At 45.7% G+C, this 121,896-nt stretch overlaps 1 protein-coding gene and 1 long non-coding RNA gene across 6 annotated transcripts; one reads left to right on the top strand and one right to left on the bottom strand.

The window, feature by feature from the left end:
- Positions 1–261: 261 nt before the first annotated feature.
- Positions 262–91,654, bottom strand: SHISAL1 (shisa like 1). 4 transcript variants are annotated; one of them, XM_088150571.1, is made up of 5 exons: positions 91,538–91,654; positions 47,723–47,822; positions 46,169–46,382; positions 29,842–30,147; positions 262–3,303 (listed from the first exon to the last, which is right to left on the bottom strand). In XM_088150571.1, coding segments are annotated over exons 2-5 (588 nt in total). In that variant the 5' UTR covers positions 47,790–47,822; positions 91,538–91,654; the 3' UTR covers positions 262–3,302. The 4 variants fall into 4 exon arrangements, with proteins under 4 accessions (XP_088006697.1, XP_088006542.1, XP_088006603.1 ...); XM_088150416.1 differs by lacking the exon at positions 91,538–91,654 and adding an exon at positions 91,123–91,260; XM_088150477.1 differs by lacking the exon at positions 91,538–91,654 and adding an exon at positions 90,288–90,363.
- Positions 91,655–91,956: 302 nt separating this feature from the next.
- LOC148217193 (uncharacterized) lies at positions 91,957–100,234 on the top strand. Of its 2 annotated transcripts, XR_015797848.1 has the most exons (4): positions 91,957–92,091; positions 94,860–95,084; positions 95,690–95,930; positions 99,461–100,234. It is a non-coding gene; the product is annotated as an uncharacterized LOC148217193 (long non-coding RNA). The 2 variants fall into 2 exon arrangements; XR_015797833.1 differs by lacking the exon at positions 99,461–100,234 and having other exon boundaries at positions 95,690–96,836.
- The last annotated feature ends 21,662 nt before the right edge of the window (positions 100,235–121,896 follow it).

Genomic DNA, 121,896 nt, shown 5'->3' with positions numbered 1-121,896 from the left:
ACATCTCCTCCTGAGGTCTGACAGACTGTTCACAACTGTGGCACCTTGACCTGCAACGGGAGAACATCTCAAGAATATGTGTAAAACTCCCCGAACCTTGGATTCCGAGTCCCGGGTCGTCCTGGTGGAGCATTTGATGCTTTTGTTGATGACTACCCTATGCTCCAACAGTGCAGACAGCAAACAATGTGGGATAAAGACCCACGCTTGAAATGCAGCACTAAATTTAAGGCCAGGTGAGTTGTTCATCTCAGACATGAGCCAACGTTCAGCTAAAATAAAGGGCGATTTTTTATTTTATTAACACCATAGGTAAACTGTTCTAATACAGTATGGGTTTTGTTAACATATGCAAATATTGTAGGCAATATGAAAAATTTAGAGAGTTATTATCTATCAAATTTCAATCTATTCCTTGCAGGGAGTCAAAAAACAACAACACACCAGTTACAACATACATAAACTAGAAGCATAAAACTGCTCGTTAAAAACACACAATTCCCAAAGGGAAATAAACCCTTACAAAGTACAGTGAGTCACACAAATCATTATCTAATACAAATTCCTTCATAAACACAAGCTTTTCACAAAGATCTCTGACAATTTTAACTTCACAATTAAAATAGATCTTTTTTTTTTTTTTTAAACCTACAGTTTCTAAAGCGTTAATTTGGAAGAAAGCCAGGTGGATATATATACAGAAAGTAACTTGTTTCAGTGAACATCTGCTAGGTAAATGGTATTTGCTGAAAATGTGACTTAAATTGAAATGCAGTACCGTATTGCCCAACCAATCTGTCTCTGTAATATGATTAAGCTTAACTGTCAGGCCTCTATTACTTACTGTAAAATAAATCAAAATATACTACAGGCCATTTCAGTTCTGTGATTTGCACAATTTATACAAACTGTCTCATTTGTTATTTGGCTGTTTCACACAATTTATGCTGATATTCCTGGTTGTGGGGTATGGTCTACGCTTTATTCACTCTCTGCCTTCTGACCCAGGTCTCTTAATGTCATATATACCATTGTACATCATATAATTCATGCCATTTGCGTGATGGTGTCACAACGCGCCCAGCCCCTGCGATGCCCGTGGCTTCTAGTATTTCAGCAGCTGTACTCAAACCACCCGTTTCTTGAGTTTCTCAAATTCTTGCCTCCCGCAAAGGCCGCCGACGAAACGGAAGGACGCTTCCTACTTGCACGGCTGAATGGGAGAAAAGTATTTGCGAGATTTGGCACGCAGTATTCAGACTGCCAACTCTCAAGGGTGGGAGCCGGTTTAGAAATCTGTGGTGGCATTTGTTCTTACATCTCTAGGGCGCTTAATTTTTATCACTAAGCCAAATGGTGGGAAGGATTTGCAAGTCCAATTTAAATAAGCATCCTTCACCACAGTTAAGACTGCGTAAGAAGCCCACTGACCTGGCCGCAGGTCGTTTTTGATGGGAGCGCGGATATGCTTCTGGAGGCCAAAGCTGCTTAAAATGATTACATCACCCAAATTAATTCAGCAAAGTCACACGTACGACTTTAAATCTGCTTGAATTCTAAAGAAACGTTAAGAGATAAATCCTAACAACGCATCCGGACATGCGAGTCAAACCGCGTAATCCATCAACCGTATAGAAGTTGATGCAATCCCCGCTTGAAAGTGGGCCTTTGCTTCTCCTTCCTCTGATGCAAATCCTTAGCTTCAGGGCATTTCTTTGCTAGAAGAAAGGTCAGGTGTGGAAAGAAACCGCTGGTGTGAAAACGTGTCTGCTATTTGTTGGAAAACATGGGCTATGGGGTAAATAAAACACCCAGTGGCAAGGGCCACCCTAGGAGCGTACCAAGACGGAGATGGAGGAGCGCTGCTCAGGCCAGCACTCCTACAAGAGTGAGGAAGTACGCAGTGCCTCTAGGAGAGAAATGATTCTCCTGTAGCTACTTCCCCAGGATCTCTGCAAGGAATGGAAAAGCGAGACAATCTGAGCAAGCTCCTGGTTCAAGCGTGAAGGCGGGACCGCTGCGTGGCATGGGGCAAGAGAAAATGTTCTTTCCTGGGAGGAACTGCCCGACCTTTGCCTACAAGCCAAGATATCTCAATGAAAGGCTGTTCTTTACACTCTTTCTTGGATCAACCCAAAGCATACAATATGTGTGTGTGTGTGTGTGTGTGTGTAATCCTAATTCTGTATTCCTCTTCTGCCAGTTACTCTATTCTGCAGGAAAACGATCAATATTTCTCAGTACAAAGGGCAAAAGGCTTACGCTGATGGAAAAAAACCAGACATTTCCAGTAAAAACCTAACCGTAATCTGCTAAACTGAGTTGCTCTTCCAATACTGATTTGTTAAGTTGCTCGATGGAAATGGTCATGCCCAATGGAAACCACCAACAATGCCTTTCTCCAAAGGATAGTCCTTCTCTTGACCAACTTCTTTCAGAATGCAGTTTGCCCAGAGTCCCGATCCTTAACAAGGAATCGCTGTGGTTCTAGTCAGAAGGACATCATGAGGTTCCTGAGGGACTATTAATAATGATTAAGGTCAGCTAACGGGCAAGAGATAGCTTACATGAACAAATGGGATAATGGCCCGACTGGGCAGGAAGCAGCTGCTTTATTGCTTTCACTTATTACAAGTGTTTCCATTTTTCTTTGATTTTTCCAGTTGGGGTCAGGACAAAGAGATGCTCTTTTCCCAATTCCCCATCTGCGCAAGTAAGAGAGGCCACTTCGGTGTGCTCAGAAACTGAAATGCAAGGTCGCTACTTTTTCGCCCATCAAAATAATACTTTTCCCCACTTCAGATTATAGCTTTTCTCTTATCCATCTCCCAAAGGAGGAAAACTGTGAAGACAGAAAAAATTAAGCCAACCTACGTCTAGCCTGCTGTGACAATATTCACTAAAGAACTTTGGGGAAAAGTCACATTCTTATTTCGATCCTTACAAGTTGGCTCCAATGGGGATTTAATGAACGGGGAGGAAAAAGAAGCGTATCGGCCAACGGTTGGTAGTGTAGTATATTTTCATCCTAGGTTGGATTTCCACGGGCGTGGTATTTCCTCAAATTCTCTCTTCTTCCAGGATGGATGTCTTGGGTCTCCAAGGTATCGCTTAGGTAACATTGCCTCACCAAGATCTCTGGACACCATCACTTAACATGGTGGAGATTCGACTAACCCATCTCCTTGGAGTCATTTTCCTAAACGTTCAAGAACTTCCCATTGTGCTTTTCAGACAAAGCTGCTCTTCTTGGGCTGTAATCTTACCTCTCCCATCTTGAGGCACGTCAAAATATTCTCTTTTCTGGAAAACAGAGAAAATCACTGTAAGCAATCCTTCACGTCCTGGATGCTTAAAAAAAAATCTCATTTTTTTTCTAGACTTCTTGTTCTGGTTTGCCACTAACAAAATGGAACTACGGAATGTGAATACCCCTTGCGTGTTAATTTCCTGTGTATACAATAACACACCACAGCTGCACGTTTTTTATGTTGGTTCCCTTGTTCACTTGGGAACAAGCTTCATTGGATTCAGTTCATAATACAGGTATTCCCCAGTTCAAGAATGAGTTCTGTTCCCAAGGTCTGTCCTTAAGTCGAATTTGTATGTAAGCCGGAATAGAATTATTGTATAATACTGTATAAGTAGTATTGTGTAATGAACTCAAACCATTCTATATTTAACTCAAATCATTGTGTATTTAACTCAAACTTTACAATAGGCCTCATTCTTAACTATGGGTCACCTGTAACCCGGGCGTTCCTAACCTGGGAACTACCTGTACTTCTGAGTGGACTGGACAGGACAAAATTTAAGCTTAAGTTATTTTTGTTTTACCTATCTTAGCCTATTTTATCACTTCTCCCAGCTTCCTAACAGTATTAAAAACAGCTAAATATAATGCATGGAAAATAGAGCAAAATTAAAAACTATCTGTCTGTCTGTCTGTTGTCTCAGTCATGAAGTGACTCTAGATGGCTTGCAGAATAGATTTAAAACATGAGGTTAAAATAAAGAGACAAAATACACAGTCAAGGACATGGTACCCATTGGGGAAGGGGAGCCGAACACATCCCCCACCAAAAACCAGTAAGGGCAAACCGATACACCTGGTCCCAAACTCTGTAAAAAAAAGTCATGGAAAACCATAAGGGAATGTCAGGGGGGTAGGCTAGATTGGAAAGTTAAAATCCATCCATCCATCCATCCATCCATCCATCCATCCATCCATCCATCCATCCATCCAGGAAGACGGCAAAACTATTTCCATATAGCTTTTTTTTTTAAAAAAAACCCCAACATGGATGCAATCCATGAAGTTACCAGGAGTCAATCTTCACTTGAAGATTAACCAAGCAGTTAACTATTTCATGCGTCTCACTGTTCTTCTCTAGAAGGCCACCTTTAAGGTAGAAATATGCAAACTGTAGAGGGATCTTGATGACCACCAGACAAGGAACCTTGGATCTCATGGAGGAGCTGATTATGGTTATGAATATGTATGGTGTAGACTTGTCTGATGGAACGCTTCTTGAGACCACATTCCTATGGGAGATTGGGGTGCTAGATTGTAGGTGAGCTCCACCCCGCCTACGAGCTGAAGTGATACAGATCATACCAACTCAGCAACAGCGAGGAGAAAGGATTTCATTCAGATAGGTGCTTAAGCCAGTGTTTCTCAACCTCGGCAACTTTAAGACGAGTGGACTTCAACTCCCAGAATTCCCCAGCCAGCAGTCTTAAAGTTGCCGAGGTTGAGAAACACTGGCTTAAGCCAACAAGGTACAACCAGGAACACAGCGCCTGACTTGGGTAAGGGAGCAAGGAAGAGGGTTTTGAAATAATGAATTTATTTCATCGAAGGAGGTGCAGGTTCCTGACATCCATTTGACAATCTTTTTTCAAACACGCTTTTTTAAAAATAACATTTTAGAGAGCGGGACATAATGGTTCCATAGTGAACCTTGAATGTGAAAATCCATTCTAGAGAGGTGTTCCGCAGGGCATCTTGGGGGGTCAAAAAAGTCAAGATGGTGGCTGCAACTATGTGACTGAAGCCCCATCTGTTGTGTGTCATCCTAACACAAATCCCAAAGGCAGTGTTGTCCAAACTTGGCCACTTTAAGATGAGTGGACTTCAAATTCTGGGAGTTGAAGTCCACTCATCTTAAAGTGGCCAAATTTGGACAATACTGCCCAAAGGGATATGAGTTGGTGTTGTGAGGCTGTGATGCAAATGGCATCGGTTGTCCTCTTCTGCAGATGACCAGGTGCCCACAGGGCATTAGAAGAAACTGCATTCCTTAAGGGCGTTCTCACCTGGCAAACAGGGAAACGTTGATAAACCACCAAACAAACATAACACCTTATACTTTGGCTAGGTTTTCCCTGAGATGATATAATCTTGGGTCTAATCTCTTGAAATTGCAGGACAAGGATAAATGTTCTTCCACAAAACCGTGGGAGGGATACAACGCAGAAGTATTTGCTAGACTGAGCTAGACTGAGGCTGTTGTCTCTTTAGGCCGGCGAATCTGGCACTCTGCTTAGTAAAAAAGTGCATATTATTACAAAATAAATACAAACTGACCTCGTTGGAATGCAGAAACAAATAATCTTTTAGCATTTTTAGTCATTTCATGCCAAATATAAAGTCCACTCTGAGAAGCTAATTAAACCAGAACTTAACATCTTGGAAAAAAGACTCAGGTTGTTCTGTGTGTGGATAAGAAAGGTCTTCGGGGGGGGGGGTGCTTATTAATATATCAAATTGAGGCTTAAATGTTAATCAAGAGAGTTGCTCTGAAAAGAAGGCCATGACCATTATTCCATCTATTTCCTTTTCTAACAATTTTTATGAAAAGGCAGACACTTTGGGGACCTGCAGCTCAATTCATTGAATGCCCAGAAGACCTGCATCAGTCTAGCCGCTCTCTGCTTCTGCCTTTTCCTAAAATGTGTTAGTCGGAAAAAGTGCAATCAGACTCCTCCTGACTGCTTTGCCATTATGGATTTAACACTACCCTCCTCCCACAATGTCCATCTCTTCCTCACATCTCCCTGTAGAAGAGAAGCACAGCAAGGCTTAGAGCAGGATGGCATGCGTGCCATCCTGCAGATTTGGGCCCCCTCCCCTCCAGACCCCCTGCAAGCTACACATATTCTCTACCACCCAAAGGGAGACACCCAACAATTACAGGCAGGGCGCTGGGGTCCTATTGCTCCTTCCACATCAGCTGATGTTCTTCAGGTCTTCCGGGCTCCCTGCAGAAAGCGTAGGAGGCCACAAGCTGACTTGCGTCTTTCACCAGTCACATCCAGAGAAGGACTGACTTCGGAAGGCGATTATTCTCACAACCTGAAGAAGCAAGGGCAAGGTCCCTCCAAAAAGGGTCCAGAGAATAACCAGGCCGGCTTGCCCATTTCATCTGCATTTATACATTTAAATTAACGCTTCCTCTTTTCAAATGCGAAGCGAAAACGAAATTAACCCGTTCAGCTGCCTCTGGAGAGCTTTCGAAAGCAAAGGACCGAATGACTAACGCTCTCCTTTTGAAATTCAGTGGTTGTCGGCTGCCGTCTTGGAAGACCGCCGGGCTGGTTTCCAGGTTTACTATCAAATTAAAACAAGGCAAAACAAAACAGAGCAAAGCAACAGCTTTTAAACAACTCCCAGATTTGCTGTAATTGAACATCAGATGTTTAGATGCCTCGGGAAAGAGACGGATCGGCTACAGGGTGCTCAGAGCGCCGCTGAATGCCATGGAAAGGGTTCTGCCCGCTGGTTTGGCAGAGGGGGAGATGGTATTTTGACTATCATCTCTGCGCAACTGGCTACTGCCACAGGCTGTCTGCTCCCAAAGATGCGCGTTTGCACACCGAGTCTGCTGCGCCACAGGGTTTGCAAAAGGCGTTTGCCGCAAAGATCGTTTTTAGAGGGGAAGCCGCTGACGGGAAAACGATTCCACTATTTTTTGGTATGACGGATTTAGATTTACATTCTCAGATGTACGATTGGAAAAGACATGAAACGTAGTTGGGTTTTAAGAAGGGCGAAGTGTCACTTTAAAGCTGGAGGTGTTCCAATTCACGGCAGAGTCTTGTTCAATAAAAAGATACCAAGTATGTGTTCTGAAATGGTAGTCTTAAAAGAAGGTTAGATACTCAATTGTTGTAAAAAATCAGGAGCCCGGTGGCCCCTTTCCCAACTAAAAAAGGTTATTAAAAAGCATTAGCTTTTATTAAAAAGCTGCACCTCACGAAACTTATGCAGCTTACGACTAAAATGCATTAGTGCTCCCAGATGCCTCCTGATTTTTTTATCCCCATAGACCAGTGTTGTCCAAACTTGGCCACTTTAAGATGAGTGGACTTCAACTCCCAGAATTCCCCAGCCAGCCATGCTGGCTGGGGAATTCTGGGAGTTGAAGTCCACTCATCTTAAAGTGGCCAAGTTTGGACAACACTGCCATAGACTATCACAGCTCTCCTTCTACAATAACTTTGACAATCTTTTGGAAGCACACCATGTGACGGGTCCTATTTCCTGAGACCCTAGTAAGGTAGGTCACTCAGAGCTTTCTAACAGTCCTCTGGATGTTGGCAGTCCGGTATGGTAGCTGGCCCCAGCTTCACCACTCTGAATGCAGGTCTTCTACGGATAATGTCTTCTTAGCCATATTTAGATGACCCGGTGAGCTGGCTAAGCTTTTCACCATCCATTCCCGGGCTCATAAATGCTTGTTTGATAGGATGAATGCTTTATTCTATTGTTGGCACTGATTAAAAAAACAAAATAAAACAGCCAGTATGAAGTGGACGTCAAATCTGGATGGGGACTGTTGGAGATAAAGCTAGTCTTTCAGCTGCTCTCAACTAAGACCTCTGTCTTATAAAACTCTACTTTCCCTGATGCTCATAACTTATCCAGAGGCAGAGAAAGTCCTTGGAGGTCCCTAAGGTGGGGGAGAGCAAGATGGGGCAATGATCACAAAGGTGTGACATCATCGCACAAGCGCTGCAACGCGTGTCTTTGCATCTGGTGTCAGGCCCCACATCCCTAATCGCAGCATTTGTGAGATGAGGTCATCACTTTGACACTGCAGTCGTTTCTTATGGACGCCACCGACTCCGCTTGGTTTCCAAATTGCCGCATGACAATATTTATTTACACAATTTTATCCCAAAGGCCAGCAGTGAGAATAACCCCCAAATACAGCATTTCACAAAACACATTTATTTTATTAAGCCTCAACTGAAATATAGCCTCCTTTGCTTTTGATGACTAAGTGATCTGTGTGATTTTGTAGGGGGTGGAAGAACGTTTCATCGGGAACTTCTTACTTCATTTTCTGAAGACGTGTTTTGACACAGGCCTTAGGATCCTTACACTGGCTGGCTTTGGAGTGGAGCTGACTCCAAAAAACTCTAACTTGGACGGGAGGAAATGTCCTCAAGGAAATTTCAGGGCTGGAGGCTAGACTGGAAAATGAAAAAATCATCTCAGGAGAAGGAAGCAGCAAACCGCTTCTTTCCCGTTGCCAAAAGACCTAACAGACATGTCCATGAAGCCACCAGCGGTCAACTCAACTCAATGGAGATGGGATTGGACCAGTAGCAGGAAACGACAACACAAAATTATTTGCAGCTATTCTGCATGTGGTGTGACCGTCACAACTGAGCATTCCCTATGTCCATCAGCAGCGCACAGGCTCCTTGCCTGGGGCTCCGAAGTGTTTTGATTGGCAAGAATTAAACAGGATACATGAATATCTGATTTCCTGTGCCATTTTTCAGAAGCTGATGACCGACAGCTCCCTTACAGACCGGCCCAGTGCAGACTCCCATCTACCAGAACTGGCACCAGAACACTCTCATATCACCAACAGTGGGGGAGGAGGGGAAAGCTATGCCCGCGAGAGATTAGGTGGCATCTCCTCTTCCAGAAAAAGGAAAATTGCAACTTTCAATTGCTCCACTCATGGAAGAGGTGATCACTTAGGAGGTTTTTTTTTAAAGTTCTCCAGTACATTGTTGATATTTTTTGATGAACACAAGAGCAGCCATGTTCCAGAGATGACTCATTTCACCAGGCTGCATTACGAAAGAATCACTACATTGATTCACTACACTACATTGTGGGATAAGCTTTGTTTCGGGGCATCATTTTTAATGCACAAGGAAGTGTTGAGTTCTAGATTCATGCCCAGAGAAACACTTGGGCAACTAGACCTCACCTCCAAAATCTGTACGCCTGCCAGTCAGGGCTTTCCAAAGCTGATTTCGCAGCAGAAATGTCTTCTGTGGGTTATTTCTACAAGGAGGGTGAGAAGTTCAGGACCTGAACAGGATGTCCACATGAACCCTCCTGGAGCAAGGATGCTTCCATCAGTAGCCAAACCCCTGGCAAGATTTCTGTCCCTGCTTCTGTTCTAGACATGCCCCAGCAGGTGGCAGCATCTCACTGTCCTGGGCTGGCTTGGGAGGCTAAGTAGGAGTAGGCCTGGTTAGTTCCTGGATGGGAGACTGCCAGGGTTTGTAGGCTACATTGGGAAGAACTACTTGAAGATTAGACAGAGAGATGGCAGACCTTACCTAGTAACAAAAGCAGCTGAATCATGAAAAGTGGGCTAAATTGTATTATACACACAGACAAACACACATACTTATAATACAACATGCCATCATGTATAAAGATTGACTGAAGCACACAAAACAGTCAAAACAAGTTAACACGTACAAAATCATAGCAACTACATTTGCTTAAAAGCTCACTGAATGGAAACCTTTATAAATGTTCCTGCAAGGAATAATTTTGTTTTGTGGGTCTATCACCTATCAGCAAGGGGCAGCGCCTGTCTGGGTTTGGAAGCTAAGCAGGGTCAGGCTTGGCCAGGACTTGGAGGGGAGAGCGCAGGCTGAACTGGCTGGTTCTGAAGACATCTTGCAAGGAGGCCACAGCAAAGCCTAACCTCAGCCTTGCCAGGAAAACTCAGGGGATTTGGGGTCATTAAGGGCCAAGCCTGGCTCGAGGGAGACCCTTGACCAGTTCACTTCGGGTGTGCATAAATGCTCCCCATATAAGCTTTTCTATGATTAAATCAGAAGAAGCGGGATTACGAGGTCTGGTGATGGTTCCATCCCCACTGCACATTTGTAAGTACCACAGGTGTTCACTTAAAAATGCAAAACTATGCACTGAATTATAGCCAGTTTTAGAATAGAAACTGAGACTCAAAATGGGAGATTTCAGAATCTCAGGTTCAATACTCCATTTATGCAGAAGCATAATGGATTTGTTCCTTTCAAAATCCATAAGCCGCCACTGATAAGTTTATGTACTGATTTTTCTAATGCCTGGCGTGTTCTTTTAAAACGGAGTTCACCCCCTCCTCTCTTCCATAAAATAGGGAATGTGTTTCTTACACATGCACGTGAAGGGGGTGGGGGGGAAGGAGGGGGGACACATCTTTTATTAACACTGCCAGAGTGCTTTGGAGTAATGTCACCAGAGTAAATGAACCTAAGAAACAGATAGGAAAATAATAATAATAATAATAATAATAATAATAATAATAATAATAATAATAATAATAAAAAATTAAAATGTCATCTTAGAAAACAGGAATCAATTTGTAATCAAGGACACAGAAGAGTTTAGCCTAAGGTTAGTAACTGGATTTGGTAAAGCCATAAACTCTGATCTGCTACATGGCCTCTCTGGAGCCTTATCGGGATTGTCAAGATTTTTTATGACAGAGACAGCCAGACAGCAGGATCCTTTTCATTTTCTGTGTCTTTTCAACAGGCCGGTACCCAAGCTGTGTCTTCTCTTATCCAAGGCGGTGGGAGTTCAGCTAAAAGTTCTCAGCAGAAAATGAGACCGTCCTCTTTCTTCCAGGGATGATACGATGAAGAGTTCAGCTCCCATAATCCCAGGCTGCAAGTTTCTTTATCAATTATAGAAGATATTCTGGTATAAGGAGTGAGCACATCAACCTCTTGCGTTATTCATATTTGAAGGAGCTTCACCAGGAGGTTTAGTTCACTCACATTCCTGAAAAAAGAAGTTCCTTTCTTGCTAGAATCCACATCTGGATGACTGAGGTTAGGTTATCCAACAGAACAACGTCATCCAGTGAGATATAGTGGTGAAAGTCTTGGAGAAGGATGGGGGACCCCCCGGTTCAAGTTTACCCTCAGCCATGGAGGTTCACTGGGTGACTGAGTCAGTCACAGTCTCTCTGTCCAACCCACTTGCAGGAATGTTGTTGTGGGCCTGAAATGTAGGAAGGCCCCCATGGGAACCACTTTGAGCTCCTGGAGGAAAGGCAGGACATCAATCCAATCAATAAACGAATAATAAATATTCACGCTGTGCAAATCTTTTGAAGGGCACTCCACTTTGAAGGTTGGAGCAAGCATATACTCAAAGCTGCTTGCCATCTCATTTCTAAAAACAAAGCAAAGAGACACTACTTGGGTCTGCTCCACAGCCCTGAGGACTTCTAGCCAAGCTTTGGCAAACAAGTTCTTAGAAGGCCCTGCTCTCCTCTTCTGGCCTGCCTGCCAACGCAAGGCCAGAGAAGAGGCCCTGCTCGCCTCCTCCAGCACACGCTTAGATGAAGGTTGGGCAAGCTGTTTCAGAGAGCCGGCCTCTCTGCCTTCTCCAGCATGATGTTGCCAAATCGAGAAGCTTCTGCACTGAGAAACTCCGAGGTCATGCATTGAGCTTTTACAAAACTGAGTATGTTCCTCTTGGCTTCAGTGAAAAGCATCACTTTGCCTCTGTGGCACGAGCCTAAGTGAGGACACCTCCTATTACTTACCTTCTCCTTCAAAAGCGGCCAAGGGCGTCCATGGGGTATGGCCAAAAAAGTCAAGATAGTGGCCGTAACAGCGAGATGAAGCTCTGCCCATTTGTTATGTGGGTCCCACAACACACATCGAAAACAGGTGGTTTCAATCACACCAGCTGCCATCTTTTTTGACCACACCCTGCAGACACCCCTTTGCAAAGTCCTCTTCAACCTTCAAGTCTTTCTGAAGAGGAGGAGATTCCAAGGTGGTTCCTCTACACCCTTAAACTTCCCAAGACTTGATGACTAGCAGATGCAGACGCCAATTTCACTGGAAACGATCTACTCGGATCTCATGTTGGAAGAGATGACGTGTGAGTAATGAAAGCTTGGAAAGCTTGAAAGCTTCCTATGGAAGCTACTTGTGGAAATTGAGGCTGTCAACTGTCGATGATGAGTTAGCCCTGGTTAACCAGCCCAGCGAGTTTTGTGGCTGGAGCAAATAAGAAAGAAACTGTTATTGCATGGATTACATGCAGGCCAGGTGTAACGAAGGATGGCAACTGACTGAAACCAAAAGAACGTGTACAGGAAAGTTGAAGGGCAGGCAATAAAGTGAAAGGTGATATAGAAATGGGGATATCCGTGTGTGTGTGTGTGTCAGAAGTCAAGATGGTGGCTGCCGTAATCAAAGCCCCACCTCCTTTTTACATGCAATGCATCTTGACCTTCTTGACATATCCCCAAGGTGTCTGTGTGGGAGCACAAACTATTAAGAAAGAATGTTCTTACAAATGGCCAGCTGTAAGCTGTGGGAAATACACACAGGCTGGAGGCCCATTCCATCCCAAAGGTGTATTTTGGTGATTTGCAATTTAACTGCTGCAAGTTGGCATCTGAGAATCTCTTGAAGTTCATCTTCTGACCCATGATTTTATCAGGATTAATGAGCCTTCTCCACAAAAGCCGCTTTTCATCTTGCAATCCACACAGAAAGCAAAAATAACCTTTCACGTGTCTTGACGGGCCAGGAGAATGTGCACGAGCAGATGGCGATTACAGAAATCTCTTTTCAATTTCTTAAGCAGCGTTTTTTAACCAGATTGTTTCCCCTACAGAATCCACTCCTCCAGAGCGGAGACGAAAGAGGCGTAAAAGCTTCCTAAAATAGGAGACCTTGTTACCAGCCCACCTTGTCAACACTCTTTCCGGCGCCTTGGAGGACAAGTTATGCAACTGGGGAGACCTTCCTGCAAATGGACGGGGTGTTTCAAGCCATCTAAAGAGAAGATGGTCTGAAGCACCTCTTAGGGAAGAGAAGAGGCAGCCGTTAATTCTCTTAATGACAGCCCACATACATCAAACACTTGTCTGCCTGCGAGAGCCTCCCCACGGGGTCAGGACAAGATTAATCCATTAGGGAGATGACACCAAATAGAAGATGATGCCTCTTCCCAACAGAAGACGGGGGGGGGGGGGCGTCATAGGCAAAAATCCCACACAGTGCCCAGCTTTCCTCACCTGTCCCTCTGGCATTGCCCACTCTAGAAGGACAAAACTCTTCAGTCAATAAATGGGTGGTGTACATGACGCCACTATACACACACATGGCTGTGCATCTCTGTGTCCACCCTCCCAAAAAAGGGAGGACCCGAGACAAAAAGAAAATCACGTATATTGTTCAGATTAAATTAAATTCAGCTGAATTGCATGTAAAATAAGGCACTCCGTTTATACATTTAGCTGATTCACTTATCTGCACAAACCAGCCATTCTCTCTCACACAGAAGCTACTCTTACCATAGAGAAACGTCCCTGGTTGGAGGGGGGGAGACTACTGTATATCATTTGAACAAACAAACAATGAATCAATTTCCTCCTTTTAGCAAAAAGAAGAAAACAAATAAAACCTTGTTAAAGAAACAGGACTGACATGGGGTAAGAAGATGGGCAGCTGCCAGGAAGGGGAGAAAAGAAGGAACCAAAACGGAGGTTGAGGGGAAGAGGTAACTGGCCAGGGAAGGCATTACAACAAGGGTTAAATTAACCAGGCAAGCAGCTTCTCCAGCAGCAGCTAATCTTCAGACTAATCCTCAGAGATCCAAGCCTTGCAGCTACGACATCTGCGGCCATTGGTACATGCTAATTCCTTAATTTTTGTCAGGTTCAGCCCAAAGAACTCCACGAGACAATGCAAATACAGTTCTGTTGTGTTTATTAGCTTCCACCTCAAGACAGAATCTCCCCAGACTGAACCCATGTTCCCAAGCCAGCCAGTCAGCCACAACACCGTGAATTCCTTAGGGAGGTGCCAGCCTCATCTTCTTGAACTTCCCACACTCCTGCTGGGGGCTAAGAACACGCTTATCTCCCTGAGCCTGGCCTTCATAAGTCCATTCCACCACAACTTTCGAGAGCTTCTAAGCTGACTCCCGAATGCTCAGGAAAAAAAATAGCAACGGTTGGTTGCATTACTTGCAGCTTGGACAAGCGTGACAGCCATGGAGACCTGGCATCTAGCAGCTCTGGCCTTCGTTTGCAGGGCCTAATGCTATTCTCAGATCTGAGAGCTCCTGGAGAAGCAGATGTTGTCAGAGCACACGAGGCCTTCTCAACAGAAAGCTCTCCTCGGTCTTGTCTGCGACAAGTCTAGTTCATTGACTCTCTCTGCTCTGCCAGCTTATTATCCACCATTGTTCAAGAACTGGGCTTAATTTTCTCCCAGAAATGTGCCCTCTTTACGTGTCCGCCATTTGTGGGGCTTGGTGAACTCAAGATCTTGCAGATGTGTAGGAGAAATCGCCCCAGAGCAGGACAGAAAGGGGCTGCCTTGTTTTCAGTCACAGATGCTTTATTCTGAGACTGGAAGCCAAGGGCGCTGGTGTTCGGTTTGCGTTGTGGAAATGTACCTAACAGAATTTTGTTCCAGATCACACAGCTTTCATATGGTTTCCAGACTGAGAGAAAAAAAATGCTATAATTAGTCCGTAACTCTACTTGCCGCCAGAATCATGCTACGGCTTCAAAGGCAAAATTATGGTTGTTGAACTTAATTATTCTTCCTTCTTCCTCTATAAAACTTTAGTACCAAGCAACTGGGGACATATGATACATCCCAGAGGCCCCAGCTAGAATAATATTTTGACTATAGACATTTTTCCTGCAAATAAATAGGTACAATGGCCTGCTCCAACCAAAAACATCTCAGCAGTTCCAAACACCTTTGCTCTGGGGGCTCCTGGGAGAAGGGCGGGCTGCATCGTATTTGCAGAGGTGAAATGAAAGATAAAAACTATTTGCATACAGGAGTTGCAAAGTCCTTCTTGCTTCAACTGAGTTTCCACTGTGAATCTAAACCCACATTCACAGAAATTCATCCACATTTAGAGATGCTTTTCAGATTCATTGCAATAAATGTTAACAGGCCTAGGCCAAAGGAAGCTCAGAGCTAATTTTATGTCTGCAAAAATGATCTTAGACTTCCAAGTATTTAGTCTGGAATAAGAAGTGATGTGTAGACGTGATGTCCTCTGGATAGCAAGAGGCCTATCGGTATTTTACATAAATAAATTTGTCAGGGGCACCCGCCGTTTGGAGCTATCATGTAATAATTTTTTCTGCTTGTTTACTCACATCTGCGTGGAAAGGGGACTATGCATCTATTTCAGGTTTCAGGCAGTGAATGTTGAAAAAAATAATCACAGGACACTGGAATCACCTATAGTCAAGACCTTAGTAAGGCTGGACAAAATGGCCACTGCAAATGTTCCCAGCATGAAACAAAACACATGTGTTCCAATAGGTTTTTGTCCAAGCTTCAAGCAGATTGCGAAACAGACAGGCTTCAAACCCAACCCAACAAGCAACCCCCCTCCCCACTCTTTGGATGAGCTTAGTAGACAGATGAAAGTCCATGCTATTATTTCCACCTAATCAAGGGAATTGGGAATGTTTTCATTAAGAATATTTCCCACGGGGGTTATCAATGTTTTTTAAATTAAAAAGTCATCTCCTTGACCAATTTTTCTGTAAATTGGGTGGTAAGTAGCAGTCAGCATGGACTACCACCCCACCTACTATTCTGGCTTTGGGGTGAAAAAAGGAATCAAGGGGCTCATGCTGGGTTCCTAGTGTTTCCCTATGGCCTGAACTCTCAATCTATCTTGAGTTTTGTTCTCTCTGAATACAGCCCACTCTGAACACTCCAATGAAACATTCTGAAGGGGGTTGCTTTGTACCAAGCGTGAAACAAAACATGTTTCCCATTGTGGGCACACCCTTAAGCTTTCATTATTAAACTTTCACAGGGATTTATGTTTTGGGAAAGGGATGGTCTCGTTTCCTGTGGATAAAAAGAAATATAACACAGGAGCTTATTTTTTTAAGTGGAGTCTGGGCAGTTATAACACATTGGCATAGGAGCTCTTTTTGCCACTATGCTGGGATGAACTTAGGCATCCCAAGCTAAGTGGGGGAAAATCACTTGTGCTTGTCTCAAGCACTCAGAGGACCAGCAAAACTTTGCATATGTTCGTGGCTATGTAACACCCAAGTGCATGTGTTCTAGGTTGTGTAGCACCCAAGTTCAAGGTAAAAAAAAAATGGAGCAATTTCAAAAGCCATTCGGGATATAGCTTGGAAGAACATATTCAAAGAATGCACCCATTTCACAGGCTTTACTACGGGGTGCAACGCTCACTGAAACCTGGGTTTTATTTAGGCATGCTCTGAAATCTTCATGGTACTCATGCTGGCTTAGGGTCCTTTACCAGTTTCAATGCTCCTCTCATCTGGATCTGGAAAAAGAGCATTACTGCACTGGCCACTGAATTCTTGTCAGGGAAAAAGCGAACTGTTTCTAAAATGTGCATAGGACGTTTCATTACTGTGGAGAGGAACCAGAGCAAGTCAGAATCAGAAACTATGTTATGTGGTAAGAGAGTGCTGCCAACGACAGTACTTAAAGCATTATTAGCCTTTAAAACTGCGAAGCAGAGAGAACAAATTGTTTACTCAAAAACTGGCAAGGGTTTGGTTGCAATATGCATTTTCTGGGTTCCCAGAACATTTTGTATTTGGTTGCAGTTGGTTAAGGGTGGTGCATGGTTGGAAGCCCTCTGGACCTCATCTCTGCAGGAACACGGCGCCTCTCTGCTCTTAATTAAAGCAGCCCCCACTTTTTTCAACCTTCCACCAAGCCTGAAAAGGGACCCCGCTGCTTTGAGGACTCTTTAAGGCAGCTCCTCAAGCCTTGGTGGCTTCTGGTTAGAAGAAAGAAGCTTGAAGGACAGGGGTTGCCCTGAGGGGAATCCAGATGTTTCTTCCAAATCGTTTTTGAAACAGACACAGCTCTGTTGTGTGTGCCAAGCATGCTCGAAAAGAAATCTGTTTCAATGAAAAGGGATTTTCTCTCCTTTCCTTATTTTGCAGAATCTTGGAAAGGCTTTATCATCACCATCTTTGAAGGTGGTAGCAAATCCAACTATCTCCTTTCAATGCTGATGGCTCTGACCTGGCCCGTTCCAGTTGCCGAACTCTATAAAATGAACCTGGGGAGAAGGGAGGGGAGGAGGACCAGCTTCCCTCCAGATTTGAATCCCATTATAGAAGTTTGATAAATGCCTTATTTGCATGTTTAAATCCACTGAACATTAAAATTCTGTGCTGGTGTTCTATATGTTAATTAAAAGCCATCGGAACACTAATAGCTTTACTGGATTTACCCTCACAGATTTCAGCAGAGTAGGCTTCAATGATATAATCCTATACAGGCCTATTAGTAAGTCCCACTGTATAGTTTCTGGGTCAGGAGTAGCTGCCTCTGCATGTGTAAAGAAGTTAAGGTGGTAGCCTCCAACTTGCAATTGAAGCCCTGCCCTTTTTTAATGTCTGTCGTGATGTAAATCCTATCTATGAGAAGTAAGCAATTTCAAGGAGTTCACTTTCAAGTTCAAAATGCTCTGCCCTGAATTTGAAACAGACTGATCTCACTGGAGGGTTTCTGCTGCTATTTCAACCCTTTCAGAAGTATTCCAAGCTTGAAACAGCCTCTTTTGAACTCAAAACACTTCGGGAATGACCGGAACACTGCTAGCTCGGTAGGAACAACCAGCCTCAAATTCAAAAACAACTGTTTGGAGGTCAAAACAGGGCTTCTGAGTATGCAGTGGTTCCAACCTGAAATACTTTGCACGCATTAAAGTGGTTCTACATCTTTCTTAACGGTCCTCGTGCCACAGCCGGTCCAACTCCTCCTTCTTCAGCCTGTTTTGGTTCCAAAATATGAGATCAAATGTACAAGTGGGGAGGGGTTTAAAAAAGCCAAGATGGTGACCGTATGATTGAAGCCCTTCCCCTTTTATACGTGCATCACAATGCATATTAAAAAAGGGCGGGGCTTTGACTGCATGGGCATGGCTGCCATTTTGACTTTTTTGACCTACCCATGGATGATGAAAGTGTTGCTTGCACCGGGAAAAAATGAAGACAGTATTGTAGAGTGTAGCAAGCACCATTATTTTTTACGGGAGAGCTAAGGACAGTATGCCAACACTGAGCTGAAATCACACAGTGGAACGACCCAATTATGGCTGAATGATGCCATAATTCAAGGCAAAAGCTAGAATCCTTTCCTGCTGTAAAGGATGCGATAACATGGGATAAAAAGGGCTTCTACTGAAGTTCATGAGAACTTGAATATTACCTCAGCGGGAAAGGGGAAATAAATAGAAAACTCTGCCCACATTTTTTAAAAAGTTACTAGAATTTGTGGTGCGTCTTTTGACCAACCTTAGGAGAGAAAAGATGAATAGAGGGAAATATATATATATGGAAACATAAAGGAAATACACATATGCAAACTCTTCATAATGCTGGGGATTCTTGTAGAAAAAAGGAGGGCAGTTGGGGGAAGAAGCCAGAGGGGATGAGGGTCCCATCACAGATATAACTGGAAGTATATCATCTGTGTGGGTGATGCTCACCTGATCCTAACATACGTTCCTCGTTTAATGCTTCAGAAAGCAAATTAAAAACAAAAAACAAAAATAAAGTTAATAACGTAATAGTTCGCCTCGTACGCACTTCTTGTCTCCAAAAAAAATGTTCAAGACCTGGGATGAGGAATAGCAATAATGATAAATCCTACTTTCCCTTCCTCTGTCTGCAACAGAAGACCAACAGGCTTTCAGGTTAAATGTCTCCTCCTGTTCCTTCTACCCACCCCTAGTATGTATTGGATGACAACTCTGGCCAACCAGCACCCTGAGTAACCATGCAAATTGGAGCTGATGAGATCTGCATAATGGATCTGCAAGGACAGTGCATGCTTCCAAGACAGTTCAGAAGAAGTACCCTGGACCTTACACAGTACTCGGCTTTTTATATATATATTATATATATATTAAAGCAGCCCCTCTTTTTCCAGCTACCCCGCCAGAATGAAAAAAAAGGTGTAGCTGCTTTCAAGAGTCAATTCACCAGCGTTCAGGGATCTCTTAAAGCAGCTGCACCTTTCCCCCTCCAGCTTTACAGAGAAGCCTGGAGAAAGACGAGCTGCTTCACGGAACAGAAGAGAGGAGCCGTGCTCACCCTTCTCAAAAGGGCAAAGGACTTCTTTCGCATCCTTTTCAAAGCAGGCACAGCCCTGAATTTCAACACAGAGAAATGCGGGAGCATGGAGCTTATTTCCAAACGTGTGCAACTACCATCAGAATTCACAAAGAGCTTCTTCCAGGTTGCTAAGATCATGAAAAACCATTGCCGTTTTATGAAAAGCATGCTACAGCTACAGTTGAGTGGCCCGTATCATTGCCTCAAGTGAAAATAAGACGATCCCAAAAAGGTCTCATTCTTTTCATCGAAATCACGGGTATCATTCTGAACTGCCAGTTTTGAAACACTGAACACTCCAGGGCAAGCTTGTTGTGATTCAGATAGTCACTGTTTTGTGTGGACAGAGTGGAAGGTTTGCATAATCATCATGAATTTCCTGTGGAGGATCAAGGTGACCAGAATTGCTCTTCCAGAAAAAGCAGTGTTTTATTTCCCCCAACCCCGGAGTTAACCACACATGTAGAAGAAAAACTTCGACCACAGCTTCCAAGGTGGTCCCAGGTGCTGAAAATTAAACCTGTATAATTTCTCTGCATTATTTGTCTTACTGTGACAGAAAGGCAGAAAATGTTGGGAATCTGCATGGACGTGTATCTTACTCTAAGCCAGTGTTGTCCAAACTTGGCTGCTTTAAGATGAGTGGACTTCAACTCCCAGAATTCCCCAGCCAGCCATGCTGGCTGGGGAATTCTGGGAGTTGAAGTCCACTCATCTTAAAGCAGCCAAGTTTGGACAACACTGCTCTAAACAGTCTGGATTTGGCACCACCTAAGAAATCTTCTTTGACTCCATAAAATCACCCGATATTATAGTATGATGTTCAAGTAACTTTCAACGCAGCAACCATGTTCAAAGACGTGGGTTTGGGAAGCACCCCGAGTTACTGCAGTGATGCTGATTTTTTAAAAAGGAAACTCTCCTTCGAACCCACCTCGGCTCTGGAGATGGGGCATCCACCAGGTTTTCTGGGAAGAAATGCAGAAGCAGTTATCTGCTGCCTTTTCCCATCTTCTCACTCTAGGCTGCAGCCCTGAAATTCTCCGGAGATTTCCAATCTGAGCACCAACAGTGTGATTGTCGTTTATTTTTTTGAGATCTGCCACAGTTGGGGAGGCGCTCCAATCTAGTTGAGCGTGATGCTACGAACACTTACCATATTCCTACTCAATGCCTTCCCTCCTTCCTGCATTTAATAGTACTAAAGTTTCTGAGTTAAGGTCTATTCCTGGAGATTTCACAGACCCATCCATCTACTTGACTTGGCAAATATTAAGAAGTGGTTTGCCACTGCCTTCTTCTAAGATTTTTTTCCAATTTCCTAGTCTAGCTCTGCCATTTCCTCATGGTCTCCCATTGAAACCCTACCCACCTCTGTCCTTGCTGAGGTTCTGAGCCAGCTGCTCCTGCAAAGACTTACGTTGATTCAGGTATCTTAGTTGTTGATTTGGACTGAGCTATTGTTACATGCTACAGGAGAGAGTTTTTCTGGCCTTGCTCCTCCCAAGAGCATCTCTTGTCCTCGCCCACACAACCCAGAGGATCCACAGAATGGCGTTTTTTAGCGTACATGTGCATGAGCGGAAGAGAGAAAATGGGGTAGGTTCAGGATCAGGACTTTCTGCTTGGAGTGGGCGCCTTTACCTCTGTTTCAGAAACCATTCCTTCCCCTCCTCGGACAGGCCATTCAAATCAATAGGTGGATTTGATGGAGGTCTGAGAAGCTGGTGGGGAAGCCCCAATCCTGCTTCACACCACCCCAATTTCTCATCATTTGCGTCTTCAGTTGCAGAGCAACACCAAAAAGAACAGAAAACGAGAGGGTTAGCGAGGCTGCACAAAACGCCTCTGGCTAGTTTCCTGCTCCTTGAGGGCAGCCAACTCAGAGGTAGCACAATTCCCACCTTCCCAAGGCAAAGAAGACTTTGCTGAATGGTGTTATCTGGGTCAGTAGCTCAGGAGCGGCTCCGTTCCCCGAAGCATAAGGGCCACTTTTTCAAGGCTGCATCGCAGAAGTCCAGGACACGTGGTGGAAACCACCGATCGCTCTCGGGAAACGGTCGGCTTTGGGCAAGGGGACTTTTCCAAAAAAGCTGGGTCACTTTTGCCCTTCACTGAGAGGGTCACCCTCAATTGCAGCATGGCTGTTTATAGAAGGCAAAATGCCGGGGTGTCCTTTGCTCTTACAAACAGAAGACCAACACGCAAAAAGCAAAGGCGAGCATGCCCCGTAAAACATGTTGTAGAACCTCTAACAAATCTGGAGAGGCACAGGCTTCACCCAACTTTTGAGTCCTTTTGATGGAGGCTGTTAGCCAAGGACACCAAGAAATGTTTCTGTTTCTATCTGCATCGAGACTGAAATTTCGGGCTGACAAATGAAGACATTTAGGAGCAAATAATGTGCACATGAACAAATTAACAGGAGGAAAAGTATAAATGCCACACTATTAACAATATAAAGTAATTTCAGGTATAATTACAATAGATGTACATAAAAAGCTTTGGAAATTATTTTATGAGAGGAACAACTCCGGACAGTTTGATCTGCCTTCTTACTTTGTATATTAAAAACATCTCTAATTCAAATGTTGACAGTACTTATCAACAATCCATTGGATCAAGTCAGGATGGACATCTGTCAGTGGGAAAGGGGTTGGGCTAGATAATCTGGGGCTGACAGCACACGTGAATCCTCTTTCACAGGCTGCATCTCATGTTGCTAACCTGCATTTTTCCCAGTAGGAAACAAGGCACGAGCTGCCTTCTTCGCGTCCCACGGAGACGCCTCTGGGCTCCAGGCGCTGATTCAGAATCACCCCAAAGTCAGACTCTTTGTGTCGGGAGTCTCCATTGAGACAAACGGCCCACCAGGCCAATTCATCACTCGGGGCGGCTCTGGGGGAGAGGCCTGCCCAGCAAGCTTTTCAGATCAGTGGTGGTTTCTGCTCTGATTTGCAGTGGAATCGAAGCTTGTGGGCTCCTAGAAAGCGGGCACCTTTTCTCCAGGTTGCACCAACCGCAGCAGCTTCAAGAGACAGGCCAGGCCCTCCCGCTTCCCAGATTCTTTCTCGCTGAGCTCTCATCTCCCACCTCCCCTTCAGGCCTGACCCACCAGCCACGTGGGGATGGGAAGGGAATTAAAAGCTTCTGGCTTCAGTTGCTTGAAGTCAAGGCTTATCCACAGAGCAGATTCCCAAGCCCCAGCCGAACCGTGCTCGGAAAGACTGGTGGGTGAGCAAACCGATCGGCGCAGCATGGAGGAAACCTGAGGATTCCCCGCCTTGCTTGGGGATGAATGAGGAAGACGAGCAGACGTCTCCCTGGGTCATATCTGAAATGAAAGGCCTCCTCTCTCTGGCTCCAGCACTCACACCCCACCCGGAGCTCACTTTCCCTGCTTTCAGCAAAGGGTGCATTTTCTCCCCTGCACAGGTGACGGTGGCCTCCCTGAGGCTCTCCCCAAGCTTGTCTCTGCCCTGGAGGAGACCTTCCACTCCCCAAACCCAGCTGGGTTCTCCACCGTTCCTGCAAGTCCCCATATGCTGCTCTCTTGCAACCCTAAAAATAACCTTTTAGATCAGACATCAGTTCAGGGCTGATTGCAAGAAACTTAAGCAGCTCATAGTCTGGGATGGATTAAAACTAACTTTTATTTTGACTTTTGAGGACTGACCTCTGGGAGCCATAATTGCGTTCATGAGCAAAGAACAAAAGGAAGGCAACTCAACTGGTAAACAGGCACTGATTGCACTCAAGAGTACTAATTAGATATATACAATTTTTGACATAATTTTTATTCTTTTGACTATATATGCAAATATAACTAGCCCGCCCCCCCCCCCCATCTTTGTAAGAATAAGCCTGGAGGAGAGAAGGGAGGGCAAGCCTGACTGTATGAGAGGAGATTATAGTTCACTTCTATCAAAATCAAAAGGTTTTACTTCAGAGGAAGTAAGTTGAGGATGAAGCTGTACCAAATACCAACTCAGAAGTGCATTTTCCCACACCACTTTTTCTTCTGGGTGTGCTTTGAGTGGACGTGTGTCAGTGTCCTCTGTGGAGGCTCCATTCTTGAAAAGCTTCCATGGTGAAACTTCTTAATTTGAAGAAAGCTTCGCATCAAAAACCAACCACCTCTTTCCTGCCTTTATTCCCTTGCTTATGTTTCCTGGGGGGTGTCTGCAAAGAGTCAAAAAAGTCAAGATGGTGGCCACAACCATGTGATCAAAGCTCTTCCCTTTTTTACATGCGTCATGGCTGCCTTCCCGACTTTGTTGACCTGCCATCTTGGCTTCTTTGATTGCCTCCCTGTGTTTCCCATTAGCATTTACACTTCCTCACGCAAATATCATTACTCTTAAGCCAGGTAACTCTCCTGCTTGGGTTCATCGCTCAACCTCCTCCGGGGTCTTTTCTATGGGATTCCCATGACTTCAGATCTCAATGGCTCATCAGGGTGGACTGGAAAAAGTAGCGTCTTCTTTGAGTTCAGCCTAACTTGCGGCGATTTCATGGACCCACACAGGGAGCTTTCTTGGAAGAAGGGAAGAACTTTGCCATGGCCTTCTTCCAGGGTCAGCTTCCCAGGTTCATCTACAGCCCTGGTGGCCTCCCAACCAAGTGCTAACCAGGTCTGACACTACTAAGGTCTCCCCCCCCCCCCCAAATTGGTCCATATAGGCTGGGTTCTGCTATCTGCTGTGTAGCTCATACTTTTGCTGGCAACAGTACAGAAGTATTGAGTGTGGTGTGGTGGCTGAAGTGCTGGAGCAGAGGGAGGCAGGCCCAGATTCTGGTCTACCCTTTGTCACAGAAGCTCACTGGTTACTTAGGGCCACTCTCTCCCTATCTCCCAGAATCTGGGGGAGATGGATGGCATACAAATTCAATCAATCAATCAATCAATCAATCAATCAATCAATCAATTTCAGCCCAATCTACCTCACAGGCAGTTGTGGGGGAAAACAGATCTCCTGCATTTAGAAAGAATTGCACGCCAAATAAAAATACTATTTGCTACTGTCTTCTGTTGGGGATTTTTTTTTAACTTCCTGATTTAAGACTACAACCTTGGAGTTTCTGGCATTCTCTCACCCTAAACCGCTGGTGAAATCCCACCAAAGTACAGCATGGACCTCATTTACGGCTTACTCCTTCTGTTGTCTCCCAGACCTTTCCCAACACTAAACTTAGCTTCAATGCATAAACAATTTTATTAAGAAATAATACCGTACGGCCAGGTGGATCGACTCATAAACCAAAGAGCGTGTCTGGTCATAAAAATGAAGATGGAAGCATGGCTAGCTGGTATCCTGCAGATTGTCTCAGCTCCACTTATGAACTTGCCATTGCACGTGCGCGTGCACACACACACACACCCCATTCATGAAGAGGCATCAATGAACTAATGCTGTAAGAAGCTACGGAGCCTATGAAGATGGAGGAGAAGAAGAAAAAGAACGAGGGGAGCAGGAAGAAGAGGAGGAGGATTTTCTCCTGACTGATGTTCTGCTACCTCACCTGGTTTCCTCACCTACACCTGCCAGTTTCTACTGCTCTTATTCCCATGACCAGCATCTTTCCTTTCACAACTCTATCGGGGTCTCCTGTCCTCTTGCCTTCTTACCGCTGTCGTTCTTTCCCTGCCTGCAAACTGCTTTTCCAAACCCTGCTTTCGGACTTGGCAAGCTCTCCCGCAGAGACACCTACCATCTCACCTTTTGCAAACGAACCTGGAGCGCAATGAGAACCGCGGTCGTTAATGAGCTGTTTACCAGCTCCCTACTTTACAAGGAAAGCTGCAGAAATAAACAAGCCTGATTACAAGCATGGAAAGAAACAAGCCTTTTGTGGATCTCCTGGGACCAGGATGGTGCAACACGGCAACATTTGTCACTCTGCTGGTCCCATTCAGTGGGAAAGGGCCTTGGGGGAAAGGATGGGAGAGGAGTGGTGAAAAAGCAATTTTAAAATAAGGCTGGAAAAATCAGCCAAGATCTCCACAGAGCAATGATAAATAGTAAGATAAAGAAGCACAGAGAAAGTTAAAGAATGAATAGTAATTAAGAAGGAAAGGAGGAAAACAAGGTTGCTTGCTCAATTATAGCCCTTAGTACAGTGCTTCTCAATCTTGGCAGCTTGAAGATGGGTGGACTTCAACTCCCAGAACTCCCCAGCCAGCAAGGCTGGCTGGGGAGTTCTGGGAGTTGAAGTCTACCCATCTTCAAGCTGCCAAGATTGAGAAGCACCGCCTTCGTATATCACACATAGCAAAAAATCAACCCAAGATGAGGTGCATTGACTGTGAGGATATTTCCAATGAGTAAGTTACACACTGATGTACCTACTAGTATATATGCAAGATGTAAGGCCTATACTGTAATATAATAAGTGTCTTTAAATATGCAAACGGAGGCTGGCAGGTAACAGAAGGTGGAAGTTTGAAGAGCAACAGAAACAACCGTGCTGTCGCAGCTATTTTTAATGCCATTTTGTACAGGCTGCAAAGCACCTCCCGCCTAAATATGATCGGTCCTCTCTTTAAAAGGAAGCCGGGGAAGCTTCAAACCAAGTGCCACCGACAACCTGATCTACACACAATTATTTGGAGGTGTTTTCTGCAGGAATCCAGGCCATTAAGTTACAGAGGACGAAAAGGAACAGCACCGGTTTAGCAAAAAGCCATCACGCTTTTGTACCGACAACGCAGGCTCAATTTTCCCCTCGTTTCCGTGCGGCCGGCCTGAAGGCGCGGCTTTTTCCGCATGGCCGTGATGGGCACTTAGCATTTACGGTCCTTTTGAATCTGGGGAATGGACGGTTGCTAACCCACGTGCAAAAGCTTTCTTCCATTAGAGGCCATTCACTGGCACACGGATTCATTATTAATAGGCCCTGGATATTGCAAGACTAGAGGCTGTGTTGGTGCAATATTTTCCCCATATCTCTGCCCACAAGGCTCGACTCTCGCTGGGGAAAACATTTCGGCGTGATTCTTCGTAGGAAACGGATCGTGTCCCGTTGACCACGACGCTCCGGATCAGGGACGGCCCTGCAGGGTCCATGTTACAGCTCCAAAAAGGCTCGGAGCATCAGCTAATAATAACACACAACGCTCCCCGTTTTCCTTCGAGGAGAACCGGTGGAAACTCTGGCTCTCAGGACGCGTCGAGGGGCACAGCCGCTTTGCAAGATTAGCCGTGCTGCTCCTTACAGCCTCGCTGCTATTCGAACAGATTCTGTAAGGACCGGATGAACCTGCTTTTATTTTTGGGCGGGTGGATCTTTTCATCTTCCTGCACACTCACGCTGCCTGCCCTGAACGGTTTTGTGCAAAAAAAACCCACACACATTTTGCAGGGGAGATGGAATCGCTTAGCCTATGTTTTAATACCTGCCAAAGGTGTAACTGTGTTTCTTGGGGATGGATATACAGTATCTGCAGGAGATCAGGTAACTCGAATCCCACATTTGGGATTTGGGGTTTGTCGCTCCGAGAGGCTTAATTAATCATGTATCTCGATCAACAGTAAAACATAGAGCTAAAAAACGGTTATCTAGATTGTCAGTACACAGTTCAACAATGTGCCCTTTTTGCTTTCTCTAATTGGCTCAGAGAAAACATTTGCATGCTTGTGACTTTCCACTCAATGCCAAAGATACGGATTTTTGCCTCAGGAGCAGAACATCAGGGATGCTCCCATTCCTTTGTAATCTTATTACTTTCTAAAGTCTCAGCTAGGCGGCAGTGCCTAGCCGACTTGGCTCTCTGCCAAATGCTAACCATGGTCAGACTTGGATGGGAGACCACAAGGAAAGCCCAAGGTTAAAAGCCAAAGGAAGCAGTGGCAAAGCCGCCTCGGTATGGCTGCCGAGAGACCTTCGCAGATGCCTCCCTGAGTCGCCTTGAGTAGAGCTTGATGCTAAATCCGTCTGTCTCTGCAAACAAAACCCCTCCGCTTGCCTCACTGTTCTCATTTCAGGCAAGGATGGGAGAGAGAAAAAGCTGCGCTGTAGCCAGGCCAGTCTGCAAGATGCCACAAAGGGCTCCATGTTTATAAAACAATGCCGTTTTGTTTTTTTACGTCTGAGACTCTGCCTTTGCCCTTGATGAACGCTGCCGTGCATACGAATAGTTAGACCTTTGCAATACTGAGTAGAGCCAGCTTCTGAATCCTTTTTTCTCCTTGGAGGAGAAGACGGGAAAATTGAGGCACCAGGGATGTCCGGAAAGTCAAGACAGCGGCTAGGATGGTGTGACTGGCGCTCCACCCATTTTTTATGGGCATCGTGGCTGCCATCTTGACTTTTTGAACCATGCTCCCCAGACAGCCCTGGAGGCATCTAAGGCCCCTTGCCCCAGGGACTGGCCAAGGATCAGGTGTTGGCGTTTCTACGCAAGGAACCAAAGCAGGGATCCATCTCCTCATATTTCTACTGTTTCCTACATTCTTTTAAAATATATCATCACCATCAACACCATCATCACCAAGATGGAGGCCACAAATGAGCTGTGGAAGCTCGACTCCTTTTAAACCGGAGGAACCAGAGGTTTAATTTGAGACCTCCAAGGCCAGTTTATGGCTCTTCCCGTTAAATCTCCTGAGTTCAATCCAGGGCTCTGGGGCAGAGCCTCCATTGCACAGTCATGGCTACCATCCTGATTTTTTTTTTTTACTCCCCCCTCCCCGGCACCGATTTTAATCCCAAGGGCCATCTGATGGCCCAGGTGCCCACAGCTGCCATTAATGCCGACCTCTGGACAAATGTTCACGCTCTTCCCCAAAAACGACTGGTTGCGCCCAAATGGGATTTTTGGGGAAACCGGGTTGGCTTGACGTCCAACGGATGCATTTCCAGAACCTGCGGCCGGTGAGAGCTCTGGAGCCCCAAAGGCTGGCTTCCCCTGCCCGTGCTGCTCCGAAGCAGCAGCCTGGGAGGAATCCTTCACGTTGAAAAGGCACCGGCTGCAGCCAGGTCCCGAGGGTCCGGCACTTTGCATTCTTCTGCCATTATTCATCGGCTGGGGGGAAATCGGCGAGAAGTGGAGCTGAAGCAGGAGAAGCAGGGCGTGGAATGAAAAGGGAGGGAGAAAGAGAGAGGCAGGCGAGGGAGGAAGAAAAGCAGCAGCGATGGCGAAGCAGCACCAAAGCTGTGGTTGCTCCGTAAAATAAAAGCAGGGCAAGGCTGGGGTCTCCTTAAATCTCTTGGGGCTCCTGCCTCTTTTCAAACGCAGGGGCTGCTCTTAAACTGCAGGACCAGCCTTGTGCCCCAATGATCCTGCCTTTGTTTCCTCCTTCATTAGGAATCCACAGCCCAGGCGTGAACACCCCAGCACCTTTCCAGAGTCCTCAGCACAGCGAGCGAGATGTCATTAAAAATGCACAACCCCCCAATTCTAGCTTCCTCACAAAGCCACTTAGGCAGAAAACCAGGTCGTACAAAACCAGGAAAACACAACTTAATTGGTCCACACAATACAGTACATAGCCAAGTGGAAAAACGGGAACGGTTATTAAACCTATTAAACCATCTCAAAGCAGAAGCCACCCTCCATCTAGGGGAGAACGCCCTGACCTTGGGGCAGGAGTTTCTGTCACTTTACGGCTGGTGGAGCACATCTGAAGTAGGGCTCAAGGAAGGACCGAGGGTGCCTTCCCCAAATGGCTACCTAGGGATGTCTTCGTCTGAGGCCAGTCGGTTGCAGGGCAAAGCCCCCTAGCTGCTGCATTGGCCTTCTGACCAATGTGTCCTTCAAAAGCAACAGCTCACGTCGGATGGAGGCTCTCCCCTTGTGGGGCGAGCTGTGCTGGAGCAAGACGTGGGCCCCCCGATGCTCTTCCCTTCTGACCCCAGACTCAGCACACCTCCCCACTTGGGCCAAGCTGCCACCAATGGTGGTCAACTAGCCTCCCTCCTGCTGAGAGTTGGGGGGGGGTCTCCTAAAACTGCCTCTGGCCTTTTGTCCTTGGAAGGACAACAGAGCTTGTGGGAGCCCTGGAGAGCAGGCATCCCACCGTATTGGTTCTGTCATGAGACCTGAGGCAGGTGGCCTGAAACTCCTCCATTTACTCTGGCCAGCTCTTTGTGAAAACCTGCTCTGCTGGTTTTCTTGGTGGATGCAGAGAACCATCAGCCACTGCTTTCCTCTGGGAAGTTGACTTCCCAGTCTGCCTTGCGATCCTCACGTGCCCTGTGGTTCCCCATCCAAATATTAACCAGGCCTGCCCCGGCTTAGCTTCCGAGCCTAGGAGAAGTCAGATGGGTGCGGTGATCTCTTGAGGCTTCACTTCCGGACAGACACCAGAAGCATTAAAACAAAATCATACTGTTCTTAAGGTTTTTGAGCTATGAACTATCTACTTCCCCAAGCTAACTCCAAACACAAGGTTAGGATATAAAAAAAGGGAAGAAGCCCTGAAAAACTTACCAGGCAGTTGAACTTGGGAAAGACATCAGCGGTGGAGTTAAAGCTTCTCCTTTTAAGGTGTGGACAGCCTGGGATGGTCGAGGGGCAGGCTGACAATGCATCTGAGTCTCTACTTGCCTTGAGTCCTGAGTTGGTTTAATCCACCGGCTTGCTTCCGGTTTCATCCACTTCCCCTGGATTCCCCATCTCGCCATGTAAACTTTGCAAATGTCGTAGTTCATGGAGGAGTAATACAAAAGGTCCAGAACCAGCAAGATGACCACGAAAAACCCATAGACCCAAACTCCTAACAGCGCACTGTAATTGCTGCAGAAAGAGAAGAGAAAGCTGGTGTTAGCAAAGGTTGCTTCCTGCTCCTCTAACTAGGCACTTAAAGCTATGACATGCGTAGCAAATACGATCCACGTTTCCATCTCTACGGCTTCTCTTCTTCCCCAAAGTGAAACCAGTGGGCTTGAACTCTGCTGTAGCCTCTTGTAACACGCACGCCGTGCCTAGCTTCAACAAGGCCATGGGACATCTGCTTATGCATATTCCTTTGACACTGGTGCATCGTGCAATTTCTCACTGATGCCTGTGAGTGAGGGAGACACACACGCCTGCAAAATCCTGAACTCACAGGACAGATGAACTCACAGTTGTAGCTGGAGCAGAGGAAACTTGGACTCTGGGATATCTGGAAGACTTTGAAATGGCATGGTCTAGATCAGTGTTTCTCAACCTTGGCGACTTTAAGATGCGTGGACTTCAACTCCCAGAATTCCCCAGCCAGCTATGCTGGCTGGGGAATTCTGGGAGTTGAAGTCCACACATCTTAAAGTCGCCAAGGTTGAGAAACACTGTGTAGATGAAATCTGAAAGTTTTTCTGTCTTGTGGCTTCTTTGAAAAGCCAAATAATTGTGATCAGAGGGCTTCTGTTGCACCGTGTAGCCTAAAGAGCGCGGCTCAAAACCCCCACGTTTCAATGCCATCCATTAAAAAGAACAATTTGTGGGGAAAAAAGGTTAGAAAACATTAAGGGAAACTTTCACCCTTTTCTTTACCCAGAAGAATAATGTTTTTGTTTTGAGACATTCAAGCTGCGACAGTTCAGCCTGAGTAAAAATTACTCGATATGATTTTGCCAGTCGCAGTGTTTGGCCTAAGAAAAACCCAGGTCTGCCAAGTTGCTCCCTAATTTTGCATTCCAATATGTGCCTTTTTATCCAGAGTTCTGCTTCTAGCAATGCTTTCTAAAATGTATTACATTATGCTACTAATTACAGTCACAGCCTACTTCATTTCTGCGCTACATTTCTTCTGTGTACGCTTTCCAGAATGTCATTTAAAACTACAACCGGATAGGGATAAAGCAGAGGGTGGGAGGGAAAGCATTTTTATATACATGTTATTGGTTCAATGAGTAGAGAAATGAAGAGGTGAAAAAGCTCTTGGATCAAATGGTTTATTTTAAATAGAGCTTTTAAGCGGTCTCCTCTTTTGGAGAGGACCGATTTTCTTTTCAGAAGCTGCCTATTGCTAACTCGGTGTTAAAACAGGGTAAGGTTCTATTTACAGGAATTTTTTCACTAGGAAGGGCTTCCTATAAAAGTTTTATATTGCCCAAGTACAACCAGCTGAAACCTTTTTCAACGGAAATACAGTCAACTCTTCCATTAAGGGTGAGTTAGAAAGGAACAACAGAGTCAGCTTGAAAGGTCTACAGGTCTACAAAGCTTGTGGTCAAAGAGGAGAAGCGCCGGTACGACAGAGATGTGGGATTTTCAGAAGGACAAATGGCGTTTCCCATACAATTTTAAAGTATTTGCTGGTTGGGTGGAAGATCAGGCTCACGGGATGAAACGTCCCGTGAACCTTAGTGTGGGTCTCAGCGGACATCAGTGTTTAGGAAACCTGGGGTGATCTTGACTAAGGAATGCTGTCTGACCTGGTTAATATTTGGAGGGGAGATTCTGTCTTTCTGTTAGCAAAATTTGAGAGTTTCTGACTCTCCCCAATTAGGATTCAGTCCAGCAGAAGATCAGACACGAAAACACCAGCTGAGATTTTAAAGTTTTATTGAAAGCGGGCCAATAGAGTCAGCTGGGGTCTCCCCTTAAGGCAGAGAAGAACCCCGATCACACCCAAAGAAGAAGATTTGATACATGTTTCTTACACAGAGATCCAGCAATTAAGAAATTGATTGGCTAAAATTGGCATACATTTGGGATCCTCCTTATTATTGGGGGAAACAGATCCTCAGCATTATCGGATCTCCCCCCACCCCTCCACTCTTTAAGAAATTAAGTTTCTCAGATGGGTGCTCAACCAAGACCCACCTTCTCTGGTCACATCCATATATTCTTTAAAGTCCCTCCCATTTACACCCTTCAAGACTTCTGTGAAGTGCCCATAAGTGTTGACTACCATAGCTACAGTAGTTCTGTCCCACTTGCAGTTCATAGTCGATCTCTTGACTACCAAAGCTCATTAGGATGTTCTTTCTGCCACTGCTTCTCCCATAGGAGAAGTTTGCATGCAGGCAAACCTTCACCAAGGCACAACTATTCTTTCTATGACAACATGGCCTGCCCACCAGTGTCAGATACAAACCTCCAATAAACTGCACAACTGGATGGAAAATAGCTCAACAAAGCGGCCAAAAAATGATATGGATAATGATCGTGGATGCTCACCTCAGACTAAACAAATACCAGCACACCACAGACAACCTCAAGGAGCAGCCTGGACAAACCATGACCCCAGAACACATAAAAAGACTGACTACCGCCATCAGGACTACATCTCTTAAGACAAGATAAAAAAAGGAAAACAAAACTCCAAATCAAACGGCTCAAGCTAAACCCAAGAAGCAAAGAGGCACCTGAACCCAAATGAGTAGTCAACACGTCCAGATGCCCACTATCCCCCACAGAACACAATATCCTCCAGAAAGGCCTCAACTATAACATGGGCGATGCCAATAATTTACAATTCTTTGCAGCCTTAGAAGCAGCATTTAAAACCACAGGACTTGTCACAGAGACCCAAGAAAACACAAGGCAGACCATCATACCACAGACCAGAAGAACACAGAAGCAGAACCAACTCAAAGCAGAGGACAGAGCAGCCCTCAAAAACCTAAATAAGGACCAAACCAAACCATCACCAAGGACCAAACCACCACCAGCAGACAAAGGCCGAACCATGGTTATCATGGACAGAACACAATACATACAAAAAGCCAAAGAATTACTGGAGGACAAAGAAACCTACATCCCAGTAAACATCAACACAATACAGAAACTAGACAACCTGATCAAGAGAACCTTTAATGACCTAAGCAAGGAAGGCCAGATCACAAAAGAAGAATAGCGGCAGATGAAAAGCAGTGGACCTGTCCTGCCATGCTTCTATGGACAACCAAAAATACACAAGCCCAACACACCGCTCCGACCAATTGTATCTCTACCAGGGACTCCCACATACAACACAGCGAAAGAACTGACAAAAGCGCTTGGACACCTCACAGAGAACAGTGAATATCAACTCCTCACTGCAGTCCCTCCAGAAAATCAAAGACGTGCACATAGATGAAGATGAAATTATGGTCTCATTGGATGTCACAGCACTCTCTACGTCCACAAACCCAGAACTAGCGAAAGAATCCATGTCAGCAGTACTACACAACACACCCGACCTAACCAAATACACCCAGATCGAAATACCCAGAATCGTGGACTCATCAACCTCTGACTCACCACCTATTTTCAGTCTGATGGACAAATACACCTACAAATCAGAGGCACACCCATGGGATCACCACTCTCGGGACTCACAGCAGAGAGTAATGCAATGCCTAGGAACTATAGCCCTTCCACACATACAACCTAAAGTATGGATCCGGTATGTAGATGACACATTTGTAATTATAAAAAAGGAACAACTAGAGAAGACACATGAAACCATCAACAACATCTTCAAAGGAATAAAATTCACAAGGGAAGAAGAAAACAACAACACACTACCCTTCCTGGATATCCATATCAGCAGAAGAACTTATGGCAAATTAGAAACCCAAGTCTATCGAAAAACAACCCACACTAACCAAGTGCTCCATGACCAAAGTAGCAACCCAACCTCCCACAAGAGGAGCTGTGGAAGAACATTACTCGAGTGAGCACAAACGCACTGCAGCAACCCAGAACAGCAGAAAAAGGAAACAGACCACCTATACAACATCTTCCAACAAAAGGGATATCCATGCAGGTTTATCAAAAAGTGCCTGGCCACTCAACCTACTACAACACAACCAGCACAAGCTATGAAAAGGATCACACTGCCATCCATCTGAAACGTCTCAGAAACCACCAACAGACTATTACAACCACGTGGCATCTCCGTAGCACACAAACCAACTCAAGCCCTCCAAAACATCTTAAGCATACCTAAAGACCCAGTAGCCCAAGAAGAGAAAACAGGAGTCATCTACAACACACAGTGTAAGGACTGCAACAAACACTATGTAGGACAGACGGGCAGAAGGCTAGCAGAGCGCATCCACGATCACCAACTAGCAGCCAGAAGACACGATGAAAACTCCTTCATCTCACAACACGTGGACAGACTCAACCATAGTTTCAACTGGGAAACTGTCAGCATCTTAGACCAAAATGCGAGGGAACTCCTGGAAGCTCGGGATTCAGACAAGGCAGCCATTAACAGGCACACAGAGATCAACAACATTTACACACCAATAAAAAGGAAACCAAAAGATCAGTACATCTCCCCAGCAATCAACACTCAGAGAAGCAGGGAACACCACCAGGATTAACACCAGGCAAACAACCAAGCAGTAAACAACAGCCTAATCTAGGAACTACCAAGAAAAAAAAAACACCCCCTCCAACCCTAACAGGGCATGCCACTGTATATAAACAGAGAGCAAACCCCCCTCCCTTCTAGCCCTGAAGATGTGACCTAGCCGGGTAATGAAACGTTTGCAAGAAAACAACCAAGCTCAGAGAACCCCAAGGACTCCACAGGTCAACCCGGAGCTACGCATATTCTCTTCTGTGAAAACAGCGCTTGCGAATGATGAAGCCATCATCTCAACAGTCTTAGAAAAGTAGGTTCGGCCAATTTTCAGAATGAGCAAGGAGGGCTGTAGATGTTGTACCCTGGCTTGCAAACCGTTCTGAGATGCTACAGTGAAACCTTTTAAAATACATGATACCAGTCCGTTTTCTTTCTAAAGTCATCAATGCACCGGAGAAATGTGGTCGTGTGCAGGTAGCACAGATTTTTCCAAGCGACGGCAAAAAGGGAATCTGTACTTTGTAAGGCTTGCCAGTACTTATTTTGACATGGGAAGGTAACATCTCTCTTGGGATAATAATAAATACTTCTTCCTTCATGCTAATTCACAGCTGAGTCATTGAGATCGCACAGTACAATGTGGTGTACCTACAGCTTCTGCTCAACTGTAGTCCCAACATCTTGTAGTCATGCTGAGTTTGGATCTGGTTATTTAAGGAAATGGCAAGGTGCGGTGGGTGGCTCTTCATCTGACCTGTTTGGTGGGTTGTTCTCAGTATCCAGTTTTATTGAGTCAGGACTAACTTTTCCACCAGTTTCACATTCTTTCTGTTAAATGTTGTCAACATATTTCTCTTACAAATGTTAAATTACTGGAAACAGTACCTCTGGAGCAGTGTTTCTTAACCTTGACAACTTTAAGATGGGTGGACTTCAACTCCCAGCAAAGTTGGCTGGGGAATTCTGGGAGTTGAAGCCCACTCATCTTAAAGTCGTCAAGGTTGAGAAACACTGCTCTGGAGTCTATCTTTAGTGGATCTGGAACAGCCTAGAAAGGGGGAGTCCCTGCTCTTCACATAATCCCAGTGTTACATTTTAGGGTGACGGGGAAAAAAAATATAGGTAGTCCTCCACTTACAACCATTCATTTAACAACCATTCAAAGTTATGACAGTGCTGAAAAAAGTGACTTACAACCGGTCCTCGTGCTTATGACTGCTGTAATGTCCTCATAATCATATGATCAAAATTCAGGCACTTGACAACCCGTATGTATTTACGAAGGTTGTAGCATCCTTGGGTCACGTGATCACCATTTGCAACCTTCCCAGGGGACTTCCAACAAGCAAAGTCAACAGGGGAAGGTGGATTTGCTTAACAACTGCATGATTTGCCAAACGACCTTGGTGATTTGCTTAACAACCATGGCAAAAAAGGTCATAAAATTGGCCGTGACTCATTTAACAACCGCATCACTTAGCGATGAAGTTCTGGTCCCAATTGTGGTCGTATGTTGAGGACTACCTGTACTGTGGAAGAGCTGTTATCTGTATGAAAAAAATGCTAATGGTTCATCTACATAAGTCTCTTTGGATTTTGATTTGGTGGCGGGGAAAGATTTCCTTTGGGAAAGAAGATTAAATGAATGGCTTGGGTTTGAATATTTCAGGTGATGGGAAGGGCGCAAAGACACTACAAAAAAGCTGAGCGTTGCTGATGAAATTACCTGTTTTGGAATAACAAGCTACTGCTGCCCAGATTGAAGGGGAAAATAAGGGGGAACAAGTCCCTAATGAACTTGTGTCTCAGCAAATAAGTGTGACTCCAAAACACATAGAAGGGAATATTGTTTTCACTCCTGACTTGTTAGAACTCACTCATAGACTCACACGGATCCAGGGTGGAAAATCAGCTCCTCTCGCCACCGAACTGTCTGTCTCTCCATACCTATTGTTCATAAAGCTTTGGTTCATTAAAAATTATGTACTGAAAAGTGAACACTCAATTTTAAAATAGCAATTTATTCAATGAGGCCATTATGTGGGATCTCCATCTGTTCCTTAAAAACAACATCTGCTTAGGGTAAGTTTAAATACAAAAACGCATTTTATCTGAATTTAAATATAACACCGTTTTTTCTTTTTTTAAAGGATTTGATCATAAGACAAAATGCTGCATTTGAGATGCTGTTCACTCCATTAACTTCTGCCTTTAAGTCTCATCTCTTGAACTGAGCGTTTCTGTGATAACCAGCGGGGTCATATCAGTATTCGACTGGTACTGATAAGGCACCATTCTTGTTTCGATAAAGCAGTTAAGTCTCTTCCACTGATTGATATAAAACACAGGAGCGTATGCTGGGGGGAGGTGTCACCCATGCCATTGAAGCCCTGCATCTTTTTTGTGTTGCAACCATGTTTTTTACCCTCCCCTAAACAATCGTTTTGGCTATCTGCTGGATTTCAGCTCCTTTCCACCCAAGTTTACAAAGAGATGTTCTGGAATTGCTCTGCAAAGTATCTGGAGGCACCCAATTGCTTAATGAAATGTTATGCGGAGTTGAGTTGGAGTCCTAGCAAGGTGTCTCACCTAGCAGGATGTGGTTAAAAAAAGTCACATTTTTTAATGTGTGTTGCAGGAACAGCTTCACCCACACTGTCATGGCCACCTTCATGACCACACCTTTTGGCCTGATTCATACTGCCTTTGGGGCACATCCATTTAGGGTTGGCTTGTTTGGGGCTTTCTACAACAATAATGGAAATGGTTTCCCATTGTCTTCTCATAGTCTGGTATGTTCTGGTGGTCTCCCATTGTGCTTCTCCCCAGGTCTAACTTGCTTAGCTTCACTCCCTCTCCTGAGATCTGCCAAGGCTACCTAGGTGCTGTGACTTGCTATGACATGAAATTTAGTATTGTCTGCTTCTGTTTTTGTTATTTACTTATTATTTTTGTATACTTCTTCATCTACAGTGGATTATAGCCCTGGAATCCCCTAGTTGTCTCCCAAATCCACAGGTAAATCCAATGGACCACAGCATCAAGAGTTGCTTTCCTCCAAAATGGCCAGCAGAAAGTACTGATTTAAATTCTTCCATCTGATAAAATTAGCAATATCTGCATCTCAAGGTCTTATCATGGCAGCTTCTTGCTCAACTGTGTAGAACCCCAACTCATGATGTCTCCTCTACGGCCAGGTCTGCTGGTTGTGATTGTGTGTTGTGTATTGGAACTCCTGTGCTGTTGCTGTTGAGCTTTACGGTGTGGGTTCACTGGATTTCTTGCTTCGTGAGCTGACTCGCACTTGACTCATGCTTGATGCTTGCTGATTCCAGCCATAAAACAGGACAAACCGATCTCAGAAGCATCCAGTTTGACTCAACAATTCAAAATCATACAAATCAGTCATACTGAACTGTACTCGACCATCAGGTTACAAACATAGACTGGCCAGGGAGCATTTGCCAGAGACTCCTGTTTTTCCTAAAAGGGCATCAGCTTCTGACCTTCTGGGCAGGGAACCTCTATGAATGTCCAACTTCAGATATTTCCTTCACTGCAGGTAAATATTTATATTGGATTTATATTCCAAAAATTCCACTTGGGCCATAGATCGGTTCTCAGGGTAGCCAAGGATAAAAAGCCACACAACCAAATTCAGTGGACAGAACGCAATCATTATGAGCACAAAGCTTAAAACATAAGAAATATTATTAAAATTATTTAATGATTATTTGTGAGCTATTTTAATTTGTTAAGATAAACACTTCAATATTGGTGGTTTAAATATCATCCAATAGATTTTAACCTAACGCAGTGTTTCTCAACCTCAGCCTTGACTTTGACCTAACCCATCAGAATTTTAAATAATAAGAACATACATTTACAATCATTCAACACATTTGCATTGTATTACTAATGATTTAAATATTATTAACATTTTCCTTAATAACATATTATCAAAGCGTCATTTAAGAAGGACTTCAAAAAGAGAGAGCTCTTAACACCCTTCCAGGGAGCAATCGTAACTCAGCTATATGGTAATCTTGCCAAGTAGGAGAATGGCTTAGAATATCTTAACCTCTAGGCAAGCTCATTGTGAGTCAGGGAATCCCTCAAATACCCAAGATCTAAACCCTCTTAGGGCTTTAAAGGTTAACCAACTCCTGCCTTATATATAAAATGTTTGTTTGTTGTGTTGAGCAAATTACTTCTGGTGCAAATCACATTTCCCTTTGGTGTAATTTCACACCGTTTAACTCGGCTTATAGTATCAAAACACTGGAGCAAGATGAACACTTCCTCTCACCCTATCATTAGCTCCTGCACGATCAAGAAATAGCTTAATGCAAGCAAACTACACAATCATTCCATGGGTGTCGTCACTGCATCTCAGCTGGTGGACAATGAGTTGGAGACAGACTTGATCAGGTGAACTTCAGAACCAACCTGTCCCTCTGGTTTCAGGTCAACCTCAGCCTGGATCCAACCCCATGAAACTATTCCTGGCTGTCCTGATGCCTAGAGAAGTGGAGGGCAGAGAAGGGGCATTGGTGGAGAAACCCAACTACCAGAGGAGATAATCATCTACCTTCCACATAATGTATCTTTGCCTTGAAGAAGTTTGATCTAGGTAGACCTAGCTGAGAAAACAGGGAACATTACAGAAATCCCCAATCTATTTTTATTCCTCACATACTATGTATAGTGGGAGTTGAAATGAAAGATGACCTCAGTGGTCATCTGGTCCCACCCTCTGCCCACTGCAGGAATCCACCACTACTCCACCCCACAGAAGGCCATTCAGCCTCTGCCTGAAGACCTCTCATCAGATCGCCTGGCCACCAGCTTCGCTGGCCAACCGTTTGTATAATCAGGAAGTTCTTCCTGAAGTTAAGCTTGAGTGTATTTCCATGTTTCCTCTCATGTTTTTGTTGGATCCCCAAGCTCCTGTTAAGTAACAGAAGAAAACCAAAAACTGTGTCTGGCGCTGATGAGGAGTCTGAAGGAAGCTGCATCACGGCTGGATCAGATTTTTAAAGCCAATTTCTCTCTCTCTCCACACAGAGACACAGATGGAGAAAACAGCAGGAACGTAAGCTGATGCTATGGTGCTTTGATGGCCAAGATCACATCAGATTATCTTCTTTATACATATTCATTTGTAACTGCATGAACTTCCAAGCAAGAACTTTCGTGTACCAAGCCATGCAGGACTAAAGAGAAGCAGGATGGTGAAAGGATGGCCCTGAGTCAGTGACTGGAACTCAGCGGCCTCCGGTTCGATTCACATGACCAACCCAGACTCCCAGCTTAAAGTGCTTCAAAGCACAGTGATGCCATTTGAAGTCTGACCCCCCACCCCATCTCTCTGTGGCAGGGAGGGAACACCCTGGGTCCAACGTCCTCCTTTTAGATCTTAGCAACTGGGAAGGAGGTGATTTGCAGCAGCAATTCATTTTATAATTAACTGCTCTGGTGCATTTAAATCACCCACCCACCAAGTGGGCACCCTGCTGCTTCCATGCTCCTCCTAGCGAGCTTCCAATGGCGGGCAGCCATTTTGCTAGATTGTTTAATCATTCTTAAATTAGGCAGAGTCTGGAAGATAACCACTCACTGGGTGTCTGCGTGATTTAGGATTCTAACTTCCCTCTTGCCAGGAGAAGTCACACTCAGAACGGCAACTCATTCAGAACTGTTCCAAGGTGTGGGCCACTGTTAGGATATTTAACTGTGCCCGTATATCCCTGGGAATGGCACAAGGCATAGGAGGTGGGTGGACGGATAGCCGTAAATCAACCCTTGGGTACCGGAAGATGACCTCAAAAAACCCCAAGTGGAGTTGAGTTGGCTTTCCGGATCAGATGCCACCAGGACGGTTACAAGAACGTTCTGGAACCCAGCCAACACTGTAGAGGCATCAAGAAAATTCCATGAAGTCCATGTTTCCTTTTATTTTGGGGTGTGGGGTTTACACAAACTTTCATGGCCTGTTTAAAACACCTCCCCTCAGAACTATCAACATGCTTTTTAGGTTTAAGTTGTCCCTGGTGACACAGCCAAGATTGAGATTTTGCCACGTGGTGACATCATAACATCCGATCAGAATGGTGACATCATTCCATTTTCTTGGGTGGGGTGTGTATGTGTTGGAAAATAAGGATGCCAGCTGTTCAGGAGCATCTGTGGAGGGGAGGTCAAAAAACTCAAGATCGTGGTGCAACTGAAGCCCTGCCTCCTTTTAAAGGTCTTTGCAGCACACCCTAAAAACAGGCAGGACTTCAATCTTGTGGCCATAGCTACAACTTGACTTTTCTGACCTCCCCTGAGGATGCCCCACAGCTGTTCCAACTAATTGGCACCCACGAAGTGAAACAACTGTAACAAAAAGATGGAAGGTGGTGAGTGAAAACAAGATGCTTTCATGTCCTGGGAAAATGACAAAAATGTGGGTATTGGCGAAAAATTCTTCAAATGTAACCTAAAATGTGCATGGTTTCAACCCTGTAATACAGTGCATACAAAGATAGAGACTAAAATGTGAATACCAGGGCCCAAAAATAAATATATAGGGATAATGGTGCATAACACGTACTGGTTTGTAACATTTGAATGCTATTATTTTTAAATAAACCCAAAGAGGGCTTGCAATTTAATTAAACAAAGGGGATTATATTAAGGAAAGGGCACTGGAAAATACACATGCTGCGTTAGGAAAAATATTAGGAGAAGCAAGCATGGAAATGCCTATAAATCTTGTAGAATTCGGCAGCAAAAAAGATCAGTTTCACTCAAGGACTACAGTTCACCTCTTGATGACTGCTTGATTATTGTAGCATTAATACTTGAAATGAGCAGGCCAAGAGGAAGAGGACGTCTGTGGTACCTCTTGTCGTTTCGAAAGGCAGTCATTTTACACGCTACTGTTTATTCGTTCAACTCTGCTCACTCTATATATAGCAGGTATAATGGAATTAAGTCACTAAAGTCAACCCCATTTTGCTACGAAATGCACACAGAACAATGGTAGGAAGAACGGTAGCCTTCAGAGTTGCTCTCGGTGCAATATTACATCATTTTTTTTACAGAGGTCTGCAAATAGGGTTTCAGAGCAATTCCTTTCCTACTGTTTTCTAGACCCCTTTGAAGTTTGGTGAGAACGTAGCAAGGATTCCTCAATGAGGAGAAAAAGCTTAACACAGTGTTTCTCAACCTTGGTGACTTTAAGACGTGTGGACTTCAACTCCCAGAATTCCCCAGCCAGCATGGCTGGCTGGGGAATTCTGGGAGTTGAAGTCCACACGTCTTAAAGTTGCCAAGGTTGAGAAACACTGGCTTAGGGAATTAAAAACCAAAGCCTCCCAGGATTTGATCCTGGCTCCTGGTAACTTCCACATAGATTTTCTTGGCAACAATATTATTTATACATCACATTTTACCCTGCCGTTATCAAAATGACCCTGGGCAGCTGGACGGAATAGAAATAGAGACAATTAAAACATTCACTGTAACATTTCAAACCGAAGAAGAACCTGACATGGGGGAGCAATGAAGCCCACAGTCAGCCCAAAGGAGCTCAAAAGTAAAAGATGGAAGGTGGCCCCATGAAGAAACTTGGGGAAAATCCCTCTGGAGCAATTCCATCTTTGCCACTGTCTTCCCCTGAAATGCTTTTTCACTCCCCTGTCCATCTTTGCAGTCTCTCATCCAAGTACCAATCAGACCTGCCCCTGTTTGCCTTTGGGGAATTGCCGAATTTATCCAGATGTGGCTACCTGCACCCTCAAGTCAAGCTCAACCCCTGGACTGCAGGAACTTCCTTGGCACCCATAGGGAGGTGGTTTGCCACTGGTTCATTGGGGGTGGTTTTTCAACCACCCAGTCCAGACTACAGCCCTGTGATTTCCTTGTGGCCTCCCATCTAAGCCCTCACCAGGTCCGGCCCAATCTAGGCTTTGGAGATCCCCAAGGTCAGCTACATGCTGTCAGCTTGCTGGGCTTCAGGTTGCCTAAAAACAGCTCTGCCCATTTGGCCTGGATGTCCACCAGTGGATCAGAGAGGAAGCTAACAAAACCCGTGACTTATTTGTGCCTGTAATAATTTTACCCCTTTCTTCTGCTAAGGCAGGTTACCACACAATCTATAAAAACATAAACACCAACACTGAAAGCCTCCCAAAGAAATAAAACGACGCAACCGTGAGATTAATTGAAAAGGCAAAGTTCAATCAACAGCCAAGCCAGGCTGATTTTCTAGGAATCAGAGACGCGAGAAGCAGCCGGCTCGTTCCTGGGAGCAAACAGACAAGGTCCTCCCCGTTTGGGTGAGACTCAGAAAGGGTCTTTCGCATGCGCCCAACAGCTTAAGCGGACAGCTGTCCACAGAGCCTCTGTTACAGTTAAGAGGCAGGTTGGAGCCAGAGGTGGTCCCTCAGACAGCTGTTTTGGCTTTTAAAAGCTGAAACCACATTTTGCAGGCAGAAGAGAGCCTCTGTAGCTCAGGGTTGGACCGTGGAGTCCTTGGTGCTCTCTGAGCTGGGTGGCTGGCATGCAGACGTTTCATCACCCAACTAGGTAACCTCATCAGCGCGAGGGAGGCAGCGTTTTGAACGAGGATGGGAAAAATCTGGTGTCTGTGCTTTGCACTTTGCAACTAACAACCCCATTCTCAAGTTGCATTAGAAGCCTGGCCGCTTCGTCAATTCCTCTGTGCGGTTATCTTCGGCGACGGATACTCTAAAGCCTGAACTGCAGGCAGGGCGTGGGCTGCGGGGGTCACCAAAGTCAAGATGGTGGCCCCAACCATGCAGAGCCTTTTTTTAATGTGAAGGAGGTGCAGGTCACCAAAGCTTCTGCCTTTCAATGAAATGTGTTAGTTAGAGAAGGTTCCACCAGATTCCTTCTGGTTTTAGGAAACTTCTTGCTTTTTTAAGCAAATGTGTGCTTAAATGTAATTTAAAAAAAGATTAATGGATCTTGACTATATGTGCTTATCCAAACTCTAATGCGCCCTGATAGTCTGGAGCAGTGTTTCTCAACCTTGGCCACTTTAAGGTGAGTGGACTTCAACTCCCAGAATTCCCCAGCTGGGGAATTCTGGAAGTTGAAGTCCACTCACCTTAAAGTGGCCAAGGTTGAGAAACACTGGACTGGAGGCTAAAAAAGTCAGATCTTGCTTTGGGGCCTTCCCCTCCAGTACTGAGAGAAGGACAATGCACAGCAATTATTGTAGATGTTTAACACCAGAAATATAAATTATGCATAATCAAGTTTTGCCAGCTCAGCCCCAACTTAGATGAAATTTAAAACTGCACAAAACTTTCTTTGCCTTACAATCAAGGATTTCTTTCTAACTACAGGGAACCTGTTCCAGACAGGAAGCTCGGCAAAGTGACCCCAAGTGTCATTCCTCGGGGGTGCATTTATTTATGGATGGATTTGATTTATATCCCGCCTTAATTTTGAACAGTGCAAGATGCTGTATATGCTGCTTCCTCCTCCTCTTCCTCCCACAACAGCAACCCTGTGAAGTGGGGTGGGTTGAGAGTTTGGGAGAGATGCAACCGACCAGCCATGGTCTCTGGCTTCCAAACCACTTTAATGGTGACTTTTGGTATGAAAGAGGGAAGAGAAGAACCCTCCAAACTCTTGGAAGGACAGATGGAGGGGCATCTGTCAGGGCAGCGGGGGTCTGCAGGATGCAGCCCCAAAGGTCAAGACGGTGGCCATGGTGCCATCACAGACATTCAACCAGAACGAACAACGTCAGGCGGCCCGAAGGTCCAAAGCTTTTCCAGCGAAGCACCCAACACGGACGGCGTGGGTGCCCCGCTGGATCAGGCAGCTGCAAAGAGATGGGGAGAAGCTTTGAAGAAAGGCACCTTCGGTGACCTTCGCTGTAGCCTGAACGATCACAGGTTCCATCATCTTCTGCTTCCCACCAGCTTTCAAGATGGGGTGGGGTGGGGTGGGGTGGAGGGGTAGTGGGCCCTGCATTTGGGGTTTTTATTTCTGTAAGCCGCCTGGAGTCACCGTGAGCGAGCTGGGCGGCCACATAAATGGCTTGAATAAATAAACAGATCGTTCGTCCTCAGCTACACTGATGTCCCGTCCTTCTGCATCGCCATAAAGACCAGCAGAACGTCACCTCCAGCATAAGCAGAGGATGGCCGAATTTCAATCCGGGATCTGGGACCTCCTTTCAAAAGACTCAGGCTGCCCCTGTGTTTCACTTTATTTTTCGTAACCCCACGGGGCCCAAGAACATTCGTGTTGAAACAAGAAGAGAGCTTTCAATCTGTGGAGGCGAATTACTCCGTTGAAAGAAGGTGTCTACAAGGAGCTTCTTGCTCTGCACACAAGTATTCTGATCCACATCAGCCCGCCTTACACTGAATAAGAAGAAGCTAGAAAGGTTGGGGTGTGAGATCCACCAGCTGACCAAATGACCATCATTCTATGTATTTTAGACCTAAAACACCACAAACGTGGATGAAGTCTCGAGTTGGGAGAAGATCCAATCAGGAGGCCTATAACGTAAATCCTGGATTAAAGTTACAGTATATGAATACTCTTCAGGCATGCATGTTTCCTCCATTCTTCCTCCTTCTCCGCACAACTATGGATAAACTAGAAACATTCACTTCAATTTTCAACTAACCCTGGTCGGTCATTTCATCTGACTCTGGACAAACTTTGGTTAACACTGCATGTGTTGTCCAGATAAACCAACTTCACATTCTGATTTTTGATTCTGAACAGGCAGTTAATCCCGAAGTAATCCAATTATCATAGTGCACATAAAAGAAAGAGGAAATGGAAGCTTCCAACTGACCTACGTGTCTGCAGGGGAGGGGTCAAAAAAGTCAAGATGGCAGCCATGAGACGCAACCGAAACCCCGTGGATGCAGTCCTGCTAATGACCACACTGATGGGGAAGTTCCCATTATCCAACTAGGTTAATGTCTCTACTTTGCTGTTTCCCAGCACTGAGTGTAGGTACTAAAAGATCAAATTCTGGGCCTAGCCGTGGTGAAAACTACTTCAGATACAAACATGCTGTGAAATCCAATTGCTTTCTTCATCGCCCTTCAATCAGAGTTTCTAAAAGGTATTCCCAAAAATAAAAAGGAATCTAAGGAAGGAGGGGAGCAATAAAAACAGGCCACGGAGTTTAAAATTAAAATATAAGACGAAAACGTAGGAAGAGGCTACACTCCAGAGATTATACAATCAAATGCACCTTACTGCTTAAGTGCAAATGATTACCAGTAATTAATATGCAAACCCTGCACAAGTTTAAAATAGCAATTAGCCAAGCAGAACACTTCTGCTGTGCAGAAAAATGGCAATTCCCTCTCCTCCTCATTTTCCAGAGTGATTTGCTTCTTTTATTTTTAGCGATACGTACGCAATTAAGCACATTTCTGCTACCTGCTTTTATGACTCAGTCAAACGTTGAATATGGAAAAAGCAAATTCTGATTACAGCAAAAAGAGGCAATTCCAGCTTACTCTATTTACTTACTTATGCATGTATCCATCTGCATTCCCCGTTAGGTTCATCTGCATAACGGCCTGAAACTCCGTTTCATTACAGCAGTATTTAAACACGGTGTTGTTATGGTGACAGCAAAAGATGTATGATTTGTTGTCCGAAAGTCGGGGACAATGGAACCCGAAGTGGGAACGGCCTTTGTAGTCGGTGTATGGCTCGCAGACTCGGAAATGTGCGGAGAAAGCTGTAAGGCAAGGTGTAAATCTCTCTGTGACTTATTTGCAACGGAAAAAGGCAAGAGTTAGCTTTTATGCAGACCTGCAAAGCAGGTAGGCATTTCACACACACACACATAAGCCCTGGTTGTAGGTTGTGGTCTTTCCTAATGCCACCGCGGTGGACCGGGGCAAGAAAATTATTTTCTCAAGCTGTTGTAACAGGGTTGTAGCTCAAAGGAGCGTAAACCAGAGTTCCCACGTTTCTTTTTCTCATCAGAGCTCGCAATAAAGATGCCACTTTAACTCTTTACGGAATAATCCAGTGTTCTTCAACCTGAGCAACTTTAAGAGGGGTGGACTTCAACTCCCAGAATTCCCCAGCCAGCATGGCTGGCTGGGGAATTCTGGGAGTTGAAGTCCACCCCTCTGGCTGGGGAATTCTGGGAGTTGAAGTCCACCCCTCTTAAAGTTGCTCAGGTTGAGGAACCCTGCTCTAGGTGTCTGTGGTCATTTTGGTTCACCTAATGGACCATTAAATCAATATCCACCTTTGTGGAGAGAAAAATGGCTGCCTATTTCGACGAGGTTGGGAGACAAACCTAGATTATGAAATTTTCAGAAATGGGAGCATCGGTCATTATCTCCTGATCTGTCCCAGCCAGGAGCATCCTTGGGAGGGAGGACAAAAAAAAAGTCAAGGCCGTGGTCACAACCCGACGAGCAAAACCCTACTGGTTGTTTTCTGACACGTGGTGGATGGTGGCTTCCGCCATCTTGACCTTTCTGACCTCTCCCCCCACACGAGTCCAAGAGGTCCACGTCCTCTTGGAAGTGCCATTGTTCTTCTACAATCTGGAGCTGCAGACCAGCCTCTTTTTAAAAACCCTTTTCTGCCTCTTTTCCCTGAACTCTGCTTTTCGTAAGATCTTGCCTACTGAAGGTATACGGAAGTCTTGAAATATTTTCCTATAAGTCCTGTTTATTGGTGTTGTTCTATTATAGCTATCAGCAGTCTCTGACTAGGAATGCAAACATGTTAAATAAACTATTCCTAGGCTGGTCCTCTAAAACCAGTTACTTCTCTTTCCCAAGTCCTATCAGCCCTCCTGTTGCTTAAAAAGAGCATCATCTCGCAGCATCTTAAAGATTAAACAACCAGATTAGGAAACTAACTTTTGCAGGGAAGACAAGGGTCCCTTTCGTCCGTTGCCTTTTATTAACTCTGCACTGACCCACGAAAAGCTTGTGCAAAAAACAGAGCGATGCTATTTTTGCCTTTCTTAGCCAAAAGAGCTTAAGCGCAACGACCCATCGGGGATCTGAAACCCAAAGAAGGGCCAGGGGAAAATTTAAAAGCCAGTCTTACCTGCCGACAAGAGCGAACAGAGTACAACCATCAGTGCGTGTAAGGACTGCCGACCACAACTTGTCATTGTTTTCTTTACATTGAGCTGTTTGAGAATTACCTAACGAACAAGACAAAATTGTGAAGTTAGAAGAGGGGGGATCTTTGCACCGATGTCTCCGTTGCTTTGTTTAACGAGCCAAAGGTTTAAAAGCTGCACCTTCAAAATGTAGGACATGAAAAACAGGATGACGCTCCGAGGGTCGGTGGCCAACATCCTCCCTGGCCTTTTTGAGGCTGAAGTATACTCAACCAGGGTATGCAGAAGCTTTGAGAGTGTGGCTTTTGTTTTCCAGTATATAAGTAGTACGAAGAAGTGCGTATATGGCAGACCTGTTTGCACTTCAGTTAATTAGCTTCTAGACTGAACTGTGAAATAGAATTTCTCGGTCTTTCCGCACTGTTTGGCCCTATTTATTTAGCGCCCAAAACTTCACCCGCAATTTCTTTCAGTCGTAGTACTGGGCGAGGCTCTCTCCAACCATCGCTTCTTTTCATCTTGCCCCAGTAAGGAAGATGGTTCCTAGAAGCAAATACAGATCAAAGGATCTGATCTGCAAGGTAGGGTGGCCAAATTTGGGGGCCTGGAAAACGGTAATTCCTTCAAGCCACTTTCTTCGCTCCCATGTTTATCTTTCATTTTCCTTCAGCTCTTTTTCTCCATGCTTCCCACTTTTCCCTTCCAGAATTCAGACTCACCCTGCAGTTTTACCTTTCTCTCTCTCCTTTTCTCTTTCTTTAAACCGCAAAGGAAATCTAAACATTTAGTTCTCCCTGAAGTCCCAAAGGTTTTCAGGCATCTTAAAATTGGGATTATTTTTCCAGCTCTCTGCATGATGCATCATGAAACACACACAGGGGCAGACGCTCTACTTATTTAAAATATTTCGCCCCAGTTCTCTACTTTAAAACACACTCAAGGAAGCAGCAGCCTCTGAAACAAGTCACAACGACATCAACGTGAGGATGTGTGAGCCATGACGTCATTGAACAAATGACGCAATTACAGCATTTGCATCCACTGTGCGGTCTGTGTGAAGATGGCTGTGTGATTTGCTTCCCTTTGTCCCACCCATGGACGCTCACGCAAAGAAGATATAAAAGATGCTTTGAGTCCAGCTTAACTGATTTCCTACGCAGTTTTCTTGGCAACAATATGGAAGGGGTTTGCCACTGAACAGGGGTGTCAGAAAAATCAAACCGTGACGATGTGATTGAACCTCGCCTCTTTTTTACGGGCATCACACGCTGCACGTAAAAAAGGCATAGTGCTTCATCTGCACAATTGTGGCCACCATCCTGACTTTTCTGACCCCACCGCAGACCCTCCTGGGCCAGAGGATCTGGGCAGCCCAGTCCAATGCTCATGAAGGTCATCCTTGCTCAGCTTTCCAGAGTCAGCCCAGGTGAGCGAGGGCTGGGCGCAGAGCAAAGCACGAAAACAAAGCTTTGGCGCTTGGAAAGGAAAGGAAAACGGCTAAACCAGAAAGCATCAGAACAGAAGCAGTCATGTTCAAAGGGCCTCTGGCTGCTATTAAGCACAACAGGTTTTTTAAACATTTAAGAAAAGATCAAAGGGAGCTCGTGGCCATCTCACAAAGCGCCCGACGCAGGGCAACTCCCACTCAGTCATCCCCGAGTCTCATCTAGTGGCTTCCTTTTCTATAAACGTTGGACGAGAAATTCGCCGGCTTGGAAATTTGTCTCCGGAAGCTCACTGGAACACAGAGCTGAGCCTCCTTTTCTGCATACCCCGATTTTAAATGTATGGGGTATTTGCTTTCCCTACAATCCATAAAATGCACGGATAACTGTGCATTTCTACGAACAGGAAATAAAAATAGTCATACGCATCTATTTCTAATAATAGTCATAAACATCCACCATTAACTCAAAACCCCTGCAGTGGTGCCCCAACCTACAATTACCATCAGAGTGCAAACAACACTGGAATCAAGCATTCCCAAGCTTACATCTTCAAACTGTTGTGATCTCGGGATACAGTCCAACAACTAATCAAGCGCCATTTTAGGAGAGCAGTTACTTCTGGCTTAGATGTGGTCAGAGCCAAGTTCACAGCTCAGCCAGCCATGAAAGTCCAGTCAGTCTCCCTCACTGGGTGGTTGTGAGGATACAAGGATGATCGGGCAGATCAGTGCGCGAGGCCTCTCGACAACTAGAAGCAAGAGCAGGACAGAAACGTAATCAAGCTTGCTAGGCTGCTTAACACCAGAAACCTCCACAGGAAGGGTCATTTCTACATTCCCGAAAACACTCCTTCCTCTTTCTTCTGCACCTGTTGGATGGCATTTTGCATCTGGTCTCCCATCCTGGGCACTGCAGCTTAAGGATGCAGTGGGGCTGGAGCAGGGTCAGAGAAGAGCAGCAAGGAGGAGGAGGAGGGAGCTAGGAGAGACCGAAAGGGACGGCTACGGTTCGACTCGAGGAAAGGCGGCAGGGAAGGGGATGTGACAGCCCTCTTCTGTTACCCCAAAGGATGCCACGCACTTGAAATCGCACTTTAAGAAGCGTTCAGAGAACTTGGAACAGGTCCGGAGAAGAAGAGCGAGGGTGATCAGGGTGCAAAGTCTTCTACAGTAAAGAGAGTTAGGATGCCACCCAGGAAGACCTCCAGATCTGTTCTTGATCATGCCAGAGCTCTGGACATGAAATGATGGACTGAAGACAAAGGAAGGCAGATTCCAATGGAAGATCAGCCCTACGTTCCTACCAGCAGCAGCAATGACCAGAGAAGCTCCTTTTCACTGGAAGTGTTCAAGCAGAGGCTGGAGAGCCACCAATCAGGGTTATTTTAACATGAATGCCTGCATTGACCAGAAGGCTGGACTAGAGGCCCCCATGCCCATGCCCAACTCTAGTGTCCTGGGAACAAGTTTTGAAGCCCTTGGAAAATCAGAAAGCCTGGTTGTAGAGATCAGAATGGCGGGAGAGAAGATGCAGCATTTTTGGTGGGAAAAAAGGAGCTGTCCCCTAATTTGGTACTGATATGAATGGGGCCATTTTAGGAGGTCTTAAAGGAAATCAACCCTGATTGCTCATTGGAAGGACTGATAATGAAGCTCAAGCTCAGATTCTTTGGCCACCTAAAGCGAAGAGAGGAGTCTTTGGAAAAGACCCTGATGCTGGGAAAGATGGAAGGCAAAAGGAGAAGAGGACAGCAGAGAATGAGATGGTTAGATAGCATCACTGAAGCAACGAGCATGAAACTGAGCAAACTCAGGGAGGCAGTGAAGGACAGGAAGGCCTGGCGCGATGCAGTTCATGGGGCCACGAAGAGTCAGACACGACTGAACGACTGAACAACAGCAACAATTGTAGGAGGAGAGCCATGTTAAATCTACAGTGGCCAAAGGATTAGGAAAAGTCTGGTTGCACTGTTTCCAACTAACACATTTTTTGAAAAGGCAGAAGCAGAGAGCGGCTAGACTGATGCAGGATTTCTGTGCATCCAATGAACTGAGCCGCAGCTCTCAAACATGCTTGACTTTTCATAAAAGTTGTTCAGCCGGAAAAGGTGTGACCAGACTCCTCCTGATAGGAATGGGGGAGAAGCTTACACAACTCCCATTACAGCAGCAATTAAACAACGTAACTGCAGCTCGTTCAGCTTCTGATTTCAACCACTAAGGCTCAATGAAGCTTCAAAGGGGTGACTGAGTTGAAAGCCAACTGATCCAATCAACTCTTGAACTGAATCTCTGAATCGAATCCCCAAGGTGATTCAAAGGGTTGAATTAAGTCTGACGCCACAGGTAAGAGACTTGAGGACGTCTTGCCTTTGGTGGACATCTGGATTCTTTCTGGCTTTTCAGGGTGTGAAATACTGCTGCAGTTTTCCTTCCAAAGTTGGGGGTGGGGATCCAAAGGTGTGACAGGGCCTCCAATCTCGGAATGAAATCAGCCACCACTTTGATCCCTTCTGCAAAACTCTGCCTATCAGAGTGGTCCCTGATTTGAGGAGGGACACGTTTCATCCTCCTTCCTGAATTCTATCCAATTCCTAATGGAGAACCACGAGCCACAACTCCAAGACTTGGCTTAACTTTTCAGGAGTATCTGCAGTGTGGTTAAAAAGGTCAAGATGGTGGCCACAAGGCTCTGCCTGGCTGTTATGTGCACGGATTATGATCATGATCCAAGACCTAGGGAATATACATTACACTAGATTTGTAATTGGATGTCCTGCATTATTCCCAGAAGGAGCTGGCTTGCCAAAAGAAGGAATCCATGCCAGGCTTGGCTGCCAAGAAAGGAAGTGATCAGAGGCATGAAGGGTAGACATTTGTATCTAAAGATCTTGGCTTTGAAAACCTTGGGAGTTACAAGAGGCAAGGAGTTGCCACTTGGCATCCTTCTGAATCTTTCCCCAAAGAGGAATGATCGTCAACAAGACTAGAAAATCAAGGGCTCAGAAGCCAGGGCTCAGCTAGAAGACTAGAAAATCAAGGGCTCAGAAGCCAATGGACCCCGTGATCTTTAAATAGAGCTCACTGCTTAAAAGGGGTTTATTTTTAAGTGGGAACAGGACACTTTCTGCAAGGGCTCAGCACAATTTCTCTGCAGATCCTCTGCTGAAAGATTGGGAGCCTGCCGTGCTCACCCCTGCTATTTCTGCCTTAAAAGAAGCCCAAGGGGATTTTCCAAAACTTCCTTGCAGTGAACCCTTTGAAACCATGGCAGCTGAAAATTTGCAACAATGTTCTCCTAACTGCATCCCATTCTGTGCAGAAAAATGAAGCAACTGCAGACATCTTTGATGCTTCCCCATTAGACCCAGGATTAAATCTTGCTGCCTTTGAATCTCCGCTCTCAAACTCAGAATCCTCTGGCCTTCAACTGCAGATCTCACATTCAAACGGATTATTGTCTGATTTTCATTCTCCATCTAAATTTGGTTGGCTAATTGATATCCGCTTTTCCAGGGGGGCAGTGATCCTACCAAAGGACAGGTATTCGCACCCCCAGTTAACATAAATTAGCCAAGGCGGCCCCCTTCTTAGCCACATTCAGGAGCAAAAGGTTGTGATTAACAAGCAGGGAGCCAAATTAGCAGAAGGGAAATCATCCATCTATTTTTGAGAGAGAGAAGCAGAATGCCACTTCCCTATGCCACGACGAGAGAAAAATAAAATGTGTGAGACTCTGCCTGCTCCTTCTTTTATGTTCCTCTCTCATTACAGTTTAATCAGGCTCTAAACAATCTGTACTCAGATTTTTGATTAGTTGACCAGCTGAAACTGGAGCGAGGATGTGTTTTCACGGGCAAGTTCTACAGATACTCATTAGGGGCAATGCAGTGATCTCCCAACTCTTAATGAAGTTGGGACTCCCTGGGCACGGGAACTGCCACTGAGATCTCCCTTGCCCATCCAGCATCTGTCTTGCCCCTGCAGTTGCTCACCTTTTCGGGTGGAAAAACTCTCCTGATGTATTGGTCTCACAGGGTTTAGCCTGGAGGAAGAACCCCGTAACATGTGGTCTGAACTTCAATCTGAAAAGCATTCAGAAGCAAGTAGCTAAGCTGATTAGACAACAGGGACTCACAAATGGAGGGCAAAATGCTGGAAGAGAAGCTGAATGTCTTCTTCTGGAAAGCTGATGTGCCAATATGAGAAGGGCATATTCTCTCCATTCCTGTACCGATGTTATCAACACCCATTCATCCCTGAAAATATTGTTTGCACCTGTTCATTAAATGTACGTGCTGCGTTCCACTGGATGATCAAAACCTGGATTTTGACATTCATAAATGTGCATCCATAATTTCCCCAAAATGTAGGATAGAGAGAACTTAGGGATGCATTACTGAATGTGGCCAATCATTCAACATGACATATTCCAGAGGGCACAAAATGTATTAGGTGCTGGAACAAAATGCAACCCGTTGATGAAAGCTTGTCACAGCCACATGCATTCAATTCAGCTACTTAGAATTGAAATTTCTCAACCTCACATCTCAGCTTAAGGTGAATATTTCATGCAAGCAGGTACTTTTTCAACACACCCCGCTCCCTACGGACATCCTGAGTTTTAGCTTTGTGATGCAAATATTTCTCACGCTGACTGGGTGTACCTCAAATTTAGCGTTCTTTAAGAGCAAGCCAAGACTCATGTCAAGTATTGATGAAATCTCAGAGTGAGATGCTAAAATGTGAGCCGTTTTAAAAGCGTTTCTCATTTTTGTAGTCAATGCACAGATACCGATAAAGTACTGAAATTACTAACGGCAGGCTTTGCATACCAATAAAAACACAAAAGTAAAATATCACCAATATGCATGGTTTAGTCACACTGAGAGCAGCGTTAATGCCTAGTTACCCTTAGTTAACCTCAGTTTTTCCATCTGCACAATGGGAATCAGCAGCTGTATGTAAATGCCTTAGAACAGGGATAGCCAGGTTTCTGCATTCTTTGGGCAACAGTCTGTGTATCGTGTAACACGAGCCAAGCCCTCGTTCTGCACTTAGGTATAAATGCAAATGCAATGCATGTAAAAGAGGAACCGGGCTTTAATTGCACAAACACAACTTTTTTTAACGCGCACACACCCGTGATCGATGCTGCCGGAACAATTCCAACAAGGGAAAAAATGGAAGACAGGAGAAAAAGCCAGTTGGGCAGCTGAAAAAGCTTTGTGCCTAACTGAAAATGAGAAAGGACACACAGAAGACAGAGAAAAGAGGGTGCAACAAGAGCGTGCAAGGAGAGCTCAGAATCATGCAGATGGGTCACGGGAAAGTTCAAGACCACAGCTGGCAGAGATGACAGGAGTCGTGCGGATGTCATATATTTCTATTTCAGCAAAGTGGTCCGTGAGATTCTGATTAGCAAGTAGGCAAGTGTGAGTTGGACGACAGGACAGTTAAGCAGAAACTGTGCGGAGTTGGTAGAGCATCATACTTAGGAAATGCTGGTTCCGCATCAGACTTCCCTGATATCAGATTAAGCACCGCAGGATTTGGTGGTCTTTTAACATTTTCATTCATGATTTCGATGAGGAGACACCTGATCCGTGCTCCTCAGATCCGCAGACAGTCGAAATTTGGGTGGGACAGACCGTATTCCCCAAACTGAGATCTAAGTCAAAGTAATATTGATAGGCTATGAAATGAGCTGAAAAGATCAGAGGCGAATACAAAGTTCTTCACTTAATGTAAGTCAAATGCCACAGGCACCGCGTGGGGAATGTCTAGCTTGGCTGCGAAAAAAGACCTCGGAATACGAAGTTACTGACTACGAGCCAGCATTGCCATGAGGCTGCCAAAAAGGCGCATTCGATTTCAGGAGCCTAGTTTCCAGATCAGAGGAACGGTCCTTCTGCTCTGTTCATGTGCTGGGTCTAGTACTGGGCGCCATCCTTGAAGGGTTCAGAAAATCTGGAAAACATTCAGAGAAAGGCAACGTGGATCACTGGGGCAGGGCCCGGACCTCTCAGAAGAGAGAACGAAGATGCTGGTGCGTTTAGCCTTGGGAGGAGTTGCCCGATACCCCAAAGGATATGACCCAGAAGGATGCAACGCGTTCTCTCGCACCCCGAAGTGCAGCACACAAAATAATGGATCTTGGTTCCAAGAAGGCGGCTTCTGTTGGGGTGTTACAAACCCCCCTTCTGAAGCTAAAAGCCATTCAACAGCGCAGAGGTGCCGGGTGGCTCTTTCCTGATGGCATTCCAGCAAAGAACTTTTTAATTTGGGTGCCTACCGCCAACAGGAGAGCAAGCCTGATGGCTTAAATAGCCCCTTCCAATCACAATTCTTTGAAAAAGAGAAAACAGGCAGGATTGTTTAGGACAGCAGGAGATCTTTGGCTGCAGAACAGGGAACCCGACAAAGAAAGTGTAGAACGGCACTCATCAAAGAAACGATTACACTTTCCCCTTGTAACAATGTAGTATTATAACATTTACTGCATTATAGTCTAAAATCCCACCATCTACTACAGTGTTGTCCAAACTTGGCCACTTTAAGATGAGTGGACCAACTCCCAGAATTCCCCAGCCAGCAGGGCTGGCTGGGGAATTCTGGGAGTTGAAGTCCACTCATCTTAAAGTGGCCAAGTTTGGACAACACTGATCTACTAGTATAGATAAACAAAGGAGGATGTCACAAGAAGGGCATCTCTACCCGTCAGAAATCAAAACTTCAGTTGTGGGTAAAGCAAGAAGTACCATTGCACCAAGCAGGGTTGGGCTCGGATAGAAACCCTAATCAATAATACTTTTAGAGAGAAGAGCAGCTGCATGGAAGTTAGTCTGGAAAGGCTGAACAAATAAGCAGGTAAGCAGCAGCTGGGCAAACGTGTCAGCCTGAACTGTCTACCCGGAGACTATCTGGCAAAATAGGCTTGAAAAACAGAGCTTGAAAAACATCAACGCTGCGCCCTGCCGCGGTTTGCCACGGCCTCAGAGTGGCTGGGCTTGCAGCTTATGCTAAGAGCCAGTTTCTTCTTCTACCCTTGCTTTTATGATTAAGCTAACCTGGATTACAGGGAGCAACTGGGGAATGGAGGATGCCAGAAGGGAGGCGGGTTCCTGGGGCTGATCAAAGGCACACGGAGACAGAGGGACAAAGGATGGTCTATTTGTCTTTTTCTCTGGAGATGACAAGCCCACTCAGGGTGCAAAGGCAGATGACTCCCCCCTCAAAGAGAAGGGAAGGGGGCGAGGGCCAAACTGTCCCCCTTCCCCTTTATATGATTATCCAATTGATGGGCAATGCAAAAATAGGGGGATAGCTTCTGCGGGAGGACTTGCTACAGGGACCCACCACTACCCAAAACTGGACTGCTGTAACATGCTTTACTCAGGGTTCCCTTTTAAAAAATCTAAAAAAAAGAAAACCTGGCACACGCACAGTGGCCCATGTGCCGACGCCCAGCATTGGCAGCACACAATGCCCGTGCTGATGTAGAGGGCAGCGGGAATGGCCTCGAGGGGCAGAAGGAAGAGCCGCTGCCGAAGGAAGGGTCAGATCAAAGGGCCTCGAGCCCAGGCCAAGGAAGTAACGTCAGGAAACATGTCAGACAAGACCCTCCCTACTTCTCATGAAGATAAAAGTGGGTGGGGGGTGGGAAACCCATTCAGACTTGCAAGGTTCTGTTAGCATAGCTTTATAATGAAAGTAGCCCTGACTATCATGGCATATTTTCCTAGTCCGACCCTCCTGGAAGGGCTGACAGCTACTGGCCCGATGATGGCCGTCCATAAGCTTCTCAGTACAATTTAAAGTGCTGGTTCTAACCTTTAAAGCACAGAGTGTCTGAGGCCGACGCTCTTCATTGTTATTTTACAGTTCCATTCTTAAATCTTCAATTTTTTACAGTGGATGTTTTAATTGCACGTAACCACGGAGCGCCCTTAATTGGATTACAGCCAGATACAAATGTAATAAACAAATAAATAATGCAACTCCAAGGATGAACCCATGAAATCGCCAGATGTTGAGCTGATTCAACCTCTTTTTTTAAAGAAAGACACCCAGATGGTTTCTCCTTAGTGACAACAATAACCATGAGAAACGCATCCAAGGACTAAACATTATATGGATTTAACCTTCAGGCAGTTGTGTTTCAGCTGATATCCACCTCTGCAACTTGACTCAAATTAAGCCTATCTTGCAAAAAAATGTGTCCTTGACGTCCTTAGGCATAGTCTGCAGTGACAACAGTTTTTGACAGAAAATAAAGGCGGGGGGGGGGGGCGCAGAAATACCGGAGCTGTTCCTGTTGCTGAAGCCTCCATGCCTGGATGGTTAAAGGCTGCCCATCAGGAATGGAGCTATTCTTAGGTTACAGCCAAGAACTGCCGGGAATATTCCAGTCTTGCAAACAGTGTAATCCAGATTCGGACATTTGAATTTGAGAGCTTCACATTCAACACTGAATTTCCCATCATAAAACATGCCCCACAGAGCCTGGATGAAGAGAAGCCGAGAGTAACTGAAACGGAACAACAAACGAATGAATTGCAAATGAGGGTGAAAGTCACCCTTGAACGGACAACAGCAACGTATGGTGCAAAAAAGGAAAACGTTCTATAAGGGGGGGAAAAAAGACCCCTTTTTTCCTCCTCAGGTCCCGAATCCTCTTAAATCTTCCCCGTATTCATCTTCACTGACAATAAGCTTCTCACCCGTCACCCATAAAGTAAACATGACCCAGGCATGGATTTTATTCTGTTAAATGATTGTACCTGAGTTGCTGCTTCGTGGAGAAAGAAAATCCACTGATATATGTATCTCATTTTTTTTTATTTTTTGGTGCTTTCAAGTCAGTCTCGACTCTTGCGGAGTGCCTGGACAAGTCCCTGCAGTTTTCTTGGCAAGGTTTTTCAGAAGCGGGTTGCCACTGCCTCCTTCCTGGGGCTGAGAGCGAGCGACTGGCCCAAGGCCACCCGGCTGGCTTCGTGCCTAAGGCAGGACTAGAATGCACCGTCTCCCGGTTCCTAGCCTGATGCCTTCACCACTGTGCCAAACTGGCTTCTGGGTGAGATGATAACAGAAGGAAAGGCGTCGGGCATCGCCTTTCATATCTTCAGAGCCTGCAGAGAGAGGACCCACCACATTTTCTACAAAGGCCCCTCTTCTCCTCCAACTTGCGCTGGAAAAGCAAACCCAGCATAATGGTTTAAGGTGACGAACAAGTCCCCATTTGGCCCCAGAGCTCCCTGGGTGACTGTGGGCCAGCCCCGTGCTCTCACCCCAGCCTACCTTGCAGGGCTGTTGTGAGAGGAGGTCCTCAGGCATGCTGCCTTTTTCTCAGAGAAAAGACAGAATGCCATTTTGGTAAAATACATTTAGGAAGGTCGCCTTGCGGAGGGGAAAAACCCAACTCGTTAAGCTTCACACTTCAGGCACAAATGAGTACACACAACATTTTAGGGGAGCTGAAAAAGCCTGTCTGCATCTCTAGCGTGATTTACTTATACCACAAACACACTTCGGGCAGTGCATAAGCCAGCAAAAAGTATAAGTTTTCAGTGTTGGTTTTTCTTCAGCCAGATTAATGACCCTCCTTGTGGGTCACCAAGCCAGTGGGACCCCAGACCCACATATTACACTCAAATTACATTAAGGCCCCTCTGCAAACAGTCTGAAGAGTTTGCCACTGTCCCCTCAGCTTTCAAAAGTGACATATTGTTTTTCAACTTAGCCAACCCTGGAGTCAATATTCAGACTGCCCCGTGCATCGTGTGCTCCATCAGCCTGGGGGCTGCTGCTGCTGACCAGGAGCACCACGGCGCATGTTTCCAGCTCAAAGCTCCAGCACCCTTGGGTGCCAGCCCCACGCGACTCCTTGTGCCAGTGCTCGCTGCATGTTCAGGATGAAGCTGGAGCTCCTGGATTCGCCCCTGGGGAAGCGCAGCGTCTAGCCGAAACAGGAGCTCCCCAAGATATAAAATACGCAAATGAGCAGGGATCTGCCACGGAGAGTGGTTTAATGCTTCCCGTAAGGAAAGACATGAAATGCAAAGGCAGAGGTTTGCAAATATTGTTTATGCTAGATGACATTTAAAAACTAAGGGTATTTAACCAAAATCACATACTGGGCAGTAGACTGATGGGGCACGTTCCCATCGGTTAAATCGTCATGGGTTTGGGATGGGCAGCGGGAACGGGCTACGTTGCTCCAAGAATTCACACGTCCCTTGAGGACTGTGGTCCGTGGCAAGGCGTGATCAATACAGGGGTGTCCACAAGGTTCAGGTGGTCTCCCCGACTGCACGATGAAAGCCCCTTTTCACGAGTGCCCCACAGGTGAAGTCCAAGAACAAGGGGGAGCCACAGCCTCCATCTTGACTTTTCTGACCCTCCCCCCAATCAGGACGCCCTTGATTCCAGCTCATTGTTTGTTGCAGCATTCGCCTAAATATCTGCCCTTAAAAGAAATTTAAGTCTGGGGCACACAGAGAGTTTGGCAAGCTGCATTTCTTTGCCTTGAAGAAGATTAAACCATCTGTGCGGGAACGGCACAGGGCATGCTAAAAATCCCCAAAGGGTCACTAAAGATGAAGCTTGGGAGGGCAGGCATTTGACAATTATACCAAAGTGAAAAGTTTTGCCTAGACTTAAATGTGCAACTTCCAATTTGGCTTGTGTTTTTTTTTCCTTCCTGACTTCAGAACAAAAAAGCTAATTACCACATGCCACCGGGAAAGCAGATACTACGAATTAAAACCTGTGTTTCTTTGTCAAGCAAGACAAACCAGACGTTCTGTGTAATGACAGATGAGAAGTTTGCAAATGCATCTGAAGCTAAAGGAAAAAAAAAAATCGTAGGGAAGGGGAAAAAAGAAGGATGTGCTGTCAAGACGACACAGGGAAGAGAAGAAAAAGGACTCCCGCAGCGTTGCAAGGCTGAGGGGCCTGGCCGGCGACAGCCTTCACGGAGACGGGTCTCAAAATCTACAGGATGGTAGGAAAGGCATCGTGATGCTCCATCCATTTTGTACATGCGTGCATCCTCCTACTTTAAAATATTTTTTGAGCGATTAAATAGCAAACTCATGCCACAAAGCAAAGCAGCAGACCAGTGTTTCTCAACCTCAGCTACTTTATGGTGTGTGGACTTCAACTCCCAGAATCCCCCAGCCAGCCAGGCTGGCTGGGGAATTCCAGGAGTTGAAGTCCAACACATCTTAAAGTAGCTGAGGTTGAGAAACACTGCCATGGACTCTAGCACTGAGCTGGCTTCAGGTAAATGGAAGCCACTTGGTGGCTAGCCCAGGTTCCCACAGGACCATTTGGTGAGCGTGCCCACCGCCCACAATCAAACTTCAGATGTGTCCCCACTCCAAGCAGGTTGCTCTTCCCTGTTTTCAAGCACTATTTATAGATTTATAAGGGAGCAAGATATGGGGACTTGCAGGAACGGTGGAGAACCCAGCTGGGTTTGGGGAGTGGAAGGTCTCCTCCAGGGCAGAGACAAGCTTGGGGAGAGCCTCAGGGAGGCCACCGTCACCTGTGCAGGGGAGAAAATGCACCCTTTGCTGAAAGCAGGGAAAGTGAGCTCCGGGTGGGGTGTGGGTGCTGGAGCCAGAGAGAGGAGGCCTTTCATTTCAGATATGACCCAGGGAGACGTCTGCTCGTCTTCCTCATTCATCCCCAAGCAAGACGGGGAATCCTTGTGTTTCCTCCATGCTGCGCCGATCGGTTTGCTCACCCACCAGTCTTTCCGAGCACGGTTCGGCTGGGGCTTGGGAATCTGCTCTGTGGATAAGCCTTGACTTCAAGCAACTGAAGCCAGAAGCTTTTAATTCCCTTCCCATCCCCACGTGGCTGGTGGGTCAGGCCTGAAGGGGAGGTGGGAGATGAGAGCTCAGCGAGAAAGAATCTGGGAAGCGGGAGGGCCTGGCCTGTCTCTTGAAGCTGCTGCGGTTGGTGCAACCTGGAGAAAAGGTGCCCGCTTTCTAGGAGCCCACAAGCTTCGATTCCACTGCAAATCAGAGCAGAAACCACCACTGATCTGAAAAGCTTGCTGGGCAGGCCTCTCCCCCAGAGCCGCCCCGAGTGATGAATTGGCCTGGTGGGCCGTTTGTCTCAATGGAGACTCCCGACACAAAGAGTCTGACTTTGGGGTGATTCTGAATCAGCGCCTGGAGCCCAGAGGCGTCTCCGTGGGACGCGAAGAAGGCAGCTCGTGCCTTGTTTCCTACTGGGAAAAATGCAGGTTAACAACATGAGATGCAGCCTGTGAAAGAGGATTCACACGTGCTGACGGCCTCCCTAAGTAGACCAGACCACTATAGTGTCACGATAAGAGAATGAGTTATTCTTCCCTTTTATTCTGTATTCGTCAAACTACACCTGGAATTTTGAAACCAGCCTATTGTCAAGGAAGGACCTTGACAAACCAGAGCCTGTCCAGAGAAGACCAGCTGAGAGAACAGGGGAGCTGGAAAGAAGAACCTATGAAGAATGGATGGTGGCATCAGCTGGGAGGTTTTGCCTAGAGAAGATAGTCCGTGGGGAGACTCTTCAAGTATCTGCAGGGCTGTTGTGTAGAAGATGGAGCAGAATTGTTAGACGTTTCAAAAAACAGGAGAAGGGACAAGGGACTTTAATTACAAGAAGGTAGATTATGGCTGGATAAGAAGAAGAATTGCTTAATGTTCAGCAATGGAACAGATAGCCTTGGGAAGCGGTGGACTCTTTTTTGAAAGTGTTTGATGGCCATCCAGCAGGGATGCCGAAGTGAAGGGTTTCTGTACTGGGCAGGGAGTTGGATTGGGTGATCTCCAAATTCCTATTCCATTCTATAATTCTTGAAAGATCTCCCAAGAGAAACCAATGGCAAAATTACTTGAGAGAGAGTCTGCACCAGTGTTTGTCAACCTTAGCAACTTTAAGATGTGTGGACTTCAACACCCAGAATCCCCCAGCCACCAAGGCTGGCTGGGAAACTTTGGGAGTTGAAGCCTGCACACCTTAAAGTTGCTAAAGCTGAGAAAATTGGTCTCTACTGCATAAAAGAGACACAATTTAAAGGTTTGCCCAAGATCTTCCTGTGAGTCACAGCAGAGTGAAATTTCTACCTACAGCCTCTGGAGTAAGGTGGTTTACAAATCTTAAAAGTAAAATTTTACTTTAACATCTTTAGTTTTTTTATGCCCTGATCCAGCTCACAAACGATAGCTGTGCTACATATTCACCAATCCATAATCCCCTCTCAATGAACCCTGTAGGAAGGCCCATAACTGAGACTCTGATCAAACCCCAATCAGTTCTGAGTCTACATTGCATAAAAAAAGGGACCTCTCATTTCCTTCCTCCTCCTTCCCAGCTAGTTTTGGGGAAAGTCCTGGTGCAACCCCCCCCCATCTCTGAAACTGGCAGCCCAATTTGTGTGCCCAGAGAGTCTTCTTCCTACTAATTATCAGCCACCTTCCCCAAGTCCCTTCGGTTTTTATATTCTGACATGTAAGGTGCCCAGCGTGTGTGTATAATCACTTTCTTCACTAGATGAAAAGTGTATATTTGCAAATACTGTCATATGGCTCTAGGCTCACTATTTCTCCTGCACATGTGCACAGCCACAAGAGAATCATTCACAGGTTTGCAAGGTTTTTCGCAAGTGTTCAACCTCCAACCTTGAAAGACAGTCAGCCGAGGAAGCCATCATATGTTTGGAACTAGAGGGGGAGTCCATCTCTAAAGCCCCCGGGGGAGCCACCAATGAGCTGTTACCCTTGGTCAAGGGTTTTGTTATTGTTCTTGCCTTTATGAAAAGGGTTGGCATGTCTGCAGCTGCTACTCAATCATAAAACCTTATTGCGGGGGCACTTCAGACGAAAACAATTACGAGGTGTGCTCTGATGGACAGACAAGCCTGGACGACTTCTGAGGCTCCAATAACCGTCTTCAGGAAGTAATCTAAAATGGAACATCTCCCAATTTTATCTTTCAAGCCATATTCCTTGGACAACTGTAGCACATGATGCTCATTCCACAGAGAACCAAACTGACAACTTTCGGAGACTGCTTGATGCGCAATGCGGAGATGGCACAGGAGCGTGCATCGTCCGTTGCTCACAAAATTAAACAGGCCCTATAGCTGCCACCGACTCAGAGGGGCATCCGCAGAGGATAAAAATCTGCAAGACACTGAAGAAGTAGCTTTTAAACACTTCCTTTGACAAGAAATTGGCCAGAAAAATAAAACTGAAGGTTTCTACCACAAAGGTCAACTTCTCATGCTGCCACCTTAACTGGAAGTCTGCAAGATGCTGGGTGTGGCATTGCAATTAAACCCTGCTCCTTCCACAGATGCGTAGGATGCACACTCGCACCCGAGGACCGGGGCTTCTATCTCGCTGTACCCACCATCTTGCAGGTTCTGACCTCCCCTGAGAAGACTGATTAAGCCCAGGCCTCTGCACATTGTTGTTCAGTCGTTAAGTCGTGTCCGACTCTTCATGACCCCATGAACCACATCGCGCCAGGCCTTCCTGTCCTTCACTGCCTCCCTGAGTTTGCTCAGTTTCATGCTCGTTGCTTCAGTGATGCCATCTAACCCTCTCATCCTCTGCCGTCCTCTTCTCCTTTGGCCTTCTGCACATTAACTCCCATCTACTGTCAGGTTCGGCCCAAGAAACTCCATGAGACGGTTCTGGAATTGCTCAGCTACTTTATTAGCTTGCACCTGCTAGACAGAATCTCGCCAGACTAACTCTAACTCCCAAAGTCTGCAACTAAACGCTACGAATTCCTTAGGGTGGTGCCCGTCTCATCCTCTTTGCTTTCACACGCTCATGCTGTGGGCAGAGGAGATGCTTCTCCCCATGACCTTGAACCTCCTCATCCAAGTCCTCCTTCACATCTACACTGCTATTATCCACACCACGACGGATAGCAGAGAGAGGGAAATTCACGAGAAAGCAAACATTCCCTTCCTCTTTAACCTAGTGGCTGAATCTGCCCGCTTCAACAATAAGAGCAGGAAACTAGCAACGGTGCCCCTTTCAAAGAAAGACATTCCATACCAGCTGGGTGTTCCTGTGTTTCTGGCCACCTCTCTTTGTGGCCATTTCAACAGTTGGATCTTTTTATGGCCCACCGACTGCAAGGTGGTTAGCGTTTGGATGGGAGGCCACCAGGAAATACCACAGACATTGGCTAGACTGGGATGTTGCAACAAAGAAAAACTCCCAGAGGAAGACAAGTGCAAAGTCACAGTGGGTGAGAACCCCTCACTGACCTTAGCTGATCTCAAAAAGCTAAGCAGGGTTGGGCCTAATTAGTACTCGGACAGGAGACCACCAGGAAATCTGACCACCAGCTCAGATTGGGAAGTAAAAAAATCCTGGAAAAATTCAGCAGCAATCTACTTTTGCCAAGAAATACTATTGCCAAGAAAACTTTATGGATGTGTCCATAAAGCTAGCAGGAGTCAAAGAAAGCTTTGCTTCTACACATACTTCTTCCCAACATTCCTTGCACGATTTTTACCAATGCGTTTCCCATGTGAAAAGACAGCTTTTATATCTTATTATTTGAGGAATGCGTCAAGGATTTATATGAAACCATTCCAGAGCAAGCCATGTGATCTACTTGATCTTTCAACAAGCTACATTTTTAAATAAGGAGAAATGAAAAGTACATTTTAAGTGGCAAAAATATATTAAGAAAATGCCAGTACCTTGAAGCAGATACTTGAGGCTGCTTGGGCTCAGCTGTGCTTCACTGACCTTTTTAAATGTTGGTTTCTTATTGGCAAGATTCTGCAGGACAAATGCATCAGACCCGATAAATCTTCGCTTTGTGATAAACAGAATTTTCTAGCTTTGTAGGAAAAAGACTTACTTGATAAAATGGCTCTCTGGTAGAAGCAGGGAAAGCTAATTGGAGCCGAAAGCAGCATAGATCATCTTTTCAGTACCCCTAGAAAGGCACGACTGCAATTAAAAGTATTTAGATTTAGTTGGATTTAACAGAATCGAACTCACTGAGATGGAACTGCAAACCATTCTCCTAAAAACTAGGAAATAAGCAACTCGCATTAAATAGTGTTCTTCTGCAACAGCAAAGGCACATAATGGGATCAGACACAAAATTCTGCTTCTTATGGAATTCGTGCTAAATTAAACAAAAATAACAACAACAAAAATACCTCATATCCCTATCCATAAAGTTGCAAATAAAGGCATGAAAATATGTGCAAAGTTGGAGGTATTCAGAGATTTTTCCACCGCAGAATTTGGATTAATTTAACAAGGAGTCTGAAAAAAAGGTAATAAAATTTGTATTCCATTATCTCTGCTGACCTCCTCAAAGATAGTCTATTATGAAAAGAAAGATAGCAAATTATAGAATCTCCATCTTCTTCAACCTTTAAGCATTTTCTCTTACAAAAGAAACTGCAAGCAAAACTCGGTCTCCTCGCCTAATTATGGTTCACTGAATGCAACTGATGAGCTATCATGCCTATCTTTTTCAACCATCTTTACTGATTGAACTAGTGGGCACGCACACATGTGCACACATAGGCAGAGTGATCCTGGGAACAGGATTTATTTCCCAGCCGCCCCATTCATTCACTGTTGGGGCAGTAAGCCGGACCATGTTTTTGTAGCCAAGGACCATCTTCAAGGTTTTGTGGGGAGGAAAGTGCCACAAAATGTGTGGGGCCACTCACAAAGGCAGGCGTGGTTAAATCTGGGTAGGCATGACTAGATGTAGATTTTCATTGTAAAAACTAGGGTGCCCCTATTTTAAGCCCTACTTTGCAGCTTTCATCACCCTCCCACTGCAGATAGGGGGACAAGTGCCATCAGGCAATGAATCCGCAGAATCCTAAAAGGGGACTTGAGATGGTTTGAGACCTTGGGCTGCTAGTTACCAACCCCTGTAACCCAGGAGCACTCTTTGGTCCTCCTTCCCTCTAGGATAGCTTTCTCCAACATCAACCCAACTGCTGTAAACAACGGGCAGGATGATGGGAGTCCAACACAGCTAGGAGTAGCCAGCCTGAGAGTGATTGACTGACTGATTGATTACATGCCATCAAGTTGTTGTTGACTCTTAGTAACCACAGAGATAGATTTTCTCCATGATGATCTGTCCCTAACCTGGTTCTTCACGTCTACCAATGACGTCCCCATTGCCACTGTAACTGAGTCCACCCCCCTTGCTGCTGGTCGTCCTCTTCTCTTTCCTTCCACCTTCCCCAGCATTGGAGCCTTCTCCAGAGAGATGTATCTTCACATCATGTGTCCAAAGGAGGATAACTTGAGCCTGGTCCTTTGTGTCCAGAGTGAAAACTCCAGGTTGACTTCTTCAGTGATCCATCAGTTTGTTTTCTTGGCTGTCCACGGTATTTTCAGTAGTCTTCTCCAGCACCAAAGGTCAAAAATGTCAATACTCTTCCTATCTTGCTTCTTCAAAGTCCAACTTTCACTTCCATAGAGGGTCACAGGGAATACCACAGCTTGCACGATTCTGATCTTCGTAGGTAGAGAACATCATGGCATCTGAATATCTTTTGCAAGGCCTTCAAGGCTGCTCTGCCAAGCGCCAGTCTGCGGCGTATTTCTTTCCTTTACTGTTGATGGTTGATCCTAAAAGGCAGAAGCTATCCACAACTTTAGTATCTTCATTGCTAATTCTAAGGCTGATTGTTCTACCTGTTGCCATTAGTCTGAACTTCTTTATATTTAATTTTAGTCCTATTTTTTCATTGTGCTCCTTGACTTTTATTATTAGGGCTTGCAAATCCTTTGCGTTTTTGGTTATCAGGGTGGTGTCATCAGCATAGGACAGGTTACTGATGTTTCTTCCTACACTTTTAAAACCACGCTCATCTTCTTCCAATCCAGCTTCCCTTAATATATATTCCACATATAGGTTGAATAAATAAGGGGAAGGTATGCAACCTTGTCACACTCCTTTGCCAATCCATAGCTAGACTGTTTCATCATGTTCTGTCCGGACTGTGGCTTCCTGACTTGTATGTAAGTTTTTCATGAGGACAATGAGATGTTCTGGGATTCCCATTTTCAGCTTGATGTGATCAACACAATCAAAGCCCTTTCTATAATCGATGAAGCACATACTTACTTTTTTGCATCCTCTGGCTTTCTCAATTATCCAGCAGGCATCAGCAATAATGTCTCATGTTCCTTAGCCTTTTCTAAAGCCAGCTTGAACATCTGGCTTCTCTTTTCCCATGTAGGGCTCTCATCTGTGTTGGATGATCCTAAGCATTATTTTGCTAGCGTGTGAAATTAAGGATATTGTATGATAGTTTGCACACTCGGTTAAGTCTCCTTGTTTTGGTATTGGAATGTAGGTTGACCTCTTCCAATCGGTTGGCCACTGTGTCCTTCTCCAGATTTGCTGGCCTAGCTTGGTTAGAACCTTGACTGGTTCTTCTTCTGTTGACTGCCCTACTTCAGTGGGTCTTCCATCAGTTCCTGTAGCGTTCTGACTTGGTAATGATTGGAGTGCTGATCTGACTTCATCTTCCAGCGTTAGAGGCTCTTGTAAGTAAGGAATATCTTCTAAGGGATCTTGGATGTTGACACCTCTGTGGTATAGTGTTCCCATATACTCCTTCCATCTTCCTTTAATCTCCTTTGAATCGGTTACTATCTGTCCATTGGCATCCTTTAGCATACTAATTCAAGGTTGGAACTCCTTTTGAGTTCAGAGATCTTCTGAAATATTTCCCTTGTTTTTCCATGTCTGTTTCCATCTTCAGTGTCTTTACCAATGTTGTAATACTGCTTTGTGTCTTTTCTAACAGCTCTCTGAAACTCTTTGTTAAGTTCCTTTCTGAGATTTGTGTCTTACTTTGGCTTCTCTTCTTGACAATTTCCTTGGTTTGTTCTGACATCCAGTTTGCTTTCTTGTCTGTCTTTGTTTTTAGCAATCTTTTATTAAGTTATCATCCTTAATAATTTCTTTAAGTTCATTCCATAATTCCTCTGGTTCTCTATCAATGAGGTTCAGGACTTCAAAGCAATTACTGATGTTCTCCTTGAAAATGGTGGGTATATGTTCAAGATCGTATCTGACTGGATTTCCTCTTCTTCTAGTTTAACTTGGAGTTTGCACATGAGCAACTTGTGATGTCTCCCATGGTCAGTACCATGTCCTTCACCTCATTTTAGCCATAATGTAGTCCACCTGGTGATGTTCATGTATATAGGCGTCATTTTGGTGGTTTGAAGACCGTGTTAGCTATGACGAAATCATTGGATGGCAGAAAATGGTAAGTTGGTCTCCTGCTTCATTTTGGTTTCCTAAGCCATACAACCCAACTACATCTTCCTCTCCCATGTTTCCACCTTTGGCAGTCTCCAATCACAAGCAGCGCATCAGGCTTGCAAGTTCCATCGATTTCAAATTGAACTTGATCATAAAACCCATCAACCTTCTCTTCTTCTGCAATGGTAGTTGCTTCTTATGTTCCAAGTTCTTACTGTGACTCTGTCTTTGCAGCTTTGGATTTTCTTTCCGGTGTGATAAACCACTCCTGTATTTTTACCAAGAAAACCACGTGGATAGAAAATATAAAATGATTGACATTATAGTGGCGGATGGTGGGCCCCTCAGGTCGGATGGCCCTCAACAGGCTACCGAGGAAGAGCTGAGAAGCGTTCAGAGTACTAATGGTGTCCATGACGTGGCTAGATTAAAGCCTTTGGGACATCTCGTTGCTGATGTTGCCATACACACGGAGAGTGGGGGCTCCATAAATCCATTTCCTCAACAGAAGCAAAACCACCCACAAACCATTGAAGCAACCCAGGCTACTTCTTCACATGCGTGATTATTTGCCATCACAATGATTTATTCCCTTAATTTTGTCAGTTCGCTGAAATAAATGCTACTGGTTTTGCAAGAGAGACTGAATTCCCGTTTCTGATTATCTGACCAGGGGAAAATAAATAGTCTTAACGTCATGTGAAATTTGTTATCTTCATAATGAAAAATGACCAGGAGAGCCATTATTAGTCACGAGACTCAGACAACATACAATATTTATCTAACCGTTTCCAGTCCAACAGAATCTTTCGGCTATCAATCCCTCCAGGAGGAAAATTATTCCTTTTTCGTCCGTAGAGAGCTATGAGCTTAAAAGTCCTTACAAATTAATTAAAATCTCAAGAGATTTTCCATCCTTGCAGTGATTAAGAGGGGTCTCATTTGGTTCATAAAACAGGACCCAAATCAGCTTCACTTTGGGCAAGGCTCCATTAGCAGCTGGCCAGGCCTGGATAACCTTGACTGGACTTGGAAGTCAAGCAAGGTCAGATCTGGCCGATACGTGGATAGGAGACCACCAGGGAATCACATCTCGGGAACTCAAAACAACGTGCTGGAAGAAGGCAGTAGCAAACTGCTCTCTAAGGCTGCCAGGAAAATACAGGATGTGTTCATGTAAGCAACAGACGTGGAACCTGCCTGGCCTTCTTTAATGGCAGGCCTGAGGATTACATGTTCACAAAATACATCTTTATAAATAAACTCTTAACAGTCAAATCCCAAACAGACCTATAATAAAACGTGCAGGGGAGGCTGCAGAAGATGAAACTTCTGGGTTGGCCCTGCCCATCCTGGGCACCAGCCAGAGGTATGGACTTCAACTCCCAGAATTCCCTACCCAACCTGGCCACTGCTGAGAATTCTGGGAGTTTAAATTGGCACAGCTGGAGGCACTGAGACTGGGGAGGGCTGTTGTGAGTCCCCCAGATTTTTTAAAAAGCGAAGATCCTTCCAGCCACCTCATACACTTAACAAACACTGTGCCCATGATTCTCTTGTGATTTTTTCCCCATAATTCTTTTGCATTACGGTTCCTTCCACTCTCCTTTGTTATTTCAAGCCCATCTCGCCTCAATATTTTTTTTTAAAAAACCGAAGGAAAAGAGTTGTCACAGCCTTAGCCTTTGTGCTAAAAGTCTCCATGTGCAATTTGCACGTGCGGCGTGTTATTCTTTAATTATCAACCCCAGCTTTTTTCCTGCCCTATCAGAACATAATCTAACACGAAACCATTTCGGAAATATCAGCACATGCCTGAAAAACACAGTATCTCTGGAGGCTGGCTGATTTATTATTTTTTTTTAAGAAAAGAGAAAAAGGAAAACGAATGGAAACTTTCTTTTAAAGACGACAAAAGGAAACCAACGGCGTTGTAGCGGGAAATGAGCTGTTTGTAGACATAAATGTTTTGGCAATTTGATCAGATTGAACAGGCTTGGTTGTCTGATGGTGGAAGGATGAGCAGATTGAAATGAGCCTGAAATGGGAACCGATATCCTAGCCCAGTGTTGTCCAAACTTGGCCACTTTAAGATGAGTGGACTTCAACTGCCAGAATTCCCCAGCCAGCCCTGCTGGCTGGGGAATTCTGGGAGTTGAAGTCCACTCATCTTAAAGTGGCCAAGTTTGGACAACACTGTCCTAGCCACTTTAAAGCTTCAATCTGCATTCAGTGCATCTTGCTGGATTAAAGGGAGGACAGATTTTGACTTAGAAGTTTAAAAGAGTCTGGAGAGGTGACAATCCTTCAGAACAGCCACCTGGTGTGGTTTCGTACGATGTGCTGCGGGGGGGGGGGTCTCCAGGGGGAGGGGTCTACAATGGCGAGATGGTGGCCCAAGCTTGACTGTATTTATTTATTATTAAATTTGTATGCCGCCCATCTCCCCCAACGGGCGACGCTGGGTGGCTCAGAATTAAAAATCAAAAACCAATAAACAATTAAAATACCCCATAAATAATTAAATACTCAGTCCATTAAAATCCACTGTAAAACTAACCCTATGCATAAATGCTAAAAAACATTCAAGATGACCGGGGGAGGGGGCCAAGATCAATTACCCCACAAGCCACTTCCACTGGTGGGAGCCCCCATCCGGTCCCCAGGCCATCAGACACAGCCAGGTTTCCATGCTCTTCCTGAAGGGCATGAAAGTGGGGGCACACTGGACCTCGGGAGGTAGGTTGTTCCACAGAGCAGGGGACACCACAGAAAAAGCCCTCTTCCTATATCCCGCCAACCAAAATTCTTTGACTGGTGGGGTCCGCAACATGCCCCTTCTGCTGGACTGAGTGGGGTGGGCTGATATAATGGGGGTGAGATGGCTCCTGAGATAACCTGGTCCTCTGCTGTGAAGGGCTTTCAAGGTGATGACCAACACCTTGAATTGGACCCGGAAGCAAACCGGCAACCAATGTAGCTAGCATAACAGAGGTGTTATATGTCCCCCCAGGGGGCATTCAGAATTGCAGAAGCAAGCATCGTTCTGGTATTTGTACTCCCCGCAGATGTTCCTGACCACACATCTGCAGCAGCTATATCTTCTTCAACCTGTCCCATGGTTCCTAGCTTCCTCAGCCTCCAGATTTGACATCTGGAACGTGGCATTCAGAATACGAACAGAGTCCTTCTGGACAAGCCCCCTGGTAACCAGACTTCCCAGCCTCCTTAAACATGGACATGCGGGACCCCAACTCCCAGAATTCCAAGCCAGCAAGAAAAAAAAGCAGCAGGATCTTGTTGGCGGGGGGGAGAGACTGTCCTGCTTGGCCGTCCCAGGTTAAGACAAGGAGCTACTAACTATTCAATATTTTTATTGGTGCCTCCCCAAAATTCTGAAGTGCCTGGAAAGAAAACTGCAAACCATACATCTGTGAGATGTCATGAGCATCGGGGCTTGGAGGTGTATGCAGATATTTCCCCTAAATCGACTGCTTCCCATTGACAGAAGGGCTAATCCCAGCCCTGCCTTTCTCCTTTAAAGTCATTGTCAAGAACGCTCGATTCATCGTGCATGAAAGTTATGGCAGGCCCATCCTCCAGCCAGCCTTATTATCCAATTAAAGCACTTTATACAAGTGCAGGAAGATTTCATACCTTGACTAAACACTACGGAGGCAACAGTCAGGAAAATGAAATCCATTGACAGAAAGGAAGAAACAGAATGCAAACAAGAAGGAACAGAAACAGCCAAGCCTTTGAGGAATATTTTTGGTCAGTAAGAAACTAAGCAAATCATGGAAGTGCAATAAAAATCTCAATTAGTGTTGAAATCTGCAAGTTGGCAGGTGTGGCCTCATGCCTGCAGCCCCGCCCCTTTTGTAAAGGGCTATGACTGCAGCATGTCGCACCCGGACATTTCCTGCTCTGATACCTGGTATCGGGGGCTCCGGGGAACTGTCTGCCCACTAACTGGTGACAGAAATCTGTAAGTTTTCAAATAATCTCACCCAGCATTTCATGCAGATATCAAAGACATTTTTGGGTTGGGAAAAAGTTCCCACATGGAAGGGAAGAAGTGATGACCTCCTGTTTAATACCTCCAGAGCAGTGTTTCTCAACCTCAGCAACTTTAAGATGTGTGGACTTCAACTCCCAGAATCCCCCATGATGGCTGGAGAATTCTGGGAGTTGTAGTCCACACATCTTAAGGTTGCAGAGGTTGAGAAATGCTACTCTAGACAACATGGTTGGACTACATCTTTCTTCCAGAGAGGTGGCACCTCCAGGTTAACTTTGGCTTTCAATGTTGGGCCTCCGAAGCTGGTTACATTGCTGATAACCCAAGATCAAATTTAGACGGAAGACAACAGGAGAGGCCAACTCAGACACAAGGCTAGACCAGCAGTCACCATCTTAGCAGTCATAAAGAAGCTGTAAATCTTTGGGGCTTGTTACATTTGAAACAGCAGCAAGTTCCCACCAAGCTAAGCCACTGGTTAAATAAACCACAACTGGCCAACCAAACACTTCATGGTTTAAGGCAATGAGTGAACTTACCGACGGCCAAAGTCAGCTTGACTGTAGAAATCTGAATCTTTAGAAACTGGTTAAATTAATTGCTTTTAGTCAAGCCCTATTGCATCAAACACATAACCAAAACAAAAATTTGAAAAGCATCTTCTTAATCATTAGCAGGCAAATTCAAAGAAAGAGAGAACATTTTTTAAGATGTTTTCTAAGGCTTTTCATGTCATTTGTGTAAGTGGCTCTTTTTTCCTTTTTGCATCTCACACAGAACCATTGAGAAAGTGGATGGTATAAACATTTTCAGAATAAATAAATGAATTTCAGAGCCTGAGCAACACAGGCAGCCACGGGTGTGTGTCAAAATCTGTGATATGGCAGGTACGGCATCGTGATAGAAACCCTGACCCTTCTGTACACGTGTGGAATACACACATGGTCAAAAAGGGGGCCACAACGTTATGCCTGCCATCTCACACATTTTCACACACACACACACGGATGTCCCATCTTGGTTAAAAATAGGAGTAGATCTAAATTGGAAGCCAGAAGAGATCAAAGCAAAGTGTCGTCCCCCCCAATAATTTAACAGTTTTTTTTCCCCAAGTATCTATCTGGTCTTTCTTTGTGGTAGACTGATTCCTGGTGACTTTGTCGGTATGTCTGATAGTTTTCTCGAAAGCGATATGGATCAGATAGACACCGTTCTACTTTGCCTACAACCTTCTGCATCAGCTTCTGTAATGCATTCCAAACAGCACGCTCTGGACTCTTCCACGGAGATTCTAACAACCAGTTTGGCATCCAAATGAGAAAAGAAATATTTCACAAATCTCTATCTTCCTACTGAGGAAAACAACAGATGCACCCTGTCTACAAAGAGTGGCCATTTTCTGCTGAATTCATTATAGATTTTCTTCTCCATCATTCACAGCTGCTCTCTTGACCCAGCCTGTTACCATCCCACGAAGCAGAGTTAGCTCAACAGTGAAGGATATGTTCTGTAAACATCCAGCATCTACACCGGTGTTTCTCAGCCTTGGGGACTTTAAGAGGTATGGACCCCATTCTGGCTGGGGAATTTGGGGAATTGAAGCCCACACATCTTAAAATTCCCAAGGCTGAGAAACACTGATTGACACAATCCTGCTCCAAACCCTGTCTTAAGGCCTCTTTATCCAGATTTATCAGCCTGCTGGAATACTGCAACTGGAGTCTATTGGGGCAATGGTAGGTGACTTTAGGTGACAGTGAGCTGAACCCAAAGCAAACCAGATTTAACATTATTTATGAATTAGGCCACTATGTCCAATGATGCACTGCCCCCTTAATCTTCAAAGCACTAATATGTTCAGTATATAATGGGATCAGGTCAACAACCTGACACACATTTATGGCAAAATTGGAGGAAGGGCAACTTTCTCCCTGTTGGTGTCTTCTGGGCTACTAACGTCCATCACCCCAAGCCCACATGGCCACTGGGGATGATGGGAGGTGGGAATTTGGTGGGAACCAGACTGGAGAGGCTATAGAAAGCTTCATGCAAGCCAAGAAGCCAAATTTGTGCATCCAGATATGCCCCCAAAAATCATGTACTTCAACCTGCATGTTAGTTCTTCACATGCTTCTTTCTGAGGCATGTGGGACATCCATAATTCTGTGGATTCCCAACAGGGCTGATGAAGAGGGAATGCAAAATCCTACAGCTAAACCCTACATTTCCTATTGTTGTAGTACAATGTTTAGGTTAAAAACATCCATAACATTTACACTGTAGAAAGGGAGTACTGCAAATCACACACACATACAGGCATACACCGACACAACCCACAGATGGCTGTCTTGAATGCGTTTGCTTTCTTTCTGATAACTAAGCAATGTAATATACACAACTTCTAAATCATCCCTCTTTTCTCTACCATTTTTAATCTCTATTAACATAGCTCTTCTTTCATCCAATAGAATCCATCTGAAAAAGAGTCACTGGGGAAATTCAGTATTTTTTTCATCTTTGGAGGTTTTTATCAAGATTGTTGAACCTTTTGATTCACGGTTCATGGAAAACCCACTACACAACTTTACAAAGCGAAGTGGGAAACACATTTCCCACTCCAAGGAAGGGAATCCAGACTCTCACCCTGGGGAATTCATGCCACTTGATATCTGTAGAATCAAGGATGGCTCTAAGATTTATCACGGGATTCTTCTGCCTGCAGGGAGGGAGAGGAAGCCAAAGAAGGTCACCCAGGCTTTTAGGGTGGACGGCCTAGGGCCAGCCCTGGTGGGTGGAAAAGCCGGACTGAGGAACAGCAACTCTGAGCAAGTGAGAAATAAACAGGTGGGCCCTTCTTTCTTCTGTTCTCCAGCTCTCCCTTGGTCTCAGCTGGGTTCTCCAAAAACCATTCTCTGGATGATGTAAAAATCACACGCATATGTACGTCAACTGAACTTCGGTCCATACATCTACAACAGCTTTGGCCTAAAGCTTGGGTGAAATCTTAGATAAGAACAAAGAGTTTCATTAAGGGAGAATGCTAGAAAAGCAAGAGACAGTTCACACATCCCTAATAACAGCTGTTGTCAAACTCATCGAAATGAAGATAATTACTCTTCGGCGACAGCGTTTTCAACTTCAAAATGCACTGAACGCAGCTGGACGCACTTCTAGATAAATACACATAGGCTCGTCTTGCAAGAAAATTAAGTGTACAAGGAATAGGCTTGAAAAGGGTGGGGCGCCTATTTCGTACATGCCGTAGAATTATTCTAACAGTGCTTCTCAACCTCAGCCACTTGAAGATGGGTGGACTTCAACTCCCAGAACTCCCCAACTAGTCGTGCTGGCTGGGGAATTCTGGGAGTTGAAGTCCACCCGTCTTCAAGTGGCTGAGGTTGAGAAACCCTACTCTAACAGGTAAGAACTCTTAAGATTAGTGTGGCGTTATGAAATTATTTTGGATTACAGTATGAACATGTTGATATCATTGTGCTATTATTTAATAATGATTATTTAAGAAGGCTTGTCTTTGCTTCCTTAATGGCAGCAAGGCCTTTGTGTAGATATGCCACAATGTGGATTATATTAAGACTAACAGCCATTCCAGAGCCCACCATCGTTCTTCTGGGGAATCTTTACTGTAAAAAGGGCACCCCAAGAACTGAATTGGAAAAGCAGAATAGTTGAGAATGAGGAAGACAGAGACACAGGTGCCCCCTGGAAACCACGATGACATCATCATGATGTCATCCGTCGTAGCCCATCATGTTGCAAACGATGCACTCAGGGAATCTGCACAATGATGTTGTGATGCTCACGACATCACTTGCCCCCCTCTGTCCAGAGATGCCCAAGAATGGATCTTCGGTATTAATTTATACAGCTAATATATTGTATGAATGTCAGGTTTCGAGATGACAGCTGGAATCAGAATTGGAGTTCAAAATAATTTACTTCATTTGTTGAAAGTAAATTAGAATAAAGCAAAGGAGGTTTAGAAGATCTCTAATAAAAATGGGAAGTGAAAAACCTGGATTAATGTTAAGAAGACAAAGGTGGTGCCAGTGGTTAGTGAATTTACAGACGACAATGAATAATAAAATACTCTTCTTTTTTAGGGCTCAAGAATACTTAAAGATGGAGAGCATGCTGGAGATAGCTCCTAAGGAGGGAGGCATTGACAAAATGGGACCAAATCATATGGGGTAAATTTCTTTGACAACAAAGATTGGGCCAGTGAAAGTAACATTATTTCCAGCGATAATGCACGGCTGTGAAAAACGGACAGGAAGAATCCCGTGAAGAAGACAGGTGCCTTGAAATTATGGAGTAGCAGAACGGCGACTACGAGCATCACAAACCCACAGAAGAAGCAATCAATCAGCCCATCAGTCACCATGAAGGCCAGCAGCTCTCTGGCTGTGATGATCAGGAAGCTGAAATGCTCATGTTTTGGGCATGAGATGCAAGCGGATGACGGACTATCAGAAATGACCGGCGTGGCAAGGTTGAGGAAAGTAGAAGATGGAAACGATCAGAAAAATTATGCCACTGAAAGCATAATAAGCCATTTCCAACAATGAAAATCCAGGTTTGCATTCAAACAGAGAGCTGTGATCGAACGACCTCTCAATTACGCACAGTTAAGGTGTAAAGAAACCATGCGCAAAGGAAGATCCGAAAGATTTCCCCAGAAGCACGGCCTGTTGTTTATTTCTCCTGCTCATCTTCCTCTTTAGCAGCTAATTTTCCCTAAAGGCTGGGAGAGGGAGGAGAAAGGCAGGTAAGGTGTCAAAGGAGCAAAAATAAGCAGAAATAAACAGCTAGGCTGTCTCTAGAGACACTTCCGAAATTCTCAATGCTTTTCTATGCTTACTTGAGGTTAATGCGCGCCAAAGGTCCAGAACCTCCAGCTTAGAAGGTGTCCTATCAATCGATGCTCAGAAGAACTGGAAGTCAGGCCAGAAATAGCACCAACTGATTCTGCAGGAGCACCTAAAGGGGACAATTGAAAGATCGATTGCAATCATACAATCACAGCCCTGCCCCTTTTGTGATAGGCATAAAATGGGGCAGAGCTTTGTTCATGATTATGACTCCCATCTTGACTTTTTTGACCCCCCTGCAGATGCTCTATACCTGTGCATCCACAGAGAAGGGTCAGAGGGGCAGGACTTCTACTGCAAGGTACAAAAGAGGAGGGCTCTTCTTGCAACACTGCATCTGCCATCCTGCAGATGTTGCCCTTCCTCCAGATGCCACTGGGCACGCCACCTCTGTTTGGTTACCAAAAATGTAACACAGATGTGCCCACAAACCCACCAGGAGCCAAGCTCAACAAGTAAGACTATTTTTTTTAATTATTATTATCAGCATCCCTACCTGGGTTCTCATTGCTACACCAACCCGGAAGTCATTTGCTGATTTCTGGCTGAGCCCAATGTGGTCATCAAAAATGTGTTTGGGGCAATAAAGTAGCATCTGAAGTCAAGGCTTGTCGTTGATGTATTTTCTGCCCCAGTAGCTTAGCAAGACATGTACAGCAAAAATGAAAACAACAGAAAAAAAACACGAAACTGCAGTGCAAACTAATTTACCGGTAGTGACCTTGATCAAGGATAGATCACTCATCTAGGGTTTAATGTCAGAAAAACAACTCTAGAAGTCCAGGGATTTCCAGTGCCTCTTCCACTCTTCTCCTGAGTTAAAACCAACCCTAACCCCTCTCCCCTGATTCTTTTATTTCAAATTATGGACTCTGAACCTATGGTTTCATTCTGACGTTTCCTCACTAACCACAGTTCAGACAAACCACAGCTCCCATCGTTTGGATGGTACGGTCAACAAGGATTCGTTTCAGAAGCAGAACTTTCTGATCGCTTCCTCTGACGCATGGAAGGAGGAAGACAGTGGTTTATCCAGATATGCTGGAAAATCATGGCTTCTTGGTACAACTGATCCTGGCCAGCGTGAGAGGCAAATACTAACGCTTGTTCGGCTGAAACTTACAAAAATCCTGGATGAATTCAATCGACTCCAGGTCTCCTAGAAGAACGGGAAATGCTTGAGGGAGGGAGCCGGCAATTTTGCCCCGAGGCATTTTCAGAGTAATGCTTTATGTTTGTTGCATTGACAGTTCTAGTTCAGCTGGACAAATGGGTGTACCTTTTAAGACAAACCCTGCTGGTTGTTTCCCCAGCAAAATCTCAAGGTCAAAGAACACACGTGGCAAGAAGATTTGCACAAAACAGGACACCGGAAATGCAATGTTTTTCATTTTACGAACCCAGCCAACGCTTTTCCAGAACGGACGAGAAACATTGATGAATGACCACGTGGTCTACACGTGTGTCTTCTTCCTTTCCCACTGCATGTATGAAAGACAAAATAAATATTTGCTGGCTATCACTGTGCTTGACGAGTTTCAACTCTTTCTGTGTCAGGCTAACGTGCGAGCAGGAATCTGTGAAGCTGAAGTTAACTGTTTCTGTTGGCACTTTCAGTTCTGGTATCTGTTAATGAATATCTTTCTTCGTAATAAATATAAACGAGAGCTTCCACAGTATCTCATGGTAAGATACGATCATTTCTTCCTAACAATCATTCAAAAAGGCTTCGATACCTGGGTTTTGTTATTCTGAAAATGTAATTAAAAAGGCGATCAACAAATAATGATTTACTTGGCTGCCCACACTTATCTCCCCATAAAGTTCAAGGAGTTATAATATAATGAATTACTGAGGCAGATTATTCATGCAACTTTCTTATTAGAAATGGCCTTGGAAGAATTAAATTTGTCTTGCTAATGGGATGACTTCCAAAAAAATGTCACCAGGGCAGCATAAAATGTCACATCCATTTACGTGACTCTGTGCCACAAAGAGCTTTGATAAGCACCCCCTGCTCATTTACAGTAGGAATTTGGGATATTTAATCAATAGGTAACAAGGATGGCACTCGCATTACAACTAGAATGTATTATGAAGCTGAGGTGTCTGTAGGGGGTGCTTTAAGAGGGCAGCTGTGACAGGGCCATCATGTGTCTGTCATCAATGTGGGTGACCCACATGAAAAACAAATGGGGCTTTCATTGCACTGGGGTGACTCTCATCTTCACTTTTTTGACCACACTCTGTGGAAACCCCTTCCATTAGTATATCCTTAAATGGAAAAGCTCCCATCCTCAGCTACTGCTATTTATTATTTATTAAACCATGATTCTCAGACAATTAGGGACTGTCTGCATTCCGATGATCAGATCACCAGAATGCAGATCACCAGTGTATACACATCTCCAATCCTCTTGTCGCTGTTTCATTCCCCCCGGGTGCAAACAGCAACACAACTGAGGAAGCCATGTCTAGCCCTCGCTGGAAGCCAGCAACCATGAATGAGATCTCAAGAAGTCCTTAATCTTAGATTCTATATAGTGGCATATAAGGAGATGCTATAGTTAAGGGCAGTTTCTTGAAATCTTTGTCTGTCCACACGAGATGCTGGGGGTATTTAACAGGAGTCTTGGAACACAACTTCCTTCAGGGCCTAAAATCTGAATGACCATCAGGCTGCAGCAGGGAGCCCACAGGTTCTTTCTAGTTGTCTACATTTCTACATGCCCTAAGCCAGGGTTCCTCAACCTTGGCAACTTTAAGACGGGGGGACTTCAACTCCCAGAATCCCCCAGCCACCCATTGCTGGCTGGGGGATTCTGGGAGTTGAAGTCCCCCCGTCTTAAAGTTGCCAAGGTTGAGGAACCCTGCCCTAAGCAATACATACTTTCACTTTTGAAGTCCACCTGTCTTAAAGTTTCACAAGGTTGAGGAACCCTGCCCCAAGCAACACACGCCAACTTTCACTTTTGACTTTCACCTTTGACCCCGCCCCAAGCAACACACACCAACTTTCACTTTTGACTCGAGTCACATGTGGTTCCAGACAATTCAATACTGGTTAGATATAAAGAAGCCTTATGGCTTACAATTCACTGCATCCTCAACATGGTTTTCATTGGCTGCTATCTGAATCTAACTTGAAAAGGCATTTGGGGTCACAATGCCTCTTCTTGTGGCCCTCTATGCAGCACATCAAATTATACTAGTAGTACAGATTTTTTAAACTTTTTCAGGACGCGGAACCTGTTGGTTAAAAGAATACATACATATATTCCAGGGACCCCAATCAAGGGGCAAAGCTGTAGTGATAGAAAATTGGTAACAAAATGGAATAAAATTAAAACTTGGAATGCACAATTTTTTGGAAGGTTTTAACCAAACAAATCAATGTCCAGTGACCAGGATGTGATTGCTTTTCCTTAGAAAAATTGCTGTGGACACTCCTGGCTTGTCCAAAAGAACCTTTTTTAAAAATTTACTTTTTGTCCCTAGTTTCTCCCGGAACCCCACCAAGTTCTCTGTAGGACACAGTTGGAAACCCATTACTATTAAGAAACAACATCTTGGACAGAGTTAGTTAGCCCTGAGATACTTCAGATGAGACTCCTGGTCATGGATTATGAAAGAAAAAACCATACAAAAACCTATATACCCTTCTGGACCATTTTATTAATAGGATAATTAAATATGAATAAATCCATGCAGTAAGGAAATGTAACCAACATAGTAATCCTGCATGGGTTTACAGAGAAGTAATTCCCACCATGTCCAATGGAACCCTAACTGTGCATGAAATTGTTCTTGAAACAATAGAAATGGAATTTGAGGAGGAGGGCTGCAAAAGAAGACGCCACGGTCAACGGGGGCTTTGTGTTACGCGTATTATGTGAGTGAGGGAGCAAGAAGGCTTTGGTTCACTTCAAAGACAGGGTACTCCAATTTGGGATTTACTTCCTGTGCAATTAGACAAAAGCACTGTTGAACATTTAAAATGCAACCATTTTCATGGAAGTCGGTTAAAAAAAAAGGCTGACCTTAGGTTATAAATAATTTTTTTTCCACCACTAGGACTTCTTTTGCTAGGAAAAGCTGGGTCAGATGTTCACAGATTCCAGGAGCTGGTTTATTAGCCAGCACTTGAGACTTTCTGCAAGAAGGAGTTGCACCGGCTATTTAATGAGCTAATGAAACCACCCGGCCAGCTGACCACAACACAGCTGGGGTTTAATGGTGGCCAGGTCAGACTGGGTACAAATGAGTTAGGCTCCGCAGGAAAGCAGTGAGGGTGGTGGTGGTGGGGGGCGCAAACCAAATTTCTAAAGCATTTCTTCATCTAGTCAAAAGATCCTTTCCTTCTACCTGAACGGCAAGATTCTTTTGTAATGTAAATCAATGTTTTAATTGGTTTTATTTCTGAATGCAGCTATGTTCTGAAAAGTAGTTCTTTGCAAACTCGTCTAATGAATTCATTAGCAAATTTGTTCTGTTTAGAAATCTGGAATATATTCTTTCTCCGGTGCTGTTATTGTAAAGCTAAGGCTAGAACTGCACCTCAGGGCTGATTAATTTTGACTGTTTGGGAACTGCTTGCAAGATGTCAACTAACCTGACAAACTGTAAGGACTGCGTTCGCTGCAAAGGGGTTGTCTAAAAACATTTCTATAGATGATATACCAGTTGCTTTTGAACCTCTGTGGTACATGCCTAAAATTTCACGAATGTTACATGATGAGCAAAAAGCTAAAGATAAACCATTTTTCAAATTATTCACTGTAGTCTGTACAGAGCTTCAGTCAGACTTGTAAATAGCTATTCATGATGAGCAAGAATAAGACACCCCACAAATTGCTTAAACTCCTCATGGGATTGCTCACTGAAATAATAAAAGTGGTTTTAATAGAAATTAGAAGCATAGAGGAAAGAGGCTGGCAGAGTGTTGCAAAACTAAGCTTGCTAAAGGTAACCCCAAATGTATCACGGGACAAGGCGAACAGCAGGAAACAAGACACAGGAACCATGGTTCGAAATGATGCTGGAAGAGAAGAGTTATTGTTGCAAGTTGGTAAATACAGATTAGAAATGTTTATGCAATCCTAAATGTGTTAAATGTTGCTGATCATTGCAAGATATTGTATAAGAAGTAGCAGAAACAGCAGCTAGAGATCCCCCCAAAAAGGAAAGGTCAAGCTGTGACTGCAAGGGGTTAGGGCAGTGTTGTCCAAACTTGGCCACTTTAAGATGAGTGGACTTCAACTCCCAGAATTCCCCAGCCAGCCATGCTGGCTGGGGAATTCTGGGAGTTGAAGTCCACCCATCTTAAAGTGGCCAAGTTTGGACAACACTGGGTTAGGGGAACGTGCTACAAAGAACCACTGAGCCACACACGCTTTGAGAGAGATCTCCTTGTGTCCTTTCTTTGCACGGAATAAAGTTTTGCTTCAATCTCGGTGTGCGTTTGGCACACTGGGACCGAACCCAGACTTGGGCTGGGACAACATTCAGAGCTTTTATAGGCAGGCAGGAAGAGACCTGGACAAGATGAGAAGATGTTTCAAGGCCCATAATAAATCATAAAAGAAATATGTGTGGTGCAAAGCTGTGAAAATGGCTACTAACATTTGCAAACTTACTTACAATTTTGCTTTACACAGACATCTGTCTTCCAGTTACTTCAACTGTGGGGACACAGCTAAAGAATGCAAAAACCGTTCTGCGTATTAATTAATTAGCATATACTATGCAAATCACTCCCTATGCAAATTGCCGACTTCCATTTGGACAGTTCATAATGGCACAGTAAACTGAGGTCATCAAACAAGGCTTGCTGTTGCAGCTACAGGAACTTCCTGGCCTAAAATACAGCACACTGACCAACAAACTGAATTATTACTCAACAGCATCACTGCTGAAGTTTCGATTCTTAAGACGCAAGTTGACTCTGCAACCGGTGCATTTTCCTCCTTGATGTCCAATAAAACAAACTACAGATTTCCTGACAGGCAACTGGGCTGGCAAAACTCTAGCCCTCTTCTAAAATCCCAGCCACGAGAAAGAACAAAGAGACGATCAGAATTTCTGCCTCATTCAATACTGAGTTGCCAAAGTGACCGAGAAAACATAGGCAGATTCTGTAGAGTGGGGGAAGGATCACGGAGACCGATTCTATCAAACACAGCTACTGTATGTCCCCAGTGCCTCTCAAATAAAGTGTGGGTGTGGGTGTTAAATATACTATTCGCTCTTCATGCCTTGCTGATAAAATTCCAGATCTATCTTGCTGGCCATTAGGGCCTGGGAACTTGGGATGCTAGACCTCTGCCAGTCCATTAGGAATACATGTAAGGAATTTTGACTGCCAGACTGAGGGCTTATCCTAACAAGCACCCAACAGCTTGTTCGCCAGCATCCTTTTATGACGTACAGCAAAGAATGCTCAGTGCAAATGCACACCACCCTGGAGGAACAAGCTCACGGGGAATAAAAGCACCGTTCAAAATGTTCTCCCAACCTTGCCTGACCTTGAAGGAGCTAAACAAGGTCTGGGCTAGATGGGAGACCACCAGAAACCCCATCCTTTGCTAAACTAGGAAGTAAAAAGATCAAAGTCCCAGAAGAAGACAAATTCAGTGTCGCTGCCAAGAAAACGACAAGAACGCATCCTTCTGAGTCACTAGGATTTGAGTGTGAGTCAAGGAGGCCGCCGTTGGATAAACCCTTGTTTCCGTGGCGAGGATTAACACCATCTACAATTTTGGCTTTCCCACTTTTACGGTCACTCTTTTCCAGCCAGAGCAGAAGATACTTCCTGATCAGTTAGGGCTGCGCAGAAAGAAGCCTGGATTCGAAAGGCAAAAGTAAAGGATCTGTACGTGGTGCTGTTGGGAACCCCCTAAGGGAACACGTATTTTTTCTTGGGATCAGGCATCAGCTGCAGAGTCAGCCACAGGAGCCCAGAAAAAGACTAGGCCACTTTAGGGAGTTTCCAACAGGGGCCAGGTGCACCCAACTTACATTTTCACCTTCAAATCCACATTGACTGCACAGCCCTGCCACACTGTCTTCGTCCTAAAACCCCGTATTTTGTTATCGATTGCTCAGCAACTGCACTTGGATGTCAGAGGCAGTCTGCCCTCCTCACTGCAATTTGCTCCACCATTCCAGCTCGACAGAGAACCTACAATGGAGCAGGAAAGCAGAATTTCTTTTTTAAAAAAACGAGACAGTGAATGCCATCTGAGCAGTTATTCTTCAGAACTTGATTTTAAAAGCCCGGGAAAACTGAACTTCCATTTTAAGCCGCTCTTTCTGCAGGGTCATTCGGCAGTTCGAAAACTTGCTAGAAGCAGATTCAAAATTAAATTTCCTCTTTACAAAATGCAGAGCAACGGGAGAGGAGCAAGGGGTAGTGACAGGCCAGAGTAACACTTTGCTTCTAGTCCCATGCCTGGTTTGTAGTGTAGAACACAAACCAGATACCTTTATGAAAGATCCAATTAAATACGTCACATAAATTGACTTTCCCCAACATCTGTCCTCCAGATGTGTTCAGCTTCAACCCCATAATTCCCATCCTGAAAAAGAAATTACGGAAGTTGAAATATGGTTGCGTGCGTGTCAAAGATTAGGCAGGTAACTAGTTCCTAAAAATACTTCTCTTTCCCCCTTCTTTAGTTTAACATCCGGCTAAAGGAGGAGTTCTTAGAAATGCAGACAGAGATTTCATACAATTTAAGCAATCAGCTATCCCTGAATACCGTATATGCCTTAAGATACTCTGAGTAAATGTACAGACTAAATTTAAATGACTTAAATGCCAAATATTCAGCCACGAGGTTTAAAATCTCTCCAGTTCCTGCAAGAACGCTCCCTGCCTAGCATATCAATCCACCAAAAATAAAAATATAGGCCAGTGTTTCTCAACCTTGGCAAGTCTAAGACGTGTGGACTTCAACTGCCAGAATGAGAAACACTGATGCAGACAACAGATAGTGGCAGATGGTCTCTCACTTTTCCATGTCGGATTAGAAGAAAAATAAGATACCTTGAAAAAATCAGTGCAGGGGAGGAAGTAAGTCCTCTTCAGCTAGATAATCATGGTGCCCCATTCATCTGTGTGGCTATAAATATCAAGCACAGGAAGAATGATAACCAGAACAATCTTAGGGGTCACATTGTCATGGAAACACGTCCCCACTAATGAGCTCTCCAAGACACCAATGATTAAGAATGGCAAACATTGACTCATAAGTCAAATGTATGCAGAACAGGCAGGAAAGTAGAGGTTTTGAGGTAGCAAATAATTTTGCTAACCTTGCCACCCGAAAGCTGGAAAATAGCAGACATCGTAACCTGGGCTCACTTCCATCCTTTGCAGCTTCTGGAGCTGCCTGTTTTCCTCTCCTTCAAGTCCGCCTGGGAGAAATATCCAAAACTTCTTAGCTTGGAGTAAGAGCTCTTTAAAAAGTGCTCAGGAGAAGCAAGTAAACCCTCACTGATTTCTTGCACAAGTTTTCTACTTCCCATCCAGGGAATGGGCTCAATATAGCCCAAAGTCTTCGTCAGAAGAACCGACCATCCATGGGAGGCCTCTCATGAACTCTTCCAAGGTTCTTCTTCTCTTTAAGACTACACGTGCAAATTCAAAGGGAAACGGCCCTTCCGAGGGGTGGGGGTGGGGGTGGGGTCTTGATGTAACATCTGTCCGCAACTCAGATGGCAGCTGCCTCTTCTCCTGGGACTGCACAGCTGCCTCTGCAGCTGTGGTCCCACTCTGAGGAAAGCTGGGCTTGGCATCAGGAGTGGCTGATCAGCAGCTGTGACGCCTCCAGCTTTCAGCGGGACACTGTCCTGGAGAAAGGGGAGCCAACAGCTTCCCTCCGTGGAACTCAAGTCCCAAAAGCAGGGACCGTGTGGTCCTTTGTCTGAAGGGCTTAAAGGACAGCGTGCACAGAGCAGATTAAGTGTTCAGAGGCTCACTCGCTCATACCTGCTGCCAAAGGTCTGCTCCAGTGGGCGAGCTCTCCTTGGCCGTCCAGCGGCTCCTTCTAGCTGCTACCGAACACAGGACTGGAACTGGACTCCTCAGTCACCAGTCCCTCAAGGGGAACATGGTGGGGACAGCCATCCTCCGATGGCTTCCTCGGTGCCCCAGCTGGGCTATTTCTGAGCCCGGGTTTAGCAGCCTTTCAGAAGCGGGCTAGACCTGGGTTCAGAAACAGCCCAACCAAGAGGCCACAGAGGAGCAGGGGCAGAGCCCAGCATGGGCTACCTGGTGGTCAGGCAACTTGACCGGTGGCTAATCCTGCCATTCTAAGCATTGGGCTCAACTCATCCCACCCCACATTTAGGAGAGGGACTGGTGTTTATTTTCCCACTGGGAGGCGACATTTGGTGGGTGGGCAAGCCATCCCCGCTACCCCCCTCCTCCTCAAATTTTGGGGCTCTTTGCGATGGCTCTCAGAAGAGGGGCAGCAAATATTCGCCCTGGACTGGGGTACCCAGTTCAAACTCTTCTGCTCAGCTGCGGAGCTTGTGAGAAGCTGAATCCGCTCCCCGTTTATTTGGAAGCACGCAAAAGGAATTCCTGCCCTAATACATGCATTTTGGAGAGCAGCCTGGGTGGTCCAGATCGCCTGGCCTTCTGGCTCCTCGGGGTGTGGAGATGGACGGACTCTGATCGCTTGGGACGCGGCACAGCGATTCCTGTAGACCAGCCCCCCCCACCCCCCCCAAGCATTGCTCTCCGCCAAAGGGTGGGGTGGAGAATTCTTGTGTTTAGAGCAGGCGCTCTGAAACTCTGCAGCTTGGTAACCCCCTAAAATAATAAGTGATTCAGGGCAACTCCCCCATGCACGAAAGGGACCATTTCATGGGGGACAGACTTACAGGAATCGACTCTCTCTCTGCATCTTACTTGTGGCAAATCAAATCGAGTTCAACTCCGTATGTTTTCGGCAACAGCTAGAGGCTGTTTGCCATTGAAAAAACCTGGATGTGTTTTCGGCCTCCTAGTCCAGCCTACGCCTCTGGCAAGGGTGTCCGCAGGGTATGGTCAAAAAAGTCACGATGGCGGCCACAGTGGTGTAATCGAAGCTCTGCCCAGTGCACCTAAAAAATGGACAGAGCTTCATTCACACAGTCTTGTCTTTTTTGATCATACCGGTGGATCCCCACGAACCCTGGGATTTCCTGCTGGAAAAAACTGATAAGATGTGGCCCCAGTTAAATTCTGAGCCTAGACATCATCGGTCATTGGCTGCCCACTCGTCACCTCTCCTTTTCCCCAGCCCTCACCTTTCTTACATCTCCAAACTAAAAGAAACATGGTTTGTATGAAAAACAGATTCCCACAGCCAAAGGCTGAACTGTTGCTTTTTTTCCTTTAATTGTATTTTTTCAGTCTCCAAGGATGTGTGGCTAGCGAACGTCTAACTGACACCCCAGCCTGGGTGAGGCCAAGTCTTTTTGTCCTTCTGCTGAGAAAGTTTATCCTTGCTGGCTCCACGGATGCCCTGAGGATGCATAACAGGGACTAAAGGAAGCCATCCTTGAGATAAAATTATATCAAAGAGCTCAGGGCTCTCTCTCCATTTGTCAGCAGAATAACGGTCCAACTCAAATAGGATGGGACCAGATTTGGTACAGGGAAGATGCCTGCCAATGAAAAATCCAGATCAAACACTGGCTAGATCTAGCCAAGGACTGTAAAGAAAAAAATGCCGGAAAAATGCACCACGAGGATAATGTAGGACTACCCCGCCCCCCCCGAAGAACCCAGTACAGTACTTGGTTACATGGAAGAAAATTCAGAGGCCTCTGTGGCCACTCCTGCTAAAGGGGTTGAGAAAAAAATCAAGAAAGCAGGCTCTGTGTGGTTCCTCTAAGTCAGGCTTCCTCAACCTTGGCAACTTTAAGACGGGTGGGGAATTCTGGCTTCAAGGCTGGCTGGGGAATTCTGGGAGTTGAAGTCCACCCGTCTTAAAATTGCCAAGGTTGAGGAAGCCTGCTCTAAGTTGCTTAAGTGTATTATTCCTTTCATTAGAAGACATTTCAGGTAAGAAAGCTGTTTTCTGGGCACAGTGGGGTGGGGATGGAAGCAGGTCTTAGGAGAAGGAAAAAGCCCTCCGTTGAGGCCCCGTGGGCCAGATGGGCTGGCGTAGGCCCAGCTGCTGGCAGTTCCCCTTCCTGGTGCCAGTTTTATGAATGTCAACCCAAGGAGTGAATAAAGAACACCCTGGTCTTTTTTCACTAGCGGTCAAGCCCTGTTCAGGGCCTACCAAACGTGTTCACAGCCCATCAGACAGGGGTGAGGTCAAAAAAGTCAAGATGGGGGCCACGTGCATTGCATGCCCCCTTCCCTGAATTAACCAGCCCCTTTATCTTTACTTATAGGACAGGCAATGTTTCTAGTCCCCTGGAAAAGTGCTTCAGTGGTGGAAACGATGCACGAAAGGACTCAGCGCATAGCCAGAGCCATTCCTCTGGCTGCTTCCCCGGGCATGGAGCCGTCCAACTACTGTTTTAGCCTAACTGGTTGACCCAGCCTGTTGAGGAATCCCTGTTTCACTCAAACCCATCAAACTGAACTGAGTAAGCCATGGTTGGCAACTACATCCTGAAACCCCAGGCGTGGGCTTCAGTGCACCATGCACAGAAGTGCAACTTGCCCTTCCCAACCTGGCAGACTTCCAATCCGACTCCCAGCATTCACAGACTAGGCCAAGGCCATGCTGGTTAAGAATTTATAGGCACTGTCGTTCATAACCTCTACAGAGCACTAGCTGGAGAGAATGCAGGCTGAAGACTGTGGTGCTTTTGGTCCACCACAATTTTCCATGTCCTGTCCCTTCTCAAACCCATTATGATTTTTTTTAAAATTAAAATCCATTAAAAGTTTACCAACTTTTGATGCAAGTCAGTGACTTGAGCAGAGTTAGATTCTGGGTAACTCTTCCAGGGTGCCCACAGGAGAAGTCACGAAGGTTAAGATGGGGGTCATCATCATGTGATTGAATCACCATCCTTTTTACATGCTGCACAACACACCCGAGGTGGTAGGGTTTTGATTGTGGGTGCCATCTTTACTTTTTTGACCCCCCTGCCGTTCATCACTTGTCACCTTCATAGCCACGCCTCTTTGCTCCAACCCCTGCAGATTTGGGGGCTCCAGGCATACCCCACTTCCAGGTCTATGAGACGCCAGAGCTGCCTGTGACCTCCCCCCCCACCTCCCCCCCAGATCATTCAACGCAAGGCTTCCTTCTGCCTTGCAACTTCAGCCACCCAGATGGGGCAGCGGCAGCAGCAGTGTGCGAACCTGTCAACCTCCAGGGACAGCCTGCTGCCCAAACCCCCTTGACCACACTATCCTACACAAACACACCTGTGAAGACACACACCCACGCACAGGGGGCTGCTTACAATTTCTTTTCCCCAGATCTTTTCGAGTTGCCAAGCATGTATCCGAGTTTGCCAGACTTTGGAAGGTGCCTGGTGTAGGAGGAGGGCTGAGGGGGTGTCTCCCGCAGCCACCGGGCACACCTGTTCAGACTCAAGCGCCTCCGCTCTGGGGAACTGAGTCCCCGGAGCCACTCGCGGGCGCATCATGCTCTGCCAGGCAGGCAGGGGCGAGCACCCCTCCCGCTGCGCTGGAGGGTCTTCATCCAGCGAACGGGTCGAGGCCGGCAGCTCCCTCTCCCCCTCCGCGCACCGTCGCCCGGCCAAGCCGGCCTCCGGGGGGATCCCGCGCCCCAACTGCACCCCCCCCCCGCAGGCAGCGGGGGAGGCTCCGCGAAACTTTCAAGCCCCGTCTCCGGGGCGCGGGCCCCGATTCCGCGGCCAGGGCGGCCGGGCCGCGGCCACCGGCTGGGGACGCTTCCCTGCCCTACCTGGATCCGGGCACCTCCGCTGCGCCGCCGCCGCCCGCCCGGGCAGCCGCTTCCCACCTGGAGCCGCGGAGCGCGCGCGCCGCCGAATCGGGGGCGGGGCGGAGGAGCAGCAGCAGCAGCGCGCGGGCGCCCCGCGACCCCCGCCCGGCGCCGCCCCTCCCGCGATTCCCAGGCGCCCGTGTGCACGCGAGCCCCTCGGCTGCGGAGCGGCTCTCGGGAAGGGGCGGCGTCGGCCGCGCTCCGCAACCGCAGATCGAGGCGCCCCTCCAGCCCCGTCCGGGGGACGGGCTGGATTCTTAGGGCGCGGAGGACCGTTCACTGATCATCCGTGAAGACTCCAGGGAGGAATCATTAGTACCCCATTCGCTAATGCGGGCGCTCACGTTTTTACAATACTGATTCCCGGAGTGCATCAATCCCCCTCTTGCCGTCCCCAATTTTTTCCCCACAACACCCCTGCGAGGTAGGCTGAGCCGGGAGGGAGCCACGGACGGTGGCGCTGAGAAGCCGCCTTTTCCCCGGGTCTTCTCCAGAGGGGGCGGCGGACGGAGCGGGCGAGCTCCTCGGTGCTCGGGGCGCCGCAGCCTCCTTCCCCGCCCGCGAAAGGGAGTCCGCGCTCCGGCTCTCCCCGCGGCTTCTCCGGGAAGCAGCAGCCCGCGAGATCGGAGATCGGGGGGGGGGGGTCCTTCCCAAGTCGGCGCGCGTCAGAAGCCCCGCCCGGCGGAGGGAGGAAGGGGCGCCCGGTGCGCGGGGAGGGGGCGGGCGAGGCGGCTGAGACGCGGCGGCGGCGGCGGCGGGGAGAGGGAGAGGGAGGGGGACGGCGAGGCTCACCCACCTGAGCGGCGAGCCGGGCCCCCCGCGGGAAGCGCCGGGGCCAGCGAGCAGCTACATCACCGCCAGCCAGGGAGCGCGGCTGGCTCTCCCGCCGCCCGGCTGCTTTTCAGCCGGCTCCTGCCGAGGGCGGATCGGGGCGCCTCCCCTCGCGGGCACAGCGACACCCCGGCCCCTCCCTTTGCGCCCGAGCGAGCCGGAGGGGTGGAGAGACGGAGGGGGAGGGGGAGGCAGGGGGAGGAGCGGGGCGCGGCGGCGGCGAGCGAGCGAGCGAGAGGAAGCGGGCGGTCGCCGCCGCCGCCGCCCGAGCGGAGATGAAGCCCGCGGCGGAGCGGGGCGCTCGGTCCTGGCGCCTGGTGCTCCCCCGCCGCCGCGTGCGAGGAGGAGTGTCCGCCCCCCCCGACCTCCGCGGGACTTACTTTCCGAAGCAGCGTCCCCGAGGGCGGGCGATCGCCAGGCTGCGCGCAGGGCAGCCCTCCTGAACGCCCGAGCCGGTGGGCGATTCGCCCGCAGACAGACGCCCCCCCTCCTCTGGCGCCCGTGCCGGAGGCGCTGACTCGGAGCAAGTCCCGGCGGCTCTCGCTGCCGCCTCCCGGCACGGGGGCCGGGGCCGGGGCCGGCTCCGTCTAGCCGGGCGGCTCGGTCGCGCCCGCCGCCGAACGGGGCAGGGTCTGCAGGTGACGGCCCTGGGATCCCGGGCCCGCAGCCTCCGCGTGGCTTTAAAGAGGCTTGCGGCTGGCGAGCGGAGCCCCCGCGCGCTTCAGGCTGGCGTGCCCGGCGGCCCCTCCAAGTTTAGTTAGGCGCAGTTTTGTGCAAGCTGGAGATCGATCCGTGGGAGGGGAGCTCTTGGAGAGGATTCAAGGTCCGGAAAGAGCCACCGAGCCCCAATGTGCCTTTTCTATCCGAGCATTTCTTTCCAAGGGCCTTTGGGATCAGGCTGCATCCGGCTACTCCTCTTTACCGACATGTAAACGTATGTGCACAGATATTAACATACACACAATTCTTTGCATACATATGGCATGTTATATTTGGGTGTGTAAACATTAATGACGATTACATTTGGCCAGGAAACAACGTGAACCTGCCAAAAGTGGCTGGTGGCTCAAATTTCACTTGGATTGAATAGGTGCATTCTAAATATAATAGCCATTAAAATGGTCTTGAGAAATAATTCTTCTCTTTTGTCTCTGCCTTCTAAATGGTCACTCGGTGTTTTTTGACCGTGACTCTTGGGATCAGCTGTATATCTCAGCTCCAGAGACTTCTACTTAGCCTCCCCAACTGGACATCCTTTGGAGAAGTTGTAACCCTTTAAGAAGCAATGACGCTTCGCAACAGCAAATTTCTTGGAAAAATTCTTAGGTCACCCTCTTTCTAAACACCCAATTTGCTGCTTTTCTTTTCAATCATTTATTATACTAGAAGGAGCTGGGGGGTGGGGGGACCATGATTTTATTTCCACAACAAGCCTTCAGCTGTGTTTGCACAACATATTAAGCTAAAATACTTAGAATTGGTCATTTCAGCCAATCCTCAAGGCAGGAAATTAAAGGATCCCCAACAGATACTCCTCTGGCCCTCCTTGAAATGGGTACACTTACTCAGCCTGTACAGTCCTGTTGACCCCAAGTGTCTATGGAGGTGGGGGTGTCTTTGAGTAAGCTCTGTGCTTTACTGTGAAACATCTGCCATTTGGGGTTCCCGACTCCCTTGAGCTGTAATCTGTGATGAGCTTGGAGTCTCCCCACAGTCACATACTGTATATGCAACATGGAGGCTGTTTGAGGTTAGAAGACAAGACTAGACTCAGCTTATTAAAATTCCACTCCTGGTGATAGTTAAAGGGTAGTGTTAATGTTCATCAGGTCTTTTAGTTTGGTGAGCAGAGTGAACACAGGCAGGGAGCTGAATAGACTGAAAGGATGCCAAACCGTTGATTGTCCAGTGACTGTATTCCCAAGACATCCAGAACTGCAAAGTAGTCAATCCCATTTGAGCATAGTGTTTTAGGCAAATTCAGTTTGGGAACTGGTGTGATAATGAGGATGCAGGAAACCTGTGGATGTGACTTTCTCCTGCAAGGTGATGTCATGAAGAGTCCTAGTCTGACGGTTCAAACTGTTCTTGCTTTGGTTAAAGCATTGATAATACATATCCAGTAAATACAGTAAGCTACTTTCCATGGCTGGGTGTGCATGTAAAGGAAAGAGCATAATTATAGGATTAATTATGCACATAAACTGATAGTTTAATTTAATGACGAGTGCAGAAAACCCACCTCTTGGAAGTCACAAACACCCTGTGGGGAGAACAAAAAAGAGTGGGAGAAACATGCTGGCAGGTAGAGAAGATGTCCAGGGGTGTTTCTAATTACGGTCTGAATAGGGAGCCTGCCCTATGTCTTGAGGTCCCTGCATAGACCCCTGGAAAATTGGAGTCCTCAGTCACAAGGGAGCACATTCATGCTTTTTCTCCATGGGATTTTGATCAAGTAAAGGAAGAAATGGGAGTGAGATTAGCTTTTTATTTTTTATTTTTTTTAAGTGCTAGAAATCAGTCTGAGGGCTGGAGTTAAATGTTTCAGGCCAGGTTATAGTACCAAGATAGCATTAATTGCCCTTGTGGATGACCTCTGGAGGGCTCGGGATGGGGGTGGTACATCTGTCCTGGCCCTCGGGGGTCTCTCAGCAGTTTTCAGTTTTCTCTCCTTCTAGACTGGCTTCAGGAGTTGGGGACGGGGGCACCGTTTTGCAGTGGTTTTCCTCCTTCCTCTGAGGATGGTTCCAGTTGGTGTTGGTGGTGGGGGAGAGATCTAGCCCTAACCCCCTGATGTGTGGGGTGCCTCAGGTCTCAAGTCTCTCTCTGCTCTTGTTTAACATCTACAGGAAGCTGGTAGGTAAGGTCTTAAATGTCCTCAGTGTGCTGTTGACACGCAGTTGTACATCTCAACCTTGAGACCTCCAAGTAGTGCCATTGAGGCAGTAAGAATCTGGGTGGGGAAGAACAGGCTGCCACCCACCCTTGCAAGATGGAGCAGCTGTGGATTTGCCCCCCGCCCCCAAATCCGGGCATTTTCCATCAATGATCTCTAGATGGGGTAACATTTCCCCAGACAGAGTTGGGTGTAGTCTGGTGGTCCTTCTGGATTCACAGCTCCTGCCTGGGGAACTGATGGCAGCCATGGCTAAGGGGACTTTTGCACAAAATCATCTTGTGTACCAGTTGTGCCTGTTCCTGAATCAGGAGACCCTGCTCACAGTCACTCACACCTTAGTCACTTCCTGACTGGATTACTGCAACACGCTGCACGCCTTGAAAAGCATGCAGACATTTCAGCCAGTCCAGAATTCAGCCTCACGTGCAATATTGCGAGCAGCAAGGTCTGCCTGTGTGACGTTGCTGTTGCATAAGCTGCATTGGGTCCCAGTAGATGTCAGCCCCACTAGGTAGACCAAACCAGGAGATCAACTCCACAGGAAGGAGTTGTGCTGTTCCTCCTCTACCTCCTCCTCTACCTCCTCCTCTACCTCCTCCTCTACCACTTCCTCCTCCTTATAGTTCAGTGAATTAGGGAAGCATCTGAGCTGCTTCTGAATATTATCTGTCTGTTGTGGACTTAAAATATGTTTTACTCCTTGTTAGCTTGGCAACGGAGCTGGCATAACTCCGTCAGGGTCATCTTCCTTACTCCTTCCTTACTCTCTACCTCTCTCCAATGATTTCTGCCTCTCCCACCAGATCCGGCAAAAATCGCTGCTCCAGGTCCCTTCTATAAAACCATGTCAACCAGGAGGACCGACCCAGGAGACGTGCCTTCTTTGCCACAGCACCTGCCCTGGAACAGCCTTCTCCTGAGGTCCGGATGGCCCAACCCTATTGGCCTTCTGAAAGGCTATGAAGACCTGGCTTTTCCCCCAGGCGTTAGGCCCACATTGCCAGTGGAGCCTGTGTGTGTTTTATGTTGTGAGTTTGTTCACAAAGGTCCTCTGCTACTGTGTTCTGGGTATCTTTTAATTGTATTTTTTGGTCTGGGTTTTAAGATCAGGTAGCCATATGTTGAGGAAGATTCTCAGTCATCCAGGTGGAATTATCTGGAGGTTGAGTCATGGCAACTGGACTTCTTTTCTTTTGGTTAGAGATGTTTTGCTGCTGGTCCAAGCAGCTTCTTCAGTCTAGAAAGTTGGTTGGGGGGACCCCATGAATGTCTTCCAGGGTGGCTACGTTCCTCACTGACATGATGGGCTCCTTGAAGGGACAATAGGAGATGTGATTAGTAGAGTCTTTGGGATGTGGGTGTCTTCCTCCTAATCCCTCGCTCATCCCCAAGTGGGTGGTTCAGTGCTGCCTCCCTGGCAACCTTGTGAAGTGGTCTTAATCTTCCTGGGGACTGATGAAAGAGCAGCACGAAGAATGGGACACAAGTTGTGTCTGAGGCCTCCACCTCTACTGAGGGAAGCGTTTTCCACTTTGGCATAAATGGATTCCTTCACTCCTCTCTCAAACCACCTATCCTCTCTGTCCAAAATGTGAACATTGTTGTCCTCAGATGAGTCTCCTTTTTCCTTTAGATGAAGGTAAATGGCTGACTCTGGTCGTGTCTTGGTGCTCCTCCTGTGACAGGCCATCCTCTTGTGTCAAGGCTGCTTGGTTTCCCAGTGCAGAGCTCTGAACGCTCCTCACCGCACCGGATTGCATCTTCTGCATCTGCATCTGCACCTGCATCTACATTGCTCTTCTTCTGTTTCGGTGTTCAACCTTTAGGGTGTACCAGCCGCTGTCTCCGTGTGTTAATGAGTTTGAAAAACACAGGTATGTGGTGTTTTCCAAACACCCATTTTATCTTCTCCAACACACCAAGCCATGTATGGAATGACAAGATTCTTCCGTTGACTCTGGGTCTCAGCTCGGTCTGCCATTTTTTTGCTGGATCTAGAAGTGGATTTAATAAGGTAGCCATATATATGTTCTAAACAAAGAGATTAATAAAGCACAGAGCTCTTTCCAAACAGAAAAGTCATGCAAGATGGAGGAGTGGGGACCAAGCAGCGATGCTTTTAAGTGTTCTCAATGAACTTTTTTCCCTAACGTAGGTTGTGCTTTTGACATTGCTTTTAATTGTGACAGATGCCTCCGCAATGGTGCAGAGGATGAGGGATGCCCGATTAATTAGTTGGGGCTTTAGCTCCGGCCTATCGAGCCTCACCATAAATCAGCAGAAATGGGAATATATCCAGGATTCTCTGCATTCTTTTTGGAAAAGGCAGGATGGGAAATCAGGGCCCTGAAAAGCTTTTCTCTGTTCCTGAGCTGTGAACCGAACTCAATCAAAGCTTCTGAAAGGACTCTAGGCTTCCTTTAGAAGTTAGAAAAAGGACAGGGGAAAACACATTACACCAGCAACAGCCTGCATCGACTTGCCTGAAAATAATCCAATTGCTGATTGAGGTGAGGTTACTATGGTAAACGAAGAGACTGTATTTTTGTTCGGTGTTACTGTACATTCAGGCAGGGCTCAATTAGTGTTATAGGCAAACCTAGCAAGCGCAAATACAATTTGTTCTGAAAATATGTTAAAGACACTTCCTTTGAATAGCATCTCCTAGGAAGAGAATGACGCAAGCAGCCGTTTGCTGGAATCAGCCCTGCCAAACAGCACCCTGGGCTTAGGGAGAGGTTAATCTAAAACGAAATGGAAGAAAATTGCAGAGAGCTACGCTCAGCCATAGGTGGGGTGGGTGTAAATAGGAGAACAGCTTTGTTCCGCACGCGTCCATGCGTGCACACACCCAGACAGTCTGCCGTTCCATTTTTAAGTCAGAAAGCTGTAGGGCAGATGGCAATAAATGCCAACCCTTATTTACAACCCTGGTTTGCAAAGGTAACGATAGTGTTTTGGAAGCGGTAAAATGCTGCAGCGGTATTTGGGGCTGCCATAGGTCCTGCATCTACTTGCATTTAACCACAGTCATGCCTGGAAAGCATCTGTTTTTGTTGCCAGTGATCCCATCCTCAGCCCGTTAGAGAATCAGCCTTGAGTCAGCATTCGCTGTACCAGTCTAAAAGTTGTATTTTTCTCTTTATACTGACACAGCCCAACAACAGCTGGACAAGTCTACAGCATGCTCTGAAACTCTTTATCTCAGAGGCAAAGTTAGTTGACCAGCAGTGGGCGTGATCAGTGTGTGTTTTGGGAGGCCCAGGCACGGGCGCCTTTCGGGCACGACCAGCCTCTCCTGGCATCCGCCTCTCTGCCCGCTCTTGCTTTCTGCAGTTCCTTTGCTGCCCGCTGCGTCCCTCTCCAGCCTTCTTACACGGAGCGGGTGCCAGCCCTCGAGGCAGGCCAGGCCGAGAAGCAGACCCCGCAGGGGCCCCACGAACGCCGCCGTATTGCGGGGCAGAACGATGGACCAGGCCACGCTCCTCTCTCCCCGTCCTAGACTCCAGCGGGGTTAGCTTGAGCCGCCTTCCAGCGCTTGCAGGCACTTCTCCAGGCCTCCCTTAGCTGCTCAGTCCTTCCGTCCCCTTCGTGGCTCTTTCCCACCTTCCCCAAAGAGGCTCCAATTCCTCTACCACGGGAGGACAAGCTCCATCACGCACTTGTGGAAGGGGAGGAGGGACGTTTGCGCCAATCCAGTTCAACCCGCTGCGTGCTGAGGCTCCAGCTGCTTATTTCCCAGGTTCCCTGTGTAAGGTTCGCTAGCCTGGATCCCATGATTTCCAGTGAGACTCCAGACAGAGGTTTTTCCAAAGAAAGTTCAGCTTTTATTGTTGGCCAAGAGAAAAGCAGGGTGGACCACTCTCTGTCCGGCTGGCAAAGAAAAGACAGAGCACAGCCACACCTAGAACAGTTTACAACAGCTTTTATACCTTTTTGTCATCAGGAAGCATCTAGGAGGAGGGTCACACACACACACACACCCGTGTGCCCGCCTTCCAAGGTTGTCAAAACATTAACTTAAGCAGCATAAACCAATACTCAAGTTTCTAGCCCTTATTTGCTCCAGGGGTGCCTCATATAAGGCACTGATATCTAACTTGCCCAAATCATGCAGAGGATGTGGTTGTATAGTGTGGTTAGAAGCAAGAGCAGGTGCAAAAGTTCATGCATGCTCAGGAAATGCGTCTAGGAGCTCTGAAGCGAGACATTTGGCCTTTAGCTTAACCTCATCTTTCCATTTCCTTTCGCACCTCTGCAAACTTGTTAAACTAACTTTTATCTCTACTTGCAAAAGCAGTTCCTTAATATCACCAAGACTGACCCTAGCAGTCAACAGGTCAGCAAAAGCTTGAAGTACAGAAGCAAAATAGGCAGTTAGTCCAACCATTCCTTACACCTGCATTCCACAGTCATGGGACGGAAGGGATCTTGACCGTCACCTGATCCAACCCCCTGCCCAGCGCAGGGATCCACAGCTGCAGGATCTGCCCCCCCCCCAAGCAACAGAGCGCATGCCCCCAGCCACTCAGCTTCTCTTCCCTGGCTCTGTGGACCTACCTGGTGGCAGAATCTCTGCGGCTATTTCTGTCCTGATAGCTTCTTTATTTCATTTATTGGAACTTGGGAGACGTCCAGATGTGGGCTGGAGGGGAGGCAGAACGCCGAAGTCAGACTCCCCGCTCTCCCCATCCGGGGGGATGTTTTCCACCCCGGCTGGAACCATGGTGGGCAACCGCAGGGCCAGAAGAGACCCAACCTGCAAAGAGCAGCAGGCTTGTAAATCAGGACAATGGGCAGAACGCATATAAAAAAGGGGGCAAGGCTTAAATTGCAGAGACAGGGCTGCCCTCTTGTCTTTTGGGACCCCCATGGACCAAGTATTTTCTTTTTTCTGTCCTAAATCGTTTACTGGATGACCCCAGTCGCAGACCTCGCAGGCTGGGAACTGCCTTGGCCAAGTCTTCACTCTGCCCTCCTTTTTCTAAGTGAAAGAGGGGTTGCCATCTTTTATCTTTACTTTTTAATGCTTTATGGATTTTACTGTGATTTTTTTGCTTTGATTGTCAGCCCCAGCATCATTGACAGGTGGCATGCAACTAATACATTGTTGTTGTGAGGCTTCTGGCAAAAACAGCGTCACACCAAACCGTGCTCTCTTCCAACCCAATCATACCTTCTTCCCAAGAACTCCACACTGCATTTCAGGTATATAGATTGTGAAATACGGTCTTCGTATTATAGTGATGGCAGTTCTATTTTCAGTTGCCTCCCTAATCGCGTGGATGTTGCCTTTTCACAGCTACCAGGTAACTCAGGGTAACACTTTCCGCAGTTGATAAAATGGGTTTTAGCCTCCAAAAGCTTCTACCAAAATAAGTTCCTGATTCATGTTCATTTACAGGTTTGCATATGTTCCGGGAGCAAAAGCCCAACCAGATGTTACAGGACATCGTACGTAGCACAATACAATTCTTGGAATTTTCTGTACTGAAATAAGTAAAACTAATAATTGCTTTCAACAACGGGCCTGCAAAGCGGAGAAGGCAGGGCCGTTCGTGATTTGCCTGGAACTTCTCTGAAATCATAATTAACCTGACTTGCTCTAAAGGCTGTAAATTTTGAATGCTGCAGATTAGGCAATTAAGCTGAACTTGGTGGTGGAGTCGTTTCATTCTAGAATAACAGTGTGAATCACCATGCCCAGAACATTTACAGAGTTCCCTTTCTGTCTGCAAAACAAAAATAAATGAAAAGAGGCCTCTCCGTTAACGATCCTTCGTTATAAATGTGGCCAAGCCTCAAGGATAGGTCTGATAAAATAAAATGGCTCGGGGCAAATTCAAATGCCTTGTGACGGACATTGTGGATAATCAACTATTATAGGGCTGTGTGCATGCTTCATCGGTTGAATGTCCTATCACGATTCTTCAGATGTATTCCCTAGTAATTGTTCGTCGATTGGGCTAATTTTCTTCCCCCAAAGCAATTCACGTCATAACCTTATGACGATTCTTTGAATAGACGCTACCCTGGGATAGAGTATGGAAATTTCAAGTGGCCTCAAGTGCTGCAGTCCAATTATGGTTCGCAAGAATAAAAAACTGTAATCATCTTGCCAGGCCTAAAACCATTTCCTTGGTTAGCTGCTGATTTCCAAGTTCAATTAATCTTCATGATTTTAACTACTTTTCTGGGCTGGCAAAGCTACTGCCAGCAGGACCGTAACATCTACACCAGTGTTTCTCAACCTTGGCAACTTGAAGACGTGTGGACTTCAGTTCCCAGAATTCCCCAGCCAGCCGTGCTGGCTGGGGATTTCTGGGAGTTGAAGTCCACACGTCTTCAAGTTGCCAAGGTTGAGATATACGGATCTACACTGAACAATCTTCTGTATTTGCAGAGAATTGTTTGGGTTTCTTTGGGAAGAAAATCACTATCCACAGAGAATGTTCTGGCTGCTTAAAGACTAACCAGTTTCATTCTTACTTTTTTCTATTGCACAACTTTTTGCAGATCTCAGTTTGCTTCATGAGAGGGACAGAGATAGAGGATAAGGATGGTAAAGCTTTTAGACTTCTCCACCCTTACTCGGTGGATGATGATGATGGTGGTGGCCTAGTTACGGAAGATGATTAGCCTTGAAGACTCCTTGTTCCTGCCTGTGCTTCCAGATGGCAGTTGCAGGGGAACAACAGCTTGTGAGCACCCCAGAGACATCTGGTTGGGCAGCTAGGATGAGAGATAAAACATTGCACTAAGGTAGGCCTTGGTTTGACCCAGTAAAGCTTTGTTATGGTCTTATATGCAAATATATACAGGTGGTCCTCAACTTACGACCATTTGTTCAGCAACTGTTCAAAGTTATGACAGTGGTGAAAAAAGCAACTTATGACCAGTCCTCACACTTACGACCGTTGCAGCGTCCCTGCAATCACATGATTATAATTCGGGCACTTGGCAACTGGCATGTATTTACTACAGTTGCAGCATCCTGGGTCAAGTGATTTCCATTTGTGACCTTCCCAGGGGGCTTCCGACAAGCAAGGTCAATGGGGGAAGCTGGACTTGCTTAATGACTGCAATGATTCGCTTAACAACCACGGCAAAAAAGATTGTAAAATCAGGTGCGACTCACTTAACAACTGCATTGCTTAGCAATGGAAGTTCCAGTCCCAATTGTCGTCATAGGTTGAGGACTTCCTATATATCTACACCTTTTGTTGAAAAAGACTGGAGGGACATTTGATGCAGACAATATAGCCAGTTGCCTTATTAGTAATGACCGCGTGCAAAATTAACACCTGGTATTGTCTAAGTAGGCAGCATACAAATATTGGGCATAAAATAAATCATGAATAAAACTGTGGTTAGGTCATAACACATATCCTTCCAGCATGGTCTTGCCTTTTTTAACAGCCCCCCCACAACACTACCGCATCCATCAGCTGATTAACCTGCATGGCGTGGTTAAAAAGCATTGACTGCTATTCCTTTGTAACTCATGAGCGTTTTGATATGCAAACCCCAGAGGGTAGAGCTGAATCTTTTCACTCGGCAACCCTCTCTGGAGCTCTGGAGTCCACCAATGGCCTCCTTCAGGGGAGTGACAGCATATCTTGAGAGAATGAAATGTTTCTCCACGGCTTTTTGAATCCTGCCCTGTCAGCCACGGTCCCTTCGTAAACAGGCAGTGCCGCTAAGATAATCATCATGGCACTTCCTGCATTTAATTTCCCTCTCACCTCACTGCTTACAATTCACCCCACATCCTGTGTGTCGGGATGTACTTACTGCTTTGATCCATTGGGTGAAGAAGGCAGTGTCCCACCAAGGTTTATGCCACCACCAATTTGCAAGGCACTTTTGGGTTCTTCTGGACCACCAGCCTTCCTGTCACCCAAGCCTTCACCACACTCTTCAAGGCCTTCTGTGGTTCCCTTCTTGGCTCCTAGGTGGGCTTCATTTAACCCAATAAACGGCTTCTTAGATGTTCTGGCAGTGAAGGTTTGGTTTCCTTCACGCTGAGCTCATCTCCCGGAGACTTCATCAACAGGCCTATGTAGCAGGGGTGTCCGCAGGGAGAAGTCAAAAAAGTCAAGATGGCAGCTGCAACCTTATGATCAATGCTTTACATCTGGAGCTTTGAACACATGGTTGTGGCAGCCATGTTGACTTTTTTGACTCCTCCTGTGGAAGTCCGTACAATGTAGTTTTCTCAGCCACAGCTAGTTATTTTATGCCTTTGGTTTTCCTGGGAAGTTTCTTCAACTTTCCAGCCTAATCCACTGTCCACTTATTCCTGCTTTGTTTTTTAATCTGCTATAAATCCGACTTGTAAGAGTTCACAAAATTCACAGAACAAAACAGTTGAATAATCCATTTCTTAGAAATAATACAAAAGACACATCTTAAGATAGTTCCAATCTGCCCATTTAGATTGTGCTTAATGTTCCACTCCTTGTCCATATATGCTGTACTTTATTTTGGATACCCCTCCATGAATACTCAATAATTATTACATAATTCACTTATTATTGCATAATGAATTGCCTCTTTGAAAGCAGGAATGCTCTCCCAATTCAAAATGAGTCTTGCTTCTTATACCTGACTTTTCATCCGGACTGGTTCACAATGCCCAAAGAATAGAAATGGAACATTGCAACCACGCCCACTTCTGAGCATCACGCTTTCAGGTGGATCCAGAGAAGCTGAACTAGGGCAATGAAGATAGTCACAGACCTAAAACCTTAGTGCCACGGAAAAGGATGGAAGGAACTAGGAATGGTTGACCTTTGAGAAGACGGAGAGGAATATGGTAGCCATCTTCAAATACCTGAGAAATGTTGCATAAATGAAGGTCAAGACTTCTTCTCTCTCGTTCCCAAGAGCAGGACACAGAATAATGGATTAATAATGAATAATAACCTGCCATGGGAAGGCTGATTCCTACTGAATGTTAGAAAAAATACCTAACAGAACAGCCGATGGGGAAACCAATGACCCAGAGAGGTGAGATGGTCATATCTGTTTTGGATTCCTGCACTGAGTAGGAATTCATGTTCTAATCTTAGGGCTCCGGGTCTAAGATTCTTTGAAATCCCTGTAGAAATGCAGTTATGAACTCATGTTATCCTTCCACACGGAGCCCATTTTTGATTGGGCTCAATGTGTATTTTGTACAGATTAGTTTTGAAAACCATCTCTCTGGCCCAGGGATGTCCATGGAGGGCAGTGGGGTGTGTGTGTGTGTAAAAAAAGTCAAGATGATGGCCATGCTCACCTAAAGGGAGTGGGGTTCAATTGCACGGTTGCAGCTCGACTTTTGGACCCCTCCCAGGTACCTCTGGAGTTGGTGCCTCCAAAGTCCCGCCCTTCTGTGATAGGCAGGCTGCTAAACCAGTCCCTGCCCAGTGCCTTTCTGACAGGCACAAGAGTGAACTAGGGTCTGGGGTAAAAGGCTTCCAAGATATATTTCCATCCAGGCAAGAGATATAAAAGACACCGAGTTTTATAAGAATCACCATCTGCACTGAATTAAGGAGCAAAGGGCCGACTCTTATGTCTGACGAGAAGTCCAAACGCAGGTGAAGGCCTTCCAAAAACCAAAACGTAAGCAGCTATTCCAGCGTCGAGGAAATGACTCCCAGACTCAACCTTGTACTGGAAAGCCAGACTACACAGATCGTTTTCAAGAAGAAACAGCTGCTTTTGCTAGATAAATATCTGAAAATGGCCATCGACCCAGCAACGTGGGCAGCATCCATTGCTGCAGACCTCAAACAAAAGAGCAACTTCTGAAAAATGCGAGCTACTCAAGGCGCCGAGTGGGCATGGGCTTGGATTAAGGTATATTTCACCACAGTGAAATTGGAGTGGAGAAAAGCAGGAGTGTTTTGCGACCGGGTCAGCTCCCCTTACGGAAACAAAACACGCTCCATTTCTATAACCTTTTCTCTCCTGGCCACACGCATGCTATAAGAAAGATGAAGACCCAGAACGGTGTCTTGTTTCGCTTTCTTTCGTGGCGAGGTTGTCCGTGTTCATGATACCCCTGTCCTCACCACCAAGGTTGCCGTCTGTGGGTGCACACAGACCCACACCCACACAGCCCCCAAGAGTTGCATATTATGAAAAGCAATTGAGACTAAGCAAAGGATAAATGACTCTCCTTTGAGTTCAGCCCCCCTCCTGGTGCCTTCCTGGATATGTCTGTGTTGGGTTTTGGGGAAGTGGCGTGCCATGCTCTTCTTCCAGGAACTTTTTTGACTTCCCAGTCTAGCCTACAAGCCTGGCGGTCTCCCCTCGAAGTGCTAATTAGACTCAACCCTGCTTAGCTCTCGGAGATCAGCCAAGATCTGCTACGTTACCCACTGGGAGCAAAATGAGGGTCTCTCTGTCAAGTTGAGCTTAACTCTTGACTACATGGGCAAATCTGTTATTTCCTTGGCAATGATAAGGCAGGATTTTATTTTTATTTTTTTTTACTCCCCAGTCTAGTCTGCAGCCCCGGTGGTCTCCCATCCAACTACTAACCAGGTCCACTCTGCTTAGCTGGGTCCAGGCAAGGTTGGTTGGTGAGACCCTGAAGGTCTACTGTTGCGCATAATTTCATAGTTGCCCTGATTAGAGAATAGCTTTGTTGTCTTTGTGACTTAGAGACCATTGCGATTTAGAAATGCATCACATTTATTTTGTATTACTTTTTGTAGAAGCTTAGGGCATTTTTATAAGACCGTGCATGGCTCATGCTCCCGACTCTTCCCAGATAGAAAGGTACCACTGGACGTGGATTCCCACCACCCTGCGTGGTCTGCTCCTGTGCTGATCAGTGCTTCAGACTGTGCAAAGTGACATTGAACCTGCTGGAATTAGTCCTGCTGTAGCTAGGCTGGAAAAAAACTGGATTATCACAATTTGGGAGGAGAAAATTAGCTTTCGGAATCACTTTGGTACCCCAGAATTGTGTGTATCTTTGCAGCAAGTGGGTGGTGGGAATGTCCTGACACGAACTGGGGAGCGTGGAGAATGAAATGAAGCCATGCTTTAAGACTGCTCTGCCGGTCGATTCTGGTAGAGAAAAAATAGACCCCTTCTGAATATCTCTATACAAAACCAGCAAAGAAGTAGGAACGCCGATCTTCATGTTTTACCTTTGCCCGCCTCCTCTTTCTGCTATAAAACCCCCGAGAAGAGCTTCATGAATCCCTGAATCAGAATTGCCCACAAGGAGGTCAAAGACAGCAGCTGCAAGGGGGGGGGGCGGCCAAAGTCCCCACCCCCTTTACACACGGGGCTTCCATTGCACAGCTGCAAATGCCCTCTTGACTTTTTCGACCGGTGGATTTCCCTGCCTTCAGAGCATCTGAGATCAGTCAGGATTCCTAAATTTCATTTTGCACTCTGGGCTTTACTTTCTGTTTCTAAGGCAAATGGGTTGCGATCCATTTGGGAATATTTTCCCCCCTAGGAAAGCGATTTGCAACTTTGTGCTGGGCCATGCGCCCTGCACTGCAAGAGACACCGAACGAGAAGCTGATATCCTGGGGGCCTTTAACGTTCAAGCGGGGGGGGAGGCTTCGGTGACATTGATTTCACTGCCCTCTGCAATTTTTTTAACATGTTGCCTCCTTGGGTACTCACCAGAGTAGAAAAAGAGGGTAGAAATCAAATCACTTCAATCAATCGTGTAAGGCCCGCAGCCATAACTTTATCGCCGAGAAAGGGGGACGCTTAGATTTCACTCTAGCGTACCATGACTTCCAGAAAATGAATGCCAGCAGGAAAGAGAGCCAAAAGGACACAGATTCACATTAAACTTTCAGGTGCTAAACTATGTATACAGGATCTGTATAGATGTAATCATGGAAATGCTGAATACCATTAGGAGGAGAAAAAAAAACTCTTCTCCAAATCTGGATGAGCAACTTCATATTCCTGTCATTCTGTAACGTCAAATCAGATTTAGAGTGAAGAGCCCTTCTCGTAGCAAATGTTTCAGAGTAGAGGACCTCGGTCTTTGGACTAGGTTTTCCATCTCTTAGTGCAAGGGAGGGTGAGGTGGCTGAATGTTCGTCACAATGAGGCACTCCACCTTGGAGGAACAGGGGGTCAAAGCGTCAGGAGGGTGGCTGCAAATGCACAACCTCTTTGTGACACGCACCGTTGTGATGCCATCATGACTTATTTGACACCAGCGTGGCTTCATCCTTTAGAAGAGAGGACCACCTCGCTTTGCAATGTGGCTAACCCTTTGCTTAAAGCAGTGTTGTCCAAACTTGGCCACTTTAAGATGAGTGGACTTCAACTCCCAGAATTCCCCAGCCAGCCATGCTGGCTGGGGAATTCTGGGAGTTGAAGTCCACTCATCTTAAAGTGGCCAAGTTTGGACAACACTGGCTTAAAGCATCGTCAGAGCAAAGGGTATCTTGGCAGGAAGTCTCAGTACCAGGATGACCTCGGCTGCGTTCAAGAAACCGCACTGCCAGGGTGTCCTATTGCAAGTATGGGGCTCCAGTCACCTCTGGAGGGCGGGCATGGAAGCCATCCTCTGCTTGCGCCCAGCCTGCTGTGAATGCAACTTCTGCCCACGTTTTCCTGCATTTAAAATAGTTTCTGCTGCGTTTCACACCGGTGATCTTCGGCGTTTCAGGTCAATGGGACAGCAGCTGGGACAGCATCGTAATGCTGGTTGTGGCAGAGCGGAGGGAGGCAAGGCTGGGCAAATGCAGGAGAGGGACTGGTTGCCCTTCCTGATCTGAACCCAGTTTTCTTAAGCTGGTTGAGTCCAGCCGGCATCATCAGAGGCATGGGACCGGAGAAGCTTAAAGGGAACAGATGGGAGTGCCCTAAGCAAGGTCAGACATGGTTAGTGCTTGGAAGGCTTCAGGAAATTCCAGGGCTGCAGCACAAACTGGCATTTTTAATATTTTTTTAAAACTTCCCAAAGAGGCAGCGACAAACGGCTTCCCTCCTGTTGCCAGGAAAACAATGTGAATGTTTTCTTCGCAACATGGGAGTCACCAGGAATGAAGAAGCTCAACTGGAGGGAGGATTTACTACCAGTTGTGAGGCTAGATTCGCACCACGGCAGGCACGTGGCCATCCGGTTCTAACCACGAGGGTACCAAAAGGATAGAACGGGCGTGAAGATGTCGTGTGTAAGCCCTGCCCTTTCACACTTGTGTTGCAACATCGCACGCAGGTATATGAGGGGTGGAACTGCAGAAGTTTCGGCTGATGCAGAACGGTTAGAATCCACAAGGGGTGGGTGTGTTTGTCCAAAAATCGGCCATATGACAGGTGTGGTATCATGATGGAAGAGATTGCCATTGATCACCTGCCCCCCCCCCCCACCCTCCCGCAGATGCCAGCGTGCAGAACTAAGCATCCATTTCATTATTTTCAGAAAAAGAAGCACGCGGCTCCCTTCTTAATCCCCGGAAATTTTATTTTAATGCTGCTGCAAATGAGATCTTTCTTAATTCGATGTGTAATTCATTCAAATCATCTCTTCAGATATCACTTTAATCCCTTTTATTGAGGTTGGCTGGGGGTATGTGAGGAGATGAGAGGGAAATGAGGAGAAGGGGAGAGATGAAAGGAGAGAGTTGAACAAATCAAAATTCTCATCCGGTTAAAATGCCACAATATTTTCATCTCTAGATGGCTTCATGCTAATAAAGAGAAATGTTTCTTTTCCCCTTAAAATTTAATTGGAAGGATTCTTTGCAGCTGATGCCTGCGAAGAAGCAGCTTTTTATAGAAGAAATATGCAAAAAGGGGGGAAAGAAGTGTCACTGAAGTATTTCTGTGTTGTGGAGCAATAAACTTCTCTAAGCCGGGTCAAATGCTTTTTGAACCAAACTTTCCAGCAAGATCACTTGTTCCTCGTGTTTGTTCTGTTTCCATGGATCTCATCTACACAGAGGAGGAGGAGGAGGAGGAAGAGGAAGAGGAAGAAGAAGAAGAGGAGGAGCAGGAGGAGCAGGAGCAGGAGGAGCAGGAGGAGCAGGAGCAGGAGCAGGAGCACCAAAATAAATAGATCCCCCCCGCCCTTCCATCCCCAGAGGATTTTTTCCCTTGCAGTAGACTGTTAAGCACAGTAAACCAAATAATGAATGGAAGTGACTAATAGAACTCCCTTGTGAGCATAAAAACATAAAAAGAACTGCGTGGACCAGATCAAAGGCCTGTCTATTCCAGCCCTTGTTCCCACAAGGGTCCAAAAGGAAGCCCAGAACACATTGTATTGGATGGACCTGGTTTCAAGAAATATAAGATGGAGACTTGTAGAAGAGTCTGCAACCCCCTGTTTCATTCATGGAGTCTGTATTTGTTTGCAAAAAGCCATGAAGCTGGGAAAGAACAGAACACCAGCATATTTTTTTCAGTAGGTTCTGTACACCATAAGAGTGTGCGAAGCATTGATTCCACTGAATAGACCTGATGTTCCAGATCGAATCAGGAAGTCAAGCTGCGCTGTTGAGTTGGACTGGAAACCTCAGTAAGAGTCCGTGATTTCTATATGCCATCTGATTTTGGAAACTTGAATTAACCTAATGTGGTTCTTCAATTCAGTGTTTCTCAACTTCGGCCGTTTTAAGATGTGTGGACATCCCAGAATCCCCCAGCCAGCCATGGTTGAGGAACACTGCTTTAACTGGACTGTGGAATCCAACCGCTTTTCTGAATTGATTCAAAGAGCCGAATCAAATGAAATCAGTTATCCAGCCTGGATTGGAGCACACACCCTAGCAAAGAGTAAACTGCAAATTCTGGGGAATAGACGCCGTTTCAAGGATTCCCTTTTTTCACTCAATTGGGCAATTTTCATATCTCTTCCATTTCCAAGGCTTTGCAATGCGCTTCAGGTAAAAGTTGAATCTTCAGAGCAAGATTCTCCTAGCGTCTTTTTAAACAAGGTTTACTAAATGAAAGTAATAAGGTTACAAGACCTTCAGCAAATGAACTGTTTCCTGAATTTTATCTTCTAGTGTCCTGGTACAGAGATTATTTAGGTTATTTTTCATGGTTTTCCTATGAATGGGTGAAGAGACAGTGTTTTTCACTGATTATGGTAGAGGACCTTGCTGGTACCTGTTTAGAAAAGTGCCTTTAGTTTGTGAACCAACCATTATATACAGTACTCCTTGAACTGGTTGAGGTGGGGTGTGGGTTGTGGGGGCGATAATCTCACAGAGCAATCACAAAGGCTTTTGAATAAACTATTGCAGACCTCCGATAACCATTTAATGGAAGTTTAATCCACTTTTTAAAGGATGAAATTGTACCCCAAACCTGCTTTGGTTTATTGAGAATAAATTAAAAATGAAGCAAACCCCATAAAACAGACAAGATAAAGCATTCTCTTTTCCTTCAATGAATCACAGTTCTTTCTAATGCAGTGTTTCTCAACCTTGGCAACTTTAGGATGTGTGGACTTCAACTCCCAGAATTCTGGGAGTTGAAGTCCACACATCTTAAAGTTGCCGAGGTTGCGAAACACTGTTCTAATGTGTAGCAAACAGCACAGCTCCATATATAATGGAACTTCTCTGTCTTTGTGTGTGTGTGTGAGTGTGTGTGAGTGTGTAACAGCCAGTGTTACAGAAGCCACTGTATGAAAATAAATACGGTGGCTAAGATGAGATGGTAAAAAATAGCTGACGTGCAAAGAATGAGGAGCTTCCATTCAGTCCCATACATGCACGGCACGTGTACACATGGAAACGCTCCCCCTTCTAAATTATGCTGGATCCTTGCCGATATTTAACCATTTGCAATCAAGAAAATCCTGCATCATTTATTCTACGTTGGCAGGCGTATCCTTACCATGTCTCTGAAATGTCAATATTCATATAATAGTTGGAGAAAGGTGTTTCCTGACCTCCATTTGGAACTATACTTGGCTGGCTCTCACCAGGGGTGTTCATAGGGGAAGGCAAAAAAGTCAAGATGGCAGGTGATTGAAGCCCCACCCTTTTTAAACGTGTATTACATGAAGAAATGGGGCAGGGCTTCAACCACGCAGGGGAGGTCACCCTTTTGACTTTTTTGACCGTTCAAAGGCAGCAATACCTTAGATTTTAACAGATGGAGCTGAACGCAGTCATTGCTCGGTGCATTTCCATGCCTTTCTGCTGAGCGAGTTTGAGAAAGAGAACGAGAGAGGAGAGAGGAGAGCCCAGTGCAGTGGCCATCACGAGGTCCTGCATGGCCTCCTTGCGTGGCCCGAAGGAGCCATTTCGAAAAAGCTGGAGCTAAAACCCCTACTGATTTCCTTGGCAGCAACTCCGGTCATACCCTGAAGCTCCAAAAGCTCGTATCCTCAAGCAGCGGGAAGATCCACTGGGCGGATGACAGATGGGAACTGCCCTTCCAGGCTTGGCTGAATGAACAGACCCAAACCCACCTCCAAGGTTACAGAGCTAGAGACGCGTTTCTTTTTCTGAAGCTAAAAGTCAAGTCATCTTTATTTAGGGAGAATGTCCATTTTGGCCAAGAGGGGTTGGAGTTTGCAACATCAGATGCTCACGTGTGGAGCTTCCCTGCTGGCATTAAACGGCGGGGCTGCTCCCAAGACGTCCTGAACGGTTTTCCAACTTGGTGTTATCAAAATATCGTCATCAAATCATCAATCATCGAAATATCCATAGCCGCCAAGCGATGTGGAGTAGTGCAACATAGCTGCGATGGCTTTTGCGTGTTGGCAGACCATTGCCTGAAACGCCTCAGCAATTAATTGTTGCAAGGTTTGGATTGCTCTATGGATTCCAAGGGGTGGGAAAGGATCCATGGAGTCACATTTGAATCTAACAGATCTGGGGTGCAGGACTTTGGCTGGCCACCAGATGGCAGCGAAAAGATACAGGAAAACCGACCCTTGGCTGCCCTCTGGTGGTTTGGTCCACATTGGGTAGTTATCCCACTCCTGGAAGTCTCATTTCCATCTGTGTCTTCTACAAGAAGCCATTGCTGAGCCTGCCTGACCACGGAAAGGGAGGCTTGGGCCCAGAAGTCAATGCATTTCAAGGAATCCGGGGATCTATGGCTTTATGTAAGAAGGGGGGAGAATTCTGTTTCCACAGCAGTTTAAACGAAGTGTTCACTTTCACATGTCTCAGACCGGATTGGCAATGGAGCTCGCATTAAAAGGCATGTTCTCTCTCCCCCTCTTGCACACGCACGCATGCACACACACAGGGGTGCCCGGAGGGAGGCGGAACAAGTCAAAATGGCAGCTGGGACCAGACCGTTGAAGCTCGGCTCTTTTTTACGTGCAGCCGTGAAATGATCCGCTTATTAATGAGGGGGAACATCTGAGCTGAGAAGCAAGTTCAGCTAAGCCAACCCACGATATAAGAATGATAGAATGTTATTCTGCCGTGGGAAAATATGGACAGGAAAAAGAGGGGACAAATGTTTCCTGTATATGACCAGTGTTTTTATCTGATCCCGTCTCTTCCATAATTCTTACCTTATTTACCTTACAATTTAGATTTATTTCAACCGGGTAGCATCTCTAGATACTTTTATAATTGTGTCCATCATTGTTTGATGATAAGGCAGCTTTACAAATCTAATAAACAAACAAGTAACATAGCCTTTATCTAATCTGGGTGGCATAATCCAGGGCTTCAGAACTATTTATTTATTAAACATATTTCTATGCAATCAAAGCAGTTCTCAGCAGCTTCTGTAGAAAAAATACAGCATAAAAAATAATATAAAAAATTAAAACATAAAAGCAATATGACTTTTCATACTGCCAGGTCCTAACAATCACTCTGTCGAAGAATCTGGGTCCACCAAAATAGGGGAAAAAAGCCTATTTTCTTCCAAGAACTTTTCTGTTATTATACGTATCGCTTATGGCACGTGTTAGGTTACAAACTTTGCAGTAATACAGTTGACAGTATTCCTCTGACTGTAAAATAACGGGTCAGACTTAGCAGGGGCTAAAGCCTAGCTTGCGACTGTGGGAACGATCTTTTCCCAATTCCCAGTCCATATGTCCAACAGTGAATGAGAGCGAGTTGGGGCTGGAGCTCAGCTTGCACTAAAAAAATCCATCATTTTCCGATCCCAAACCAAAACATAGGTCTAAATGATGAGTGGAAACCCACTGGAGCATTTGTACTATGGGAGCAGATTTTTCCTAAACCCAAATCAAGAAATGCATTCAAAGAGTGCTAGAGGAAGCACTGCCTAGCAGAGACTGAAATTTATTTTATTTTGACTCTTATAAGGTCCGGTCTCTCCGAGGTTTCTCATTCTTCCAGATGCTCAATCCCCTCGTCTCAATACACTTGGCTAGAGCCTGGTGGCTAATTGTCCTTCCTGCTTCTCCTCTCCTGCACATTTTGCAACTGAGGAGCAGAATTTCATACCCCCTAGATTACTTCTGCATGCCGTTAGGGGTGTACAGAAACAGTGCCTGTACTACTGCTTAAGAAACATTAGAGCAGGGTTTCTCAATCTTGGCCACTTGAAGACGTGTGGACTTCAACTCCCAGAATTCCCCAGCCAGCATGCTTGAAGTCCACACATTTTAAAGTTGCCAAGGTTGAGAAACACTGCATTAGAGTCATATAACGTGCCTGAACCACAGCTCCGTGAGGAATTGACCCATTTGCACTGTGAGTCGAAGATGGGATAAGGGTCTGGAGGAACAAACCGTTGAGCTGAAGAGCTCGAGATGAGTAAGTTAACAACCGGGATGTCCACCACACACATACAAAACAGGCAGAGCTTTGATTGTACCGTCACAGCAGCCATCTTGACCTTTTGGACCATGCGGGCACCCTGTTAGTAACACTTGCAAAACGAGTGCAAGTTTCCTTGCATTTGTTTAAACTTTGCATTACGATTCAGAACTTTTTCAGAAATAAGAATAAACCCTGGATCATTGACCACAAAAGGGCTCCCAGCGTGTAAAGAATTAGAATGTACAATATATAGGACGTATAAAATAGCCGTAGAAATTGACAGAAGTAAATATTTACTCATGTATTTAGAGGAGCGTACAAAAAGTGGCTAGCAAATTGAACGTTGAGATAAAAAGCTGTCGCCTTGCCCAAATAGTCTTATCTTCCCTAAAAGGAGTGCCAGTGTACCTTGAAACTGTAAACATATCAGCATAGGCCAGGCCATTAAAGCCATCTGATGTTAATTTTGAAATTAGAAACTGATTCAGACCCACTAGCTAAGATGCCTTGAATGGGAAATTGGCTTAATTTCAGGAGAATAGATACATCCTTCACTCTTACAGGTTTAAAATATTTATGAAACGAGAAGGCGGCATGGCAGGTTTGAATGAGAGGAGCTGTGTTTCTAAATAACATCTGTCGGGGAGCAACAGGGAATCTGGCTCTTTCTTCCATGCGCTCTTTCCTGGAAGCCTCTGGCTGGCAACCGCGGGAAGCAGAAGAGTGCACATAATGGGGCTTTGGTGTAATTGAGCTTGCCTCCTTTGATCTTCTTAATGGACAATATTCACATTTTGATCTGCATCCAATTCTGCCTTTGGTTGTGACTGCACATTCAGTTGAAAGTAATTGACATGGAAGCATATGTATTCAAACCCTGATCAGGTTCTAACTGGCGAGAGACTCCCTTTCCCTTCCCTTCCCTTCCCTTCCCTTCCCTTCCCTTCCCTTCCCTTCCCTTCCCTTCCCTTCCCTTCCCTTCCCTTCCCTTCCCTTCCCTTCCCTTCCCTTCCCTTCCCTTCCCTTCCCTTCCCCTTCCCTTTGTCCCTTCCCCTTCCCCTTCCCCTTCCCCTTCCCCTTCCCCTTCCTTTCCTTTCCCCTTCCCTTCCTTTCCTTTCCCTTCCCTTCCCTTCCCTTCCCTTCCCCTTTCCCTTTCCCTTTCCCTTTCATTTTCATTTCCCTTCCCTTCCCTTCCCTTCCCCTTCCCTTCCCCTTCCTTTCCCTTTCCTTTCATTTCCCCTTCCCTTCCCTTCCCTTCCCCTTCCTTTCCTTTCCCTTTCCCTTTCATTTTCATTTCCCTGTCCCTTTTCCCTTCCTTTTCCCTTCCCCTTTTCCCTTCCCCTTCCCCTTCCTTTCCCTTTCCCTTTCATTTTCAATTTCATTTCCCTTCCCCTTCCCCTTCCCCTTCCCCTCCCTTCTTCTTTCAGCTGTAGCTGCACTTTCCACCGTTTTGGCTTCCAAAGTCTGAAGGGTGATGTAGTACTTTACGCCTTGCAGGCAGCTATAACCTGGCTGGTTTACTGTCACATTTCAGCAGTACAATCTGGGCATGCTCTGAAATGGGCCACCTAAACCAAAAGGCCCCACACGTTCTACACTTCTGATGTGTATCCTGTTTATTCCCCTTGTTTCTAACAATGGGGCTATCCAAGATCATGACGTTATTAGAGAAAACAGAGAGAGAGGGAGAGAGAGATTCTGCCACCTCTGTTCTTCGTTAATTTTGATATCTGCTTAGCTGCTTAGCTTCCATTGAAGGAACAAGGGTTCCCCTCCCCCCCCATGTTTGCACAGTAAGGTGTTCAGTTAATTAGAGAGCCCAGGACTGTATTACAGTATCAAACACAGAATCCTCGACCGAGACGTCCTTAGAATTCCCTTACCCGGTTCGCAACAACGAGCAAACATAAAGGCTCTGGGCTTCTGATAAAGGGAATGCAAAGAATCTGTTGCTTATGACCCCTTCTGACCATCTTGCAGAGCTGGAAATGCCACGTCAGAAATTATAAACGCACTGGCTTGGAAATATTGAAGCAATGTGTTATTGTGATAGAACTTGGAGAATCTTGACAGCCTTCGGATGCCTGCTAAGCGGGGTCTTCTCAGCTGGTTACGCCATTCTCTGTCTTCTTAATTTGGACCCAATATGTAAAAGCAGTGTTTCTCAACCTTGGCAACTTTAAGATGTGTGGACTTCAACTCCCAGAATTCCCCAGCCAGCTTGCTGGCTGGGGAATTCTGGGAGTTGAAGTCCACACATCTTAAAGTTGCCAAGGTTGAGAAACACTGTGTTAAAGGTAGATATTTGTCAATCTGAACTGTGATGGATGTTGTAGTTTAAGCTCTGGGTTTTGGCAAATGCCTTATAAATGAATACTAATATTAAGCTGTTTTTCTGTGCAACCCATACTGTGCGTAACCTTCTCGAAACTGCCTGGGTATCGAGGATGAAGGGTTCAAAAAAGGCTGTCCCTACGTTAAAGAAACAGAGAGAACATTGTAACAGCCTATTTGAACCAGGGGGCAGATGATTGCAAGGGAGGGCTTCTGAAATATTAGCTATCCAGGGCTAGGTAGTGGTAATAACAAGAGATAAAGTGGGGAAGAAGCCCCAAACCCTTCGTTGACAAAAGAGGGCAACTGTGGCTTATTTCCAAAGCTTCTCCACCTTCTTCAACCCCTGGTTGTAGGAACGCCCCAATCATTTCTGGAGAGAAGCTGAGAAGGGCTTTGGATCCAGGGGCAACCACAGGACGGAGTCAAAATCTGCAAGCTGGCCGACACAGAAGTGGGATGCCATGCCACTGCCACCATCTTGAAGTTTTTACCCCCACCCTGAGACATTCATGTTTCGATCCATTGAATTCAAAGCCTTTTTGGTGTCCAGCCTGCTCTGGTTCAGGCCCATCAGCCTGGCCAGCCAGGATCTGGCATAGATTTCTGCTGAAACCAATTTCCTGAAATCGATTGAAAATACATCTGATGCTGGGATCAGGAATGAATTTGTCTTGTTTTTTTTTTAAACTAACTTCTTAAGAGCAGAAAGGAAAAACGATTATACTATCTCAAGGCCCTGATAATTGTTCTCCTAGACTTGGAATTAAAGTGTTCCATTTATTTTTATAAGACCGAAGCAGTTCTGTATGGTGGATAGGTTGTTTTCTTCTCCAGCCCACTCATTGTTTTTGTTCCTGTGGGCCCATCTTTTCTCTCCACTTAATGGAATGACCTCCTTCCACTACTTTCAGCAGAGGAAAATAAGAGATCATGGATTTTAATCCAAGCCCAGAGAAATTCAAGGAAATGTAAGACTCAAACTTCTTGGAGCAAGTTCTGCGTGATGGGTCATCTGGGCAAATATACTATTATGCTAAGAGTGTTTGTGTAAGCCATTGGACAAGCTCTGTGCATTAAACCAGGGTTTCTCAACCTCGGCAACTTTCAGATGTATGGACTTCAACTCCCAGAACTCCCCAGCCAGCATGCTGGCTGGGGAATTCTGGGAGTTGAAGTCCGTACATCTGAAAACTGCCAAGGTTGAGAAGCATGACATTAAACAATAGGCCTCACATAGGAGAACTTCTTAGCCTGTTTCACACGGAGCCTGCGCACATCATTAACTTGCAACTAGAAAAGTGAGATGGAGCAGACTGAAGTTACAAGAGAAATTTTTTAGATCGCGGGTAGTGGTTCACTAACCAAATGCCAACACGAAGCAAATGCACTAGAAGGAAAGTTAGCCGAAGTATGGGAAATTGGAATACTGAATGGATACCAAAGCTAGAATTTGTGATTCAGGAGATTTGAGTTTATTGAGTTTCTATCCATCAGAAGCAATAGGAAAATCATGACTGAGAAAGCTATTGAGGACCACTACTCTATAAATATTAAAGTCACAAAGAACTGCATTGGGCAACCTCCTTTGGTCTGAGACATCCAGACCAAGATCATATCAATAAGAGATGGCTTGTAGGAATGGCAGAGTTTGGACTCAATCTTCAGCTTTGCTTTCTAAGCCAAAGCAGCAAAAAGTAAGTAATCCCAAATGGTAATGAGGCGTCATCATGGTTGAACCATGTCTTTATTCCACCTGGATGTGCTTCCATGCCAATGCAAGGCTCAGATTATTTCCTTCTAGGTGAGCTTAGCTCCTGTCACTTCATGAACATGTCCACCCTAGGATTTTCTGCATGGCCTCCATCCAATTAGTGATCCAGCCCAGCAGTGTTTAGTTCCCTTGTCCAGACAAGGTTACCCAAGGCTGCCACCGGCTAAGGAAACCAGTATAATAAGAAGGCTGGGAAGTGACCTTATAGGATTAATCAGCCTTTAATTGATGCTTCCATGTGCAGAAAATCTGTAGGACTAAGACCACAAAAACACTCTATGCTAAATCATACCAAGAGCATATCAAGTCCACCAATCCTCTGTCATCAATGGTGGCCAAACAGATCTTCCTAGGAACTTAAGAAGAAAACAAGAAGAGGGTGGTCACCACCCATTGCTAGACTTCAGCAATTTGTCAGTCATATGCATGGAACCCCTGAAAGGGGAGGTTATTTTAAGCTGACATGGCAAATAGCCTATTGATAGATTTATCCTTCGGTGGGCAACTCAACCCTTCATTATAAATCAAGCAAAGTCAAATAACTCCTTGAAAAGCAAAGAACTGCTCCATTGGACTCCAACACAAGCAATCATTTTAAGTACTGTGCCATTACAGGAAAGAGTGACAGTAATTAATGTACAGTATATATAAAACCATTGGGCTGAGATCATTCACAGATGCTGTGCTAAGGGAGCCATGGAGAATCTTCTTTTCATATGGAAGGCCTATCTTGAACCACAAAAATCCCAGGAGATGAGATGACCTTCAGGTAGTGGTGGAGGCAACAAAGTAGAATTCCCTTCCAGTTGATCCATGTACAGCGTCTCTCAAACTTGGCAACTTTAAGATGGGTGGACTTTAAGCTGGCTGGGGAATTCTGGGAGCTGAAGTCCACCCATCTTAAAGTTGCCAAGTTTGAAACAAAAAACGAGCTGGACTGTTCAGAACTTCAGTTCAAGCTGTTTAAAACTGATTGGTTCCAGGACATCTTTCCATAATTTTGTTTTCATGGCGCTGGTGTTTGTAATTTAGAATCGTAATCGGTCATTTGTATCATAATCTGCTTTCTTGGCTGAATCTTGATGTGTCTTGTGTAGGATGCCTTGTGAGGGCAACCTCTTAAAAGAGATTTGCTGAATTTGCTAAGTAAATAAATCATTAATAAGTGTTGGATACATTGCAGTGAGGAGGTGTGCAAATGGGAAGATACAGGAGATTCATTCATACCCAGCCAAACGTTAGAGAATGAAGGAAATGCCATCTGTGAACGCAATGTTTGTGGACTGTAACGCCCTCAGACTGACAACCAATTTCATAATATCCTAAGAGAAAAAATAGTAACTTTAATGCTTGTACAGATATGGAATAAAACAAGATATCCAAACCTTCCATTAGTCATCTAATGATACCTCTGAAGAAAATGTAATACAACTTAGAATAATCACAGAGTTCCTTTTCTGACACAACACTGAATTCTTTTAATTCTGAATGTCGTCAGAAACAGGGACGGCAGAAGGAAGGAGGTTTAGGGGAATGCGAAAGGAAAGGCTGTTAAGACTTGGACATTTTTGAACTTCTGAGTCCAAAAAGGCCCATCGCCGTTTCTTAAATATCTGTTTCACTGCTCTTGAGACAATCCCGTATTCTCTCTTTCTCTATAAAATTAGCACAATTAGGGCATTACAAAGGAATTGCCACAAAAATACATCTTCTATTCATAAGATTTGTTCCTCTGTTTTTTTTTTCTTTCCTTCCCAAATCTGAATGAAGGTTTACTGGCTGCTTCTTAACTTATAACCATTTCATTGCATGGATCATGGGGTGATCAAACAGTCGTGGCCACCATCTTGACCTTTCCGACTCTCATGGATATCCCTGTATCACGGCCAATTGACTAAACATTGGGAATGAACCTGTCACCATCTAGCAACGTAATTTGTTCCTGCAGGAAACTCTCAAGAACATTAAGAACTTAGTTCTGGATTTGCTTTTCTATAGCGTGCATTTTGCTCTTATTTCATGATATGACAGAGGAAGAAAACCGAAAAAGAATGCAAACCAGCAAACACTGTAGAAGGAAGGAATTAAAAGGAACATCTCAGGAATAAAGGAAGCTGCATTATACCATGTCAAACCAAGGATCTAATTAAAGCACAATGTGCGACTTTGGAACGGGGGGCACAGAAAGATGTACTTGTTTTTTTTGACTGAGATACTAAGGCCACATTCCCCAAAGTGGGCAAGATCAGGGTGAAAAGTGCTTGGGATAACAATTACCTTTGATTAAATGAAAATTAATAGAATTCATGGAATACAGTTGAGATTGTTCCCCATGTCGTTCTCCTTTCTGTCACTCTGAAAATTACAAATCAGCAATAACTTTGGAAGGGCTTTGAGCAGGGGTACCCAAATCTTCAGGGCAGCAGGTACAAAAGGGGGGGTCTTTGTTTACAACACCCCATCCTCCAGATTTGGACACCCCTGGCTGGGAGGGTTGCACTCAAGGTTTGATGGGGTGGTGAGGTGGTGGTGGAGGGAACAGATGCCTTAAATCAATGTTTTTCAAACTTGGCAACTTTAAGATGCATGGACTTCAACTCCCAGAATTCCCCAGCCAGCTGGCTGGGGAATTCTGGGAGTTGATGTCCATGCATCTTAAAGTTGCCAAGTTTGAAAAACACTGCCTTAAATTATGCACCCCAATATAAGTTGGGTACTTTGGATGTTCACAGGCTGTAGTTCACCAGGTCTCCAGCAAGTGGTTTCCCCAAACCTGCTCATACTTACAGTGATCTATTGCCGATGTTTTCAAAATGCGTGCTGAGAAGTGGAAACGGATCCCTACTGAACGGATCCTATTGTGAGAAAGTCAGAAAACAACTTCTGAAGCCACGTGAGTTGCAGGTATGCTGAAGTTGCACATTCAGCTCAAGCAGAGGGAAGGTGAGGCTAATGCTGCCTGGGGCATGCAAGGTCTCGGTAGAAAATGTCCCAGGATCATCGTCAGCGCAACAGTCAAGATTTCTCAGATCAGGAAGGGAAGCTTCCTTTGAAGATAGAAAATTCACACTTCTTTGGCCTCCCGCAGAGCTGGGGTAACATCCATATGAAAGAATAGCGAAGTGTGGTTGAAAAAAAAATCACACAATGGCACTGACTTGCATCTGAGCCACTTCTGAAGACTGTATTTAGAGTTCAGTTTAATCCTTCTCCCCAACTTTTAAAGAACTGACTTCAGAGTCCTTGACCTTGCTGGATTCAGGAGGACAAATCCCTCTCCTAATGAAGAATCTTCTCAAGATCTGAACATGAGCCTCTTCCTCCATTTTAATTATTTTTATTATGAAAACAACAGGAAAAACTCATTATTCTGGAGATGGACCTTTCCAGAGAACTCTACAAGCCACTTCCTCTTCTGGAAGATTTACTTCCAGAAAACAACCCGGCCACTGCAGAGCAGCTGGATCAGCAACCCCTGGAATGAGACATTCCATAGTTTCCATCTCCAGAAGACATTTTGCATGTCCCTAATAGCATGCAATGTCACGTAAACCAAATTATACATAAAAGCAAATATGTAAAAAAGGCCATCATGAACAGATCTGCTTTTGGGGGAAAAAAACCAAACAACTCTCATAGTGTGTTTAATACATTCATCAAAAAAACTCTGGTCTCTAAAACAACAGGGCCATTTTCTTTACCCCTTCCTTCTTTCATTCTCCTTGTTTTTTCATCAGAAAGCCAGTCCGTCTTCCAGCAATTCAGCTTATCTTATTATGGACACAAGTCTCAGGTTATGATGGTTTAGGAGCCATTTCTTGAGGGCTACCCAAGCTTAGGATCCATTTGGCACAATGGGATGACTTAATGTCGGTGGGCATCGCACCTTCACTTTGCAAGTATGTCCTGAGAAAGGGTGTGCGTGTGTGTGAAAAATGTCTAGCTGTTGGTCGAGCGTCAGTTTCATCCTGGTGTTTGTGCCAGTTTCATTCATGCCAATTTTTCTCGAGACCACCGTCAATGGTTTTGCGCCATTGCTACCTAGACGTAATGGGTATATAATGACCCCATCCTGATATGTATTGGAATAATCATAAAAATACCAAACATTTTTTTAAGTTGCTTTTATTCTGACCTTTCTCCCATTCACAAGCTCCTAATGGTGGAGAAATGCTGATTGCTCCCCCAGTCCTCTTGCAAGACAGGGTGGGCAGAGAATGGGTGGGAAATCATTGCCATTGTGCCTGTGGATCATAGTTGCCCCGCAGTTTCTGTGCTGTCATATGTTATTTTCTTTTAAATGTTTGCACGTGTACCAATCTTTTTCAGCATCCAGCATTTCCTGAGGATCTGAAGCAAAGCAGGCATGGTGGATTTCTCCCACTGGACTTGGGAGAATAGAGCATGTCAAAGGAGATATAGTCCAGTGGCTTCCACATAGTTGACGCAACATGTAAAGTTTACTGGGGAACAATTGCTTCCATGTGAGAACAGATGTTCTACAGATGAGAGTTAGATGTCAACAGCCAGCACACAGCTGATCAAAATAGGACCAGATCTAGTTATGTTTGAATGAGAGACTTCCAAGGAATCCCTGGGTTGGGAAGTAAAAAAAAAAAATCATCCCCCCCCCAAAACAGTGACAAATTACTTCCACACCATCACCAAGAAAACCACATGGGTACACCTGTGAAGCCACCAGGAAAGAAGACCTATCATGGTCAAACATCTGAAGAAATGCAAGTGATGCACCTGCTCTGGGATTCCATCATTACCAGTCATAGAAGTCATGTGTAGAAGTCATAGAAGAAACAGTCATGTGTTTTTTTAAAAAAATTTAACCATGTATTTATTTATTGTTTTAATTTGTTGTAAGCAGCCCAGAGTCCCCCAGTGGGGGGAGATGGGCGGGGATAAGTTTGTTTGATTGATAGATAGATAGATAGATAGATAGATAGATAGATAGATAGATAGATAGATAGATAGACAGACAGACAGACAGACAGACAGACAGACAGACAG

The sequence above is a fragment of the Python bivittatus genome, unplaced genomic scaffold, assembly GCF_059951505.1.
Source record: "Python bivittatus isolate LINGU-HERP-01145 unplaced genomic scaffold, Pbiv_v1 ctg000010_np1212, whole genome shotgun sequence".
Taxonomy (NCBI): Eukaryota; Metazoa; Chordata; class Lepidosauria; order Squamata; family Pythonidae; genus Python; species Python bivittatus.
The sequence above is the reverse complement of the archived record's forward strand: the minus strand, read 5'-3'. Positions and strand labels throughout refer to the sequence as shown.

Coding starts and splice junctions, on each gene's coding strand:
- SHISAL1 (XM_088150571.1), bottom strand. CDS start 47,789: ATGACAAGTTGTGGTCGGCAGTCCTTACACGCACTGATGGTTGTACTC. Junction 46,383..47,722: donor CTGTTCGCTCTTGTCGGCAG/GTAAGACTGGCT, acceptor CTTGCCTTACAG/CTTTCTCCGCACATTTCCGA. Junction 30,148..46,168: donor GCAGATGGATACATGCATAA/GTAAGTAAATAG, acceptor CTCTTTCTGCAG/CAATTACAGTGCGCTGTTAG.